The sequence below is a fragment of the Rutilus rutilus genome, assembly GCF_951802725.1.
Source record: "Rutilus rutilus genome assembly, chromosome: 10".
In the NCBI taxonomy this organism is placed as follows: domain Eukaryota; kingdom Metazoa; phylum Chordata; class Actinopteri; order Cypriniformes; family Leuciscidae; genus Rutilus; species Rutilus rutilus.
The window spans coordinates 40,653,141-40,779,338 of record NC_140215.1 but is presented as its reverse complement, the minus strand read 5'-3'; the positions used below and the strand labels follow the sequence as shown (position 1 = coordinate 40,779,338).

Below are 126,198 nucleotides of genomic sequence, written 5' to 3'. Positions count from 1 at the left end.
TATCACTCAATATTGGATTTAATCTTTTTGTCCACTTGTTCTCTTCCAATTAGGACTGGTTTTATATTTCTATTTGCATCTGATTAATTGTAGGCCTCATTTATTTGAGAGTAGGCATCTCATTTTTTGAGTAAAAAAAAACATTATTTTTAAATAATTTTGGAAAATAAAATAAAATCTGAAGAAAATTGGCACTGTTGATCACACTAGTCTACTTTAATTTTTCACCAGGAATTTTGTTTTGAAAAACTTTTATTTTGTACAAAATGGCACAGAGTTACACTTGTGGTGTTCCACTGGGCCATTGTTTCAATTGGCCATTGAAAGTGAATGGGAGAGACATGTGTTAGAAGTCCATGAGGAATATCTTTAGATCTGAGTGATGGATTATGGTGAGTTTGGGCTCTTTTTAATCTTAACAATCTCATGTAAATAATGATGTGCCATTTTCCACAATTTATGCATGCTTCATTGAGTTATGAGTTAAAACGCGACATAAGTGCTTGGCTACATCTCTATTCAAGGCTCTGTGTGCGCCTGTTGGGGTTTGTGTGTTACAACTCCATTAGGAATATCTTTAGATCTGAGTGATGGATTATGCTGAGTTTGGGCTTTTTTTAATCGTGATAGTCTGCTGAAAATAATGATGTGCCATTTTTCATGGTCGATGTATGTTTCATGAAGATACGAGTAAAAAGGCCAAGTCTAAGCTACCTTGATTGGCTACGTGAGTCTGTGCGTCTGTGGTATTTTTTTGTGTTAGAACTCCATGAGGAATATCTTTAGTTCTGAGTGATGGATTATGTTGAGTTTGGACTCATTTTAATTGTAAGCATCTGCTGTAAATAATGATGTGTCATTTTCCACAATTGGAGCATGTGTCATGAAGTTACGAGCGGAAATGTGTCTAAAATTCAGCATCCATACATGGTTTACACATGGGTCTCTTGAAGGGCTACTTTTAGAAAAACCTCACTCAAGTTTAGTAAAAATCCTGAAACAATTATGCTTGCTGTACTCTACTCATTGAGACCTTTCAAATGACATATGACACAGGACTATCTGAGCTGTATGATGTATTTGACACATTGCTGAATGTAATACAAAAAAGTAGTTTATAAATTATGAATTTTTTTTTTCTATATATCAGCAAATAACTCGGCACTACTTAGGAATTTATCAAATTGGCTACATTCATTGTACATTTCAGACTCTAAGCTTTCAAATGACACCTATTTTAAGTTGATCAAGGTAATAGTTTTGAAAAATATTATGATTATTTATTTCGCAACTAGGTGGCGCCTGCAGGGGGTACACTCAGTTTTAGAGTGATAACTCAGCAGTCGTTAGGAGTTGATCAAAGTGATTAGATGCATTAAAAAGCTGAGATTCTAAGCTTTAAAATGATACATGTGTTGTTCCATTCATTGGATGCATTGGTCTCTCCCATTCACTTTCAATGGCCCATTGAAACAATGGCCCACAATGGCCCTCAATGGCCCAGTGGAACACCACAAGTGTAACTCTGTGCCATATTGTACAAAATAAACGTTTTTCAAAACAAAATTCCTGGTGAAAAATTAAAGTAGACTAGTGTGATCAACAGTGCCAATTTTCTTCAGATTTTATTTTATTTTTCCAAAATTATTTAAAAATAATGTTTTTTTTTACTCAAAAAATGAGATGCCTACTCTCAAATAAATGAGGCCTACAATTAATCAGATGCAAATAGAAATATAAAACCAGTCCTATTTGAAAGAGAACAAGTGGACAAAAATATTAAATCCAATATTGGGTGATAATATTGCATAACAAGTGATTTATAAGCTATTTTTTGTAGGCCGGTCATTTTTGACCGGGAACACCACAAGAGTGACAATGCGCCATTTTCTACAAAATAAAAGTTTTTCAAAACAAAATTCCTTGTGAAAAATTTAAGTAGACTAGTGTGATCAACAGTGCCAATTTTCTTCAGATTTCATTTAAAATTTCCAAAATTATTCAAAAATAATGTTTTTTTTACTCAAAAAATGAGATGCCTACTCTCAAATAAATGAGGCCTACGATTAATCAGATGCAAATAGAAATATAAAACCAGTCCTAATTGAAAGAGAACAAGTTGACAAAAAGATTGAATCCAATATTGGGTGATAATATAGCATAACAAGTGATTTATAAGCTATTTTCTGTAGTCCGGTCATTTTTGACCGGGAACACCACAAGTGTGACAAGGTGACAAAATTGAGTGAAAATTGTCACAAAACATTTCAGAAGTATTTATACCATTTGTGAAAAAAGTCACTAAGTTTCAGTCCAAAGCGATAACATTAAAGGAGAACTCCGGTCAATTTTAACATTGAGCTCATTTTTTTGTACATTTGGAGTGCTGTCAGTACAGAGAACAACGACAAAAATCGGTGTTTCCTACACCATGTTATCCTCGTTTTAAAATTTGCACCCTGTTGACTTCAATGGGGCAAGTTTTAAACCTGCTTTTAGCCTCTTAACATCCTTGATGTGTCATTACAAGTGCACAGGTCATGTGAGTGATTCCTTCGGAGTGAACGCGGGTGAATCTGACTGCAGTAGATGTGAAAGATATGAATAAAAATGATGTTTATTCAGCCAGCGCACATACCTGTATTTACATCCTGTTTTCGGTCGAAGTCCACAGTAGTCAATTGTCGAGTTCACACGCGTGATCATAGGTACTAAACCTATGCGCGTGAACTCGACAATCGATTACTGTGGACTTCGACCGAAAACAGGATGTAAATACCGGTATGTGCGCTGGCTGAATAAACATAATTTTTTATATATTTCTTTCACATCTACTGCAGTCAGATTCACTCTACCTGCTCCCGAGAGGGAACGCCTATTAAAACTTGTGCACGAGAGAGCATGCACGAGCCTAGTTCTCCTCGTGCACGCTCTGTTTACAAGTTGCTGTCGGTGCGTGACTTGTGCCAGGGCTAGCATCGCTAATCATAGCTTACATTAACTTTTACTAGCAGTGATTTTAAATGGATTTCTCCAAATAGTATGCCAAACTTTACCTGTCGAGTAGAAACTTCGCGACTGAGGCATCAGTGGGAAGCCCAACCTGTGCTTTTAGCGCACGCCAGCGTGTGAAATATTCTCCCAAAAACACTCTGGTCTTGTTTCTTTCTTCAGAGGCCTTTCTCTTCTTGTCATACAATTCGTAGACACTTTTTCTCTTGCGACCCTCAGACATTTAGAAAAAACCCGGTGAGAACGGCGAGCTTCAATGAATGGCTGAAACCGTAGCTCACCACACATATACACCTGAAAGTGCGCATGCGCAGAAAGCGAAAACCACCTAGGGACGAGCACGTACGGCAGCCTTACGTAAACATATCACCAGAATGATTGACAACTTGGAGGACCAATAGTCTTGATGATCCACCCGGAAAAAGAAAATCCTCCACTATACCTTTAATGAGAGTTGAAGCCCCCTTTGGCAAGAAATACCTTCATATCAGCACTGCTCTAGATTTCTATACATAGAAGTATTACTGTTGTCACAATTTTTTATAATAATACATTGAAAGCCAAAAAGTCTTGGCCCAAAAAACAACAACAACAACGATTTAAAAAAATTTTTTTTAGTAAACCCAACTTTTTCAGCCTTCTTGACTCTTGCAGATTTCTATGGCATGTCTCGTGGAGACTGCTGCACGGGGCTGGGTGGAAGATTAAAGAAGATGAAGAGAAGAATATCAAAACAGCACTTTGTAAAATAACTTAACACTTTTCATTTTGTTGGTGAAAGGGAAAAGAGAAAGCATTGGAGGATAATGTGAACCTAAGCTGTTAGAAGATGCATTTTAATTGTCACTCAATTAACTGGTACTTACAATCTATTGTAAGTAATTACATTGCTGATATATTATTTTTTATTACTCCCAACATAGTAATGTCATCTATACATTTCTGCTTATATTACCATGGTATAGTTAACATGAATAAGAATCTTATTCAGATTTGAAGACTAATGCCAAGTTCACATTACATGATTTTAGCCCGATTTGCAAGTCACCAAGCTCACCGACAAAAGCCCTTGATCAGAGGCAATCTGCATGGTCCCAAATAGGTCTTATTGATAAAATAAAAAAATCATTGATATCGATATCATTGTTATTAATATCGTTGTTAAAACATTATACCAGTACCATAGCTAAGTGTAGCTTAGTCTTCATTACTATGTATAATGTTACAGTCTATGCTCAGGACTAAGTTAACTAGCAAACAAGGTAATGATATTATAACCATTAGCCTAACCTAAATATTTAAAAGGGTTATTCACCATAGACTAATGCTGCCAGGCAGAAAGCTGGTAAATAATGTTATGGTTCATTATACATGAGTGAGAAAAAAATAAAAAATTACTTTTGCAGTCGATTATTAAACTGGCATTAAAGAAGGCTAATGTTAACCAATCAGCTAGCTAGTACTTACAAACCAGCTGCCTGGCTATTAAGTAGCGGACATAAATTTCAGGCAAAACCAACTTAATGCATTAGGGGTCGACCGATATGCGTTTTTCAGGACCGATACCGATTATTACAGATCAAGTAGACCGATAACCGATATTTTGAAAAAATGAACATTATTGTGAAAATTAAGAATAAAAAGGCCTCTGACAAAGACTCTCTTTAAATTCTTTTAACCATATCTTTAATTCTGAGAACTGTTAATAATAAGAACATTAATATTAATAATAACAACAACATAAAAAGTGCAGGGAGCATCCAGCAGCATTCTATAAACATTTTGTAAAACTTAAAATAAGTAAATTTAAACAACAAAAAGCAACAAATGAACAAATAATGGGAAATAAATGTAATAGCTAGGTAAATTAAAATGGGTAACAATTAGTAGTCCCAATCCAGCAGCACCAGGTTGTGGTGCAGAAGCAGAGCTGCTCGGCATGCTCTCCAGTGAGCTTGCTTCTTCTTTTGTCATAAATTGCAGACACTTCACTGAAGACACACTAGAGACTGATGAGGGTGGTGAGCAAAGACATTTTCTTGCTTCTTTGGCAAGTATCTTGAAGCGCCCTTCATTTTGTCTCCACCACTGGAGTGGATCCCCCTTTCGCCAGTCAATCACTGGGTCTTTGAGGTACTGATGTAACTTGTCTTCAATGCTGTCCTTGGCCAACAGATCACCAGTATGGGGGCCAAGAAGAGAACTGAAGATCTTGTCTATTTGGCAATGGCAGGGTGTCTCTTCTCTCCTTTGCCTTTTAGAGGCTTGGTCTTCTGCTGCAGGCTCCTCTCCATCAGCCTGCTGCTGTTGATTGGCTCTCTCTGTTTCAGCCTGCTCTTGAAGAGCACCTTCTACATCTTCTTTAAGCCATTCTTTGGCCTTGTTTAGTGTAGAGGCAGAGGAGAATGCATGACGCTTGAAACGTGGAACCACATTTTTTGAGTCTTCAAGTTTGGCGACTCGTTTGATTAGGCTCTCCCTCATTACCTCCCTGAGTGTTCTGATGCCCTGTGTTGATGGCCCTTTATCTTCAAGTAGCATCTTGAGCACTGTCACACAGGGAATGATGCTGGATGCAGATGAATTATTGTAGCTCACCTCTAGTGTCACTTCCTCAATGGGTTGTATCAACCAAATTGGACACAATGTCCCACTGGTGAGCAGCTGGACATGTAAAACCGCTGTGTTCCCCAGAGTAGATGTTAAGAGCACGTTTTTGTTCCAGTGCCCTTTGCAGCATGTGGAGTGTTGAATTCCACCTTGTTGGGACTGCCTGAAGTTGTGCTCTGGTAGGCCAAGGTCCCTCTGGATGCTCTTTGGCTGGCCAAACCATCATTCACCACCAGCTGCAACATATGTGCTGTGCAGCTACGGTCTGGAATATCGGTGAGCCTCAAACCCTTCACCATGTTTGCGCCTTTGTCACGCAGGACCAGAGCTACAGGGTCTTTGGTAATTTCCCATTCCTCCAGCATGTGCAGGAATGTGTCTTTGATGTTTTCCCCTGTATGGGATCTGTGCATTACTCTTGTATTTAAAACAACCTGCCTTCTGTTCCATTCATTGTCAATGAAATGGCATATTAGGCTCATCATTGACTCGGTTGATCCTGACCAGCAATCTGTTGTAAAGGAGAGTGAGAATCCAGCCTTCTCTGGCTGGATTAGGGTTTTTATCTTGCTTACAACCCTTTCATAGATTTCTGGCAGCTTCTCAGTGTGGTAATACTTCTCACTTTTTAGTGCATATCGTGTTTTTTTTTGTTTCTGAAACATGTCATGTATTGTAGGCTGACATGTGGATGTTGCCCCCTGCTCAGATTCAGGCTTGTTTGTTTGTGCAGATTTATACAAGTCATTGTGATGAATCCTAAGATGGGACCACAGGTTTGAAGTATTAACACTTTTTGCCATTGTACCACCCATACTGACAACACCTTTACATGTATTGCACACCACCTGCAGGCATTAGTCTAGGCCACAGAGTGGTGCGCTCTGACAGAGGTGGCTGGATCAGAGCCAGATCGCGCATTTCAAAATTCAATTATTTTATCTGCAAATCGGTTTTGAAAATGGCCGATACCGACAACCATAAAAATGCTTAATCGGTCAACCCCTATAATGCATACATCAATATTGACACATTTTGAGGTTGTCATTCCACATACCAATCATCTTTCTTTTGCCTCTTCGCATAGCCATAGAGTCCATGTTAACAGTACGCTGCTAAGGTGATTACCTCAATGTGTGTTTTTGGACTTGGCGCGCTCCTCCTCCTCCTCCTCCTCCTCCTCCTCTTCTTCCTCTTCTCTGCTGACTGGTTCAGGTCGTATGACTGCAGAAGGTGTTCTCGTTCATAGCCTCATTTCCAAAAGGAGCTCTCTAGGGGCCTGGATTTCCAGTGTATTGTCAAAGTATGATATCTCTGTCAGAGTAAAGCGGGACATTTCTAAATTTCATTAAAAAATGTCATAATATTTTTGTTTGGAAGCATGATCCCAACCACAGACGTAATGGGGGTGGGTAGTGGTAATAAACAGCTAAAACCGATCGCTCTTAGTCACCCCATCCAGATGACGCCAAAGTATTTTGTTTTCAACCTTATATGTGCGACTGCAGTGCGAATAAGCCAGTTAAGAGCAATAGCTCAGAAATAGACACATTTTAATTACTTCAAATCACCCATGGAAGTTAAGTACACGATAATTATTCCCTGGACTCGATGACCGTGTCAGTGTCCTATCCATTCAGGCTGCCGATCAGTTTAACACATGCGCGTGCGTGGCGTGCACACTCAGACCACGTTTGGGCGTATCCTCAAAATTAGCGCCCAACTCCACAACCCCAAAGATGCAAGTGGAAGTTGCATTGGTAACTTTAAATTTAGAGAAAATCAAACATAAAAACATGCATTTAGGAAATAAAATATTGTCAATAACGGAGGGAAAGATAACCAAGAGGAGGACAGTCAAATTAATTAAATGGCTACAGAAAAAGAAGCTGTTGAAAAATAGAATAAGATGCAGGTTGTGTCAGAACAAGATGAAGTTAAAGAAGAAAGGCAACTCAGCAGACACAGGGTTTGTACACCTTTTCCAAGGTCAAATTCAAGCACTTTTCAAGCACTTTCAAGGTCCATTTTAAAGCTTTTTCCAGCACCTTACATCACCGTAAATTACATACCAATACATAGTCAAAATTATTATTTAGTGTTTTTATCACATTAAAAGAGATAATGCTATAAACAGCCAAAATTGTGTTCCATAATAGCAGAAGGATTTAAGCAAAACACAGGTTTTCTTTTATCACTGTCTAGTAGCATTGAGTGGGAGGATTTGAGGCAAATGACATGCAGCTGGGTCATTCTGTGTCAAATCAGACAAAATCCAGGAAACCAGTTGCTGCACCCTTTTAGATTTTTTATCTTAGACTTTGCTCTAAGTTTATGCTACAGTACCCTTAATGTCAGTCTTTTCACACTTTTTTCCAAATCTACTTGAAGACAGTGCAACAACAACCTGTAATTCCACTTTAACCCAGAAGACTCTAACAGTGCACAGGCACCTGCCTGATAAACAGCCTATATTAATTGAAAACAAAACAAAAATGTATTTCATTGCCAAGACATACATTTATCTACTGGAATAGAGCAGTGTAAATATTGCACAAGGCCATCCTCAACCTTACAGTAGGCTACTTGTATAACACTCCATCTGACACGATTTCTGTTCAGCAATCAACGGTTGTTGTTATGCACTGGGCTAACGTTAGTTAGTTACCGAAATAAACTGCCAGTGTGAAAGCACCCTCAGTCACTTAGCCTGCGAATTCCTAGCTAGCAGTAACTGGCGTAAACAAATAGGCGCTAACGTGTACAGTAGGCTACGTCAGTTTAGTTCGGACTGGCACGGTTCGCATGAAATATCGCTAATGTGAACATTGTCATGTGGACCCGGGTGCGCACTGGGGTACCAAACCCGAGACTACCTGGAGGAGGTTGTCTGAGTTCAGTTACTCCTGAACCGTGCCGTTGTACGTGTGAATGTGAAAGCAACACTGACTCGGGTGCGCACTTGTTCAGGAAGTAAAGTATCCTGTGCATGCGTTTTAGCTGATTATGATGTATTTAGTTAAATAAAACACATGTAAGGGATGATAGTGTTGAAGATTTACTTTGGATACGAGCGAGAGTGAGTCTGCAGTGTTTTCGCACATAGCGCGTGGAGTCAGGGCAACAAATGAATGGAAATCCACTGTCTCCTGCGTTTGCAATCAGCAGAAAGCCAAATGCGACACACAGTAAACCTGTGTTGTTCACTCAGCTGTGCATAATAGCACCAAATTAATAAAACAATATATTGACCCGCGTTCTGTTTCCTATCATGTCAATCTTTATCCAAAATTTAAGCACTTTTCAAACCTTGAAAACACAACATCAAAATTCAAGCATTTTCAAGGATTTCAAGCACCCGTACGAACCCTACAGACATCTACAGGTGGCAAGTTATGTGCATGGTTAAGTTTATTCATGAATGTTAATTTTATTTAACAATAAGATTATGTCCAGCAGTTTGAAATAATTTGATGCCGTTGATTTATCTATGCTGATACCAAAGACTATACAGCAGCACTCCCTGCTCTAGAAGCTTTCTTTGCTAGCAACATTGCTCTAATAAGCTAGTAGCAAGCTGTTGTATAAGTAGGTAGAGATATAAACCAAAGTATATAACTTAAATGTGTACATTTAGTAAATATTACTCCAGAAGAAATCTTGTATGGGATTATTATTTATCTCCATACTTCAACTTTTAATTTGGTTTGCAAGATAACGTTACTGTTTGCTGAGAGCCTGAACACTGCCACCACCACCAAGCTTAACCAGAGGTATCCTTCAAGACAGATTGCAATAAGTCTTCGAGTTATGCTGAATATGCTTTTTTTTCTTTTTTTTTCTTCTTTTTTATACTTTATTTTAAGGATTTTTCAAGTTAAAACACAGAACAAACAACACTGGCTCAGACTGTACACAAACAAGAAAGAAAGAAGAAAAAGGAAGAAATTAAATAATATACATTTGGTCCAGTATAGAAAAGTACATTAGTAAAAAGCTGCATAACAGTCTAGGTGTCCAGAAGGGATATGCAGCTTAAACCTTAGAGAAGTCACTGGGGGCCGACTGAGTTGTCAACTTGTCCAAATGCCCAAGAAATGAACCCCAAACAGCAGAAAACTTTTCACTAGAATCAGTCCTCAAAAGTCGGAGTCTTTCCATCTGTACGACAGAGATCATGTCCATAATCCACATCTGGAAGGAAGGGGGTGAGGGTGATTTCCAGGTTTTAAGTCTCTTAGGATTCTACACACTGCAGGGCTTAATGCTCAATTCCGTTTTTTTTTTTTTTTTTTGCAAGGCCGTTCACATTTCCAATTAAATGCGACCTTTTGTGATCTCTTGTGTGAACGTGAAATGACCCAGAAGTGACCGCATGCGCAAAAGAGTTCTCAACGGTCAACGACGTCACTTGTTGTTTGCGGAAGTAGCTAAACTTCAACTAACTGTGATTCACTCACACACACACACACACAAAACACACGAGCGCGCGCAGCGACCGTTACACAAGAGCCAGACAGCAGCCGCTGACCTATCTAATATCAGCACAAATAAGTTAACATAACGTTAGTCTACTCTTATTCACATTGGATATATAATGATGGTGGCCGTGGGCTTTTATTTATTTTTTTAATTAACGGGCTCGTCGAGGTCGACCCGTTCGGCAGATTTACCTCAGCTCGACGAATATGCAGTCCGTTTTCAAACCGACGACTACTTCAACGCAGACTTATGACGTTTGTCGCGTATCAATGACGTGCGGGTCGGATACATGCGACCTGGCCGGTCAGACTGAAGTCGCATTTCAAAAGATCGGATACGTATCGGATTTGGACCACATACCCAAGTGGCCTGGGTCGCATTTGAAAAGATCGGATCTGTGTCGTTCAGACTGTCATGAAAAGATCAGATACAGGTCGTATAGGGGCAAAAAAATCGGAATTGGGTCGTTTCAGCCTGCAGTGTGAACGTAGCCTTAGCCACGACCACGCCCAGCATTAGGGACTGTTGCAATGCTCCTGAAAGGCAGGACGTGCGCTCTGAGAAGCCAAAGAGGGCGAGTTCAGCATCCGGTGAAAGAGGCTTATTGTAAGCCTTGGAGTACGAGTCAAAAATGCTTGACCAAAATCCAAACAATAAAAGGCAAAACCAGAAAGCATGAGAAGCTGTTCCAAATAAACAAACAAATTTAGAAATAAGATGCCTAGAGTCAGGAGGATTAAAAAGAACGTCGAAAAAGACATGCTTCTCTGGGAGGAGTTCAAATTGACACATTTTGGACTTCACATAATTTCTGATTTGTAAATAGCGAAAAAAATGATCAAATCAAATTTCTCTCTTACCTGATCAAAAGATGCGAACCGCCCCTCAACATAAAGACCTTTAATGGAACCTAAGCCCTTCTTCCTCCAGACATGGTAAGTTCTATCAGACCATGGGGGTAAACAGGAATGATTGTAACAAATTGGCATATGAACAGAGGTCTCCGGCAGGGACAAAACTGTTCTCACCTGTTTTGAGATTTTGACTGAATTTTTCAAAACAAAACTTAATTTATTCAACTCTTTAGGCTTATCCAATTTGGAGAACAGCAGTGCCGTTAAGGAGGTGCCAAGAGCCAAGTTAGTCTCCATTTGTACCCACAAGGGGGCCTCGGGGGTCAGGTGACCCGGTGTCCCCTTCAGCCAGAACATTAAAGCCCTAAAATTGGCAGCCCAATAATAATGTTTAAATACTGGCATACCCAGACCACCTGAAGACTTGGATTTTTGTAGATGACTTTTAGAAATCCAGTGGGTCTTATAATTCCAAACATAAGACAGGATTATAGAATCCAGTTCCTTAAAGAAAGCAGAGGTAAGAAAAATAGGGAGATTTTGACAAAGATATAGAAATCTAGGAAGAGAAACCATTTTAATTTAATTTATACGGCCAATCATGGACAAAGGTAAAGTATTCCAATTCCCTATATTACTTTTGAGCTTAGAAAGAAACTCCACTGCTGTCATTGGAGTTTCATTGAAACGTCTGTCATCATTTACTCACCCTCAAGTTGTTCCAAACCTGTATGAGTTTATTTGTTCTGCTGAACACAAAGAAAGATATTTGGAGGAATGTTTGTAACCAAGCAGGTCTCATCCCTCATTGACTTCCAGAGTATTTTTTTACTACTATGGTAGTCAATGAGGGATGAGACCTGCTTGGTTACAAACATTCCTCCAAATATCTTTCTTTGTGTTCAGCAGAACAAAGAAACTCATACAGGTTTGGAACAACTTGAGGGTGAGTAAATGATGACAGAAATTTTTGGATGAACTATCCATTTAATGTTAGCCAAGACATTTTAAGCCTTCAACCAACATAAACAGCATACCATTTCTTATTGAATTTATATTTGCTAAACGCCTATTCTTTTTTCTTCTTAGGCTATGTAGGCTGCACGCTTCAGTCGTGCTGGGGTTTATAAACTGTATTACAGTCATTTTATTACCCCCCAAGAAAAATAACCCTTGCCATAACATTGTGGAATAAAATCATTAATATGAAATAAATGTTCAAATATATTTGATTTAATTTGGACAGTAAAACTCTCTTTTTTTTATTATTTAAAATGTGCCGTGTTGACTGTAATGAATAACGCATAACAGTGTGTTTACAGCGCTGGTTCACACACGCTCTTCGAAACGGTCGTATTAATAGTAAGATATTGTGTATAACATTTATTTAGTTTAAACTTTTTAATGGTATAGGTCGGATATAAAATCACATTGGTTTTAATAAAATCTGATAATATCTCTAACTTATGGATAACAGCAAAAACTTTATCAACCATGACTTAGTTTTATAACTAAAATTGAATAAATTGTTTAAATAAAATTTTATGCGGTAGTAAATAGATAAAAAATGTATACCATCAAAATGTAAAGATTTAATGTTTTATCCCTGTTTGTTGGTCAATTTACATATATTACGCTCTCTGTCATGTAATTTAGGTTAATTTTAGGATAATTTAATCCAATAGAGAAAATATTTCAGTGTAGACCATCAGAAAATAACCCAAGCCGTAGTTAATCTATTGCACATAACTATTTACTAACTAAAAAATAAACTAATAAATGGTAGAATAAGATCAATTTTGTTTTTAATCAAATTCTTTAAAAACGTTTGTTGATATACTATCAAACATTGTCAGTAAGGCTCTGATCTTCAGAAGGTGTCAGAATTGAGGTGTAATTTTTTGGGGGGTGCCTCTTTCTTTCACACTTTCAACCAGCCAGACAGGTTGGGTGAGTGTTGCTCCACAGGTAGGAAGGGAGGAAGGTAGGAACAGGGGGGTAATCGAGCGCTCGTCACCTGCTGTTAGCATCCCATTGACTCCCATTCATTTTGGCGTCACTTTGACAGCGAATAACTTTACATCTGAGGCGTTTAAAGACTCCATTTGTCCATGGTTTATTTCTAAAGAAACACGAAAATGTATAAAAGGCTCCATTACCTTGTAACTTCCGTTATGGCCCCGTAGAAGCAGTTTTTGTAAAAGTAGGCTAACGTTTGCGTCATAACCACGCGACTCTCTGGAAATTACCGTAGAGACAGGAAGAGAAGCTCGCAGGCAATCGGGGGGACGTGGAGGCATAAAGTCCGATAAAGTCAAGGGAGAAGCCCATAGAGAGTCATGACGTTGCTCCTGCTCCTAACTCATGGACAGATCCTACTCACGCTCTCCGTCTCTGCGAGATTCGGAAGGGAATGGTTCAGATTTCGTTTGGCACAGTTACTAGAAAACTTACAATTGTCAGGCAGGCTGCTCACGTCACATTCACGTCGTTAAGCTCAGTTAGAGTCTGCGCAGTACGCTCAGCCATCAGGAAGTTAAAGCTTCTAATTTGCTTCACTTCTCTCCGTTGAAACCTATGGGGTCGCTGTGTCCAGTTTATATACTGTCTATGGGTAGGAAGGGAGGAAGGAAGATTTAGCTTTCCCCCATTTAGTTTATTATGCTATTGATCTCACATCCCTGGTCAGTGTAGAGGCGTCAAAATGATCACATTTTGGGGTCTCCCAGCCAGACTGCATGGCACCAGATCCCTGTGATAGGAGACAAAATGTCTGATACTTTGATCAGTCAATAATAAAGACTAGTGGTGTTATATCCCAACATATGATTCTACCAAATACACACCACCACAGCCAAGATGGCAACATAAGGGAGACAGTTCGTCTGGGTCTTTGATGATTCAATAATAAAAGCTTTAAAGGTGTCCTAGGGATGCGCGGTATACTGGTACTGCAAAAATACCGGTATATATTATATTTCAAACGGTACAATATCATAATTTTGCTCAATTCGGTATTTGATGCGCTGCTGTTTCGAAGTTCACCTCTAGGCGGCAGTGCGCTACCCAAACTGACGCGTGTCACGCAAAACCGGCAAACGGTGAGAACGGAGGAACACGATGGATCAAACAGATGAAGCTCATTCTACACGCCCGAAATTAATAAATAAAGAGAGCAGTAGGAGTGAAATATGGCATTACTTTGCCTACAAAAGTAATGAGAAAGGTGAAGCAACAGACCTCAATGCACCACTGCTTTAAGATCAGAGATCGACAGGTGAGTCCATCATTCAAATGATTTAATTTAGACTTTTATTCACAACACTGATCAGCGCACATATATAAGAGCTTATCAATTAAATATGATACGGTAAACACGAAAGCTCAAATGTGCTTGCATGACACGCTAGAACCAATGAAGTTTAGGTCTCATAATTTTTGCACTTTCAAACAATCATATATAAATTGAATTTGAATGAATAAAGCGATTAGTGATATTAATTTCAGTATTAGTGATAGTAAAATGAATGGCATATCACTGCCTCTGTGGCGACCCCTAGAGGAATCAGCCGAGAGAGAAAGAGTAATAGTAGTAATATGAATATTACTAATATGAATGTTAGAATAACACTTTACAATTAAGCTACATTTGTCAACATTCATTAGGTAACCTGACCTAACAGTATTATATAATTTATTAATCTAGATCAATCAGTAATTATTATTTAAATATACTAATACATGTTTTAGCATGTTAACATTACTTTATGCAATGCATTAAACTAATATGAACCCAAACAGTAACCAAACAGTAACCAAACCAAGATGAATAAATGCTATAAATGTTGATAATTCTCTGTTGATGTATGACAGCTAATGGTTTACATGTCATTTCATTATTATATTATTCTATATTAATCTATTATTATAGATATTAACCTATTTTAATTGTATCATTTCAGGTTTTTTTTTTTTTTCAAAATCTAAATTTAACCTACTGTATGTTCCCTGACTGTAGGTTGTTTTTTTGTTACATTTTGATACTTTTTGTTTGCACATTCGGTACTGTAGAGTTTCAAGCAGTGCTTTTTAATAAAATTGTTTCAATTCACTTAAATTTTGAGGCTGGTTATTTGTCACCTGTGGTATCGATTTAGTATCGATACCGAGGTATTAGGTTCTGGTACCGTACCGAAACCAAAATTGTAGTATCAAGCCATCCTATAGTCCATCCTATCCTTTAATGGTTTGATAATTCAGCCAACACATTGCAAACCAAATACCCAATAACAACACCACGAGGAAGGGGGTCCTGGGCGCCCATGTCCTGATGGAAACATTCTTCATTTTCAGTTTAGCAGCAGCACTGCATACATCTCAATTTAACTATGGGGATTATTTATCCGCAATGCTCCTAATTTCTTAAAGCTCATTTGTATCATTTCATTTTCACAAAGGCATTATGGTTTGTAGCATTCTGAAAACAAAAACCACTGGCATATTTCATCTGCTCAGAAAAATTCAAAGAGCTGTGGCCTTTAACCAGCTAGAGACAAAAAGGCCGCCTCATTTCACCGGTGGTAAGTTCACTTCGACTCACGTTTAAAAGATTAAAACTAACTTTAAAATACTTATGCTTAATAAAATTAAAGGGGTGGTTTTAGTGTGTAATGTTGCTGTTTGAGCATAAACAACATCTGCAAAGTTACAACGCTCAAAGTTCAGAGCAAAGGGAGATATTTGCTTTTAAAGAAAACGTTTTTTAAGGACTACAACAAACGGCTGGTAGAGACTACACCACATTCCTCCCGGGTTAGTGACATCACAAACACTAAAACGTACATAAACCCCGCCCCCGGGAACGCAATTTATAGATTATCAAGACAGAATATGCTAATCAAGATAACTAGAAGAGAACTACACATCAGCTTCATAAATTCATCAACTAACCATTCAGAAAGGTTGTCTACATGTTGTCACTTCTTCTTGAGTCCCTCCATCTTTCTGACTTCAGTTTGAACATAAAAGGCTAAAAGTTTTTGAAATTTTCAGTGCGTGTGTGTGTGAGGTAAAAGGACACAAGCTGTTGAAGCTCCGCCCCCTGTGCCAGGAGCAGCAGCTCATTTGCATTTAAAGGGACAGACACAAAAAAAGTGACAATTTTAACATGCTATATAAAAATATCTGTGGGGTACCTTGAACTAAAACTGTCATGGTTCATGAATTCACTGTCTCTTCCTTGTCTCGTGTGATTGTGTAGTGCGTATGATTAGTGTGGGTGTGTCCTCTGATCACCGCTGATCATCAGCGCCAGCTGATTCCACTCTACTCAGCTATATATTCTCAGTGACTGGTGTCTTGTGTTGTCAGATCGTTGTGGTGTTTCCGGTGTTTGTTCCTGTTCCCGTTTGGCATTCTCTCATGGTCTCATTCCTGTTGGTTTTTGTTCGTTGTGTCTTCGCCTCCGTTCTTCGCCTTCACTCTCTGGAACTGGACTCGTCATTCATCCACCATCCACCTTCAGCCTGGTTGCCCGTCGAAGTCCCTGCGTCACTCTCCCGCCCCGTGTGTCGTATTTTATGTGGACCTGACCTTCTCTGTTTATTCTCGAATAAACATGATTTGACCTGCTTTTGCCTTCTCTCTTTCCGTTCATGACAAAAACTTCACAAACACTCTGGGGACAACAAAGACTTATTTTTCATCTTGTGAAAAGGACATTATATCACCCCTTTAATCTTATTTCATATAATATGAACTATTATTCACTATTTTATGTTTCATTTATCAGCAATGCTTATTATTTCATAATATATATTTATATAGCATTATATAGCAGCCATATCACCCTGTAGCCCAAGACTGGTTGCCCACTGAAGCTAAGCAGGGCTGAGCCTGGTTAGTACCTGGATGGGAGACCTCCTGGGAAAACTAGGTTGCTGCTGGAAGAGGTGTTAGTGAGGCCAGTAGGGGGCGCTCACCCTGGGGTCTGTGTGGGTCCTAATGCCCCAGTGTAGTGACGGGGACACTATACTGTCAAAGAGCACCGTCCTTCGGATGAGACGTAAAACCGAGGTCCTGACTCTCTGTGGTCATTAAAAATCCCAGGATGTCCTTTGAAAAAGAGTAGGGGTGTAACCCCGGCATCCAGGCCAAATCTGCCCCTTGGCCTCTGTCCATCATGGCCTCCTAATCATCCCCATATACTGATTGGCTTCATCACTGTCTCCTCTCCACCAGTAAGCTGGTGTGTGGTGGGCGTTTTGGCGCAATATGGCTGCCGTCGCATCATCCAAGTGGATGCTGCACATTGGTGGTGGTTGAGGAGATTCCCCCCTTCCATATGTAAAGCGCTTTGAGGTCTCAGAAAAAGCGCTATATAAATGTAACGAATTATTATTATTATTATTATTATTTCTATAAACTCATTTGTGCCGTTTAATTCTCAGACATTATGGACGGTTGTAATCCGAAAACAATTCAAAGAGCTGTGGACTTTAACCAGATAGAGAGAAAAAGACAGTCTCATTTCATCGATGGTAAGTTCACTTCGACTCATGTTTAAAAGATTAAAGCTAACTTTAAAATACTTATGCTTAATAAAATTAATCTTATTTCATATAATATTAACTATTATTCACTATTTTATGTTTTATTTATCAGCAATGCTTCTTATTACTTTAAACTCATTAGTGCCGTTTCATTCTCACACAGACATTAAAGCCTCCGACCCTTTGTCTCTTCTGATAATAAATTCAATGACCTGGGGTCGCTAATCAGCAATCATAAAAACACATCCTGAAAAAACATTCACTTCCTTATCGCATAACAGATGGGGTCCTAAACACACAAAGACTCGGAAACGGAAGGTCAAAAGGTGCCAACGAACATCTGGTGGTCATAAACCAAATGTGACACAAGCTACCATATAAACCACTAGGGTGAGTTTGATATTCTCTTTGTAGCATTGCATGTATGGATTTCTACACTGTACACCAATCTAACCAGTTAGTGTAAATATTAATAAATTAACCTTTTTAACATTCTATTGTTCAGCTAGCAATGATTCACAGTTACTGTATGTAGGTTTTAAAATATATATTTTATTTATCAAGTTCAGTGAGAGGGAGATGACCTTTTGTTAAACTATAAATCTTCCTTTCTATACCATTTACAGTGTATGTAAATGGTCACTTCAGACCGAGGCAGGGTAGGGGAGCTTTCTGCGCTCGTCTTCAGGAGAGAGTTTAGGCAGGGCCGGGTTACCAGGGTGGAGAAACTACAGGAGAAAAGTCTCTTGAAGTGTCCAGTGGTCAGGGCCATAGCATGACCCCACAAGCATGCACAGGGATCCAGAGTGGTGCCTCACAAAGTTGAAGACTACAGTGCAGGAATTCCTGCAGGATAGTCAGTTGGCAGGAGTCTCAGCTGGTTAGGAAAAATATAGTATAAAGAGAGTAGAAGCCGATAGGTCACTGTGTGTCCTCTAATATTGGCACATTACGAAATTGAACACATTAGTAATTACTTATTTAATTCTCTCATTGCAGGTGATGTGATCGTCCAACAGTTTGAGATCTTTCTCTCTTTCTCTTCTTGCCCTCAGTCTTTTGAGACTGTCTTTGGTTCACTGCAGTTTTAAGGAGAAAATACTCAGCAATGGTGTCGACTTATGAATTTACATATGGTTTGTCTTAAGGCATATTAAAAACACCACATAGACACATAAACAACATTAAAAGCTGGATTTCCACCACAGGGGGACTTTAAATACATATGGTTTGGTATCAAAACAGTCTCTATTCAGCAAGTAAATGCTGCTCTTCTGATGTGGTGCTGGCCGTTGCAGATTTCTCCTCGCTTCTCTGTGTAACGTCTGCTCCGGTACAACACTCATCCTTCTCTGTCTGAATCCCGGATCCTTCCATCTGCTGTTTGTCCTGAGAGCTGTCCGGCTCCGTCTGCAATATCCTCAGCTCATGAAAGTGCTCCTTCAGCTGAGTGCTCTCCTGCATGGCTGAAAGTATGGGCGGCTGGGACTGTTGTGACAAAAACTGTGGAGAAAACAGACAGAGAGAATGTCAGTAACACAAAACGGTTCACAATCCATTACCTCTTCTTACCCGTGCATTACCTGTTTGAGGTTCTCTGGCAGTTTCGTATCAGGGAAAATAATTCTGCAGACTTTATAACTGTACCACATAGCCAGAAAGATCAGGACAATACTGACTAACACCACCAGAAAACTGACCAGGAGCACGACTGCTATGAACCAGGGCTCGACCTCACCTGAGCAGAAACAGAAATCATGTTACAGGATGCTGAGATTGACCATGTTTGCACCAATAATGTGATTATTAATGTGAGTTAAACACAATAAGATGTTTTCATGATGGGAGCAAACCTCTTCACTTCACTTCAACCTTTTACCGCCATTATTTACATGCAAAAATGATGCCCTCACATACAGTTGGTGTTACTGGCCACTGTTTTAATCTACTCACACCAAATGCAAAACAGATTTCTATGGACGCATTTAATTTTTTTGCTTATGCGCCTAAAATGTCTTCATTCTGATGAAGGGTGTGGATTTTGGAATAAACTACTGCTTCAATGTATATCTAATGAGTGATTATAAATCAAGGTATTAATCAATATTTTTCCTTCTAAACATCACATCAGTTGGATGACTTTTCTAGGCTTGTGAGATTGTACTTTGTTACAGAAGTGATCACTGAAATGTTCTTTTCATGTATTCTCTAATGTCTGTATTTGATATGAATGCAGTAACAGTGCTTGCTCATTTAGCCCGGCTTCCAGAAATGAAATATGGAAAAAGGTTCTGAGTTTGAGAAATGTCTTCAACATGTGTCAATACATTCATCTGTTTTTCAAGGGTACCCTGATAGCTATGGTCACAGGGGTCATTGAGGTCTATAGGTTAAGGCACCATATCTCAGTTAAAGCCTTACTTTACTGTGTTATATTAAAGTGTCCTCTCCTAGAGAGAAAGAACGCATTGTCTTGATGTTTTGAGACGACTCTCCTGTTTATAGTTAGAGCCTGACCAAATCTAACCTTGGAAAAGCTGTGTGTGTGTTAGTCTTCTTGCTTACATGTTAAGGAACCACTGGCGTTATTGGAGATTGACTGAGTCGTTATTCTGGACAGGCTGGTGCCCAATAACCCAAATCTGCGACCTGGAAGGTCACGACGTGCCTAACTTCAGGTTGCGAGTGTCAGCTGCATAATCGATGGAGATATGCTATCTGTATATGAGTGGAAAATTACTATGTTTATCTGTTTCAGTAACACTTTACAATAAGGTTTATTAGTTAACATTAGTTAATGTATTAACTAACATGAACTAACCATGAGTAATACATTTGTTACAGTATTTATTCATCTTTGTTAACGCTAGTCATTCATTGTTTGTTCATGTTAGTTCACAGTGCATTAAATAATGTTAACAAGATTTTAATAAAGTATTAGTAAATGCTGTATAAGTGCAGTTCATTATTAGATCATGTAACTAATGCAACTAATGAACCTTATTGTAAAGTGTTACCTCTATTTCTTAGCCAATCAGAAACTTTCAACCTGAAGCAAGGACATAGCTTAGACCTTGGTGAGGGGTATAACTGCTGTGTGTGTGTGTGTGTGTGTGTGTGTAGGGTATAACTGCTGTGATCTGTGTAACTGTAAGCAGGGCAGTCTACGAACTCCTGTGTGAGTCTTTAACCTGAGTTCTTCCTGATGAAACTGCAAACTAGCTTCAGTAAAACTTTTCTTCAATTTATTATAATTCTGACCCCGGGTCTTCATTCATCATATCTGGTTCTGGGCCTGACTGTAAATCCCCTTACACCAACGTTTTCGACCATCAATATACATTATATTCATGTCATGCAACCTTGTCAACATCAACTCAGTTTCTTCAGCACCCCAAAATACAATGCCTTCTTTACAGCGAATCTGCACATGAAAACATCATTTGTGTTTGTCACAAGCACACTTCGATCAGAGTGGAACAGATGCCATTGAAGTGTTTACATGCCTGTTTATTGATTAAAATCTGCATAAACACCACATATTGTACTATGATTATCGTAACTATGATTATGAGCTTAACTGCATCTATTTGATCGAAGTATTGTGTTAACATGAGGTAAAGTTTGCAATATTGCCTAAATCTCATTATAATCTCATTATGAGGATGCATGCAAATGTAGCCTTTTAGAGAACATCACAATAACTCAATCAGTAAATGTGTAAAGCACAACTGAAGAACACAAACTGGTTTATATGGGTGAAAGCTTACTGCTGGGTGAGTTGGTTACACAGGTCATGTTGCTGAACTGGCTTGTTTTTTTATCGTACAAAACCGCCACTTCGACGCAGTAGTTCACCAAAGGCTCCAGATTTGGTAACATAACTCTGTTCTGCTCTTTTATTAGTTCTTCCTGTTGAGAATAAACAACAAAGACACACTGAGCATGAAATGGCCTGACTTATGTAACTGTGATTTACTCAACAAAATTATAAACGCTACACTTTTGTTTTTACCCCCATTTTTTCATGAGCTGAACTCAAAGATCTAAGACTTTTTCTATGTACACAAAAGGCCTATTTCTCTCAAATATTGTTCACAAATCTGTCTAAATCTGTGTTAGTGAGCACTTCTCCTTTGCCGAGATAATCCATCCACCTTGTGAGGCATATCAAGATGCTGATTAGACAGCATGATTATTGCACAGGTGTGCCTTAGGCTGGCCACAGTAAAAGAACACTCTAAAATGTGCAGTTTTTACTGTATTGGGGGGGGTCCGGAAACCAGTCAGTATCTAGTGTGACCACCATTTGCCTCATACAGTGCAACACATCTCCTTCGCATAGAGTTGATCAGGTTGTTGATTGTGGTCTGTGGAATGTTAGTCCGCTCCTCTTCAATGGCTGTTGCTGAAGTTGCTGGATATTGGCAGGACCTGGAACATGCTGTCGTATACGCCGATCCAGAGCATCCCAAACATGCTCGATGGGTGACATGTCCGGTGAATATGCTGGCCATGCAAGAACTGGGATGTTTTCAGCTTCCAGGAATTGTGTACAGATCCATGCAACATGGGGCCGTGCATCATGTTACAGCATTGAATGGCGTAGCATACTCACCGGACATGCCACTCATTGACATGATAGTCGTGGATGAATGGCACAACAATGGGCCTCAGGATCTCGTCACGATATCTCTGTGCATTCAATATGCCATCAATAAAATGCACCTGTGTTCGTTGTCCATAACATACGCCTGCCCATACCATAACCCCATCGCCACCGTGGGCCACTCGATCCACAACCTTGACATCAGCAAACCGCTCACCCACAGACACCATACACGCTGTCTGCAATCTGCCCTGTACAGTGAAAACCGGGATTCATCCGTGAAGAGAACACCTCTCCAAAGTGCCAGACGCCATCGAATGTGAGCATTTGCCCACTCAAGTCGGTTACGACGACAAACTGCAGTCAGGTCGAGACCCCGATGAGGACGACGAGCATGCAGATGAGCTTCCCTGAGACGGTTTCTGACAGTTTGTGCAGAAATTCTTTGGTTATGCAAACCGATTGTTGCAGCAGCTGTCCGGGTGGCTGGTCTCAGACGATCTTGGAGGTGAAGATGCTGGATGTGGGGGTCCTGTTACACGTGGTCTGTAGTTGTGAGGCCGGTTGGATGTACTGCCAAATTCTCTGAAACGCCTTTGGAGACGGCTTATGGTAGAGAAATGAACATTCAATTTACGGGCAACAGCTCTGGTGGACATTCCTGCAGTCAGCATGCCAATTGCACGCTCCCTCAAAACTTGCGACATCTGTGGCATTGTGCTGTGTGATAAAATTGCACATTTTAGAGTGGCCTTTTATTGTGGCCAGCTTAAGGCACACCTGTGCAATAATCATGCTGTCTAATCAGCATCTTGATATGCCACACCTGTGAGGTGGATGGATTTTCTCGGCAAAGGAGAAGTGCTCACTAACACAGATTTAGACAGATTTGTGAACAATATTTGAGAGAAAAAGGCCTTTTGTGTACATAGAAAAAGTCTTAGATCTTTGAGTTCAGCTCATGAAAAATGAGGGCAAAAACAAAAATGTTGCGTGTATGTTCAGAGTAGATATCTTATCCTTTTTAGTTTGCTATTGAATTTGTACTTCACTCGTGTCCCAATGTCCATGTAAATCAGCATCCTTCACATGCGCAGAAATGTGTTTGATCTGTTGTACAGATGTAGCCTGACCAGCACAAAAACTTTAGAAACCATTGCATTCATTACCTTTTTAGCCTCTCCTTCTTTCCAAAAACGGATGAGGTATAAAACCTGTGTAAAGACATCCCTCAAGTTTCTTCTTCTAATTGGAGGATCAGTGATGTCAACTTCGGTTTGTCCTTTTCTGCTGCTCAGTTCGACATGAGGAGCGCTGATCTCAGCTGCACAGACAGGGCAATGCTTTATTATACACGTATAACAATAAAATATATTAAATAAAATAGTTAAATAAAAAAATATTTGTTATGATTATTAATCAAATGCACTGTTTGATATACAGTGCATTCAGAAAAAGTCAGCTTTTTGTTGCAGTCTTATGCTAAAATGCTGTATTTTTTTTCATTCCTCATTCAGTAACCCATAATGACAAAGCAAATGACAGATGTGTGATGATTTTGTAAAAAAAAAAAAACACAGCAACATTGAAAAAGTGAAATGTCACATTTACACAAGTAATCAGACCCTTAATATTTAGCTAAAGCACCACTGGTAGCAATAACCAGTAAATCCAGTAAATTCAATGATTTTCAATAAAGTAGTTCAGGCTCAGGTGTTTTTGGGTATGATGCCGTAATATCTGTGGATTTTCTGCCACTCTTCTCCTCAGATCCTCTCAAGCTCTGTCAGGTTGGATGGGGACTGAAGTTGGAGATCCGTTTTCAGGTTTCTCCAGAAATGTTCGACTGGGTTCAAGTCCGGGATCTGGCTTATCTACTCGAGGACATTCACAGAGTCGTTCCTAAGCCACTCGTCTGTGAGCATAAATCCCAGATCGGTGGAGTGATGCAGGGACGTTTGTCCTTGTGCAAGTTAGATTCTCCCAACTCTACACATGATCTCTGGAGCTCAACAGATTTTTAGTCGCCTCTCTTAACAAAGACCTTCTCCCTCAATCACTCAGTTTCTCTAGATAGAAAGGGTTCTAATTGTTCCAAACTTATTCTACTTATAAAGGCCACTGTGCTCTCGGGAACCTTCAATACAGCAGAAATATTTATCAGTCTTCACCAGATCTGTGCATCCACACAATCCTGTCTCTGAGCTCTGCAGGCATTTTCTTTTGACGTAGGGATTTGCAATCTTCGCAAAATTTCACATCACGATCCCATAACAAACAATCATGATCTGAATCGCGATCTTCCCAATTTGAGGTGTACTACTGAGAATATCCAGACTGGAACAAGCCTATGGACTTATCTATTTGCATAATTTAAAGCATAGTATTGCATTAAACAATCAGTTGTCAAAATAGTCATTAAACTAGTGGTTGACCGATATAGTTTTTTTGCCAATATCTTAAAGAGAAGGATGGCCGATATAAAGTCAATATATTTGAATATAGTCAAAGTCGACACTTAAAAAGGTAATGGTACCAGTCTTTCTGCAGCACCGGGTGTATTTCATTTCATTATAACCAACAAAGTACAAACACAAGGTAAATAAGAGGTTCATTGTGCAGTATCGACAAGTGTTGTGATTATAACGGGAGTTTTCACTCAGTCAGTGCTCTCGCAATACGGCTGATCTGAACTGATATCAGCTTCACTGATTACTAAGGCAGCGCTCTTTGATTGCTTTCTAATATAACCCATTCATAATTTAAATTAGGGATGCACGATATATTGACCACATATCGATATCTGGCAATAAATGGTCATTTTGAATGTTATCGTAATCGATCCAATAAAAAAAATTAGGCCGATATAATAACCCCCTATGGCAGTGATTCCCAAACTGGGGGGTGCAGAGTTATAACAAGGGGGGGCACGGCAATTGAATTGAATTGAAAAATTGAATTGAATTGAAATATCTTTAATGTCCCCAAGGGACAATTTGGTTCACAACAAGTAGCCAACACTCGCACAAAAGCACATAAAACCATGAGATAATAAATATGTAAAAAACATAAATACTCATGTACCTATAGTTTGTTGAGAAACCCAACAGCTAACGGTACAAATGATCTCAAATATCTGTTGGACCTGGCACGCTTTCGGTAGGTATACCTCCTTCCTGATGGTAGGAGGCAAAACTCAGAGTGTAGTGGGTGAGTGATGTTAGCCAAAATGGCCATTGCCCTCTGTGTAGCTCCGGCCTTGTACATATGCTCAATACTGTTGAGATAAGTGCCAATTATTTTCCGACATATGCTTACAGTTTTTCCCAATCTGTTTTTGTTAGTTACAATCAAATTGCCAAACCAACAGATCATAGCAAAGGTTAAAATTCACTCAACGAAGGATGAATAAAAAGCTTTCAGAAGTGATCTATCAACATTAAACCCATTCAACTTTCTTAAGAAAAAATGTCTCTGATTAGCTTTTTTACATATATAGTCTGTATTGGTGTCAAAGTTCAGTTTATCATCTAAAATGGTGCCCAAATACTTGTATTGGCTTACCACATCTACCTCTATGTCATTAATCAAAGTTGAAGCTGTAGTTGGAGGATTACGGCGAAAGTCAATACACATATCTTTGGTTTTAGAGACATTGAGGTGGAGATATGAGTCCTTGCACCATGAGATACAATTGTCCAAAACTGGTCCATGGCCCTCCTCGTGATCCTGCAGAAGACTAATTATCACAGAGTCATCCGCATACTTAATAATATGCCTTGATTCAAACATACTCTGACAGTCATTGGTGTAGAGCACAAATAAAAGTGGTGACAAAACACACCCTTGAGGTGACCCTGTTGAACACATGAGGACCTTAGACAGAGTGTTATTTACCCGGGTCCTCTGTGACCTCATAGTTAGAAAATCAACCAGCCAGCATATTGTACCAAAGTCAATATCAGGAAATTGCAAGTCTGTGAGCAAGAATATGGGGCTGCATACAGTTAAACACTGATGAAAAATCAACAAAACACAAGCGTGCATGTGTCTTCTTGCCCTCTAAATGTCCAGTAACAAAGTCCAGCAGTGTTGCTGTGGCATCCTCAACCCCCTTACTTGAGTCATGCAAAGTAAACTCCTCCTTACAATACGCTCAAAACCCTTCATCACCAGAGATGTCAGAGACACAGGACGATAGTCATTCAGCATCTTTGGAGAGGGAACTTTTGCTGGAACCACTACTGATTCTTTCCATATCCCTGGGACTTTTCTTTGTGATAGTGAGAGTTGGAAAATAAATGTAAAAATACTGTTCAGAAACAGAGCACAATTTTTAAGCAATCGGCCACTGATGCGGTTAGGCCCCTGGCTGTTCCTTATGCTCATCTGCTCGAGAGTCTTCCAGACATCTATCTCACCAATCAAAATCTGACTTCCCTCAGACTCAATTCTGAATTCAGCCAGATCATCATTAAATTCATGAGAGTCAAATCTTAAACAAAACTGATTCAGCTCCTCCGCCAAACCAGAGTCTTCTTCCAAAGGTTTGTCAGATGTAGCTACCCCTTTTTTCTAATCACTCATTCCCACCATGGCCTTACCACAAGGCAAAGGAATAGTGTCAAAGAATATAGAAAGATGTTTCAGCCCAATTTCTTATGAATGGGAGAAACTGCAACGTGTAATACGGTGGATCCGTTTTTTTCTGTCATCCTTTGGTAGGCGTTACATTATATCATAGGTCACTAACAGGTCCGGACCCAGAAGCTGTCCAATACGGACCCGGACCTACAGCCAAAACCATATAGGCGTTTTGTCCACAAACTAAAGTCCTTTGAACAAAAACACAATAACAAAAAAAAAGCACAAAGCCTTTCTTTAAAGTGAATTTCGTTTTGTATTAATTGTATCTTAATTTTAATCAATGTTTCATCAACCAATTGCCTGGATTTAATAAATAAGAAATGGAGCGGCATTTACTACAAAGAGCCGTAGTTAACTGACAAGCTGAGCCATATCGCATTCAAATCGCGGACGTATCGCCAGCGATTATTAATGCGATATGGCTCAGCTTGTCAGTTAACTACGGCTCTTTGTAGTAAATGCCACTCCATCTGAAAGCAGGTGATGGCAATTTACTACTAATCAAGGAACCGGCTTTACTGACGAGATGCGCATAACAATCTCACGATTTAAATCGCCCAGCCCTACTGTTGAGTCAAGATGTGAAACAGAAAAGGGGACATTTTTCCTCCTATTTTATTTTTCTGAAGTTAAGCACTTTTTTTGAACATGCACAATTTTCACATTTTATTTATTTTCTTATTTTGAAATGCAGCCCTACTTTTATATAGTTAATGAGAGAACAATTATACATATCTACAGTCATTCATATATGTTCAGTTCTATGTTATGGGACAATAAATATTGTAAAAAAGTTTTAGAATTTTACTGAATTCATTTGATTTGTCAGTCAGGTATTGATTACATGCAGATGTTGATACAACTATAGGCTACTTGAATATATATCACACTAAATAGTTAGACATTATGATCTTCCGGACCTTTGCTTCAAGAAATTTTCTCTCTCTTTAAATTTTAGTTGAATACCCCTGCATTATATGATGAAGTCTTAATGATGCAAATGCTTTTAAACCATTCAAGCCAAGGCAAACTGAACGCGCTGTCTGTGACACACACACACGACGCACAAAAAAACGCATGCCAGATTCGAGATCTCTTTCGGCTTGAAGCTGAACGAACACTACCACACACAATTATGTTAAGTTATGTTTTTTTTACTGCGCATGTGCGAAGAGCACCTTTAATGGGTTAGCGCGTTTTTCTTTTTTGGTTGTTCAGTATGGCGTCCTATGAGAGGAAGAGCGGCTGTGTTGAATGTGATGGAACAATAAAGAGTTTACTGTCAGATAACAGTTGTAGTTATTGAGTCAACAATTATGCCAAAATGTCCATTTTGTCGAGTATCCTCATAGGAGCAGACTGAGCAGTCTTAAATGAGTTAAAGGGATACTTCACCTCTGGAAAGATGAATGTGTATTGTGTACTACTCATCTTTCTCCACAGAATAAGAACCCGATAGCTTAGCTTCCAAAGAAAGACGGCTGATACTGTTTGTGCATTCTGTGAGTGAGATCCCACCCTCTATGGGCGGGTTGAAAACATTCGGGACAGCCCCTACTACTGGCTGTAGTCTCTCGCCTCTGGCCAAAAAATCCTCTGATGACGCAAAATGACGATTTTTGCGTCATCGGAGAATTTTTTCCAGACAAAAAAAATACATAAATCTCTCATCTCAGGGGGATATGAGGGAGGAAAGCACGGTAATTCGAAAATACTACAGGTTTTCTACTGATACAAAGCTTAATGCTAAATCCTGAAGTATCCCTTTAAATAAAGTCTTTAATGAACAAAGAGATATGAGAGAGAATGAGGCGCGTGTGAGATCCGCGTATCTGTCAGCAGCGGCTGCTCTTAAAGGGACAGCAGCCACTAATGCTGTCTGTCAGAAAAGTTAATCAAAGAACAATAAGGAACAGAGAAAAACACTCACTGCTCTTGACTAAAGAACTTTTGTAACTTTAATAAGGATTAATCTATATAATTTAAAATGTATGCAGTGCAAACTGTTTGATAACTTTATTCAATTTCTGATGCACAGCTAAATCAGTTGTAACAGTAATTACTGTTTATTGAATTACAATGTTTCAATAAAGTTTTAAATAGATTACAATTTCTCAAATAAATCCTCTACAGAGCATCTTTATATAATTGCATGTAAGAGATGGGGGGGCTTGAAAGGCAACAAACTACATTTTTGGACCTCAAACCGCCCCTTACATTTTTTTTAAATAAATTTCTTTAAATATATAATATCACCTGACATGTTTGTTCACTGAAATGAGGGGCTGAAGTGGGTGTGACCTTTTGTTTGGGGGTGGAGCAGTCCTTTCATGAAGCAAAGCCACATTGTACACGGTCCCACCAATTGGTAAGATAAATAAGATAAGATTTTTTATTTATTGTCTCCTATTGGAGAAATTCGTCTTGGGCATTCGAGAGAACAATGGTGAATAATTGAGTATAACACACACCCAACACACAGTTAACCTACACAAAACATGCTCATAATTATCCCATCCAGAACTTCAATTAACATAATTATCCCATCCAGAACATCCAGAATTCGCCTAAGTTACACTACGCCATAAAAGTAGGTACTCTTTTTGTGAAGAAAAGGTATTTACTTTTGAATGTGTAGCAAAAAGTAGGCAAGCTTTGGGACATACTACTTCGTCATCTTTATCGGACGGATCTGTCGCGTGCATCCTGTCACGTAAACTGCCCTGTCAATCATCTTGTCACAGTTCAAATCCTCTATTAAATCGAATTTAATTTCCTACCGTTTCAGAGAGAAATGTAGTAGCACGTTCATCTGCCAGTGGGTCTTTCATGGAGACTGTCCTCATGTGTTTGCAATTTGAATATAATAATGCATTTAAAAGTTGGTGGCTTCACCAACGGACGTTGCTCAAATGCCTCTGGGTGCAATTGGATAGACCTAAAACCAATCAGAGCGATCATCATCGTGTAAAGCCCGCCTCAACGTTTCTGATTGGTGCCGCGATTTCGACGGATTAGAAATGGGCTTGAATGGGCTCTTTGCCAGACTACTTGCAGAGCATATCTAAATTTGCCGGAGGTTTGTCTGGGTTTTCCCAGGCTAGCTGTGGTCAATAGCTTCTGTATTGCACAATACCCAATTGCATACCCAAATATAACTTTTTAACATCTTAAGTTGAAATAACTTTACATAAAAAATATATATATGCATGTGCATCAGTATGTTAAGAAGTATGTTTGATTGTTTAAAGATTTATTTTGTTTTTATTTATATACTAAAACTGTGTTTTTTTGTTTGTTTCCTCCGGGCAACACTGTGCAGTTAGACCACTTTTGTTGAGGCAATATCATAGGGTGCATTGAAGTTCTCCTGGGAAGTTTGTTTTTACAAGTTTGGAAAACTCAAAAAATTGACATTATATGTGCAATTTATGTTTCATTATTATTGTTGTTGTTATTATTATTATTATTAATATACAGAGAATGATGCGAAATGTAGTTTGGTCACTCATGCCTATCAGCTCATAAGCTGGCTAAATGAGTTATCTCTCTTCTTCATTAACAGTACACATAATGTGTACAAACTACATTGTACTGTCGGCATTCAGAAATAAATCCGATAGATAATGTATAATTTCGTTCAGCTCAGACACTTCAGATGTGCACTGTTCACCCCTTGATGGTTTTGAATTGCTTGATATGATTGAAATCACTTTGAAAAGGAAGACATATGTTTAGATTAAGATTAATGCTTACAATTAAAGTTACAAAAGTCATTCATTCAAGAGCAGAAAGTGATTTTCTTTGTCTTTTGTTCTTTGATTAACATGACAGCGACACTAGCCTAATAAACCTGTCTAAGAGTTTATGCACGGATCCAATATGCTGTTGCACAATATGCGTTATCTTTCTCAACTATTTATGTTCCAAAACTGACTGTGTTTACCTGAATACTCGCCAAGACGGTCATTTTGACATAATTTTGTATGTATTTAAGCGCAGTAAGCCGGTAATTTTGGTACTTGCGACTCACAAGCTCTTTGAGAGTCGGCTTTATGTGTGCTCCACATATATAAGTACAAAACCTGCAGGAATTAGTAAAATTATGTGCAATACAAGCACTATTTAACTGAGGCGGGTGTGTGTCACTTCACTGTTGGAGAGAAGAGAGTGAGAACGCACATCTGAAGTTATCGACTGTGCCGCTGGAAACAAAACGGACCGGCTCGTCTGATTCCGGACCCTGGTCGATTACCGCATTTCTATATTTCAGTTTTTTTCTTTTTCAGACATTTACAAAGTTATCACAAATTTTGATTTGGCTCTGTCATTAAGGAGTATGAAGTGTAGATTGATGTTAGAGAAAAAAAGTAATTTAAACCATTTTGGCACAAGGCTGCAACAACAAAATGTGAAAAACTGAACGGTTCTGGTTACTTCTGTATACGTGTGACATTAGCGGGATAGAAGTCATTGATGTCCAATGTAGCTCAAGATCCTCTAGAAATGTCTACTTGTGTTCGTCTACTGAGTGGACCAGACAAGTTTCAGTGGGATGACTTACAAATATGCCTACTGCCAACAGAATCAAAATAAGCACAAATATCAGAAATGAAATGACTCACTTATTTCATCCACTGCAAACTCTCCAGTCTCCACCCAATCAGACGTCTCTCCATGTAGTTCTGTCTGAACGCGAAGTTGGTAAAATCCAAAACCGCTAACATCATTAGTGAAATCACAGCTTAGTGATGAGCTGCGGACACATACTGGGTCATAACCTCTCCACATTCTACACATACAGGGAGAAAATGAAACAACATTACAGAAATCGCATAACCAGACTTTCATCAACCCAGAAAAGCAGATTTCTACTTCTAAAAACCCTCCAGTACATCATTATAAGTGCATTAATATACACAAGTTTGCTCTTTGTGTTTTATTATACAGATTTTCCTCTTTTTTTCAGAGACAAGAGCAGCCCACCGATGTTTTTAACCAGGAATATTCTAATAGTATGAAGCCATTTAATTATATTTGTAAAATGTCACGCATATTATTTTAACAGTAAAAGTTAAAATGAGTGCATCATAATTAACTTACTTCAGTTCAGCGGTGTAGTTAAATAGTTGATTAGTGGTGTTTAGTGGCCGATCCCATTCCAGAACTAATCCCATGTCCAGAGACTTCACAGTCACATTCTCAGGGATTGGGACTCTCTCTGTTAACACTCAAACACACAGACATACACACATTAAAACAAAGCTTTACTAAAATACATCACTGGAAAATACACACTGCCACCATATTCATATGTATTATTCCTCTTTTCCACATACTGTATGAAAGTCATGAAAACCCTGAAATAACACAAATGGAAGGAAATTATCTAGTGACCAATAAATGTTAAACAAATCAATTTCCTAAAGTGGATACAAATAACAATAATACATTTCTGTGCCTAGGAGGGGGAAAAAGAAGAAAAAAGTGTATATGTTATTACTTTGTAAGGAGACACATTGTGTATTTTTCAACAACTCGTGATACAACACAAAAAAACATACGTTTGGTCAATGATCTTCACTGCAACTCTAGTGTGTTTTTATAGGCCTGAATACATAATAGGGTTAATTATAATACAAAATTGAGTTCATATTCATGAGTTTAAATATGAGTGGTTAAGAGTTTTTAAACACTCAGTCCAGAGAAGTGTGTGATTGTCTGTTGGTGTGAATGTTGCTGTCTGAATCAGTCATTAACATTATCAGGAAGTTCAGCGATCATTTACTGTCAGAGGTTTTTCCCGGAACCCGTTTGACGCCACGACTAAAGTTTGACAATAACAAAGCATTGTCAAAGAATGATATGAACTAGTAGAGTTTTTTATCATCGTCGTTCATATTATTACAGAGGTTTAATTCGTGTAAAGTCTCTATAACATGAATGAAACTCACCTGCGGTGACGTAGACGATATAAAACAACGAGACCACAGACAGACAGGAGAAAACGGTCTTCATTCTTCTTCAACGGAGCAGATTCACCTTTATAAAGTCCAGTTTGTTATAAAGTGCTCTCTGAGAGCGCGTGCACGGTGTGTCGTGTGTGTGTGAGAGAGAGATAGAGAGTGGGGAAGTGCAGTCAGTCTAGAAGGAAAGCGAAAGAAGTGTGCTGATAAACTCGCATTAGACCGTATGTACGAGAAACCCCGTGAGAGGAGGCGGAGTTATTAACAACACCACAGCGTCTATTTCTGTCCTCGTGTGGTCATTTATAGGCTAGATTAAGAGTTTATTTGCTACAAAATTTTTAATAATGATTAAAAAAATGCTGTGTGTTGTAAATGCGCTGTATGTTTTGTATTTGAATATGAATATGAATGGTTATGAATTATGTTTCGTTCCACTTCTGTTATATTGTTGAGTTTGTTACACTCTTCTTGAACGCTCATAATTTTATTTATTTATTCAGCATTTGTCAAAGTTGATATTATTAGTATTTTAAAGAGATAAATGGATTTAGGATTTTGTTAAGGCTTTGTACTACATTAACTATTTTGAATTTCATATAAATAAATACAGTAGGTCTATATGACATTAAATGATAGTCTTTCCCCGTTTAAAAAAAAAAAAAAAAGTTGCCAGCCAACATCAGCATTTTTGATCATTATTTTCTCAAATGTCATAGCCCCCAGAATATTTTGTTGCATGAATATCTGAACATGCAACATATCAAAAGAAAGAACAAAGCCTCTGCTTTTAAACAAAAACTGTTTTATTCTAGCTTCATGCATTCTTTTTTTACACTTGAATATGGATAAGTTTCACAAAAAAGAGCAACATTTTGAGCAAAAAGCTGAGAAAAACGCAAGTCAAGTCAAGTGTATTTGTATAGCGCTTTTCACAATACAGATTGTATCAAAGCAGCTTCACAGTATTAAATTAAAATAATACAACAAGGTTTGTTTCTAGTGGAATTTATTGATTGATAAAATCAAATTAAATATCCCCAAAATATCCCCAACTGAGCAAGCCAAAGGCAACAGTGGCAAGGAACCGAAAAACTCCATCAAGTGACCTAATGGTGTCCTAAAACTCCATCAGGTGACCCAATGGAGAAAAAAAAAACCTTGGGAGAACCCAGGCTCAGTCGGGGGCCAGTTCTCCTCTGGCGTTTATGAACTAGAGGCCGGATTGTAGTTTGAACTGTAAGATTAAAAATATTATATGAATGCCTGGCTGAAGAGATGCGTCTTTAATCTAGTTTTAAACTGGGAGAGCGAGTCTGAGCAACGAACACTATCAGGAAGACTATTCCAGAGTTTTGGAGCTAAATGTGAAAATGCTCTCCCTCCTTTGGTGGATCTGGATATCCTAGGTATGACCAAAAGCCTCGAATTTAGTGATCTTAAAGAGCGCGATGGATTATAGGGTGATAGAAGATCCGTTAAATAGACTGGAGCTAAGCCGTTTAGGGCTTTATAAGTCAGTAGCAATACCTTGTAATTAATACGGAACTTTATAGGTAACCAATGCAGTGATGATAAAATCTGTGTTATATGATCATATTTTCTTGATCTAGTAAGAACTCTAGCGGCGGCATTTTGGACTAACGCAAAACAACGCAAGTGTAATTTAACAAAATTTAATAACATTTTACATAGGTCTGAATTCAATTTTTTTTTAACAAGAATTGAAAAAGGAAAATTTATCACAATTATAATGTTTTCATGGCAGATTTTGTATTTTCATGTACAGACATGTCTTTTCAAACAGCAGATTTTTTGTTCTGAATTCTTAGACTGCAAATATCCAGTTTTTAAAAGTAGGCTACAGAAGAAATTCGGAACATCAAATTCAATATTCTAAAATTCAAAACGCAGAAATTCAGACCATACAGAAAGTAGGTCAGAGGTCAACCAGAGATGACAGGGAGGAGAGGCTCTCAGAAAAGTTGAGCTGAGCATTTTAGCCAATTACAGAGATGCAGTAGTTTTCTGGCCGAGCGTGGTACTTAAACATTTATAATAATAATAATAATAATAATAATAATTCGTTACATTTATATAGCGCTTTTCTAGGTACTCAAAGCGCTTTACATGAAAGGGGAATCTTCTCAACCACCACCAAAGTGCAGCATCCACCTGGATGATGCGACAGCAGCCATTGTCAAGGTTCATCAATCCGTGTGTTCATTTTGTGTATCTGTTGGTTGTTGTGGGTGTGGGGTCTGAGTGTGTAGTGCTTGTTTGTTGCTTAGTAACCAGCTGATCACTTAATCAGCCCGCAGCTGCAGCTAGTTACTTCTGTTGTTAGCTGCCTATATCTAGCGGGAGTGATTATTGCCTGGTGTCGGTTCGTCACTCTTGTTTGTGCTCTCTTACCCAGTTCCGGTGCCTGAGTTTCCTCACAGAGTTATTTCCTCGATCTCGTCTGTGTTTCCAGACTTCTGGAGATCATTTAGGAGTTCTCTTCATCCAGTTCCAGTTTGGCATCCACGCTGGATTTATTCATATCACTCATCCTCTCCTGTGAATTTGTATCCTGGTCGGCCGCCTGCTATACGTGGTGTTTTGAGTGTTATCCCTGTTTCTGCCTGTCTTCAATAAACTGCTTGCTTGCATTTGGATCTACGACTCTCATTCTGACAGCCATATTGCGGCAGAACGCCCACCACACACCAGCTTATTGGTGGAGAGGAGACAGTGATGAAGCCAATCAGTATATAGGGATGATTAGGAGGCCATGATGGACAGAGGCCAAGGGGCAAATGTGGCCAGGATGCCGGGGTTACACCCCTACTCTTTTTCAAAAGACATCCTGGGATTTTTAATGACCACAGAGAGTCAGGACCTCAGTTTAACGTCTCATCTGAAGGACGGTGCTCTTTGACAGTATAGTGTCCCCATCACTACACTGGGGCATTAGGACCCACACAGACCCCAGGGTGAGCGCCCCCTACTGGCCTCACTAACACGTCCTCCAGCAGCAACCTGGTTTCCTCAGGAGGTCTCCCATCCAGGTACTGACCAGGCTCAGCCCTGCTTAGCTTCAGTGGGCAACCAGTCTTGGGCTACAGGGTGATATGAATGATTTATGATTTATATGTATTTGTTAGGTTAGCATTCTCAGCACGTGAAGCGGTCTCTGGTGTTTGTTTTAAAGTATATTTGGTGTGAAAGTGATTAGCATGACACAGTGTCTACAGGATGCAAGTGGTGCAACAAAAGACAATAGAACCCATAGATTATTATCTGTAATATATTGTTTACACTAGATGCGGCACTGTGTCTACACCGGACGCGACACCGCAACAGCTTGAAGCGACCGTGGCAAAGAGCTTGGACTACGTCAGAACTGCGTCAGAAATAGAAAAGGGAATCCGTTTGCTGTTGGGAATCCATCCCGCCACTTTCAGTGTAGAAGACAATATCACTGATTATAATCAGTGGGTTCTATTGTCTTTCATCGCGTTGCATCCGGTCTAGATACGGTGTAAGTGTCACACATAACCCCATAATTAATGTAATCCTGCTTCATTTTGTGATCGGAATTCACATCAGATTCAAGTTGGATGTAAGTTCACTCGCTGGTGTTTGTAAACTGTGTTTTAAGCTGAAGACTTGAACATTATGAATGATCATTAAAGGTCCCCTATTATGCAAAATTCACTTTTGCATGCTGTTTGGACATAAATGTGTGTTGGCAGTGTGTGTACACAACCACCCAATAGTGATAAAAATCCACTCACTCCTGTTTTATTAATCCCCATAAATCATCAGCAGTGTCTCCTAACGACCTGTTTTCAGATTGCGGCTTTAGTGACGTCACTAAAGCCACAGGCCCCGCCCACGAGTGTTGACAGACAGTGCCGTTTTAACATAGACCCGCCCTGATTGAGTTCACAGCGAGTTGTACACATCCGCCAACGCTGCACTGACGAGAATGTCTCCAAAGCGTTGTAGGTGTTGTGTGGCTGGATGTATTAATCCACATAGCTCTCTCTCTATTTACTCTCGAAATCTGAGGCAGCCGCTGAAGACGTGGTGGAATTATTTTGTTTTCATAGAAAATGCTCCCTCAACTCTACCGAAATTCGTTTACTTACGCACTTCTTATACTGTGTTTACTCAGCGCTTACGGTGATTTTCTGGAGTAAAACTGACGCTTCATCTTTTGTGTGATGTACAATAAACTTTACTAAACTCATCTGTATATTTTTGATCATCATTCGGACCTGGTCCGAAACAGCAGACTTTACGGTGGTATGTAAGTTAGTATGTAGTGGATACATACAAGCAGATGACAAATATGTTATAACCGTAATTAAACTAAACTATACCTGTTCCATCTCCATACAGCACTCTGACTCTGTAGGCATTATTGTCCGACTCCGAGTCGAAATGAACACCGTTACTGAGAGTTTCTGATATTATCATCATTCCATGAGATGAACTTGTCCTGAGACTGAGCATGAGCTCATGAAGCCCCGCCCCCTGTGCCGCAGCAGCAGCAGCTCATTTGCATTTAAAGGGCACACACTAAAACAGCGTGTTTTTCTGAGCACCAAAAAGTGACAATTTAAACATGCTGTAAAAAATGATCTGTTGGGTATTTTGAGCTAAAACTTCACATACACACTCTGGGGACATCAGAGACTTATTTTACATCTTGTGAAAAGGGGCATAATAGGTCCCCTTTAATAAAAATACAGTCAGTCATTGTTTGTTCATAGTGCATTAACTAATGTTAACAATATTTTAATAAAGTATTAGTAAATGCTGAAATTAACATTAACAGATTAATAAATGCTGTATAAGTGCAGTTCATTATTAGATCATGTAACTAATGCAACTAATGAACCTTATTGTAAAGTGTTACCTCTATTTCTTAGCCAATCAGAAACTTTCAACCTGAAGCAAGGACGTAGCTTAGACCTTGGTGAGGGGTATACAGTAACTGCTGTGTGTTTGTGTGTGTGTGTGTGTGTGTGTGTGTGTGTGTGTGTGTGTGTGTGTGTGTAGGGTATAACTGCTGTGATCTGTGTAACTGTAAGCAGGGCAGTCTACGAACTCCTGTGTGAGTCTTGAAGCTGACTTCTTCCTGATGAAACTGCAAACTATCTTCAGTAAAACCTTTCTTCAATTTATTATAATTCTGACCCCGGGTCTTCATTCATCATATCTGGTTCTGGGCCTGACTGTAAATCCCCTTACACCAACGTTTTCGACCATCAATATACTACATTATATTCATGTCATGCAACCTTGTCAACATCAACTCAGTTTCTTCAGCACCCCAAAATACAATGCCTTCTTTACAGCGGTTTATGAATCTGCACATGAAAACGTCATTTGTGTTTGTCACAAGCACACTTCGATCAGAGTGGAACAGATGCCATTGAAGTGTTTACATGCCTGTTTATTGATTAAAATCTGCATAAACACCACATATTGTACTATGATTATGGTAACTATGATTATGAGCTTAATTTCATCTATTTGATCTAAGTGTTGTGTAAACATGAGGTAAAGTTTGGAATATTGCCTAAATCTCATTATAATCTCATTATGAGGATGCATGCAAATGTAGCCTTTTAGAGAACATCACAATAACTCAATCAGTAAATGTGTAAAGCACAACTGAAGAACACAAACAGGAATATGGGTGAAAGCTTACTGCTTACACCTGTGTTGGTTACACAGGTCATGTTGCTGAACTGGCTTGTTTTTTCATCGTACAAAACCGCCACTTCGACGCAGTAGTTCACCAAAGGCTCCAGATTTGGTAACATAACTCTGTTCTGCTGTTTTATTAGTTCTTCCTGTTGAGAATAAACAACAAAGACACACTGAGCATGAAATAGATATCTTATCCTAGTTAGTTTGCTATTAAAGGGGAAATGTGTGTTCAAATTTGGAGGTTCTGTATTTGGTATTGAATTTATAGGATAAAAGAAAATTCCAAGGACCCCCTCAAAGTTATTGTGGGTGGGATAATGAACACAATATGCTTGTTTTATTGGTGCAAACTGTCCCAATCTGTAAATGTGCACTTTTCAATAATACAGCACAACTGTCTAATTGACCTTAAAGTCCCTGTAAAGTCAAAATTAAGTATGTGTTCTGAGTTTGTCACACCACTGAAAAATGTGTTATTAGCCAGCAAGCCAAATTTGATTGATACAAAAAGCAGCCCAGTAAATAAAATAAGCTATCAAAATCTTGAAAAAATGAGCAGTGATCTCTGCTTTCAAACACAGCTGGCTGTGCTGAAACCACGCCCACTCGCGGGAAAGTTGACTCGCGGGCACGCACTGCCGATGATGGCACCAGTTGTCGGCGCGGCAGGAGGATGAAGGCCGAAGCGGGAGATAGTCGGCTCGGCCCCATTCACCAGTAACAGCGGATTATCAGTGAATCCCAGTTGTCTCCGACGAAAGTTTATAAAACTATCCTGTGTAAAATGATCACTACAGAAGTGGGTGTTGGTGGTGATCCTCAGCTCTCCATCAAGGTGGCTCTTCACAAAATTAATCCACCTCTTGTTGATATGATCGTTGTTCGGAAATTTAAATAAGGACACCGATCTGTTTTGTAAGTGATCGCATCCAGGTAATACGCATTTCCGTGACGAAGGCATAGCTAGCAAACTGTAGGCTGTAGTAACTAATAGTACTGAACTGATAGACAATAGTACTGACAATAGAACTGATCGGGGAGGGGCCAGCCTCAGCGGCTCGAGTGCGTCATCAAGTAGGGGCGTGTCCAGGAGCTCAGTGGCTCCAGTGCGTCATCAAGTAGGGGCGTGTCCAAGAGCTCAGCGGCTCCAGTGCGTCATCAAGTAGGGGCGTGTCCAAGAGCTCAGCGGCTCCAGTGCGTCATCAAGTAGGGGCGTGTCCAGGAGCTCAGTGGCTCCAGTGCGTCATCAAGTAGGGGCGTGTCCAAGAGCTCAGCGGCTCCAGTGCGTCATCAAGTAGGGGCGTGTCCAAGAGCTCAGCGGCTCCAGTGCGTCATCAAGCCCCCGTTTTAGCCCCGCCCAAAGAATCAGGAACACAGCAATGGTGAAAAACTGTGTAACGGTCTAACTCCACAATTCAGTACTTCACAGGTCACAGTCTTTGTAATATGTTTTAGCAATACATTTCTAACATTTATAATGTGTTTAGAATTTTTTTTTTTAATTGAATTGCCTTTACAGGGACTTTAATGTAAAAACAAAATGTTTAAAAACACTATAAACATGTATTTTAGTTTCCCCCAGTCAAGAACAAATCCTTTGAACTCAACGGTATTCAGAAAAAAACAGACATAAAAAAAGGAGTAGCCTATAAAATAAACTAATTATAATGGCATTCATTACAAACATTTATTTTAAAGCCTAAACTAATTTGTGTTGAGCTCCTCTCTCATTCGGCACGAATCCCAGAAGGCTTTGTACTTCACTCGTGTCCCAATATCCATGTAAATCAGCATCTTTCACATGCGCAGAAATGTGTTTGATCTGTTGTACAGATGTAGCCTGACCAGCACAAAAACTTTAGAAACCATTGCATTCATTACCTTTTTAGCCTCTCCTTTTTTCCAAAAACGGATGAGGTATAAAACCTGTCTAAAGACATCCCTCAAGTTTCTTCTTCCAATTGGAGGATCAGTGATGTCAACTTCGGTTTGTCCTTTTCTGCTGCTCAGTTTGACACGAGGAGCGCTGATCTCAGCTGCACAGACAGGGCAATGCTTTATTATACATGTATAACAATAAAATATATTAAATAAAACAGTTAAAGTGAGACAGAAAATATGATTATTAATCAAATGATTAATATTTAAGTGTTTGATATACAGTGCATTCAGAAAAAGTCAGCTTTTTGTTGCAGTCTTATGCTAAAATGCTGTATTTTTTTTTTACATTCCTCATTCAGTAACCCATAATGACAAAGCAAATGACAGATGTGTGATGATTTTGTAAAAAAAAAAAAAAACACAGCAACATTGAAAAAGTGAAATGTCGCATTTATATAAGTATCCAGACCCTTTATATTTAGCTAAAGCATCACTGGTAGCAATAACAGTCTCAAGTAAATCCATGTCTAAATCATCCAGGTAGTAAAATATTCAAACAAACTCTATAGGGGCCGTTCGATATTTATGGAATGGACCACCGGAGGAAAATAGGGGAGGGTCATGTCTTTTTAGTCTAGGGGGAGGGTCACCCAACTTTTGTATTCTTGAAAACAGCAAAATTTCAAAGTGGCTTGTTTGGTGCATATTTTTCCATGTAGCTCTCTCAGTCTCGGCCCCCCATCGCTAGCAGATGGGTCTGACCCAACAAAAATCACACCATCCCCCACCCCCATGATGCACCACACCTGACCCTACCCCCACAATCACAGGTAGGCTTATTGTGAACAACAAGCTATTTAAGCTCTTGTGAATGTGCAGAGATTCACAAAATGGATCACAACAAGCTGAGGACGAAAATACAGACCTCTAGCTGGAAGCACAAAAACCAAAGAGTTTCACTCCAGACGCTGTTTTTTTTTATAGATTATAAAATTGACGATTCAAAATTACGAGGAGTCCAGAGAGTGTTGGAGGAGTTGCTGGTACCCTATGAAGACAAGCCATGTGGTCTATTATTGGATATGGATTTTGCCTTCAAACTGTTTGCGTAATTTTTCGAGAGACAAACAATCGAAAAAGAATGGTTGAAGAGTAGGCCTAGTCCACAGAGCCTAGCCTAAAAAAAAAAAACTATTTAACTATTTATGTTTACAAAAATCATTTTGTAAAGGAAAATACAGTTCAGTGCAACTTGCACAAGTCTGTCATATAGGCTTCATAACATTATATTGAGAACTCAACTGTAAAAGAATATTGTGAATTCTTGTTGGCCAGTGTTTCAGCACGACGAGTGCGTTGTGGCGGAAAAAGCGCGTCTACGGATTCAAGAGTCAGGGGGCCAATTCTGAAAAGGGCTTCCGTTAAGACTTTTGCGGACATGTTTTGGTACAAGCTGTCACCCTATTTTTTTAGTTAGAAGACACCCATAGGTAAGATATTAGGGTGGTTGTCAAGCTGATTTTTTTTTTTTTTTGTGACTTGTACAAGCAATTTCAGGCCAATTTTTTGGTTTCCTGCTCAACACGACATGCCAACAGTAAATGTTGAATATCTCCACAACCACAAGGACCATATTCATAAAAATGGTATCAAATGAAAGCCAACACTCATGGGATGTCTACTGAAGTGTCAGAATGAACATTTATTGTACAGTGTAAGAGACAACAGAACTAGAACATGAAAAAAACAATCTCCGCCTAAAGAGAACCAGTTTTCAAAGTGAATATCAGCTTGGAAACATAACCTAGTATCCCAAAACCTCTATCAATCAGTACCCATATCTATGGGAATGAGTCAAGCCAAGTTTAAAGCTTGTAGGGAGAGACAGTGCAATGCTGCACAAGTTATAATACTTTAATGTCAAGGCGGAAATTTAGAACTGTAGATGATGGTCTATGGTGCTTTTTGACTTAATTAGTGTACCAGGTTGTAACACAAATTATATTTAATTCACATATCACTATAGTTATTAATTCCATCCTAACAAAACTGCTCTCTCACTTCTTTAGGGTTAGGGGTTAGTAACTAGTTAGTAGTAATAACTATGTAATAGTCGTATGGCAAAGGTATGTTTTCCCCCATCAAAGCAGTGGCTCTCAGGTTGGCAGAGGTTGGCTCTCAGGTTGTCAGTCTCATCCCTTTGAGACTGAATGGATTGAATAAGCAAGGTCAAGCTAAGCGCAATGCAAATAATGGTGTGTGTCTATTATATTGCAAAAATATTGCACAATATTATACTACAATAATCTCCAGAAAGAGCACAAAGACACCACTTCCTGAAAAATCACTTCAATCAAAGGGCTTTATCTTGGCTGTATTTTCCATATTTGTCTTGACAAATGAAACATTTTTCCCAATCAATATCTCTTCTGTAGAAAATTAGCGCTATATGAAATATTAATAATCAATAATAACTGGTTATAATTGATTATGAATATTTGGATTAGTTAATATAATTAATTTTACTGTTGTAAATTAATATTACAATCAATTAACCTATTTGTCCCATGAACACTCAGGATCAATTGTTTATTAACTCTAAGAAATGTACATTTCCGGGGCATGGGAAATGTCTTTCTTAATTTACAATACTACTAAGAGCAGTAACCAAGCTCTAAATGATTAGTGACTCCAGTTATGAGCTTGAGACACGGACAACTTTACGTGTAACATGAACAAGATTTTATTAACTAGTCTAAACACTTAAACTACTCTAACATACACACACATACATGCATACAGTTTACCAAGGGAAAGAGAGCTGAAGCAGAATACAGGAAAGCAAGAAGTTATAGCATTGTTTGAAATTCAGCAGATCAACAGCCTTGAGCAAACCATCAGTTTAGTTCTAACACGCCCTTCTTTAAAGGGGTAAGGATACTTAATGTATCAAATAATGAGACTAAGTTTAATACTTGCATGTCTCGCCCATTTGAATTAAACTGTCCTGATGCAATTTGTTGAGGCTCCAGTTGATCTTTGCTGAGGTGGTCTTGATGAGAGAGAACCAGTGGGAGTCAGAGGATCTTTGGTGAATGGAAAGACAAGGCCGCAGCCTGGCACAAGCTTGGTGGGTCCTTAGAGGCTTCTAGTTCAGCATCATATTCACATCAGCATTTCAGTACAGGAGTAAGAAGGGCTAAAAGCTGATCAGTGACTTTAAAGCGTGAAGATGGCACAACCTCTGGAGGTGTGTGAGCCAATGAGAAGATTTCCCTTTGGAGGGAAATTTTACGACCCTTTGTGTTCTAGCAGGGCATTTGAATATGTACTTTCTTCTTTTTTTTTTTATAATTTATATTTTTTTATTGTCTTTTTCACAATGTGAAATTTTACAGATAAACAAGGCAAACACAGCCAATACTTTAAATCAGTCCCAACAGGTTTTCCTTGTATGCCCCTCTTGATAAGACATTTGTTTCTGAACATAAAAAAAAAAAAAAAAAAAAAAAAATACAATAAAATAAAATAAAATAAAAATAATAATAACATTTGTAGCTTAGAACCGGGGTGTGGTATGTGTTTATCTTAGCGACAGTCCTTGTATAGTAAATTTGTTTTTCTCATCCTCCTACTCGGTACATTAAAAAAGTATTCTTAAACATTCAGTCCTTACAACAAACCCTAAACAAAATCCATTCTATGTTGCCTAATATATTTAAGCCATCCTCTCCAGATACTTTTAAATTGATCAACTTCCAATCTAATGGACGCAGTTAGCTTTTCCATATTGTAAATAGTTAACATTACATCAAACCATTCTTCCACTTTAGGCACCAAATCACTTCGCCACCTTCTGGTTATTGCTTTCCTACTAGCCAACAGCATTATTCGTAGCAATTTATAATCATCCCTTCTTTTTAAGTTAAGACCCTCAACTATCCCAAGATATATAATTTCAAAGTTGGTTGGTACTTTCATTTCTATCACCTCTTCAATTACCACTTTTATTTGTGTCCAATATTGAGTTATAAGGGAGCATCCCCAAAAGATATGGAAGTGATTTGCTTTAGTTTCACCACACGATCTCCAACATTTGGTATCTCCATGTTTTCTCTGTGCAGGGGTCGCAAAAAACCTTATTATATTCTTCCATCCATATTCCCTCCAAACTGAAGAATTTGTGGTTTTCCACTGGTATTCATTTATTTCCCCCCAATCCTCCCCTGACAACACTATGTTTGCCTCCCTCTCCCATCTCTCTTTAACATATACTGTGTTGTCTGCTTTCAAGTCCTCCAGAATTTTATACAATTTAGAAATGACTTTCCGTTCTGTCTGTGACCTATATGCTTCCATCATTATTTTTATGACCCCTGGCCATGTTGAACCTAGTTTAACTTTTTTAATTTCTTCTCCCAAATAATGACGTAGCTGTAGATATCTATGAAAATCTTGCTTCTGGAGGCCATAGATCTCCTTTATTTTCTGGAAACTCATTACAGTTTGATTTTTAATAACCTCCCAATACATTTTTGGTCCATTATTCCACAATTTAAACCTTCCATCCAATTTGTTGGGTGTAAAATCTATATCGTGTGCGATCCACCTCAAAAACCTACAATGACCCGTTAACTTGTATTTCTTCACAATGTCAGACCAAATTTTAACAGAAAGCTCCAACCATGGATTTATTTTAAGTTTCAGATGGGACCTCAGTGTTTCATCGCATAAAATAGCTTTTATCGGTGGCCCCTCTATTAGTCTCTCCTCAATGTCCTTCCATTTTGCAGAATATTCTGAATCCCACAGGTTAATTAAGACCCTCAACTGCGCGGCCTGAAAGTAACTTTTTAGACAGGGTACCGCTAGACCCCCGCTCCCCTTAGGTAATTGTAATGTTCTATATTTTATTCTTGGCTTAGCACCCTGCCATATATATCTAGATATAATTTTGTCCCACTCTTTAAATTCTTTTCCCGTTATCTCAATTGGAAGATTTTGAAATAGGTAAAGCAGCCTGGGTAAAACGTTCATTCTAATCACTTCAACTCTTGATACCAAACTCAAGTACGGTATTAAGTTCCATCTTCCCAAGTCTGTTTTAATCTTTGATATTATTTGGTCATAGTTTGAGGTTTTCAATTTTCCAAGTTCTTTCGGTAAATTAATACCCAAATACTTCATAGACGTCATATTCCAATTAACATTAAAACTCTGTCTTATAACTTGATTTGGTTCATAGTTGAAGGTTATGACTTGAGTTTTTTGGACATTAACTTTGTACCCCGACAGCCTACCAAAATCCTTAAAAGTATCCATCAGTACAGGCAATGACAGATCGGGATTCTCCAGATAAATCAGGACATCGTCCGCAAACAAAGCTATTTTCTGTTCTAACCCTGCCATTACAATACCCTTGATGCTCTTATTTTGTTTTATCCACTGGCTTAGTGGCTCCAGAAAAACGGCAAATAGCAAGGGGCTTACCGAACATCCCTGACGGCAGCCCCTTTCTAATTTAACGATGTTAGATAAACTACCGTCAACCTTGATCCTTGCTATAGGGCCTGTGTACAGAGTCTATGGTCTCAATGCACCTTTCGTGAAAGTTAAACCTCTTCATTACTCGGAATAAGAAATCCCACCTTACGGAATCGAATGCTTTTTCTGCATCCATCCCCATTATTAATGCTTCTAGTTTATTATCACTAATATATTGCATAATATGCAACGTTCTACGAATATTGTCATGGGTTTGTCTCTTTTTTATGAATCCAGTTTGATCTAAACTAATAATGTCGGGTAAAAAATTTTCAATGCGCCTGGCCAGAATTGCTGTGAATAATCTATAATCTATATTGTGCACACTTATTGGCCTATAGTTTGAACAATTGCTTTTATCTTTGCCCTCCTTAGCAATCACGGATATGATTGCTTCCCTCCAAGAAATAGGAATAGCCCCTCCTTTCAATATCCAATTAAAAGTCTTGTGTAATAGTGGAATCAAAGTTTTTCTAAAAGCTTTGTACCATTCTGAAATATATCCGTCTGCACCTGGGCTTTTATTATTTTTGAGTTTAGAAATTGCTAAATTTATTTCTTCTGCCGTTATTTCTGACACCAATGAGTTATTTTGTTCTTCTGTTATTTGTGGCAAATTTAAACTATTTAAAAATTCATCAATCTGGGATTCATTATTATCATGAATCTGGGAGTACAACCTGCTATAGTAGAATTCAAAACTCCTATGAATTTCTTCTGTCTTGTGCACCACATAATTTGTCTGTGGATCCTTAATTTTGTATACATGTCTTCCCGTCTCCTGTTTTTTAAGCCTATATGCCAGTAATTTTGCAGATCTACTCCCAGCTTCATAATATCTTTGTTTTGTATATATCATTTTCTTCTGAATTTCTTGTGACAAAATCTCATTTATCTCCGCTCTTTTCATTTTAATTTCAGCCATAATTTTGCTGTCTACTGTGTTTTTATGTTCTTTTTCCAACCTTTCCAAATCACTTTGTAGAATTTTGAGCCTTTCTTGTTTCTTTTTCCTCCTAAATGCAGATCTTGCTATCAATTTCCCTCTCATAACTGCTTTGCACGCATCCCACAATATTGATGGAGAAACCTCCCCATTATCATTTTGTTCCACATATTCACAAATCTCCTTTTCAATTTCCTCCTTCATTTGGCCATTAAGCAGGCTTGAGTTCAGCCTCCATACTGTTTTTTTCTTTTCTGTCCCCAAGGATATATTTAAATATATTGGACAGTGATCAGACAAATCCATCACTCCTATATCACAGCTTTCTATTTTGTACCTATCTCTTCCATAAATAAAAAATAGTCAATCCTTGAGTACACCGAATGTGGTGCCGAAAAGTAGGTATAATCTCTCTTAGCTGGGTTTAGTTCCCTCCAAATATCCAAAATTCCCAGATATGATATTATCTTCTTAATTTTTTTGCCTATAGCATTTTTCTGCTGTGCTTTTCCTGATGAGTCTAGCTGTGCATTAAGTCTCTGATTAAGATCCCCTCCTCCAATTAGCATCCCCTCTCCCTCTGTTGTCAACAGATCAAACACTTGTTTAAAAAATTCCCAATCTGATCCTGGAGGGGCATATACGTTCATTAAGGATACTAATTCCCCTTCCAATCTGCCTACCACCAAAACGTATCTGCCCTCTTTATCTTTAATTATCTTCAACATTTCAAAACTAATTCTACTTGATATCAGGATTGATACCCCTCTTCTCCGGCCCGACTTATAAGATGATGAAAACTCCTGATTATAACCCCCTCTCTTCAACTTTTCATGCTCTTTATCCGTTAAGTGGGTCTCCTGTAAAAAGAGTATCCCAACTTCTTCTTTCTTCATTTTACTAATTACCTTGCTTCTTTTAACTGGGCTACCCAAACCGTTAACATTATTCGAGGCTACTTTCAATTTACTATTTCGTGTCGTCATTTACCAAAACATTGTTGTTTAAACTCAATGTCTCTACCCCCTTTGCTACAAACAAATGAACCACATGAACAATAATTAACTCTTGAACAAAGCAAAACGTTTTCCAAACCTGAGGTTTTACAGTCTTCAACCTTTCCTGAGCTCACTCCAAGCTCTGAGGGATAGCCCCTGTAGATCAGGGGGCCCTCATGACCCTTTTGGGTCCTTTTCATCAGTCAACTCTGCAAACATATTCCCCAAATACAACTTAAAGAAGTAAATTTCCCTTTGTCCGCACTTGTCCTCGGCTGAAATCAAAGAAAAGAGAGAATTGCTCACCTAGACCATACTTATTCAACGCTGAAATACAATGCAGAGAATTTGTCTTATTCCCCAATGTAGAATGCTACCGATTACTGAAGTTTGATGGGCTTAATCTTGTACTGTCTCCGTAGATCTTCTAAAGGCTTGCAGTTTCTCCTTGTATCCCAAAGAAGAAGTCTCCATCTGGTCCTCCTGTCTGCCTGCTCCCCTGCTGGAGCGCCACATCCGACGTTGAATCTTCTCCAGTGGATCTACAGCTGTTTTAACAATACGCACCGGAAATCCTCTTTCCACCATGTCTCTTGTCGCCTCTGCTGCTGAGTTATAGAGGCATGTGTCTCCCTCGTAGAATACACGAAACTTCGCGGGAAACGGTGTCTGAAATCTGATTCTGTTCTCTCTCAGTACTCTCTTAGCTTCGGCGTATTCCTTTCTCTTTTTCATCACTTCCGGTGCGTAATCGTGATCAACATACACACGTTTCCCTTCAAAGAGGAACCCTTTTTTCTCCCATGCCTTCTTGATAATATCCTCTTTACATTTGTAGCTTAAGAATTTCGCTACTATGGATCTTGGTGGTGCATCATCAGATGGGCGGGGTCCCAGCGATCGGTGGGCTCGCTCCAGACTGAGCTGGTACGCTGGCGGTAACTCAAGCTTTTCTCTGAGTAAAGCTTCCACAAAAGCCCCCACAGATTCTGCATCCTTTTTGACCCCCTCTTTGATCCCATGCAAACGAATGTTGTCTCTTCTGGCCCTTCCTTCTTGATCGATTTGTTTTTCCTCAAGCTTTCTGTGGAGTTTTATGAGCTCACCTGTAACTTCCTCGATGCTCAAAACTCTCTCCTCCGTGTCCCCGAGTCGTCTTTCAGCTTCATCAATTCTGTCATTCGTCTTTCTAAGATCTTCTCTGATGCCGTTTAGACCTTCTGCTGTCTCACGTCTAAACTCCCTTATCTCCCGCAGGACTGCCTCTAAATCCGACATTTTTTCTTGTACTTGCGTTGTTCCGGATGATAGCTCCGCCGCTAACTCCAATGCTAACTCCACTTGCTCTCCGTCTTCGTTCCCGCGTTGTTTAGCGTTTCCAGCCTTCCTTCTGGTTTTCCTTCTTGACATATCACCCGCCCCCCGATATTGTCGTCTTTAAATCATTTATGTTACTCAGGCTTTAGGTTTACGGGGCAAATTCTGAACTTTTAACGGGGAGCTGCTTCGCTATGATGTCGCCATGTTCGACCCGGAACCGGAAAAAAAACTGAATATGTACTTTCATTGGGTGTTTAAGAAAAGAATCTTTAAGATTCTTATAATACTAATGCATCACAAAATTAGCAACATGTAATGTAAATTAACAAATCGGAGACGAAGATTGGATTTTTTAGAGACCAAACATGCCGCACATATAATGTTGGTTAACCATAATATGCAAAGTCTGAAACATTAACCCAATTGAGTTTACAAGAATACAAACGCCACATAAAAGGGAAAATCATGAGATGGGAAAATTAGATACATGTTTACACATTTATCAAGTGGTTATATATAGAATATATATAGGATTAACAGGGTTTTTATTTTTCTTCCTCTGCAAGAATTTAAGTGAGAGTCACAGCTCTCAGGACATTCTTTTCGATCATAAAACCCAGTCTCAGTGTGTGTCCTGTAACAAGACACTGCGTCCTGCCAGTGTGTTAGCTTCATTTAGGGAACGTTTCACAGGCCTTATTTGGGAGAGTGAGTTTGCTGGATTATTCAATAAATAAATTAATAATTTGTGTGTGTCTGATTGGTCCAGACGCTACACTTCCTATTTGTTTTTCTTTGGATGCTAGGCTTACAGCTCCCTCTGGATCCATGTTATCTCATCTGAAGGCAAAGAAATTTTTCACTACACTAGTCTGATTGGTTTCTGAGTGGATCACTACAATGTCCTCTGACATAAGCTGAGGGCTTTGCTATCTAACAAACTTATTAACACTTTTAGCTATAGCAGACTGTAAAATAGGCTGCTGTGCAGCAAATAAATTAAAAACATAATATTTCCATTACACATCTGCACAAAACTTAATTTACCTATTAGTAAGCTAGTAATTATGGAAGTAAATTAGCCTAGCTATACACTCACCTAAAGGATTATTAGGAACACCTGTTCAATTTCTCATTAATTCAATTATCTAATCAACCAATCACATGGCAGTTGCTTCAATGCATTTAGGGGTGTGGTCCTGGTCAAGACAATCTCCTGAACTCCAAACTGAATGTCAGAATGGGAAAGAAAGGTGATTTAAGCAATTTTGAGCGTGGCATGGTTGTTGGTGCCAGACGGGCGGTCTGAGTATTTCACAATCTGCTCAGTTACTGGGTTTTTCACGCACAACCATTTTTAGGGTTTACAAAAAATGGTGTGAAAAGGGAAAAACATCCCGTATGCGGCAGTCCTGTGGGCGAAAATGCCTTGTTGATGCTAGAGGTCAGAGGAGAATGGGCCGACTGATTCAAGCTGATAGAAGAGCATCTTTGACTGAAATAACCACTCGTTACAACCGAGGTATGCAGCAAAGCATTTGTGAAGCCACAACACGCACAACCTTGAGGCGGATGGGCTACAACAGCAGAAGACCCCACCGGGTACCACTCATCTCCACTACAAATAGAAAAAAGAGGCTACAATTTGCACGAGCTCATCAAAATTGGACAGTTGAAGACTGGAAAAATGTTGCCTGGTCTGATGAGTCTCGATTTCTGTTGAGACATTTAGATGGTAGAGTCAGAATTTGGCGTAAACAGAATGAGAACATGGATCCATCATGCCTTGTTACCACTGTGTAGGCTGGTGGTGGTGGTGTAATGGTGTGGGGGATGTTTTCTTGGCACACTTTAGGGCCCTTAGTGCCAATTGGGCAACGTTTAAATGCCACGGCCTACCTGAGCATTGTTTCTGACCATGTCCATCCCTTTATGACCACCATGTACCCATCCTCTGATGGCTACTTCCAGCAGGATAATGCACCATGTCACAAAGCTCAAATCATTTCAAATTGGTTTCTTGAACATGACAATGAGTTCACTGTACTAAAATGGCCCCCACAGTCACCAGATCTCAACCCAATTCGCTCCGTGCACAAAATGGCGACCGTTGACGTTTCGAACTTGAGTGTGTGGGCCAGTACTTCCGGTGAAAACTTCCGGTGATCTGACAGCGAGAGCGGGAGACAACAGCGAGCGAGTTCCATTACCACAGCGATATTTTTCACATTGAGTGTTTTTAGGATTCAAGAGAGGTGACTTGCCTTTCAGAGGGTGACAGCCTCAGCACTTCATTGTTGTGTGCCGTTATGTACAGTTTCGTCACGTTACAACAGAGAAGTCAGTTTTCATGCATTCCCCGTTGACGTTGCGGTACGGGCTGAGTGGATACAGAAGATCCGGAGGGAGGACTTCAACCCGACCAAATTTTTAAATGCATATCATTTTCAGTGTATTTCACCTGTGCGTTTCTATGCTTTTTATTACTGCATTTATTTTGTGCAAGTGAGATGAGTTAAGACCATCTGTTTAATAAATCATTATCTGTCTGGTGTTTATATGCAGCACATACAGTATTGTACTACGTGTAAAATATACACAAACTTACCCATATTAAATTGTTTGTGGTACCTACAGTTAAAAATGTAAAATATGTGATAATAATATTGATCGAGCAATTGATGGAAGTAAAAACAGTAGTCAGATTAATGAATGAAATACAACTGTTCACGAACAGAAGATTGTATTTGACTCATGCTGCATACGCAATAACAATTATGCCTACTGTAAATGGGTCAATGACGTGACGGGTCATTTTTTTTTGTCCAAAGGCCTTAATAATAATAATAATAATAAAAAAGCAAATATATAACATCCAAAGTATGTAAGGTAGTACAACATGATCTCTTTTACTGAATCCAAAAGGTTTTAATTATATTAAACTACATATAAAGGTATTTTAAAGATTTTGAAGTGTCAAAAAGTAATTCGGTAAAACCGATATAGTAAATATTTAAATGGAATAATATTGCTTTTAATAACTAAATGAACTACAATAATACAAATATTAAGCAGATAAGGCTTTTTTTTTTTACATTTGCCCCTTTCTCCTTCCCCTCTCCTATATGTTGGAGTGTTTAGAGTAGTCCAATAAATGATTACATTTATGAGATTAGTGATATTTTGGTTTAATATTTCTTCTGTGGTACACACTATATACACTATCTCAACATCAATGTCAAATCAGTTTTTAACTTTCAAATCAGTGGTTAAACCGAACGACTTTTTTGGTGACATTTTTTCCATCTTGTAAAAAAAATGACAAATAACTTTGTTAATTGATTGTACAAACCACAAAATCTTAAACTAAAAAAACTAAGTAAACTAAAAAATGGTTTCAAATATAGTTATATCTCCATTCTGTTTTTTTACTTTTAAAAACCTTATTCGTCAATGACCCAAATATAGAGTTATAACTACGATTAGAGTTGTTTGCATAAAATGCACCGTGAACATTCACATGTTTGCCCTGTGATAGGCTGCCTACAATTTATCTCCATAAATACTATTTTCTCAATTCTGCGCATATATTTTTTACTTACTTACATCAATTGCTCGATCAATATTATTATCACATATTTTACATTTTTAACTGTAGGTACCACAAACAATTTAATATGGGTAAGTTTGTGTATATTTTACACGTAGTACAATACTGTATGTGCTGCATATAAACACCAGACAGATAATGATTTATTAAACAGATGGTCTTAACTCATCTCACTAACAAGCGCAGTAAAGTTTGCAGGAGCATTCGCAGCATGTTGTGCCATTGTTGTAATATTATGTTTAGATTAAGATTAATGCTTACAGGAGCATTCAAGAGCAGAGAGTGATTTTCTTTGTGATTTCTCTATCACTTTAAATATGAATCGCGTTTCTGTGTGTGAATGAATGAACAGCTTTTACCAAACTCTATTGCTATACTGAGATGAGTAAAAATCGACTACAAAAATCGGATAGATTATAACGTTTTTACTGTAAAATACTGCCACATCTATATATATCAGGGATCTCAACTCTCACGCATTGAGCGTGAGACTCACGCAATTGAGACTTTTCACACGCTCTCACGCCACACATCCATTTTCTCACGCACAGAAAAATTGCGGAGCAAAGAGGTACTTTTAATATTAAACTAATTCTCAGCTCTTAGATTCCGTCAATTTTATTACGAAATTCAGACAAAAATAAATTTGGCGCTTGTAAATGTGACGTGACAGATCGCTGAGCGCCTCAGTTTAAGTGCAGGTGAACCGATCATCTGTTACTTTTTTATTTAAAGATGCAGTACAACTTACCGAAAGTATACATATCGACCAATTAGTGTTTTTCAACCACGGAAAGAGGTCAATATAACAGCAGGAGAACAATTATGTCACATAACGTTACATTTACCTCAGGAAAGCCATTTAATGACCATAGCATGTTAATTGAATAGAAAAAATAACTAGAGAGGAGATTTTGCTGAGCACTATATTACATATTTATTATATTTTTACTTATGTCATTAAATAATTGTTATTATAACAAAAACTGCATTATATTTAATTTAATTTGTTATTTTTAACCTTTAATAATACCAGCAGATTGGGCACTCTATGTTTACAGCATTAGGTGAGATTATTTTTTTTAAATACAATTTAAAATAAACATGTATCCAAATTAGTCAATATTGAATCAAAATCGGAATCAAATCACAAGAATGGAATTGAAATCTTGAAATTTTTGTAAAGCTAGGGGCGCTCTAGCCAGTGAGATGCCTAGTAGCATAAAAGGGTAAGAGAAGAAGTATGGAGAAGGAAGTATAGCCGTTTCTCAATATGCATTCTTGTCTGTACTTGTGTTCTTGTGGACTTGTGAAACGTCATCAGTCGCTGCCCAAGTACTGTTCCAATTCAAAGTTCACATCTAGCCAAGTCCAGTTCAAATCCCCGGATGTGTTCTTGATCCGCCCCTTTTACCGAGGATGCATCGAGAGGTGACTTGTGCGGACTTGAGACAGCCAGGTATCCCAGAATGCATCTCACACCAACCAGCAAGCGTCAATAGCAGAGGAGAAACCCAGTGTAATTTAAAAATACTGCTGTAATTGTGTCACAAAATGTAGTTTTAAGAGTATTTCAGGCGAGAATGTAGTTGTTTAAAGATCAAATCTTTGGTTTATTTATAAAGAGAGCGCCTATTTGAAAATTTGATCTGACGTTTTCGGAGTTGTGAGAACCAGGCAATCGGACGCTCGGCGCTCGTACCCCGCCGAGAACAGCCTTTCCTCGGCTAGTGCTGCTGACTTGCCACTGGCTTGGATGTCTCTAGTCTAGTGGTTTAACATGAGATATAAATCGTCTTGTGTATATGGGCGATTTATTTATTTTATTTGTCTCATTAATCTATAATTTGTTCCCTGGCAAAACGTTAAGCTGAGGGCAAAGTGAAGTTTCATAGCTTTATTTAGTCTATTTAACTTTAACGTTGTAGCGAGCTGACTTTTGTTTGATTGAATCGTTTGCTTTATTATTGAATAGCTTCTTATACCTTTTAGGCTACTTATACTTTTATTATGGCTATTATTGATCATTAAAACTGACATTTAACAAAAAAAAGGTTGTCATTTTATTTTATATATTTAAAACATATAAAATATTTTATTATAGCCTACATGTTGCCTACATTCTCTTCACTGTATGTACATATATAATAAAATGACACAACCCTGTCTCTTTTTGCTAAATGTTAGTTTTAATGATCAATATTATAATGTTTTTTTATTCATCATTCATCAAGAGTCAGGGTTGTGCTTTATATTTCGTGTTGTTATAAATATGCAGTGAAGATAATCAATTGCGTTGCCTGAACCACAGCCTAGATATACATAAAGAGATAATCGGAGAAGCCAGAGCGAGCTGAGTGACGCTATCAAGTACGCCGCTGTTCCATTTCAGAATTATCGGACTTGCGTCCTCCCGTCCTGGGAGTTCGTTCTCCTGAGTCGAACTTGTCAAGTCCGAACTACCAAGGACACAAGTCCGAACTTTGCGTACTTGGTATTGAGAAACGGCTTATGTGTTAACCACATGGAGAAGCTTTCTCACCAATGCTGTCTTGATTTTTTCCCTCATTTGAGGAACCTGAGGTTCTTTAACTCAAATAGGGTTCAACATGCAGGCCTGAGCTGGAAGCTGGACTATTGATAGGACCTTGATCAAAAATGGGATTAACTGTCTTCGTTTTGTCCACAACATCTTTTTGCCATCTATGGTTCATTTTATAAACTACAGTTCACATTACTGACAGTTATTGGGAAGCTCGGTTGCAGGCAGATGTGGCCTCATCAACAAGGCACTTAAGTACTATTTCATCTTGCTTCTACGTCACTTAAGACTAAACCTTGAGTAATCAAAGACACTGCTACAAAAGTCTGAACTGAACTGTTTGATTTTTCCCATGCAACTGCGTAACTATATGTACATTGTAAGTTACTGACTGTATGTTGATTTGTGGTGTAATACACTTGGCTCATTGAAATGAGAAAGTCTCTGGTCCCTTAATTATGTAGCATCAAAAACATTATTTTAAAATCAGGTGTTACATAATATAATGCGCCGGAACAGGGACCTGAAGAAAGAAAAAGCAAAACTTGATTGAATCTTGAAGAGAGACACAAATTCTGCTTTCAGTGAGTCATGCCACATATGTGTTTTTATTGTGACCATATTTTGAGGTGTCATTACATTGCTATCAACTTGGGTCTTTAAAGCTAAGGTTACTTTTAGTGGTTTGTTAGTTGCAAAATGGCCTTCACACAAAGAGAGGCAGAGGGTGATGTTCCTTTAAGCCCAGACTATTCTTCAGAAAATTTCACTAGGCATCGTGAGCCTGTCCGAGACCTTATTCATTCTCTCAGTAATTTATATCTGGAAAATGAACAAGAAAATGTAGAACAAGAAGGTGATTTCGATGATTCTCTGTTACCTCCTCCTCCTGAAAATGAAGAAGATGAAAGTCTATTAACTATGATAATGGCCTCAAGAATGTATAAAGTTGAAAGGGTTAAAGTAGAGTGGAGGGTTTAGAAGGTTCCTCTGATGTTCATTTTAAAGATATGCAACGCCAGTTGAATGAGCAAAGTAATCGGATGACTGCTATTGAAGGTCAGTTGCAACACATATTATACCTGCATAAGGACCATCACACAGATATGCAGCGTTTAGAAAACTCACTATCTGCCAAATTTGAGGCTGGATGCGGCCAAGTAAAAGTCACCTTGGAAACTAAAGTCCAGGAGTTGGGACAAGTGACTATGGATTGCCTGAAACGGAGAGATGGCCAGCTGAGATCTCTAATTCAGTCTTCTGGGGGAGCCACTTTTACTCCAGGTTTTAACCACACTGTAGCAGCCCATAGTTCTTTTCGTCCTGTACATTGCCAGACCCCCATCAAACTAGAGTTTCCAAAGTTCGGAAGTTTAGACAGAGAAGATCCCATTATGTATCTGGAGCAATGTGATGAGTATCTGGCTATACAGCCTCTGAATGATGTTGAAATTTTATCCATGCTTCCTTCTGTATTAACGTATACAGCTAAAGACTGGTAGCTGGCAGAGAAGAAGAAAGTAAGAACATGGTCACAATTTAAGTCTGCTTTCCTTCAATCCTTTTTATCTGAAGATCACGAAGTTGAGGTGGAGAGAAGAATAACAAAGAGTTGATTAAAGCATCAGGACGTTTACGTACCAGTACAGAGCATTATGTTTGAGGTTGAAGCCAGCTATGACGGAACGTGAGATTCTCCAAGCAGCACTCCGGAACTGCAATCCAAGGATAGCCAGTATTTTGAGAGGTACTGCAACTACTGTGGATGAGCTGGTACGTGTAGGAACGCTCATAGAGAGAGATATGGGTGAGCAGAGAGCCTTCTGGAAGCAAAGACATCAAGAAAACACCTCTAAGCCTGCTGAAACCAATAAATTCCCAAGAGGACGACAATCTAATCCACATATTGCTGTCTTATCAGAGAACGACGGAAAGCCGATAACAACCTTAACATTCCCCATAACTATCAAAGGCCACCAATATCAAGCAATACTGGATACTGGAAGCACTTATTCATTAGTGCAAGAGTCATGTTGGCAACAATTGACATCAAAACATGAAGTCATGCAATCAAGTAGAGGACAGTCGTTTTCCCTTGCTAATGGTTATGTACAGTCAGCCGTAGGAAAGATATCTTGGCAAAGTACAATTCATGGTCATAACTATCCTCTAAGAGCCTATGTGATGAGAGACTGTGACTTGACTTTCTCAGTTGTATTGGGGCTTAAGTTTCTGATGACCTCAGGAATCCTCCTTGATTTTAAAAACTCTACGTATACACTGCCTGAAGAATGCGATACAATCCACACCTTCAACACTTATTCACCCTCGCCGACAGTTAGTCTGCACCTTGCATTACCTTTAGTGCCAACGACTTCCCCTACGCTTGCCACCATAAAGGAGTTAGTAGATCGAGCTGATGCTTCTAAAGCGCAAAGACGTCAACTAGAAGGTCTAATGCTTGATTGGCCAACAGTGTGCACAGATAATTAAGGGACCAGAGACTTTCTCATTTCAATGAGCCAGGTGTATTACACCACAAATCAAGATACAGTCAGTAACTTACAATGTACATATAGTTACGCAGTTGCATGGGAAAAATCAAGCAGTTCAGTTCAGACTTTTGTAGCAGTGTCTTTGATTACTCAAGGTTTAGTCTTAAGTGACGTAGAAGCAAGATGAAATAGTACTTAAGTGCCTTGTTGATGAGGCCACATCTGCCTGCAACCGAGCTTCCCAATAACTGTCAGTAATGTGAACTGTAGTTTATAAAATGACCCATAGATGGCAAAAAGATGTTGTGGACAAAACAAAGACAGTTAATCCCATTTTTTGATCAAGGCCCTATCAATAGTCCAGCTTCCAGCTCAGGCCTGCATGTTGAACCCTATCTGAGTTAAAGAACCTCAGGTTCATCAAATGAGGGAAAAAAGCAAGACAGCATTGGTGAGAAAGCTTCTCCATGTGGTTAACACATACTTCCTCCTCCATACTTCTTCTCTTACCCTTTTATGCTACTAGGCATCTCACTGGCTAGAGCACCCTCACTGGCTAGTGACAGGATTAAATAACACACGCCCTGAAAGCTAATGGGACAAAAACTGTTACAGCCTTTCCAAACAAAAAGTGTCTTACAAAATAAAAAATTGTTTTATGTGAATGATTAGGCAGGATGATTTTCACATCATTTTGAAGAAAAAACTCTAGGCGACAAAATGCATTATTCAAAAGTATTGTGGACACATATTTAGTATGTGATTTGTGGCCTTATTTCAGAAACTTTTTTCAGAAATTAAAGATTTTTTTTTAGTTTTTTCAATAACCACGCATAAACATTATTCTCTCAAAAATACAAACATGTACATACATGTGGCTCACATATTATGGTAGCCCTGTTTGTGCTAAATAGAGTGTAATTATACCTTTGCCATTAATATGTTTAGAAGTAACTGAAAAAAGCACAAAGATCAGGGCATGTCAGAACATCTCAAGGACCCCAAAACACCTTAGACCCCAGAGGGTTAAGCGCAGTAAGCCGGTCATTTTGGTACTTGCGACTCACAAGCTCTTTGAGAGTCGGCTTTATGTGCGCTCCACATATATATATCGATAAGTGGTGCGTAAAAAACCTGCAGGAATTAGTAAAATGATATGCAATACAAGCACTATTTAACTGAGGCGGGTGTGTGTCACTTCACTGTTGGAGAGAAGAGAGTGAGAACGCACAGCTGAAGTTATCGCCTGTGCCGCTGGAAACAAAACGGACCGGCTCCGGAAAATGTGAGACTTTTCAAACATTTGCAAAATTATCACAAATTTTGTTTTGACACTGTCATTAGGGAGTATGAAGTGTAGACTGATATGAGAAAAAAAGAATAATTTTTAAACCATTTTGGCATAAGGCTGCAACAATAAAATGTGAAAAACCGAAGGGTTCTGGATACTTCTTAGTACGTGTGACACTAGAGGGATAGAAGTCATTGATGTTCAGTGTAGCTCAAGGTCCTCTAGAAATGTCTACTTGTGTTCTAGAGTGGACCAGACGAGCTCCAGTGGGATGACTTACAAATATGCCTAAGTACTGCCAACAGAATCAAAATAAGAAATGAAATGACTCACTTATTTTATCCACTGAAAACTCTTTAATCTCCACCCAATCAGACGTCTCTCCATGTAGTTCTGTCCGAACTCGAAGTTGGTAAAGTCCAAAAGTGGAAATATCATTAGTGAAATCACAGCTTAGTGATGAGCTGCGGACACATACTGGCTCATAATCTCTCCACGTTCTACACATACAGGGAGAAAATGAAACAATAACATTACAGAAATGCATAACCAGACTTTCATCAACCCAGAAAAGCATATTTCTACTGGTAACACTTTATTTTACAGTGTCTTTGTTACATATGTTACATGTATTTACCATAGTAATAACAGTAAATTATGCATAATTACATGCAAATAGCCCTCAACCAAATCCTAATCGTACCCTAACCCTATAGTAAGTACATGTAGTTACTTAATGCTTCTAAACCCTCCAGTACATCATTGTAAGTGCATTAATATACACAAGTTTGGTCTTTGTGTTTTATTATACAGATTTTCCTCTTTTTTTCAGAGACAAGAGCAGGCCACCGATGTTTTTAACCAGGAATATTCTAATAGTATGAAGCCATTTAATTATATTTGTAAAATGTCACGCATATTATTTTAACAGTAAAAGGTCAAATGAGTGCATCGTAATTAACTTACTTCAGTTCAGCGGTGTAGTTAAAAAGTTGATTAGTGGTGTTTTGTGGCCGATCCCATTCCAGAACTAATCCCATGTCCAGAGATTTCACAGTCACATTCTCAGGGATTGGGACTCTCTCTGTTAACACTCAAACACACAGACATACACACATTAAAACAAAGCTTTACTAAAATACATTACTGTAAAATACACGCTGCCACCATCATGAAAGTCATGAAAACCCTGAAATAACACAAATGGAAGGAAATTATCTAGTGACCAATAAATGTTAAACAAATCAATCTTTCCTAAAGTGGATACAAATAACAATAATACATTTCCGTGCCTAGGAGGGGGAAAAAGAAGAAAAAAGTGTATATGTTATTACTTTGTAAGGAGACACATTGTGTATTTTTCAACAACTCGTGATACAACACAAAAAAACATACGTTTGGTCAATGATCTTCACTGCAACTCTAGTGTGTTTTTATAGGCCTGAATACATAATTAGGTAAATTATAATACAAAATTGAGTTCATATTCATGAGTTTAAATATGAGTGGTTAAGAGTTTTTAAACACTCAGTCCAGAGAAGTGTGTGATTGTCTGTTGGTGTGAATGTTGCTGTCTGAATCAGTCATTAACATTATCAGGAAGTTCAGCGATCATTTACTGTCAGAGGTTTTTGCCGGAACCCGTTTGACGCCACGACTAAAGTTTGACAATAACAAAGCAGTGTCTAAGAATGATATGAACTAGTAGAGTTTTTATCATCGTCGTTCATATTATTACAGAGGGTTTAATTCGTGTAAAGTCTCTATAACATGAATGAAACTCACCTGCGCTGACGTAGACGATATACCACAACGAGACCACAGACAGACAGGAGAAAACGGTCCTCATTCTTCTTCAACGGAGCAGATTCACCTTTATAAAGTCCAGTTTGTTATAAAGTGCTCTCTGAGAGCGCGTGCACGGTGTGTCGTGTGTGTGTGTGAGAGAGAGAGAGTGAGGAAGTGCAGTCAGTCTAGAAAGGAAAGCGAAAGAAGTGTGCTGATAAACTTGCATAATTATTCGCATAACATGTTTACAAGAAACGTCTCCGGTTACTATCGTAACCCCGGTTCCCTGAGAGGCGGGAACGAGACATTAAGTCAGCTATGACGTATATGGGAACTCCTCCCTTCTCCACTTTCGCTGAAATCTTATGGGCTAACGCCAGCTGGGGACAGCTGGCCAATTGACGCGAAGCATGCAAATACTGACAGGTCAGCGGGCAGTATAAAATGCATGGGCGCGGAAATTACGTAAGAATCACGACTGAACGCTAGCACAGCTGATCAAACAGCGAGCACGGTGGCTAACGTAATTTCTCATTCCCGCCTCTCAGGGAACCGAGGTTACGATAGTAACCGGAGACGTTCCCTTTCAAAGCGGTAACTCAATGTCGGAAAGTCTTTTATTCCCTGTCGTTTTATTTTGAAACTGTTGTGATGTCATTTCCTTTCCGAGCGCATCACATCCTCATTCCCGACTCCGCATTCTGTGGGATGGTGGCTCTCGTGTGCGTAACCTAAGCGAAAGTAAGTTTCATCCTGCACTAAGATGCAAATATTGCCATCGGACTTGTTTAGATGTTGTCTACTTTCACCTGTTTTCCTGTTAAGTATCTTATATGCATGGTTTCGATACTTTCGTGTGTATTTCTTTAGTTAATAGGTATCACGTGACTGTTATAAGCCGCGTTAGACTGGAGATTGTTTACTTTACATTATTTCAGCCTTAAGCTGCATTCTCGAGTGCTATATTTCAGTTCTTATGCCCTTTAGTCCTACTGCTAAATCGTGTTTAGCCTCTGTGTCGCTGCCAGACGTACCTAGAGTGTAGTTCGGCACTCCCTGGCCATACGCCCCTCACGTGCTGGGCGCATGGGGTGCAGTTGCGCCCGCTTCCACTAGAGGGAAGCAAAGACCACCAAATGCATTTAGTATTCCTACTTTGCCCCATTAACCCTTTGTATGCCTGTATATTAGTTGTTTATGACTCTTTTCAGGTTATTTGACCAAATTAATATATTTTAGTATTCTGATTCAATGTTTATTATTGTATTGGATATTACTGTATACTTTTGTACATCTTTTTTATACTTTGTACATTGTGATTAATATGATTTTATTCTTTGTTTCTTTTATAGACCACACTTACACACACACATATACCTATTTGTACACCAATGCCTGTACCCAAACTTCAATAATAAAGTTTGCTGGAATAATTTCTCCGTGCCCTTCTCTCTAACCGGAGCCCTGTCAAAGGAAACTGTCAGACCAGTATTACCCCCTTCAAAGTGTCCCACTCTATCACATGGTCCTTCGAGCCGGATATGACAGCTTTCTGGAGACAATATGGAGCCAGGGCAACCATCTGCAGATCCAGCAGTTCGTTCTCGACCCCAGCGGGAGATACAGTTACCAGCATCCCTTGCAAACTTTGAAGTTGGGTACACACCGAGAGTCACAGTACTTCCTTCCACCGAAGCTGAGGAACTCAGAGAACAAGAACGGCAGAGACGTCGACTGGAGGAGAAAGCAGAGATGGCATACAAGAGTAAAGAGGCTATCACCAGGCATCAGATGTTGCAACGGCGACTGAAAGAGAAAGAGATGGAATTGGCGCAAGCAGCTCTTATCACGTCTTTCTTGAAGAAAGAAGGAATTAAGAGTCCCCGTTCCTCCAGGCCCCTCAGTGAATGTGAGTACAACCTGAGGTCCTCATCAGAAGCTCAGCCTCTCCACTCACAAGGTGCACATGGACTGCTCCATTCTACTCCATCTATTCATGTTCCGACACCAGTCTCCAGCGCAGTCATTAGTCCACCTGTCTCAACCAGTCTTCCATCAGTCCAGCCCGCTCCACAAGTGAGTGCTTATACTACTACTAGTATACTCGCCCAGCCGCAGCCTACATATATTACCATGCTTCCTCCTCCTGCAATCATCAACCCAGCTTCGCAGTCGGCTCCCAGACCAGCCGTGAGTGCCGTTAATTCATGTGCTCCGCCACTGTCAGTAGAACAGTATATGGCCCCACTTCGCCAGCCACAGATGGTCTATAGCCAAGCCCAGGTCCAATATGTGCCTCCACCTGTTACACCTCTACAGCCAGTGCTATCAGCTGCTAACACGCTGTCCTATCCTTACCCCGTCATGCCACCTTTGCCACGACAGGGCACAGCACCTCTAGATTACAGGGCAGCGCCGGGTACAGACCTCATGGAGCTCCTAGTTGCCACATCTTATGGCCTTCCTAGACCTACTCTACCTCACTTCACCTCAGGTAAAGAGTCAGACTTTGCCCTGCTCAAGATGGCTTTGGACAATCTGCTCAATACACATGCTCACCTCACAGAGCAGTTCAAATATCAAGTCCTCCTCGATCACTTGAAACTGCCAAGCGCCTACAAGCTAACCCAAGCCTACATGTACCATCCAAAGCCGTACACCTCAGCCCTCCAGGCTCTCCAAGATAAATATGGGCAACCGCGTCAGCTCGTGCAGAGCGAGCTGGGTGCCATCTTAAACTCACCTCACGTAAGATCTGGAGATCCAGAGGCATTTGACAACTTTGCCCTATCAGTACAAGGTCTAGTTGGCATGCTCTGCTCCCTCGAGGGTGAGAATGGCTACGAACTGCGATGCGGCTCCCACGTCGACAGGCTGCTCAGCAAACTGCCTACTAACTATCGAGACGCGTTTGTGGAGTACAGCATAAACCGAGGCATCCTGAGGACCGGCACTGATCAGACCTACACGCTTGAAGACTTCTCTGTTTGGCTTCAGTTAAAGTCACAAGCAAAGCGCATTTCATCTCGAGCATCTCTGATGTTCCAAGACCAGCCTAAGCCAGTTAAGGGCCAAAGGAAATCTCAGGGTCCTTCATCCAATGTGTTTTACAACACTGAGAGTCAAGCTAAGGTAGCCCCTCCAGATCCTGCTTGCAGCACAAAGTCATCCAAAGGTAAACCCAGTGTGAAGCCTTACTGCCCGTACTGCGATGCCCGTGAGCATTACCTCAGCTTGTGCCCCAAATTCAAAACGCTCACTCCATCAGAGATTTCCACCTGGATTAAAGACAGAGGCTGTTGGAGGTGTGGCAGGAACCATAAACCTGAGGCATGTACTCTCAAGAAGCCTTGCCAAGTGTGCAAACAGCAACACCTGACCGTGCTCCATGAAGTATGTTCCCAAGAGGCTAAGAAAGTGTTGATGTGCTGCTCCCGACACCATATACGTTGACCGTCCTAGTCGTCCGCAGAGAGTCATGTTGAAGCTAGTTAAGGTGCGCCTGTACAATGCCGAGCACTCTCTGGAAGGTTTCGCTATTCTGGATGACGGATCAGAGAGAACCCTCATTCTTCCCTCAGCAGTCCGGCATCTCCATTTAGCCAAAGAGCCTGAAAGTTTGCCTTTGCGTACTGTCCGCCATGAGGTGATCCATCTACAAGGAGCCGCTGTCTCGTTCGACATCTCCCCAGCTCATTCTCCCAAACAAAGGTACAACATCTTTCATGCCTTCACTGCTGGTGAGCTGAGCCTGTCTGAACATAGCTATCCTGTCAAGTCACTCATGCGCAGATACCCCCACCTGCAAGGTCTTCCTCTGCCGAAGGTTGACAAGGTCCAGCCGCTTCTGCTGATAGGCTCTGACTTTCCACATCTGCTGCTTCCCAAACAACTGGTCCGAGCAGGTCCTCCTGGGAGTCCTGTAGCTGTGCGTACTGCTCTTGGTTGGACATTGCAAGGCCCCGCCAACCTCAACCTCACTGGTGATCACTCTCACTGCTACTTCACCATGTCTCCTAACTCAGAGCTGCAGCGGTTGAACGACTATGGGAAGTTGACATAACCCCGTATGCCAACGCCAAGACTGTGATCCGCTCCAAAGAAGATCAGCAGGCCCTAGAACTGCTGGAACAGCGCACAGTCAAGGTAGAAGTGGATGGAGTAACAAGGTATGCTACTCCACTACTGAGGTGCAAAGCTAGCCTCACGCTTTGGGCTCCAAAGCACACATTGCTCCCACAGCTACGGAGCACAGAACGCCGTCTAGCCAAAGACACTGCTCTAGCCAACACCTACTGTCAAGAAATACAGAAGCTTGAACAGTTGGGCTACGCCAAACCTCTACCTCCTGACACAGTAGACAGCTCCACAGAGTCCTGGTATCTGCCGCACCACGTTGTCCATCACAACGGTAAGGCGAGGATTGTCTACAACTGTTCCTACCAGCACAACGGTCAAAGTCTCAACAGCCAACTGTTGCCCGGTCCGACCTTAGGTCCTACTCTCCTCGGTGTACTTCTTCGGTTCCGAGAACACAGTGTGGCTATCAGTGGTGACATCAAAGCGATGTTTCATCAAGTTCGCCTGCTACCAGAAGACAAGCCCCTTCTCCGTTTTCTCTGGAGAGGAATGAAGAGGGAGGAGAAACCAACGGTGTATGAATGGCAGGTTTTGCCATTTGGGACGACATGCAGTCCCTGCTGTGCCATGTACGCCCTTCAGCTGCATGTGAAGGATAACAGCAGCGGTCATGAGGACATCCTACACCTTGTGGAGACTGCCTTCTACGTTGACAACTGTTTGACCAGTGTCACGAATGCTGATGAAGCCAAGACCATTATCAACCAGATGCGTAAACTGCTCTCAGCTGGAGGCTTTGACATCAGGCAGTGGGCCAGTAACACCCCCACAGTTGTTGAGCATCTTCCATTGGAAGCGAAAGCAGCAAGCACCGAGTTGTGGCTCTCTCAGCCTCGACAAGATCCCGAAAAGCCAGCCTTAGGCCTTCGCTGGAATTGCCTTACCGATCGCCTTGGGTACCGCCACAGACTAGTAGAGTATTCACAGCCAACTCTGAGGAACGTCTACAAGGTGATGGCAACACAATATGATCCCCTCGGATACCTAATTCCATTCACCACACGAGCGAAGATCCTTATTCAAGACCTGTGGAGAGTGGGAGTTGGTTGGGATGAACCGATCAGACCAGAGGCTCTGCTGGATATCTGGACACAATGGGAGAGTGAACTAGTCCATCTTCCACAAGTGGAAATCCCCCGATGCTATGTCCCATCAGTAGCAGACACTGGGCCACCCAGACGAGAGGCACACATCTTCTGCGATGCCTCTGAAAGAGCCTACAGGGCCGTCGCTTACCTCCGCACCCAAGACAATCAAGGTGAAGTCCATATTGCATTTGTGATGGCTCGGTCACGAGTGAGCCCTCGCAAACAACTATCCATGCCACGCCTCGAACTGTGTGCTGCTTTAGCCTGAGCCCAGCTGGCTAAAGTCATTATGACAGAACTGTCACTCCCTTCCCAGCAAGTCACTCTCTGGACTGACGCGATGACAGTTTTGACGTGGCTCAATTCCGACTCGTGTCGCTACAAGGTCTTTGTAGGAACTAGAGTCGCAGAAATTCAAGAGCTCACTGAAAATTCGACCTGGCGGTACATCAGCACCACTGACAATCCAGCCTGTTGGCCTGTTGAGAGTGGGAGGTAGACTACGCAGAGCAGAAGATCTTGACCCAGATGCGATACATCCTATCATCCTCGATCCCAAATCTCATGTCACGAAGCTGCTCATTAAGAAATATGACAGTGAACTGCTACATCCTGGTCCCGAGCGGGTTTTCGCCGAGGGTTTTCACCCCTTCAGAGTGTCCCATTCTATCACACTCAACATTACGTCAGCTATGACGTATATGGGAACTGTATTAAATCCCGCCGTGAGAGCAGTGAAGATAAGCCCTGAACGGAGTCAATCACACCCACACATAAGCAAGACAGTTCCAGCCAATAGCCGCGTCGCTAAGAGTACTCGCATCTGATAGGCGGAACTAGACCAATGAGACATCTGCTCCAACCCTAACAAAATTTGCATATCTTAATGCAATGAATGTGAAGGCTGCACTGAATAGGGCAGACACAACACAATAAGCACTCAAGCATGAGAGTTAAACACAGAATCGACGGCGTTTGCGGTGACAACTGCATAAACCTTATAAACCATAATAGAGTTAGCAGCCATGGTATCTACTGTATAGCTGGTTATAACAGTCACAACACATGAATAAAACTTAACTCACCGATAGTACATGTGACGCTACAGAGGGTACATCCAGCTTGTAAAACCTGGCGAATGTGTTCTGGGAAGACCAGCCAGCAGCAAGACATAAATCCTGGATAGACATACCTCTAGACCAGGCCCATGAGGAAGCAATTGCCCCCGTAGAATGAGCTCTGATGTTGAGGGGACAGTCTTTCCCCTGGCATTCGTAAGCCAACGCAATAGCATCCACAATCCAGTGAGAAAGTCTCTGTTTTGAAACAGCACGTCCCTTATTACATCCACCAAAGCACACGAACAGCTGGTCCGACTGACGAAAGGCGCAGAGCGATCCACATACATCCGCAAAGCCCTAACAGGGCAAACAGCACTCTGAGCAGCGAGGCAGATACGGCGGGCAGGGAAACAACCTGTGCTCTAAACGGTGTATTGAGTGACTTCGGAACGTAACCTGGTCTCGGCCGGAGAGTGACATTACAGTCGCCAGGTCCGAAACAGATGCAATCATCGTTCACCGAAAACGCGTGTAAGTCTCCAATACGTTTCGCCGAGGCGAGAGTAAGAAGCAAGGCTGTCTTCAGGGAAAGCTCCTTAACCGCACTCAAAGCTAAAGGCTCGAACGGTGGTAGACATAGAACCCTCAAAACTAGAGCTAGATCCCACGGCGGCACGGAGGGCGGCTATGAAGGACGCAATCTCCTTGCTCCCCTGAGAAAACTGATTACCAGAGCGTGCTTACCGATCGATTGCCCGTCAACCGAGGAACGAAAAGTAGCAATAGCGGCCACATACACCTTCAGTGTGGATGGCAAACTCCCGCAATCCATTCTGTGCTGTAGAAAGCGCAAAACATCTGACACGGAACAGGTCCCCGGGTCAATACCAATGTCCTGGCACCATTTTGTGAAAACTCCCAACTTCAGAGCATAGAGGCGCCTGGTAGAAGGCACGCGCGCCTCCGTAAGTGTGCTCAGCACTCGTGAGTGCAGAGCATCCCGCTCATTTAGGGTCCGCGCAACGGCCACACATGAAGGTTCCACAGCTCGGGGCTGGGGTACCATATCGTGCCGTTCACCTGAGACAGCAGGTCCTTCCTGAGGGAGATTTGCCATGGGGGAGCCACCACTTACTCTCTCAGGTCCGCGAACCAGGGCTGATTCGGCCAGTTCGGGGCCACGAGTATCACTGACGTTCTCTCCTCACTGATTTTGCACAACACCATAGGCAGAATCTTCATCGGAGGGAATGCGTAAAGCCCGGCTTCCGGCCAACGTGATGTCAGAGCATCTCCCAGCAGCGGGGAGTGAGATAGCGAGAAGAACATCTGACAGTGCGTTTTCTCGCTTGTGGCAAACAGATCCACTTCCGCCCTCCCGAATCGATCCCAAATCATTTGAACTGATCCTGGGTAAAGCCTACCTCGAAAGCATGACCGCTCCACGGTTCAGGATACCGGGGATGTGCGCCGCTCTTATGGAGAGAAAGTGTCGGTCCGCCCACAACAGACTCGCTGCCTGTTTGAATAGAGCTCTGGAGCGCACGCCGCCCTGGCGATTTATGTACGAGACCACAGACGTGTTGTCGTTTCGAATGAGTACATGTAGTTGCTCCAATTTCGACCGAAAGGCTTGTAGGGCTAAGGACACCGCTTCCAATTCCAAACGGTTTATGTTTGGAATGTACCACAGTACCACAGGCCTGAGGCAGGTATGCCCAGGCACACTGCTCCCCAGCCTGAAGTTGACGCATCTGTCGAGACCACGGTGCGCTGCATCACTATACCCAAAGGAACTCCTGGGCTGAACATATCCGGGCTGTTCCACGGTCTCAGAGTGCTGACGCAACTGTGAGTGACCGTAATGCGCTTGTGGCCCGAAGACCACGCCCTCGGCGGAACTCGAGTTTTCAGCCAAAACTGCAGCGGCCGCATATGCAGCAGACCCAGATGGCACACTGAAGAAGCCGCCGCCATCAGTCGATGAAATTGCCTCTATGCGCTCTTGAGAGAGATAGGCTTGCATCGCCATCGAGTCCAAACATACTCCCAGATATGTTATAGTGATGGCGAAGCAGTGTTTCCACGTGACTGATTAGCACATCTTTTGAGTGGGCTAAAATCAGCCAATCGTTCAGATAATTCAAGATGCGCATTTCGCTCGATCTGAGGGGAGAAAGCGCTGCGTCCACACACTTTGAAAAGGTGCGGGGGGCCAGGGCCAGGCCGAATGGAAGCCTCGCAGATGGCTCTATGGCCCCTTTGCTCAACAGTTTCGCTATTTCGGCTCAAAGTAGATGTGCTACTTCCCTTTTCACCGTAGTTTCGGTTCGCGCTGCATAACGGCGGAGGCGTTGAGCGAACTGTAGCAAATAGCCTCTTTTTATAGTGTGCAGCACCCATTCTGATACCCCGGGGAGCTTTGCCCATGCACTTGCATGAATAGCTAGGGGTTGAATGAGATCTGGGCTCTGGCCGCGACATGGTGGCAACCGAAGAGCTTCGGTATGCTGTAACATAGACGCCGTGCTTGCAGCGTTCGAGGCGGGGGGCGTGCTGATCACAGCGGTCAACCTGCCCGCGCTCAACTCTCCTATGGCGGTTTGCTGAGAGAGAGCGAGCGGGGCGAACCCCGTAGGGCTTGTCATGTCTGTGAGTGAATGTGGGCGCGGGACAGCGGGCACATTTACTACACTGAAAACACCCTCTGCTTGAGCAGACTGTGTGTGCGTTGGTTTCGTTTTTGCAGAAACCGTGAGACATGCAGTGTGTAGTGTTTGTGGGCACTGGGTCGTGGGCACATTCACTACATTTAATGCACAATCGACATGAGTCGATTTTATGTGTGCGAGCCCTGGAAAGTGACGGGCTGTGCTTGTGTGTAGGAATGAGCACTGGGCTGTGGGCATTTTTACTACACTCATAACACCATCGCCCGTGGCCGGAATACCAGAAAATACACTCTTTATGAGATTTATCTGGGTCGCCGTAAAAACGGCGTTTGTGTGCAGGCAAACGGGCTGTAGTACCGGCTTGTTTTCTGCTAAATACACTGGAACAGTCGCATTTTCTGGAACTGAACGAGCGAGAAGTTTTGGTGGAAGTCTGGCCGCAGCGGGACTTGAACACCATCGTTTTCCTAGGCGGGCTAGGAAGACTTTGAGGCCTCAGGCTTTATCTCGATCTTAGGCCAGGGCCCACGCGGAGGGGGGTGGCGGCCAGCAGAGCGAGAGCGCGGTCTTGGGTCCCGGGCCTGTCGGCGCTGCAAAGCGGCGGCGGTGGGCTGCGGCTGGGAGCTTTGAGCAGACAGCTGTTCAGCAAATCTATCAACAGCAAATCAAAACAGCACCTCAGCAAATCTATCCGCGAAATCCTTGACGGATGATCCAAAGAGGCCGGCAGAGGAGATGGGGGCATCGAGGAATGCGGTGCGCTCCGAGTCCGACATCTCGGATAGCGTAAGCCACAAGTGTCTCTCAGCTACAGTGAGAGAGGCCATGCTCCGCCCTATGGCCTGTGCAGCGGACTTAGTGGCGCGAAGGGCTAGGTCCGTAGCGCTCCTCAGGTCCGGCACGCTGATAGCTTCCGGTCCTTCCTCATCCAGTTTACGGAGAAGGTTGGCCAGGAAGATCTGCAGGATGGCCATAGAATGTAGCGCAAATACAGCCTGCCCAGCGGCGGTTTAAGCGCGACCGTGCATAGCTGAAGTCGTGCGGCAGGTTTTTGATGGTAGCGCCGTCTTAGCACGCCGTCCAGCAGAGGGCGGGCAAAGATGGGTCGCTACAGCTTCTTCCACAGGGGGAAGAGAATGGTACCCCTTGTCTTTAGCACCGTCCACCACGGAGAATGCTGCTGAGACAGAGGTACGCACTCTGGCTGAGAAGGGGGCATTCCAAGACTTAGCGACTTCTTCATGAAGCTCAGGAAGAAAGGGCGCGGGTCTTGAAGACGGCGAAGCGCGGTCCCCTTGCAGGAAGCAACCGTCCAGCCGGTTGTGCGCAGGCTCCTCGGGCGTAGACCACTCAAGGCCGAGGCTCGCAACGGCCTGCTCGAGCAGACGCATGAGCTCTGCTTCAATGTTGGCTCTTTTCCCAGAAGGCTGGCGAACAGAGGGGGCGAGATCCACAGAGCTCGACCAGTCCTTACTGCCCGACGCCAGGAGAGAGCAGCTGTCATCCTCCACACACATGGGTTCTTCATCGTCATCCATGACGGAAGCGGCGGCAGACGGCGGCCGCTGTCCGGCAGTAAGAGACTCGGGTGAAGCAGGCGGCGAAGCTGGCGGGCGAACCGGCGAGCTTTTGCGGGTTGGAGGAGGTTCCGGGACCCGCTGAGCACCGCGCTTTTTACGGCACGGCACCGCAGCGGGCGGAGGTGCAGACTCGGCAAAAGATGCCAGGCGAGTCCTCAGAGTCACCATGGGCATCAGCTCGCAGTGAGGGCAGCCGCCGCCAGCGAGCACGAGAGCTGCGTGATCTTCACCCAGGCAGGAAACGCAGATAACATGGCGGTCCCCGTCGCTGAGTGGAGCTCGACACGAGCCACAGAAGGTGCAAGACATCTGAAAAAAAGACGCTCAGCTCTTTTAGGCAGAGAGTGTGAGTCGCAGCGGCAACACACACTAGCAGAGAAAAAGGATATAGACACCGGATAGCGTAGCAGGAACGGCGACTGAAGGCGGCGAGTTGTCGGCCAGCGACTTCAGGTGCAAGGGCTCGTCCCGCAGAAGGCTTTCTCAGACGGCGCGGCTTCTTCCTCTCGGGATCCGCATCGCTGAAGAGATGAAAAATCAGATTCTTCAGCCTGTCGAGCCATATTTATAGGCCCAAGCCATGCCCATTTTGGCGGGACGTGACGTAGACATTGGATCTGACGTCACGAGGGGCCTCTCTCGATAGGCTGCTGCAGTTGCCGCAGGGCAGCCAATGGGCGCGCGAGCCGTCTCGCCTATGTCTGCATGCTGCCGCAACGCGTTTTACATTATTACAAAATTAAGGATAATTTTTGGCTTCAATATCTCGCGGAAAAGAGATTTTCCCCTAGCGTAAGATATTACGCAGTACGAGAGACCTCTCGTAAGAGAACAATTGTACACAAACAAACCAGCCTAACTCACTCGCTCGTTTCTCTACTGGCCTTTTCCGAACTCACCGCATTAACCCTATAACGGCCGGGGCAAAATAAAACAGCAATTTCACAACAATTATAAAGGGTCTGGGCGCTACACTATTAAAAGCGTATTAAGAGGTGGATTAATTCAGGTGTGAGACCACTGAAGGCCTAGGTGTGAAATGCACCACCCGCTACTGATAAAAAGTATAAAGAGCATCTAACTACTATTTACATAGTGTAAAAAGAATCTCTTGCTATTTAAACAGTGAAAATAGCATCTATTTGTGCAAATAGCCGCTGCATTTAATAAATTGAATGGTGTGCAGGGCTTGACGTTAACTTTTTTGCTCACTAGCCAATTTGGCTAGTGGTTTTCCAAAGTTACTAGCCACACAGCATTTTTACTAGCCACATTTTTGTTGTTGTGAAATTACCTGATAAAAGTTAACTATGGCGTGCTAAAATTTACTTGAACTAGATTTACAACCCTTTTAAATGTAAAACCACTGTACACACCCAAATCAAGACTACATAAATATATAACAATACAGGTCATTATCATTAGCTCTGATAAGGTTGTGTGTAAAGCTCCTTTTTTAAATAAAACCATGTATTATGTATTATATGTCGCCACATAGCTCCACCGGCATACGACGTAACTCCAGCAGGGCTAGCTGTCTCTTCGTGTTGTCGGTCACTAGCGCGCAAGCGCAAGGCAACACTGTGTGCATGTAAAACTCATTAGGCCTGTCAAAATTGCTCAAAAATGACATTCGAATATTCCCTCTAAAAAAACACATAGCCTATATTCGAACTATTCGAACATCTGGTTGCACATTTTGTCAATGGATAATTACAATGGCATTACGTCAATAACAGGACAAATGAATACAAAGAGACATAACTACTTGTATAGGTAGTTTATTTAAGTTTAAACATATTTGACAACTATTACCTACACAAAAACAAGTAAATCAACTAATGGCCAAGACCGCAGACCTCACTCTCGCTCACTCGCACTCGCAGGCACTCTTTCTCGCCCTCGCCCCCGCCCTCGCCCTCATGCTGCGTTCACACCAAACACGAATAGAACGTGAGAGTGATTTCAATGTTAAGTCAATGTAAAGACACGTTTACGCGCGTCTGGAGGTCTTGCGGCGCGAATGAGGCGTCGCGCTCTCTGCGCATAACGGTTTAAATGAACAACAACAATAAGCAGTGCTGATCAAGAGTTTTGTGCAAGCAATTTAAGGTCGCGACTCTTATATAGCAGGCTTCATTCAGTGATTGAAACAAATATTATTAACATTAATTGAAGGTTTACAGTATATAGAACCGACATTGAACGCTCCGAGCGAGCTGTGCTGTGGTAAACATGGAACTTTTCCTTGACATGAAACGGTAAATAATCAAACCAGTGGAAGCCTGCAGTGCATGAAACTGCTGTATCTAATCTACCTTATTCATGCAATATCTATTCAGTCAGTACAGTAGGCTACACTTTAGTAATGTTTCTGTTTAACGTTAACGCTTCTTCCTGTTACCTGTCCCTGACCCTTCAGGCAGCGCGCCCACTCGCAAATCAGACAGCCGCGCCTCTGCTCCCGCGGGCGTTTTTCCACATTCGAATATTCATTTTCACCTTCGAAATTCTGTTTTTTAAAACTATTCGAATATATATTTGAATTTAGAATATTCGTTGACAGCTCTAATACTCATGGGAGTTGTAGTGTCGTAGTGTCACACTTATTTCAGATGCCTTTTGAAAAGACTACAATTATTCAACCCGCCAAAGTGGCTAGTTTGTACTAGCGAAGTAGTGAATTTGTACTCGGACTTGACACGGACTTGAACATTTTGGACTCGGAAAATATCCCGAGTACAGTCGAATCCGCGTCATGTGTAACAATAAAACCAGCATAAAATTGAGATGAGAAATTAATTAACGTCTCCCCGTCTGTCATTTTACTGCACCACACCGGCAGGCAGCAGTAGCATCATCTTATGCTTGCAGACGAAACACACACATCACTCACTTGATATCAATGTGTGGCTAGGACGATGTCTTCAAAGTCAGCAATAATTTATTTTGCTTACGAAAATCATAAAGAATTTATTTGCAAGACATCCGGTAAAAAGAAGCACTCGGCGAATTGCAAATATTGCAAAACAACTCTTACTGATGTTTCTGGCACGACTTCAAATTTCTACCGACACGTTCAGAGAAAACATAAAGAAAGGTAAGTTTCTTATTATAACTTTTATACCAATTTAAATCCAAATAACATTGTTAGGGCTGGGCGATATGACGCTAAATATATATCGGGTCTGTGTGTGCGCACACGCACGCAAACTTAAATCATGCAGACAGAAATGAGGCCGCCTCAATGTGCATCATCAGTGATGAATTATCTAATGGTTTTACACTTGCACGGTCAAATAAATTCACACACATCATGTCAAAATGTAAGTTTGGCCGAGTATTCATGTAAACAGTTATGTACATTGGTAAGATGTCTTAAGTGAATGTAAACAAACAGTTGGGAAAAATCGTCAATATCAGTCAAATAAATATGTTGCCGTAATGTTAATCAAACAAAATGACTCACTCACTCTACTGATAACTAACTTTATTAAATGTAATGAGAATCAATGTTCATGTCATACAGTGAAGTCTGTTTTATTTTACATTTAATTGCTTTATTTAATTTCTGTAGTATTTATTCTTGCTTGAATACTATTTGGACCTACTTGAGAAAACAATTATCGTGAAATAAGATTTTAGTATCGGCCACCCCTAAACATTAGCATTTGGTGATTCCAGTCTTTCATTTTACAAAATGTTAAATGTAATTCTTAATGTGGGAAATAATATAAACCCTGCTGATTGAGATTTGTTTTTTACATTTTAGTAGGGAAAATAACATATCACCACAGAAATGCAGGGACTGTAAATATAGTCCTTTTAAATTTAAAATGATTTGCTCTTAATGAAATGTAATTATTTTCTATCCATTACTTAATGTGAGCTGAATTGCAATAACTAGTAAAATAGCTTAAACAAAACTTTGCAAAAAAAAAATGTTTTAGGCACATTAGACAAATACCTTTGTTTTACATGTACCTTCTGTTTTTGAATTAGCAAGTATTGCTAAAATTTTCTTTTTTTTTGTCCCAGAATAAGAGAGTACCAAAGACAGCAGCAGCAACCAACAGATGCTGCACAGCCCAGCATTGCAGGATTTGCAAGACCAGAATTGACCAAACAAGCAGTGCAACTTTATGATGCAAGTTCTCCAAGACAACAAGAAATTCATAATGCCATCATTAAGGGTCTCCTCATTGGCTGCACTTTACCTCTGTCAATTGTTGAAAATCAGCATTTCAGGCATCTCTTGAAAGTAATGGACAACAAATACACTCCCATTGCAAGAAAAACAATCACTGAAAAACACATTCCTTTGTTGGTTGATCAGGTGAAAGATTCAATTAAAAGGAAGCTCCAGATCCAATAATCTGCGTCCATAACTGCTGACATATGGTCTGATCGAACCATGCGGTCCTTCTTCGGTGTTACAGCCCATGGATTAAACCAAGATGGAAATCAGCTGGAGTCCTTTCTTTTAGACTGTAGGAGGTTTTGTGGCAGACACAGTGGAGACAACATAGCCATGGCATTTGACGAGATCATTGATGAACATAACATAGCAAGTAAAGTCAGGTACATTATTACTGATAATGCTGCCAATATGAAGTGTGCATTCAAAGTCAAGCTACCACAGGAAGAGCAGCACAGTGATGGCAGTGATGCAGAAGAGGAAAACTTAGATGATCAGAGTCTTTGGGAGGATGTGACCTGGGAAGACGAGACTATCATGGTGAGAACAAGACAAAGGCTGTCATGTTTTGCACATTCTCTGCAATTAGTTGTACATGTAGCCTACATGATGGAATGAAAGAAGCCAAGGCCTTTTCTTCAGTACTTGCCAAAATGTCAAAATTAACCTCATTACTTCACACAAGTACTACATTTAAAGAGCGATTTGAGGCTACATTTGGGACAGATAGATCAATTCCTGCAGCTACATCCACACGCTGGAACAGTACATTCAAGCAGCTACAGGCCCTGAAGTTAACTTTTTTGACCACCAGCCACTGTGGCGGGTTGATTTAAAAAATCCACCTGCCACAGTAACTTTTTACCAGCCAGTGTTTTTTTTTTTTTTTTTTTTTTGCCTCATAAAGGTGAAAAATAGAAATCACACAAACATTTTTCTTTAACTTGTAAGAATACATTTAAGTGCTGTCAAGTTATTAACGAAATCATTTTAAGTAATAACAACTCTTAGACTATAATTTTTTTAAATCTTTTTATTCATTGATTTGCTGTGTCACAGACATAGTCATATATACTGACTGCTGCTAATCTGGCACGCACATACACACACACACACTCACACACACCGTGCTAACTCAACAGATATAGACCTAAGTTACCCCAGCTCATATGTAAACAAATCACATAGGCTACTGTGTTGATGGCTGATTTATTCAGTAGACAGTTCCTGGCAACTGTGAATTACAGCCTTCAGGAACCGTTAAGCAGAACTAAATTAATATTAATATTACTGATAAAGTTACCGGGTACCGGACATTTTCTCACTGGTTCCCAACTCCCAACATACATTTGCACACACATCTGTGTAACTGTCATTGTACCATAACCAACGTCAGATTTGCTTTATCTATTCTCATCCCATCTCACCAACAGTTTAATACTTAACGTTACTCGCACATCCAAACGTAGTCAGAGAAGGGCCTCATCTTCTTTCCGATCGCGCGAACGTTCCGAAACAGGAGTCGCATCTTCTCAAACTGCGCTGCTTTCATGGACGTCAGTGCCTTGACCACCTCGTTACATCAGTAATGAAACAAACGAAACGAAACGAACGAAACGAAATTACAAACGAAATGGAGGACTAAAAAAAAAAAAAAAAAACAGACGCAAAAAAACAACAACTAATGAATCACTCAATTCTCATTGGCTACCCGCCAATGTGGCAGGTAGATTGACCGTTTTACCCGCCAATTGCAAAACTCACCCGCATTTGGCGCGTGGTCGGGTGTTAATTTCAGGCCCTGCTTACAGCACTTGACCGTGAATGGAATCAACTGAAGGATTTAGGTTCTGTTCTCTTTCCTTTTGCGGAAGCAACAGACCTTACAGAGGGTGAGAAAATAAATGGTCACTATTAGTATGGTGGTCCCCACTGTACTTGATTTAAACACTCATCTGCTCCAAATATCAGAGTCACGAAGTCATTGCCGGCCATTAGCCACAGCCCTTCGGCAATCACTTTTAAAGAGATTCTCTGGGATCTTTGTGAGAACCAAAATGGTTGAGCAAAATGGGAAGGAGGACCAGTTCAACCATAATGTCTACTTTCTTGGCAACAATGCTTGATCCTCAGTTTGGCCTGAACTGGGTTGATCTAGATGTGACCAACAATGAGAGTCCAGATTCGGTGAAGAAATTCAGAGAAGATCTGAAAAGAACACTTATAGGTAATGCATTTTATTTGCTTTAATAACCTAAAAATGATTTGTCTGCATTTTATTCTGAAGCAAACTTCTTATTTTTCTACCATATACTCTGTATACTGCAGAGCATAAACATATGCAGTAGGCGGATGTGGCGGGGCGGTGTAATTTTTGAAACACCAGAGCAAGTTTTTATTCCCTAATAAAGAAAGTCCGACTACGCCACCCTAGGGATTAGCCCCAGGGAAAATACTCAAACAATGAGCAAAGCACACAGGTTCGGTTCCCTCATAGAATTAGGCAAGAGACGTGAGTAATACAAAAATACAAATGTTTATTAATAGAAAGATACTTTTAAAATATTGGACACTGAAACCCACTTTAAACTAAACAATAAGAAAAATATACAGAAACAAAAACTAAATACCGGCAGGCCTGAGGCTCCCAACGGCAGGAAGCAACGTGGAATTTGATTTTACAGAGCACACTTCCACACACACACACACACACACCTGTGTCACTTAATCACACAATCACACACTCAACAGTGTACACTGCACACGATAAAGGACCACCACCAGGAGGAGGAAGAGCAATCCACCCGTGGGACCCCAGCGCCTGCAAAATAAAAATAAGAAACTATAACAATGTTCATAAAAATTACCAGATGGACATCAAGAAAGCAAATCCTCACAACCATAAATGTCAATGACAAAAATAAAGAGAAAAACCATTCAAGCGCAGAGAAGTCAATTAGTTGGTCACCTGATTAATACAAGACAATTTTAGCTCAGTAGAGGTTCACACACACACAAATAGAATTGTACTTATAGATAGTTGATCACATGAACCGAGCAATTAACTGGCCTGATTAAATATTACACGCAGTTAAATGGCTTTACAATAATAAAGATGAAGTGAAAAGGAAATAAAAATCAAGTTAACTAAACAAACTATACTTCCAAAAGAGAAGCAAGTTAACAGGAAACAAACAAAAAGAGGTTTCAAATCACAAAGACACAGAGGGCAGCTAGCTCCCCTACACGTGGAAGGAACCAACTAGTCCCCCACACAATCCAGGAATATGAAACGGGTCAAAGATAACGCCACGGTAAGAACCAAACGAGCAGTCCCCTTCTCTTTAGTGAGGATCGCGTCAGCGCGGCCGTATTAACCGCATCACTTTAATAGTGAGAAGACAGTAGCAACAATCACGGCATAGAACGAGAGGGAGAATCCTATAGCAAACAAACGGAGATGTTACCAATCATAATACTATCCCCACTCCCAGTCATAGTAACGTCTAAACACTTACCATCAGGAGATCACGCTAGATAGCACGCTTAGACACGGATTGGTCAGTCATGCCCACCGGTTACACAATGGGATACAGGGAATCACGCCTATTTGATATCCGAAAAGAATGTTAAACCCACACAGCCATTTCAGCACCATATCACGAGCTCTTAACAATAAACATTACCTGTGAGGTGAACAGTCATCAGACCCACTAAGCAGCACGAAGGCCACCGCACCAAAGCTGCACTAATTGATAAAAATGATTTTAAAAGGTTATGCATAGGAAAACTCCAAAATGATCACCCATTAACACACAGCTCGCTTACCTACAGCCACCGTCGACACTAGCAAACCAAACGGGGAAATCGGACGTGACGCCTCCCAGGTAACAGCCAATCAGACTTAAATGCAAGGTACTACTTGCTGATAGGATGACACGGCTGTCAATCACCTGATGCCGTCACACATACAATAATGGTCCTTTATGTCCCTAAATCCAAATAATGCATTTTAACGTGTGTTATTTGTGTATGTTTCATATTTTTCAGATACTTTGACTGCAGAAGTTGAGGCCACAGCAGATGGAGACATGCTGCATTCTGGAGGTGATGCTGATGAAAGCACAGATTCTCCTCCTGGCAAATGCCCACGACTTATAGCTCGCTATCGAGCCCACAAGCACTTGAGCTAACTCACTCAGCTAAGGATGCATGCATTTCAGCTCAGATACACAAGTACTTTGATGCCATTCAAGACACAGACACAAATACAGCACTTGAATTTTGGTCGACAAACAGGGAGAGATTCCCACAGCTTTACTCTCTGGTTGTAAAAGTGCTGTCTATTCCAGCATCCTCTGCAGCAGTAGAGCGTGTCTTTGGCAAAGGTGGCCTCATCGTGAGACCACATCGTGCACGCTTAACTCATAAAATGGTCACAGCGCTTGTATTTTTGAAAAGCAATATGGCCCTGGTTTAGTGCTTGACTGTGCACTATAGTACATTTCATGTTCAGTGTTCATTACAACTCATGTTACAAGACCAGAGAGCTGTGTTCAGAACAAGGTTATCGTTAATGAAAACGAACGAAAAAACGAAAACTAGGTGGGAAAAAACATTGTCGTTAACTGAAATAAAAATAAAAACGAGGCATTACAAAAAAACGATAACTAACTAAAACTGTAATGTGTGTTTGGCAAAACTAACTAAAATAAAATAAAATTATAGAGTAAATGTCCTTAGTTTTCGTCTTTGTCAAGGTCTTTCATTTTTTAACGCTATTTAAAACACGCTGCATTTCCTTTCCCTGCTCTCCCTCTGCCTCTCATGCGTCTCTCACATGCGCGCGCGCGCGCACACACACACACACACACACACACACACACACACACACACACAGCCCCTCCCCTCCCCTCCGTGCACACCGCGTCTCCATGAGAACGACGTTGTTCGTTCGACGTTGAAAGCAAGTTCGCGAAAGGTTGGTATCTCTATCTCGTGAACACCTTTACACAATCACACATTAAAAAGTGGTATAAAAATATTTTAAATTCTGAATATAATTTTGTCAGTGTGTTAATGTCGAACCAAGAAGCGATTGCGCCTTCTTTAGGAAGTTAACTAGTCGCAAGTTTGAGGTAAAATGCACTTTTTGGTTGTGGTTGTCGATGTCAAAACACTATATAAGCTGTGATTCAAATATTAAATAATGTTATGTCATTTTTTTACTTTTACACTGAATATTTGCTGCTTCAATCCAGATGAGTAGGCTATTGACTGTATAGGGTAAATTTAGTATAGTGTGACAATTGTACAGCTGTGGTATTTGTATAGGGTGTGAATTCTGTATAGAAGATGTGTAGATTTTTGGTACAGCGTGTGGATTTTGTAAGAGGTAAAGGAATTTCAATGGGGTGTGAATTTTTTTCTAAAATTGTATGTTTTTGTTGAGTTATTATTACACAATACTTTTTCTGACCTTTTTGAATCATGCCCCTGACAAATAACCCAAATTACAAAAAAGACTAAAACTAACACTAAAACTAATAAAAACTAAACTAAAACTAAGCATTTTCAAAAAATAAAAACTAAACTAAACTAGCAAACCCACTTTAAAAACTAATTAAAACTAAACTGAATTTGAAAACAAAAAGTCAAAACGAAATAAAAATAAAAACTAATGAAAAATGCAAAACTATAATAACCCTGGTTCAGAAAGGAGTTTGTTGTTGATTAAGCACCGTAATAAAGCTTTAAGTTTGTTGTTATGACTAGCTGATAGATTTAAACTAGTCTGAGTATTTCCTCAGCCTATTTAAATGTGGGGGAGAGGCATTAAATAATTGAAATGTCAGCTTTAACTGGAGGACAATATAGTGTGATACAATAATAAAACAGGTTCAATTGTATTTTCATGCACTTGTAATACAATAAAAGTCTACATATACCCTTCTTTTCTTTGAAACCATTTTTGATAGGAAACTAGTTCTGTTGACATAAAATAAAAATATTTTTTATTACATTTTTATATTGCCATTGGTTTAATGGGTTGAAAGGTTAAAATATTAATAGAATGTAAAAATTTACAATACCAATTTATAATCTTTTTTAATTTAATTACTTTCTGGACTCGGGCGGACTCGACTCGGACTCGGCCTTTAAGAACTCGGACTTGAGTCCAACTCGGCCCCTTCTCGGACTCGATGTTTAAGGACTTGGTCTTGACTCGTACTCGACAAAGGTGGACTCGGACCCAACTCTACTAGGTGTAGAAGAATTATGAAGGGGAGGGTGAATATATATATTTTTTAGTGATGCCTATTGGATTTACTGAAAGGGCCGATTAGGTTATCCACTATCTCGGGTTCTTTCAAGTCTGACATGAGATTTTTACATACAGTACGTTAAAAAATTAGGCTATTAGACTATTTCCGGCCCAAAACATTTTTTATTCAACCAGTGATAAGAAAAAAAAGAAAAAAGAAAAAAACAACAACTTGGAACTTCTTTGAGTTGAATGGCATGCCGTCCTAGGGCATAGACTTTCAGAGTGAGAGAAAGAACCACAAACTGAACAAAAAATCACTCTTGTCCTGAGGCTCTATGCAAAGCTTTTTCCTGACTTTCCGGCAAACTTGCTCTCAAGTTAACTTTGTTTAAACTTCCCATGGATCTCCGGAAGAATCCAACGAACACTTCAGCTCCATGAGCTCACTGAGAATCTCCATTCACCCGCATCCAGAACTCATGTTCAGCACCAAAAACCAATGCAAGTATTGTTCTTATCGATCTTCAAATGCACTTTGGACCTTTTTAAGGTGATTTGATTCTCTGATGGTTCTCAAGGTTAACTGTTTGTAAATGTTGCCATTCTTTTCTCTTTCTTTCTATACTTTTCATTATTCTGTATATATATTCTTTGCTTAAGTTTAGTTTGTTGGTGAAGCAAAGGTTGTCTTCAGGTTGGATTCCAGTAAGTGATCTTGTCTGGCCTGACGGTGGCTGTGTGTGAATCCTGGACGCCTCTGTCCTTGTACCATCGTACCATTCTATATCTATAGTCTTTGGGTAAATGCTGCACAGTGTAACGACGAATTATTATTTTTTAGCCCCTAACCTCTTAGTGTTAACTAATAATTGTTGCAAACTGGTACTACCAACAAAACATTAGTGCATTCCCGGAACTGGGCGTCGTTACACTACATCCTTATGATCGCTTTCTGCCAGGACTTTTACGGGCTTTTCCCAAACCACTGAAGTGACGTCGACGTCCGGGTTACCGGTAGCATGAGCCGTCAGGCAAGTGTTATTTAAATAAACTCCTGATGTACTTACAAACTTTCCAATGCCTTGTTTTATGAGTACAGAACCTATTTGTACTACTGTAGAAGTTTGGTACCATTCTGGGCATTATTAGTGGGGTAATTAGGGCTCAAGGTCATGGTGCAAAGGACCCTAGATTGAGTTTACTCCGAAACTCAGATTATTCAAACATTGTAACGTACAAAAGACATAAAATCACAGAGAGTGGTAGGTTGGATCCTGGGAAAACTGCTGATAATATACCCCTCCAAAGGCAACATCATGAATCAGTTCCTGCATTTTGATTTTTAGATAGGACAGTTTCTCTGGGGTGAGTCTCCTCATGCAGGGCCAAGCTGGAGAGAAAGGTGGACACCTCATCAGTTTGCAGGTCCTGCCAGGCCTGACGCTCTCTCTCTCTCTCCTTTCATCCCTTGCTTATCTCCATTGACAGTACCTCGCTAGGTTGTCCTCACTCTTTGCCTGCGTCTTCTTGTGTTTGGCACCTGAAGGAGTTGTGCTGCCCTCGCTCTTGGTCTCCATTACTACACTGTCACTCTCCTGAAGGTAGTCCTGGGCATAGGCGGAGAGTGTGCAGCGAGGGGTTAATATTTCACACTTCATTTCTTTTTTTTTTGGTCTCCTTTCCAAGAAGCAGAACTGGCTTGTATACAATGGCATGGAGTTTCTCAAGCTGCAATGACAACATTGTGTATTTGCTGTTTAAAGTAACAGAAAAACAATATAAAAAAAAACTAAAAATATTAATTATTAAGAAAATATAACATTATTGATGACAGCCTCCAGGTTACTGCCATTCAGGATTTTTAACCTAATGGTGAGTTTAGCTTTTGTATAACCAAGTGCAAACTTATGTGCAAACAGGAAAGGCTCATACGCAAAAACCAACTCTATATAGAAAATGAGGGTACAATATAACTTTTTGTAACATTAGTAGCTTGGGTTTTGCACCTACGTTGATAAGATTATGTAACCATTGTGCAACTGGACAATGACAATCTAAAGATTTATTAAAAATAAAGGCAGAACCTTAGTGATTACATGACCAAATGGGTGAATGCTGCACGTAAAGTGCACATTGTAAAGTGCTTTGAGTAGTACAGTATGAATGCAGTTCATTTGAACTCGATAAGAAAGTTTGATTATTATATTGCACCTGTAATTCTGTCATAATGCATGCCTGTATTTGTTATGAACTCAAGAATTCCTGAGTATCAATTATATTTGCTGTGTGTTCAAATTTTGCCCTGGTAGATAATTTAGGTCTGTGATGTGTTACGGTGAAGATGTGATTACTTAAGGGTATTACCACTAACATAAAAACTAAAAATCACAATTACATCTACCTTCAAATTTGATAGTTAAATTGTACTTTTAAATTAGTTCTGATGACACAGGGAGGACACAGTATCATTGAAAAAAATTATTCAACTTTATCTATATTGGCAAAAAATACTGCCTTTCTGACCTTGCGCTGGCATGCTCACTTAATAACAAATGGTACCACTGAATGTACTTCCTAGATGATCTGGACAGTTTAATGTCATGTATGAAATTGTACGCACCATATTGGCTTCATCCTTGATGGATGCAATGTTGTGGTTTTTCTTATGACCAACCACCCATTCCTCTCACTTCTCATCAAACCTCTGAAGCTTCTTCTTGAGGCGCTGCTCCTTTTTACAATGTGAACAGATCTTTTGAGCACAAAATATTATCCCCTGACAAAAGGGGCACATCTTTTTTGTAGACCCCCCTGGCATTATAACAAACAGTCAGATACAGACAGACAGACTGACAAAGATGGATAAGACAGACAAGTAGACAAAGACAGACAGAGAGAAAAGAACAAGCAATAGATAAAGACTGTGAGATAGACAAAGATATAGATTGGAGAGATGGACAGAAATATAGATATTGAGAACAGAGAGGATGTGAGATATAGAAAATAATGAAGAGATAGAGGTTGGCTCTTAAAAGTGCCTTTGGGTTTTGAAAATCAGGTGTGGCTATAGGTTCGGACAGGTGATGTGTTTGACAGGATCTGCAGGGAGAACAACAGAAAATGTTAATTATGTAGTGTTATGTTGATATAAGATTTTAAAAGTGTACCCTAATAATGAGTGATTCCCATTTTCTTATAAATACTTAGGATAAATAAATACAGATTCACGTTGTTCCTATTTCCTGTGCGACTGTTAAAAGGCGCGTAACATTTTTTTTTTCTAAAGGCGCGTTTTTTCTTACGTGTCTGGGGTTCGTCATCCCAGATTTAAAGGCAACGTTATGTGCAGTACAACGTTAGACCAAGTGATAATATTGTTATTACTGACACATTACAGTGACTTTGTGGGTGAACCACGATGATCAAGAGAAAATGACATCATTAGATAACTAGAGTTAGCTTATGTTGAAGTTGGCTAGCCATTTAGCAAGCCTAATTTCACAGGTTATTTTTCTGATAATGAGGAAACCTTGGACGGGCTTTAATTCGTTGCCCTAACGTGTAAACCATGTGAATCTAATGCCAAAGAAAGTCATCAATTTTTTATAGCATTTAATAGCAAAACGTGATCGTTACTAGGGATGTCCCGATCCGATCCACGGCATCGGTATCGTGCCGATACTGGCCCAAAACGCTAGATCGGATATCGGAGGGGAGAAAAAATAATTATCCGATACCTATGATCCGATACCCATTAGGGGTGGAACGGTACGTGTTCGTACTGAACGTACGTTCGGTGCATGGATTTACACAGAGAATACACGGTATAAAAATAAATAAAACTCGCGTGCACATTAATTAATGTAATACGGAACTAACTCTTAGATACGCGCATATGCGGGTTCTTATAGGGACAACTAATCTGTATCCCTGCCTGTAATGATGTGGAGGACGCAGTAAGATCCAATTGCAGCTTTATAAGAATAATCAACAGGCAGGGTAAATCAGGGGCAGACAGAACAATGGAGATAGTCTCAGAGCAGAAACAGAAAACAGGCAAGGGTCGAGGCAGGCGGCAGGAATCACAGTCCAATGAACAATCCGGGTCAAGACAGGCAGCAGAAGAATCAGAAGTCGGTATAAACAATCCAAGGTCAGTAACAGTTCAGCAAACACAGGGAAAACGCTCAGAAATTGTACACCAGGGCAATGCAATACTTCGCAGTGAACTGAAGAGTGACAGAGGTTTATATGGGTGTATGTGAATGAGCTGCAGGTGGATGAGAAGAGTGTGGATGAGCTGCAGGTGTATGTGCAATCAGTCCCAGGTAAGCGGCATGATGGGAAGTTGAGTTTGTGATGTGATCAGTCTGGTGTGGAGTGCCCTCTGGTGACTCTCAGAGGCACTCCAGCTGGTGATCGTTACATAGCCCCTCCCCAAAGAGCGGCTTCCAGACGCTCCAAAAACAGTCCAGGAGGGAGGTGGAGCAGAGGCGGATCCGGGGGCGGGATGGAGGGCCAGGTCCGTGGGGCAGAAAAGGACCTGTAGATTGCAGCAGAACGGATGTCCAGGGTGGATCAGGCTGTGCAGGCGACCAGGGCGGAGACGACCCTTCAGGCGGCCATGGCACAGGAACAGACACCGGCTCAGGAACAGACAGCGTGACAGCGGCCATCTCTGTTGAGGGCTCAGGTTCAGGCGTGTCGGCGACTATCTCTGCTGAGGGCTCAGTCGACGTGGCAGCGGCCATTTTGTCCAGAGACACTGGCTCGGTGGCGGCCATCTTGTCCGGAGACACTGGTTCGGCATACGTGACTTGAACAGACTCTGGATCGGCGGCGGCCATCTCGTCCGGAGACACTGGCTCGGCGGCGGTCATCTTGTCCGGAGACACTGGCTCGGCGGCGGCCATCTTGTCCGGAGACACTGGCTCGGCGGCGGCCATCTTGTCCGGAGACACTGGCTCGGCAGACGTGACTTGAACAGACACTGGATCGGTGGAGGCCATCTTGTCCTGAGACACTGGCTCGGCAGTGGCCATCTTGTCCGAAGACACAGGCGTGGTTTCGGCCATCTTGTCCGAAGACACAGGCATGGAGTCGGCCATCTTGTCCGAAGACACAGGCATGGAGTCGGCCATCTTGTCCGAAGACACAGGCATGGAGTCGGCCATCTTGTCCGAAGACACAGGCATGGAGTCGGCCATCTTGTCCGAAGACACAGGCTCAGAAAGAGGAAGAGGAACAGATTCAGGCTCAGTATCAGGATCATATTCAGGCTCAGGAACAGATTCAGTCTCGGCGGGACGAGACTCTTGACGGGCTGACGTGACGTGAAGCTCAGTCTCTGGATCGGCAGAAGTGACGTGAAGCTCAGTCTCTGGGTCGGCAGAAGTGACGTGAAGCTCAGTCTCTGGGTCGGCAGAAGTGACGTGAAGCTCAGTCTCTGGGTCGGCAGAAGTGACGTGAAGCTCAGTCTCTGGGTCGGCAGAAGTGACGTGAAGCTCAGTCTCTGGGTCGGCAGAAGTGACGTGAAGCTCAGTCTCTGGGTCGGCAGAAGTGACGTGAAGCTCAGTCTCTGGGTCGGCAGAAGTGACGTGAAGCTCAGTCTCTGGGTCGGCAGAAGTGACGTGAAGCTCAGTCTCTGGGTCGGCAGAAGTGACGTGAAGCTCAGTCTCTGGGTCGGCAGAAGTGACGTGAAGCTCAGTCTCTGGGTCGGCAGAAGTGACGTGAAGCTCAGTCTCTGGGTCGGCAGAAGTGACGTGAAGCTCAGTCTCTGGGTCGGCAGAAGTGACGTGAAGCTCAGTCTCTGGGTCGGCAGAAGTGACGTGAAGCTCAGTCTCTGGGTCGGCAGAAGTGACGTGAAGCTCAGTCTCTGGGTCGGCAGAAGTGACGTGAAGCTCAGTCTCTGGGTCGGCAGAAGTGACGTGAAGCTCAGTCTCTGGGTCGGCAGAAGTGACGTGAAGCTCAGTCTCTGGATCAGGATCAGCGCGCTCTGAGCTTGACGGGACCAGCGTCAGCGAGGGCTTTGAGCTGGTTAGAACCAGCGATGAAGAGGGCTTTGAGCTGGACAGGACCAGCGATGAAGAGGGCTCTGAGCTGGACGGAACCAGCGATGAAGAGGGCTTTGAGCTGGACAGGACCAGCGGCGAAGAGGGCTCTGGACTGGACAGGACCAGCGGCGAAGAGGGCTCTGGGCTGGACAGGACCAGCGGCGAAGAGGACTCTGAGCTGGTTAGGACCAGCAATGAAGAGGGCTCTGTGCTGGACGGGACCAGCGGTGAAGGCTCTAGCTTGGCGGGTATGTCGCTTGCTGTCTCAGGCATGGCGGGCATGACGCTCTCAGTCTCAGGGGCGGCGGGCATGACGCATACTGCCTTGGCTTCGGCAGATCTGGCGTGAAGTGCGGGCTCGGCTGGACTGGTGTGAAGTGCAGGCTCGGCTGAACTGGCGTGAAGTGCAGGCTCGGCTGGACTGGCGTGAAGTGCAGGCTCGGCTGGACTGGCGTGAAGTGCAGGCGGTGACATGGCGTGCCACGGAAGGAAGCTCTCCAGACATCTGGAGAGTGCCTCTCTCCAATCCAGACCGGAGAGATCGGGGAGCTCCCTCGGGTCAACCTCCTTAGCCCCCAGCCGGTAACACAACTTAATTGCCTCATCACCCAGAGAGCAAGAGGCAGCGAGAGGAACAAACCCCCAGGTGTACTGGAACAGATCGAGGCTATCCAGGGCTAAGGCCGCGATCTGTCCAGCGAACTCCCGGCTCATGCTGGGAAGATCAGGAGAGAACCGAACTGCTGGATTGCTGGAGGTCATAGCTGCTGGATCTGGGTGTGGCGAAGTATTCTGTAATGATGTGGAGGACGCAGTAAGATCCAATTGCAGCTTTATAAGAATAATCAACAGGCAGGGTAAATCAGGGGCAGACAGAACAATGGAGATAGTCTCAGAGCAGAAACAGAAAACAGGCAAGGGTCGAGGCAGGCGGCAGGAATCACAGTCCAATGAACAATCCGGGTCAAGACAGGCAGCAGAAGAATCAGAAGTCGGTATAAACAATCCAAGGTCAGTAACAGTTCAGCAAACACAGGGAAAACGCTCAGAAATTGTACACCAGGGCAATGCAATACTTCGCAGTGAACTGAAGAGTGACAGAGGTTTATATGGGTGTATGTGAATGAGCTGCAGGTGGATGAGAAGAGTGTGGATGAGCTGCAGGTGTATGTGCAATCAGTCCCAGGTAAGCGGCATGATGGGAAGTTGAGTTTGTGATGTGATCAGTCTGGTGTGGAGTGCCCTCTGGTGACTCTCAGAGGCACTCCAGCTGGTGATCGTTACACTGCCTCTCTGAACGCGCGTCTATATCGCTTCAAACGTTCACTTTATAATTATACGCGCGCGGCGCGTCCTATTCGCTTTGGACGCGCGAATGGATTCAAACTGTTCAAGCATCGAACTAGACGCGATAGACGCGAATTTGACGTTCTATTCGCGTTTGGTGTGAACGCAGCAAAATGAACAGGCTGCGATGTCAAGATTGCAATGCTGGTGTGTGTGTGTGTGTGTGTCAGAGAGAGAGAGGCACGGGCGCGATCGAACAGTGGAAACATAAAAACATACTCCGTCATTTTCATACAGGACATCATTAAAACTGCAAAAAGTGTTTAGCCTACTTATATTTGTGTAAAACACAACACTGTGCTTTTGTCAAACTGTAAACTCTTGTCAAACTGACTGTCACCCAAAATCACACACACACACACACACACACACACACACACACACACACACACACACACAGTTTAAAAGCAAAAATGATCTCATCTTTTGGACATTCATCATATTGCATTGGTTTTCATTTCTTGTCCTAAAACAGCACAAATCTGTTTATTTTTAAGTTACCCATTCTACATTGAATAAAACAGAAAATCAAATCATGTTTTTAATGGTAGTATTATTTTATACAGAAATAAATTATTTATAATTCAGATGAGAATAAAGTTAAAGTTAATTAAAATTTTAAGGAAACAAATATATTGATCTGAAATATAGCAAATTAATTTTAAATTCATTCAGGTTACCAAACATATCTCAAGGTCTTTTGAATAAAGGGTGGCAGTCTTTCATTATCAACTGTTGTTGTGGACTATATGGAGAAGTATTTGTTCTCCATTTGAGTGAGATGTTTTTATGTGTCTAACTGAGCAAAGTGCTTCCATATATTTTATTATTAGTAGTATTAGTTCAAGAATAAAATAAAAATATCGGATTGATATCGGTATCGGCAAATAGCCAAAGCTGCGGCATCGGCATCGGCATCGGTATCGGTATCGGAAGTGAAAAAGTGGTATCGGGACATCCCTAATCGTTACGTACGACTCTATGAGCCTCGCAACTTACCTGGAAAGTGGTTTGAGCGCAATGAGAAATCACTGAAGAAATCACCCAAATTGCAAAGCGGGCTGGCTCCGTCTCCATAGCAACGGAAGATGATGATCATGGGTAATGCTGGAAACAAATAAAACTGATGGCCATAACATAGTATTGTTGAATTATCAAGCACACTTTCGCGTTTGTGTTGAAAAAAATGAGGATATCAATTAAAAGAGAATCGGCAGCGGGTCCTCAGTTTTATCTGTCGTCATCACCATAGTAACGGTCGATAAGGCTCGTGGGAAATGTAGTTACTGTTAGATTTGACACACCAAACCGATGGAAAACCGGTATTTCTCAGAAAAGAAACGGCAACATTTAGAAGCGATAGCCGTAACTCAACTCTGCAGTCGCGTTCAGGAATAATATATTTACTATATTTTGACTGTTAGGAAGCATTGACGATGGTTTACAATGTTGAGTAGCCTACCGATTATAAAGCAATAAAACAAGATTAAAATCTTCTGATTAAATGTTGAGTAATGTAGCCCTTAAAGTGTGCAAAATGAATAACAATTGAGAAAAAACAATACTGTGCTCTCGAAAGAAAAACGTGGTGCGGGCAGGAAAAATACGTCCCGTTGAAATACATTCGATTGAAAGTCGTGCTGAGTGACACGGAAAAAAGAAGGAAATTTGTGCCCATGGACACGAATCAATAGATTCATGTTGAGTAGCCTAGCCTACCGAATATAAAGCAATAAAAACAAGGATTAAAATATCCTGATTAAATGTTGGGTAGTGTAGCCCTTAAAGTTTGCAAAATGAATAACAATTGAGAAAAAACAATACTGTGCTCTCGAAAGAAAAACGTGGTGCGGGCACGAAAAATACGTCCCGTTGAAATACATTCGATTGAAAGTCGTGCTGAGTGACACGGAAAAAAGAAGGAAATTTGTGCCCATGGACACGAATCAATAGATTCATGTTGAGTAGCCTAGCCTACCGAATATAAAGCAATAAAAACAAGGATTAAAATATCCTGATTAAATGTTGGGTAGTGTAGCCCTTAAAGTTTGCAAAATGAATAACAATTGAGAAAAAACAATACTGTGCTCTCGAAATAAAAACGTGGTGCGGGCACGAAAAATACGTCCCGTTGAAATACATTAGATTGAACGTCGTGCTGAGTGACACGGAAAAAAGGGAAATTCCATGAACACGAATCAATAGATTAAATTTCGTGACTGTGTCACAAACTGCCGTGAGACTGGGTTAGGCAGATCATTCCACCAGCAGGGAACAGTCATGGTAAAGGTCCGAGAAAGAGATGTTGTGCCTATTTGGGGTTGCACCACAAGTTATTAAATATATATATATATATATATATATATATATATATATATAATTATAATACATTAGACATTTACATATCTAATAATCATTTAAACAAGTTATATTTGTCAGAAATGTTATGCAGCTTCTTCAGAGCTCCGCTAAATAAACATTTTATGTTACACATCTTACAAATTCCATAGAGCTGATGTAATCTTATGACCATATCTTTAAATGCAGAAAAGAACAGCAAGCCCTTCTGATTTTTACTTCCAGCTCATTTAGATTGAGAATTTGCCCCATTAAAAAAAGAAGTCCACAGACAGGCAACCTGCTTTTAATGTCCCTTTCAAAAAAGTAAACATTTGCCTGTTTGTATACTTGGTAAACTAACTGCAGAAAGCTGAATACTAACACAATCATCTGCCACAATCTGTCTTTATGTTCCGTCTCTTTGTATTCTGCAGTTTGTTTGTCATACAGTGCTTTGTGCTGCGAGACAAAGGGGATCAACTTGTCAGACGCCTTTCTGGATTTTGACTTTCGTTCACTTGTATGGTGGCTCTGAATTGTCAAAATACCTCTCAAAATGCTTGCTATGGATGCGAAAAACGCAGGAAATTAAACCTCATCCGACTTTTTTACGACGGGTGAATGTTTTGGAGGGTGTGTTACATCATCGACATAACGTGAGGTCGTATCATTTTTTAACTTGCGAAAATTTCGGACGAGAATTTCGGACTCAGTGTGCAAGGTGTTTTGGGTGTTTCTGATACTGCACTAAACTGATTTAAGTCATACCTTTCAGATAGAAAGCAGTTTGTTGCTATGGGTGGTTGCAGGTCTGAGGTTGGTGTGGTGAAATCTGGTGTTCCTCAAGGATCAATTTTGGGCCCTTTACTCTTTTGCATCTACATTTTTCCACTTGGTCAACTTTTAAGATCACTTGGTCTTAACTTTCATTTTTACGCAGATGATACTCACATTCACATACATTCAAAACCTGATGATAATGTGACTGTTGCCTTTCTGTCTCAATGTATTTCTGAGATAAAAAAATTTTCTTTGTCTCGAAATTTTCTTTGTCTAAACGGTGACAAGACTTGGACATTGGTTCGCAAAGCTGGGTTTATCTTTAAGATGGCTGTTGCTAACAGGTTTTTTTTCTGCCTTGCCCCGGTGGCCCTGCTATGCCGTTCATCAGTACATGGCTTCTGATTTTTATTTATTTATTACCTACTAGTTATTGATGCAACAGGGCGTGTCTGGCCGGAAGAAAAACACAGCATTGAAAGCCTAATTCGTGCCAAAAGCTAAAATAGTAGCTGAACACCAAGCCTTCCATAAATGCGGTCACACACCTCACGAGACACTATACAGTACAGTGTTTCTTTGCAAGAGCTTGTTGTTTCATTTGAGTTCGCTGCCAGTACTGATGAAATTATTCGCGATTAGTTAGTAGAGAATGTGCTTAGTCCATGAATATGTAAGAGACTTTTACAAGAAACTGATCTTACAGCCAGAGCTGTTACGATAGCAAGCCAGATTGAATCTGCTGCCAATCAGGCTAAATCCATTTCAAATTCCCACCGCCCCCGTAAAAGCGGTGCAGCGAACAGTAAAACGCAGAACAACGGGGAAACCATCACATTTTTCTCTTAATTCTGCTCAGGTTGGGAAGAGGACTTCATGCTTTTTCATGGCCAGTAGATGGCACCGCAGTAGAATCAATCATCCATCCATTTTTCAAACCATGCTGGTCCAGCATAATATCATACAGGTATAAATTCCTTTTAAATTGATTATTAAATTGTTTAATTACGGTTTATACATTCTAGTTTCCATAGCAGAGTTCAGGATAAATCCTTTCATTACTACTGGAGCTGCCAGTTTGCTACGTTTCAATCAATTATTAAACAGCAAGCACAAACTATGCTAAAGCGGCAGCCCTTTCGGCACACTCAGTGTCCGAATTCTCTCACTCATTTTCATTCACTCTTTCCTACTTTACTCTATATTAGAGGAGTAACATAGGGAGTAGTGAATTAGGGTATGGGGGCAATTTCGAACACAGCATTAGTTGCACTAGATGTAAGGCCCGCCAGTAGAGAATTGCAGTAGTTCAGTCTTGAAATGACCAAAGCTTGGGCAAGGAGCTTTGCCATGTATTCTGACAGGAAGGATCTGATTTCCCTGATGTTGTAAAGCGTGAACTTACAGCCGTGGCCAAAAATATTAGCAGTGACAAATTTTGTTGTGGTGCTGATTCACAATGTTTCTAGATTTTGCAGAATGATCAAATGAATTTTAAATAATTGCAAAAAGCTTAATTGGCTGAAAAAAAAAGAATGGCTGAAAAAAAAAAGAATGGAAAAGTGTGAAGGAGTACTAGTTAGGTGAAATCACTCTATCATTCTGATTGGATCATATGAGCAGACTGATTGCTGTAAAAGGAGGGAAGAAGTGCTTCTTATCATTGTTTTCTTGTGTTGGCAGTAGTTACCTCAAAAGAAAGACGTGCAGCCATCATTACTTTGCATCGAAATGGCCTCACATGCAAGGAAATTGCTGCAGATAATAGTGCACCTGAAAGATCAATTTACTGGATCATCAAGAACTTCAAGGAGAGAGCAGTTCTTCAACTGCAGTGAAGAAGGCTTCAGGATGTCCCAGAGTGTCCAGCAAGCACCAGGACCGTCTCCTCCTGAGGAGTCAGCTATGGAATCATATCACCACCCGTGCAGAGATGCTCAATATTGGCTGCAAGTGAGTGTGATGCATCTCCACACACAGTGAGGCCAAGACATTTGGACAACAGCCTGGTGTCAAGAAGGGCAGCAAAGAAGCCACTTATTATTTATTTACTTATTAGTTATTTTCTCTGATGAAGCCCCCTTCCAACTGTATGGGACATTTGGAAAATCAATTGTCCGGAGAAGAAAAGGTGAACGCTACCATGATTCCTGTGGCGTACCAACAGTGAAGCATCCTGAGACCATCTATGTGTGGGGTTGCTTTTTTTATTCAAGGGAACGGGCTCTCTCACAATTCTGCTGAAAAACACTGCCAGGAATAAAGAATATTATCAAAACTTCCTGCAACAGTAACTTCTCAACGATCCAGGAGCAATCTGGTAATAATCTGTGCATTTTCCAGCATTATGGAGCACCATGTCACAAGATAAGAGTGATAATTGGGGCAGGCCTAACCTAACGGTTAGAGAGTCAGACTGGTAACCCAAAGGTTGTGGGTTTGATTCTCAATATCGGCAGCAAAATGTAGGTGGGGGAGTGAATGAACAGCACTCTCTTCCACCCTCAGTACACACAACTGTGATGCCCTTGAGCACCTAACCCCCAATCGTTCCCTGGGTGCCGCAGCAAATGGCTGACATGGTTCGTGTTCATTACTCCTAATGTGTGTGGACTAACCTGCATGGGTTAAAGGCAGAGGACAAATTCCGAGTATGGGCTACCATACTTGACCTTCATGTCAAGTCACATCACATCATAATGAAGTGGCTCGGCGTTCATTACATTGACATTTTGGATCTGCAGCCAGGCAACTCCCCGGATCTTAATCCCATAGTGAACCCGAGGTTACCCCGTAAATCAGTCCTAAAGCTCCTCCTGTCCGATTTTAGGGAAAAATCTGTTTTTTCCAGATGCCAGATGAGAAGTTTATCTATGTATCATCTTTTTACTCTTTTAATTCATTTTATAGCATTTTATAGCACATAAAGTTATATAAAAAAAAAATATATATATATATATTTTATAACTGTTTTAATTTTCCTTGCTTTTATTTTGTGATTATTTTAATTCCTTTCTGTAAAGCACTTTAAATTGCCATAGTGTATGAAATGTGCTATATAAATAAACTTGCCTTGCCTTGCCATAGAGAACCTGTGGTCAATTCTTAACCCCCTGAGGTCGGCGGTAGCGCCGGCGATACCAGCTTGCTTTCTTTCTTATCAGTGCAAAAGAGACTCAAAATACTCTGTTGATTTTGATCTTACATATAAGTGCATTTTTATACATAATTGCATAATTATACATCATTCAAAACTGTTAAATGTCTTCTTTTATTTGTGTACACTCATAATAAAAACAAAATGTTGTGTTTTTTCGTAAAATAAAGAAAATAAACATGATGCACGTTCTGCTCTCAATGTGAAGTTGTGCTCTCAACACTCTCTCAATGTGAAGTTCATTCTGAAACGCGACAGAAAATGACCTGTAATTTAGCGAATGTTTGTCACACAGACTTGAGACATATGTCTATACAAAGCTTGGAGTCTCTATTTTTACATGATGTAATTTATATCAAAAACAAATATTCTCTGTTTAATAATCCGTATGAAAGCAACGACATGTACAGTTTCTCAAACGCGTCCTCATTAACTCTAATGTGACCACACCATTCTGAAATGAGATTGGTGTAAAAACATGAAGCCTAATGTACATGTATATGTATCTATATATAGACAGAAACATGTTGAAATGTGAACTAGACAGGTAGGCAACCTTTCAATGCTAAATTTATATACATGTACGACACAAGGATGTTTTTCGATAATAAAACACAGAATGATAAAAGTAGGCTAGTATGAGTGTTTACTCTAATATGGTGAATATTGTAATGTTTAGACCCTTGTTTACTGTTAAATACTGTGTTTGTGGATATCTGCTCAAACTTAGATATGTATAATGTGGTAACAATGTTTCATAGTTTGGAGCGGCTCGATCGCTTCAGTAAATGTTCTCTGCATGCACTGTGAGTTTGAGTCACTCGCACTGTGCGTTTGTAAAGCAAAATGCACCAAACATTAGGCTTCATGATTTTATTCTAATCTCATTTCATAAAGTCATAACGAATGGAAACATTTGAAGTAACATGATAATCAATTATTTTTCTCTAGTGTAGTGTTACTGAAGTGTTCTTTTTTAATGATTTATAGGCCGCCGGCTATAGGCTATTGTTATTATTATCTTATGCAGCACTGTACGTAGCCTATGCCTACAAGGCACAACAAAGCTGGTGTTCATTATTTATATATATATATATATATATATATATATATAAATAATGAACACCAGGTTTGTTGTGCCTTGTAGGCATAGGCTACGTACAGGATTTTGGGAATACATTTTAGATTTTTCTGGTTAAAATTGCGATTTATAACTTACAAAATACACATACATATATGTATGTATGTGTATTTTGTAAGTTATAAATCGCAATTTTAACCAGAAAAATCTAAAATGTATTCCCAAAATCGCGCAGCCCTATAGTTTCTCTTGATATCAGCATGTTCACAGCGTTTTTTTTTTTTTTTTACAGGGACCAGATGCTCCACTGAGGAGTCCTGCTAACTTCAACATTCACATGAGTCTCTGTACATGAACATGGTAAAGTGAAAAATCAAACACCTTGGAAATGACAGGTATGTACTATGTTTCAGGAATGGCACAAAGGTGTGTGACTGTTCAAGTCTTCTGTCTTTAGATCAGTGTGTTCAATAATGTGCTTTTTTTTGTCATTTGTTGTGTATCTTTGGATTATGTTGTGTTGTAAATGAATTCAAACAATCTAAAAGCCATTCTTTTTTAAATCTCCTCATTCTTTGTGCAAGGTTCCTCATAATGATAGGGCCTGATAGCACCTGATAGGGCCATTATGGGAGGGTCTTTGTCTTTCTCAGGTGTGAAACACATCAATATTCATGATGAACATGTCTTACAAATTATAAATCATTATATTGTTTTATCTGAATGAGTTGGCAGGATGATTTTCACATAGTTTTGGAGCAAATATTCTAGGCTACGTGATACAATTTTCAAAAGTCTTGTGAAGAAATAATCAGTATGGGTTTCATGACCTTATTTCAGCCACAATTTATTTGTATTTTTTTCACATACACGTCATTATCTCAAAACTACAAACTTTTACATACATGCTCCTGACATATTATTGTAGCAGAGTTTGTGCTGAATACAGTGTAATCAGACTTTAGTCATGAGCACTATGAGCACATTCAACTCTGAGCACTAATAAGGCAAGAATGGATAGGCATAAGTCAGGATTTGGCCCAGAAGCTGATATCCAACTGTGGCGAGCAGGACGAGTGTAACCTTGACAGTAGTGTTCTTGGACCCACGATGGGATACAGTGAAGTTGAATCACATGAAGAACAATGCCCAACTGGGCCTGGAAGAGGGTTCAGCCATTTGGTGTTGTGAAGGTATTCTAGGTTGTGATGGTCCGTGATCACTAGGACCTCCTTCAAGTTGTGTCACACTTCTGGTGCCAGCTTGATAGCAAGGAGCTCAAAGTCACCAATGTCGTAGTTCTGCTAAGCTTTATGAAGCTAAGCTTTATGCATGGATGGTGCGTGGACAGATTCCTCTGCTGCTGAGACAACACTGCTCCGATGCCTGAGGTGGTGACATCCACTTCCACCACAAAGCGGAGGTAGGGGTTGGCATGAATGATGATAGGTATGTTGGTGGATTGCAGTGCCTTCCTGTTACATTTTTCGCTCTAGATGGAGAGGCGGCCGCATCCCTTCCCCAAGATATGAGCAAACATTGGGTTTGTTATCTCTTTGCTCTCTGGACGCATTTTGCAATCGGCAAATTCTTTCTCAAAGCAGTCACCATCATGCAATTAGCGGTGAATCAGATGAGCCCCAACAGTGGCCATATTCAAGTCCACATTGAAGACATTACCAATGCATTCTCTCACTAAAAATGAAGCAAAGAATGCCGTGCTCTTATTTCATTCAGTTTTGTAATTTTATGTATAATCATTCAGTTACATTGTGGCATTTAATAGAAAGACAGCATTTTCAACACGTGAACCGCTTCGTTCCTATGCAAGTATTTGTGTGAGCCTTAAGATTTCCTTTTTGTGAAAAACTCTTGCCACACAGTTTACAGATGAAACATTTCTCTCCAGTGTGAAGTCTCATGTGAGTGTTGAGGCTACTTTTATGACTGAAATTCTTTCCACAGTGATGACATATAAAACTGTTCTCTCCTGAGTGAATCCTCATGTGGCAATTAAGGGTTACTTTACGTGTGAAACTCTTTCCACACTGATCACATGTGAACATTTTTTTTCCAATTAACGGTTTCTCTCCACTGTGAATGATAATGTGATACCTAAGATTTACAACTGTTGTGAAGCGCTTTCCACATTGATCACATGTGAAAAGCTTTTCTCCAGTGTGAATTCTCATGTGGGAATTAAGGGTGTTTTTATGTGCAAAACTCTGTCCACAATGAGAGCAAGTATAAGGCTTTTCTCCAGTGTGAATTCTCATGTGGGCTTTAAGGTTTTGTTTTTGAGTAAAACTCTTTCCACACTGTTGGCAGGTATAACGGCTGTCTCCAGTGTGAATTCTGATGTGGACATTAAGGTTTTGTTTTTGAGTGAAACTCTTTCCACACTGTTGGCAGGTAAAACTGATCGCTCCAGTGTGAATTCTCATGTGGACTTTAAGGCTTTGTATTTGAGTAAAACTCTTTCCACACTGTAGGCATGTGAAAGGCTTCTCTCCAGTGTGAACTCTCATGTGGACTTCCAGGTTTCGTTTTTGACTGAAATCTTTTCCACATTGACGGCAAGTGAAATAACTGTTAGGTTTGGTCTTTTGAGCTCTTTTTCGTAAGCGAGTCTTTTCCATCTTTGTGGGTTTCTCTCCAGTCATGAAATCATGATGTTTCTCATACTGATCTTTCTCTTCCATTCCATTCGGTTCTTGACTCTCCTCTTTCAACGGCATCAAGTCTAAAGCGAAAACAGACAAATACAAGTTAACACGAGTTTAATGGCACAAAACAGCAGACATAAAAACCAACTCAAGGCATCAAAGCCTACTGAAAGAGGAGTTGTCTGCAATCTTTCAGGACTTTCAAGCACTTTTTCCAGCATCAATTTTTAGTTTTCAAGGACACCATAAAATACATGTTACTATTGTTACGTCTTCCTCTTTTAGTCTGGGGTAAATAGGGAACGACGAACAATAAATATGTGGAGAGACCTTGAGATCTTCAACACTCCAGTCCCAGAGTCACAAACAACCAAACATTAGGGTTTCAAAGATGGCATGTCTGCCTTTTATTTTTACGTTAAGCAGGGGTTCAAAAGTAACCAAGAAAATATTAAATAAAACATTACAAATAAACAAACAATACAAACAAAAACATTACCTCAGGAGGAGGACCCAAACAAAAGAAAACCAAAATACCTCTAAATTAAGGGGATAACATTTACTTACCTATACATAAAATACAGAAAAATAAACAACATATCTTCCCTCACTCCCTAACTATCCATTAAACAGGAGAAAATATATAAGTATCCTCCACCCTACATTACCAACAAGTTTTAACTTATCATTAATGTCATTAACTCAGCTGAACATTATGACGCACACATTGTAACCCAACAACAAAGAGTGCAACGAGCGCTAGCTCGTCTGGGACTGGAGAAAGACCTCAACGCCGCGTTTGTCTCTTTCCTCCACGCTATCTCAGCTGCTTTATAGGGAAATCCTCAAGACACGCACCAATTAGTGCGTGGCCAGCACTCAGATCAATGAATGAGAACAGGTGGTAGTAATTTACCTATCAAGAAAGCAAATACAGGGAGAGAGAAATACAGAGAAAGAGAAAGAAATATACACTCCAACAACACTCCTTGTATAAACAACAATAACAGATTAAATACATCCTTGGACGTAACACGTCATGTTACATAAAAATGCAGATTAAGGACAGAAAATAAACTAAGAAACTCAGACGTATATTGTGACATGAGGGTAACGTGGTTGTCAGCTGTCATAACCATGTCATTGGCAAATAAGATAACTACACATCTAGTGTACATTTTGTATGCCTCCCTAATCAAACACTCCAGATTCAACTCATTAGTAGAGACTTCTGAAGTGGGTGTACTATATCAACAAGGACTGGAATGCTAAATCAGCTGTCCTACTAACACAAAGTTTGCCAGGCCAAAACACAGCTGACAACCTCACAGCTAAATTAATTGATGCAGTGGAGACTTGGGGACTTACTGGGAAAGTGTCTGCATGCATTTATGATAATGCATGAACATTGTGGCAGCAAACTCTCCCGGATGGGTGAAATGGGACTCAGTAGCCTGTTTTGCGCATACACTGCAGCTGGTGGTTAATGACAGTTTTACTGTGTTTGTGCATCAGGTTATCGTTACAGCTGGGCAGCTTGTCAGACACTTCAACCACAACACCCCTACATACAAGGTACTGGAGACAAAACAAAAACAAATTAAACTTCCATAACACCAGCTCATTCAATCGTGCAAAACAAGATGAAACTCAGGGTGTGATGTGTTTGGAAGACTTCTTCAACATAGGTGGGCTGTTCTGTCTAACCGAACGGTAACAAAGCTGCAAGTAACCAGAACCCTCGAGATCCGAGATGAATACTGGCAGAAGATTGCAGAGATTGCGCCAGTGTTGGAAACCTTAAAATGTCCAACCACCATCATGTCAATAGAAAAAGAACGTGTCAGTTTCCAACATTTACCCCATCACATTTAACCTCCTAAACATATACCTGATCAGAGCCGAGGATGACAGCCAAAGAGTGGCAGAGTTCAAGGCAAAGGTTCAGAAGTCCTTAAGTGACTGCATGCGGGTAGTTGTTTTTATTATTAGCCTTTTATTATTATTATTCCTTTGAATTGGTATAATCCCTAGCGTGTAACGTAATTGGGATCAATTGAGGGAACCCTACCATCTTCGAGTGTCTACAGAACGAGCCAATGAACGTTGCACGGGTCGCAGCACGCCCCGCAGCACGGGTATAAACAGGAAGCGGGCGCACGCACCTTTGTCTTTCACTTCGGAGCCGAGCTTCCTGTTTGTTTTTGACTACCAAAACTGCGTTGAAGACTCTTCATCTCTCCACTACAGTGTTGCCGTCACGGCGTGATCAGCGAGTGACTGCGAGCTTATAGCTCAAACAACTGCTGTTATTATAGCATCAAAATTTCTATTGTGTCGGTTCGGTGGGCGTTCCTGTGTGAGGGTCAAATAAAAAAAATTAAATAAAAAAATCTTCACACAAGAGCAACAAAGGCGTGACACTGCGTTTCTGGATGCGGTCATTCCCTAGCGCCAGCAGATGGCCACAATAGCTGCCTCTCGTGTTTGGGCATTCAGCACGCTGATGCAGCCTTTGTGAATAGTTCATGTTCCCATAGCAGGAATATGATTATGGCAGTGTTAAGATCGAGACTTGCTTACCTCAAGGGAGGTGCAGTCCCCTCGCCTATGCCTCGATCTAGTGCCTTTTCGGACCTCAGAATAGACCTACTTTGGGCGCTTAGCCAGGGTGATCTGAGGATTACCGTGAGGGCTTCCCTGCCGAGGCAATCTTCGGGTCCCTCACGTCTCACAAACGCTGCCGCCGTTGGAGCCTTCAAAGGAGCGTGCTGGTCCTTCGCATGGACGACCAGTCGTGTCCTTTGGTGCTCCACCTGACTACCACATGTCGGTTGCAGCATCGGAGAGGGAGCATCAGTCCTCTGGAGATGAGGATTCGGCTGCATTACCCCCTTCATGGAGTGTAGCGTTGCCCGAGTCTGATCCAGAATGGGCGGCTATGCTTTCCCGGGCCGCTGAGAAGGTCGGGCTCCCGAACCGTCTCGGTTGGACGATTGGTTTCTCGGGGCGGGCCGTGCTGGTTCTCAGCGCGCCGATCCGGTGCCATTCTTCCCTGAGGTGCATGAGGAGCTCACTAGGACATGGACGGCGCCGTCCTAGTGGCTCCTCCCTCCTCACCACCCTCAATGGCGGAGCAGCTAAGGGGTATGTGGATGCTTATGGTCGGACCCTTCGTTCCTGCGGGCAGGTGTACCCCTAGATCAAGTGTCCAGGCATTCTGTGGTCACCACCACCTCTGCCACCGGCTGGGGGGCCACATACAACGGGCATGCAGCTTCAGGTCTGTGGACGGAACCTCAACTGCATTGGCACATCAACTGCCTCGAGTTGTTAGAAGTACACCTTGCGCTGGGCCACTTCAAAACACCACTACTAGGCAAGCATGTACTGGTCCGTACGTACGCAATGGTCGCAGTGCTGTCCATCAACCGCCAGGGTAGTCTACGTTCCCGCCGCATGTCACAACTCGCCCGCCATCTTCCACTTCGTTTCGTGCCGTTCATATTCTGGGCCTGCTCAACCGTGCAGCTGACGAGCTCTCACGGCAGCAGGTGCTCCCAGGAGAATGGAGACTCCATCCCCAGGTGGTCAATCTGATTTGGAGGCGCTTCGGGACCGCACAGGTAGATCTGTTTGTCGCCTCGGACACGTCACACTGCTAGTTGTTTTACTTCCCTACCGAGGCTTGGACGTGGCCATGTAATTTTAGAAAATATTGAAAGATGACAGGTGCTTTTGGTGACGTATGATTACGCATAGGCTAATATGTGTGGTAAAAAAATAAACCAATAGCAATGGGAAACTCTTGTGTTGTCATCCAATGTGAAGCCTATGCTATAACGAATACGCCCATGTGTGGATTTGCATAATCTTGTGTATTTGCATTGCATTGCAACTTTGTTTGCGCAACCATTTGCTTCCTGGAAATTTACGCACACGCGCTCGTCGTGACGCACAGAAGTTGTCCTGACTCCTGCTACACCTGCTCTCTAGCGCTCGCTCCATTTATATTCGCCATTTCGACTGCTGCAATGGATTCACGTCGGGGACAGAAGTTATTTTCTCCTGCAGCTGCATTGTAAGAACTTCTGCGAAGCAGTGATGAAGAAAATGTGGAATATTCAGAAGAGAGTGCTGTATCCAGCGTCGACTCTGAAGAAGAGGCTATGTTTTTGGAAGGTCTCAATCCAGTTTTAGATCGGTAAGTGTCTAAACATTTTAGTGAGTTTTTGTTACATTGCTTTTTAGGTTTGATTTTCTGCACTATTGCGGCTTATAATATAAGTACTTTGAAGTACTGTGAAATGCCATTGTTATTCAAGTGCTGTATTAGAAGAAACCCTGTACAACATTGACAAAACAACATACAACAATAATATGTGTCATTTTCTGTGTGTAAGATAATCAGTTGTGTTAGGTGTGTTCCTAATCCTTTTTGTGTAATTCAACTGTGATGAAACTTCAGATGATGACTGGGCACCAGAGGCCTCTGGACAACAGGCAAAGCATCCCTGCATGGCTGCAACATCTTCAGCTGCCTCCAGAAGTTCAAGAGGACAGAAAGGAAGACAGAAACAGCCCAGCACTTTGTGGTAAGCAAATAATGTGATGAGCATACCTCTTGAGAAAAGAAAATGATATTTTAGAGCATCATTATTGTCTGATTGTAGTCTGCATTATTAGCTGGTGGTGTAAATGTTCAATAATAGTAGCAATAGAGTGGGTATGGAGGTAGATTGTTGTATGTGAATGATCATTTGATTTTGAAAATAAAATGTGTCTATATCTACATTTCTTTTCCTGTTTGTTATTCAATAGTGATGGTAATTCAGATGATTCACCCAGCACTTCAGGAACAGGATGGTGCAGTAACATGGACAGCACAGAACCTCCTGAAATCATCTTTAGGCCTCTTCACGCTGTTGGAGCAAAGCTTATAAAAACAGCTTCGTACAGTCCTCTGCAGCTGTTCCAGCTGTTCTTTTCAAGTGCGTTGCTGCAGACACTGATGGCTAACTCCAATGCCTATGGATCAATGTGCCAGACGGTCAACGGCAAGCCATGGAAAGAAATAACCATGAAAGACATGATGTCATACCTGGCACTTGTTATTTACATGGGAATGGTGAAACATTGCCGGACTACTGGAGGAAGTCTGCGCTCTACAGTCTGCCCCTGCCATCTGTAATAATGTCAGGGAGGATGTTTAGTCATGTTTCAACCTCTATTCATCTGAGTGATCCTAAAGCTGGTGCAGAGAACGAGAAGAAAAAGGGATCACCAGCCTATGATCGACTCTGCAAAATAAAGTCCATATATGATGTCATTAGGGAAGCAAGCAAGGCATATTTCCATCCCAATCAGCACATTTCTGTTGACGAAAGGATGGTGGCATCCAAAGCCAGATCTGGACTGGGGATATAAACTACTTGTACTGGCTGATTCACTTGTCGGCTATACTTGGGACTTCTCTGTGTATGAGGGCAAGTCTGCAGCTAATAAAGTCACAGAGAATGGAATGAGTTATGATGCAGTCATGGCACTGGTAAATGAGGTGTTGGGAACTGCTTACAAGTTATTTGTTGACAACTTTTATACCAGTCCAACCCTCTTCAAAGATCTCCTGAGCAAAATTATTTATGCTTGTGGTACCATCAGACCTAACAGAAAAGGCTTTCCCAAAACAACTTTGAACAAGATGCCCAAGAATGCACCTCGTGGCACCATACGCTGGATAAGGGATGATAAGGGATGACAGTCTGTTGTTTGTGGAAGGACACAAGGGAAGTGTTGGTAGCCTCCGCCTTCCACAAAGCCTTCACTGGTGGCACTGTGAAAAGAAGGGTCAAAGGGATTGACGGTTCTTGGTCACTCATGGATGTCTCCATTCCAGCCGCTGTGAAGGACTACAATAGGCTAGTATTATATTATATTTTATTTTATTTTATGATGTTATAATTGTTTGGTTTACTAAATGTACAAATTTTTACTTATTTTTCCAGGTACATGGGGGGAGTGGATTACTCTGATGCGCTTATTGGATACTACAACGTCCTTCACAAGACCAAAAAGTGGTATCGGACATTCTTTTATCACTTCGTTTAGCTGACGCTTTTATCCAAAGCGACTTACAATTGCTATATATGTCAGAGGTCGCACGCCTCTGGAGGAACTAGGGGTTAAGTGTCTTGCTCAGGGACACATTGGTGTCTCACAGTGGATTCGAACCCGGGTCTCTCACACCAAAGGCATGTGTCTTATCCATTGCGCCACCCCTACACCCCTACACCCCTACACCCCTACACCCCTACACCCCTTTTGCAATAGGGATTGTGAGAGTATATGTACCGTGTGGACGAGTGGGCTAATTGACAAACTGTCCTTAAAACTCTTCTCTATGTGTGATGGACACTTCATCTTTCACTCTGCTAGCATGAATGACAATCTCCAAGTGTGACTTCATATTTAGTCCAATGCAGAATAACTATTTTGCAATAGGGATTGTATATGTACCGGGTGAACGAGCTACCGGCTAATTGACAAACCATCAACAGAACAGCACTGCCAAACTGTGCAATACTTTGTAATAGTAAATTTGTTTGTATTTTTGGGGGGGAACTTTTTGAGAAATGTTTATCACTATGTTGATTGCTAATAACTAAGAAACAGTGTTGTTTGTAGCTATATACAAATATGTAAATAAATAAAAAAACTTTTATTTGCTAAATAATGTGTCATATTCTTAATAGTCTTTGGTCTTTTAATACCATACTTTCAAGTTGTGTCATAAGCTTTCTCTAGATCAAAGAAAACAGCAATCGCATGTTCCTTCCTTTTAAATGCATCCCGTATGTAATTCTCAAGGCTAATGAAGTGATCCATGGTGCTTCTTCCTCTCCTAAAACCGCACTGAGCATCACTTATAAGATAATTTGAATCCAGCATAGTTGTTGTTCGTTGACCATCTTTACCATAATTTTACATAAACAACTTGTTAAAGCTATTGGACGATAATTGGATGGATTGCTGAGATCCTTTCCTGCTTTTGGGATAGGGATTATCACTGCTTCTTTCGAGGATGGAATCATTTCTGATATTCAAATGGAATTAAAAATGATCAAAAGCAAGCACAGATACTCAAGGTAAATTCTTTAAAAATTGATAGTTAAAGTTATCTGGACCAACAGCTGTATGTGATCTGTTTATGGCCCTCAGCAGCTCTTCCGTGGTGAAAAGTTGGTTATATGACTCCAAATGATCCGATAAAAAGTAAAAAAAAAAAACTTTTCTTCTGCAGCCCTGAATTGCTTTAAAGGCTTTAGAGTTTTTACCAAAAGTTTCTGCAAGGATATTAACAATTTCTTGTTTTGTGGTTATAATTTCATCTTGACGTTTGATGTGTTGAATTTGAGGTCCACAATTTTTCCCCACCATTCCCTGAATCAGATTCCAGACTTTTTTGACTTTTTCTAATTTGTTAAGGTTTACTGTAAACTTTAGCTTTTTGCTATTTTATAGTTTTTTTTTTTTTTTTTTTGCAAATTTCATCAAACCATGGCAATTTAACAATTTAACAGTGTGTAAACACACAAACAACACCAAATAATGAACTGAAAGAACTGAAGAGCTTAAATAGATAAGATAACGAACAAAATACAAACAGGTGGGAACTAATTAACGAGTAACCAAGGTGACAAACTAGTTAGAAGGTGGGCTGAACGCTGTTATCTGCTTTAGTTTTTGAAATGATAGATCCTCGAGGATAGAGTAGCTGCTTTTTTCACATAAACTAATTTTTTTTCTTAACACGTATCCGTTTGTTGGCAGTGACAAGTCGATCATATTTTTTTGAAAACTAAATTTACGTTTAATCAACGGATTAGGCAAACGCGAGGGAGTACTATACATCTAACCAATCTAAAAACGAATTCTATCGTCACGTGACTAACGTCTGCCAATAATATTCGTTCAAAATATAGTGCCATTACCACGACTGTAGCGTAGCACATGCGTTCTCTAGCTAGCTAGCCACATCCATGAGCACATGCCATAAAAGCGGGAGCACTTTCTATGGTGTAAAATCTTGGGGAAATCACCATAAAATCTTCTCTAACGAAAACTACACAATCAAACATTTTCCAGCAGGAATCCTATCCGAAGTCGAGAAACATTAACAGCGGCATCCAAGATTCCAGGTGTAATGGCTCCGGTAAATACTACTGTTTACACCTGTCTTATAACGTTAGCTAATATTAGCTTAGTGCATGAATTCTGTAAACCGTTAACATATAACGTTATTCCGTTTTATGTTTGTATTTACAGGTAACGTTACACTTGTTAGAAATGACATACAGATCACAGAGAAGAAAACATTTGTTTTGAGGAGATACAGAGCTAACGTGTCAGCATGTAAACATTAGCTAGATGTAATTTTAGCAGTGCATGTTAACGTTAACGTAAACACAGTTATTCTATCAGGCTGTAGCGCCGTACATTAGGATATGAAAGACGATTACTAGACAGAGATTAAAGTGGAAAAGATAACATTTATCATATAAGTTTACATCTACTAGCTACATCACCTAATAGGCTAGTCATGGAAGAGATAACATGTAACGTTATTAGCTAGCTACATACGATTACATCAACTACAGACAACCTAACGTTACTAGCTAGGCATGGAAGAGATAACATATATTAAATAGGTTTACATCAACAGCAGATATCCTAATAGCTAGTCATGGAAGAGATACCATGTATTAAATAACATTACATTACAATATTTTTCCTTAATGTAATACATTTTATCATCAAACAACAACAAAATAATTAAAATTAAATTTATTTTACATTTTTCTTTCCGCTTGCTAGAAAGACGCCTACACTGATACCTAATTTGGGAAGTTCTCACAGTCCACACAAAGACACATGTCTGTACATGGAAGCTCATTCAATTTGCATGTGCATCTCCCTTTAACACATTGTGTTTTTTTACAGGAGCAGTACACAAGCTCCAAGATGCCGACAGGGGCTGGGAGAAGTGTCATCCAGTCAATCCCAAATAAGTCTCCCTCAATCTTCCAACCATGGGCCATTGGTGGGGGAACATCAGGCTGACTCTTCAGGGACCTTCTGTATATGGCTGCCTGGTAGTTTGCCCACTGGGTGTGGTTATGCAAGTCATCCCTGTTTGGTGGTAGACTTCTGTCTGTGCACTTTCCACTCTTGAACAGCTGAGACCTTGCATAATTGACATCCCTGCAGTCTTTAAGGTCATAGAGTGCACAGGTAAATGCTTCTGTAGCTTCATACAGATCTGCTGGCAGTTGAAAAGCTGTTCCCAACCTACTCATTGTGGCACAATGGTCTTCGTTAGAAAGCAGTGTTTTAATTGCCTTCACTTTACCAATGCCATACAGAGCACTTACTGTATCACAGCCAGTGAAACAGTGAAGTCCAATCAGAGCATCTGATATTTTATCACCTAGATGGCTCTGTGTTTGTTTTATCTTTTACCTGTGTGAAAGTAGACGTTTGCTCCAATTTCCCTGCAGAACGAAATGGCCAATACTGTTGATCACAATATTTGTACTGTACTGTGAGGCATGCGCACAGTGAAGCAACAGCCGAGTGTCTGCCTCCTCCTGTATCGTAGACAGTGCTGACAGTGGTAACACCTCAAGGTCTGCGCCACTGTTGTTTATTCTGATTACGTGACACTCAGAGCCATGTCCAACTACCAATGTAATGTCCTCAATTTGATCTATTCTAGACTTAGACCACGACTCAAAGAAAAACTGTTGCAGTTGCTCCTTGTTGCCAGCACAAGACAAGAACTTGGACCATTGTTTTGGTGTTTTCTGGTCAGCTGAATATATTTTAGTCAACTGACATCCTTTTGTAACTCGTCTGTCTCGTTCCGCGTTCTTTATGCTCATCTGTTTGTAGGTATCAGGGACGAAATGCACAACTTTTCATTTACTTGCTTTGGCTGCATTGATCAGGTACATAAGTACATTGTTGGCAAATCTTCCAAATGTATTTAGGGGTTTCATGGCTTGTACTAGTGCCATTGCATCACACACCCAGGTTGAGACATTAGGGATTTCAACTGTGGCTGGTGTATATACTGCCCCTTCTAGAAAGTGCATTAATTTGGCTTTGTCTGTTTTTACAATCGAGCCATCAACGTTTGCAATTGCTGCAGGCAAGGGCCCCAGACTATAGACCAGCATTTCCCCTATGTCTATCTTCCTTACTGTTCCAACCACAATAAGCCTTGCGAAGAGATCTCTATCTGCTTTGAGGGCTATCTCCTGGCCTCTCACTTTGGTGACACTTGAGGTAGCTGTATCCTTAAATGTCTTGAGTTTCATTTTTTTCAATGGTGCATGAAATTCAACCTCATCTGTGTTGAGACGTTGCTGAAAGAATTCAACAAATCCCTTCTCACCTATTTCCTTTGCATTCAGCAGATCTGCATAGATGGCTTCTGATCAAGTCAAGTCAAGTCAAGTCATGTCATTTTATTTGTATAGCACATTTAAACGAATGACAGTTCGTCGTCGTGCTTTACAAGTTAGAGCAGGAAAGGCAGAGACAATATGCCTTAAAGATACATAAAAATGTGTGTAAGTTATGTGTGCATAAATTAAAAGACTATAAAGTATAAAAACCAAATGATAAATAGCTAAGGATAGATAACAATATATATGTATCAACATTTCAAAACAATAGATAAAGCAAAAAGACATAAGAAATTAAAGAGAATTAAAAGCAAGAGAATAAAAGTGTGTTTTCAAATTTGTCTTAAAGCTGACAATTGTGTTACAGGACTTGATATGGAGTGGGAGGGAGTTCCAGAGTCTAGGGGCTATTACAGAAAAGGCTCTGTCCCCTCTGGTTTTAAGACGTGTCTGGGGGATGGCAAGAAGCTGTTGGGTTGTAGACCTGAGTGATCTGGCGGCAGAGTAAGTGGACAGGAGCTCAGAAATATACAAAGGGGCTTGACCATGTAAAGCTTTAAAAACAAAGAGTAAAACTTTAAAATCAATTCTAAATTTCACTGGTAACCAGTGAAGCTCAGCTAAAACTGGAGTTATGTGCTCAAACTTTTTGGTACCAGTGAGGAGTCTTGCAGAAGCATTCTGAACTAACTGAAGTCTATTTAAATTATATTGGGTTAGACCTGTGTACAGTGAATTGCAGTAGTCCAAGCGTTCTGATGCTACCTGACCTGATGTAACATGGTAAAGATGCTCCTTTTACAGTGTTTGATCAAATGGGTTCATCATGTGATGTATGGTTGACAGAATGCTCTGAACATCTTTTTCATCCTGTTCCTTTCTTTTTTCATCCAATTCCTTTCTTTTTTCATCCAATTCTGTTCTCTGTCTCGTTGACGTGTTCTGCCCAGCCATGTCCTTGACCTCCATTGTGATGGCTGCTCTCTCGTGCTGTGTCAGTGTCCACCTGTGCACCTTTGTTCAACGAAAAACCTGTGAGCACACCTTTGGTCTTTGAGTCCCTGTTTGCTGTCTGTTCTATTACCTGGTCACATGCAGTGACTGTAAAGGTATATGCCTGTGCCACAAAGTCACCTGATTGTACCTGTGTGTAGATTCTTGGATGAGTTTCCTTTAGAATGTTCATCTCCTGCCAATATGCTGATAGGTATCTACTGTAATTGATTCTGTCATTGGAAAAGAACCACGGCAGCATGAACCGGATGCTGGAAAGATGCAGACCCCAGTTTGCCTCTTGTGTGGCCCTGATGAATGATAGCAGATCCTCTACCATTTCAATGTAGGAACTCCAAAACTGGTATGTCTTGCTTTCTTGTTGTTTGTTGAATTTGTCATAGCCTTCAAGGATTGTGTTGAACACCTGTGATTCAATAATTACTTGACATGTTTCTTCAGGAAAGGCACTTTGGAGGTCAGCAGCAACTTTTAAAGCAGCTTCACGGCAGTCTTGAGAAAGGGTTTCAAGGTAGGCTTGCCAGTGTAACCTGTGTAGTGCCTCACACATCAACTTGTGGCTTCGGATGCTTCTGTTATATTGGTGACCTGTTATAACTCCCCCAACAGACCCAGCAGCAATAACATCAGCCTCAGTCAGAATGTCTTGTAAGCCAGCATCTCCAAATCGCTTACCAATACAGGACAGGAAAGCCATACATGTGTGAAACATCCCCCATTCTAATTGTAAGTCTTTCCTTGTATGTTTCACTCTTCCACCGTATCTCCTGAGCTTTGGCATAGATGGCTTGGTCAAAGACTAGAACTATCTCCTGAAGTTGGAGTCTGTCTGCAATTTCTGTTGATCTTTTAAGGATGGTTTTTACAGTTCCCAATTCTGTAGGACTTGCATCAATCACTGGAAGGTACCCAATGTTGGTTGGTGGTGGAATTGGATCTCCACGGATCACTGTGTTAAAACCAGTCCAGGAAGGAAGGACTTTGCCATGGACTGCAGTCTTCATCAGGAAGTAGGCACCATCTAATTTTTGTGCTGATTTCCTGGTAAGGTTGTGGGTGTCTCGATTTAGTTCCACTTCTTTTCCTAAATGTTCTGGGCCTGTTCTCTTCCCTCTGATGTATGTCTCAAGGTTAGTAGGGGGCGGATCAAGAGACCTCTTTCTTGTTTTCTGTAAACACTGATAGTCAGGGGTAGGTTCATTACATGGAATAATTTTTTTAATTATTATGCCATTTGTATTGTGTGTAGTCCCCTTACCAGACAACGTTTCCTCTCCAAAATCATTATTGTCCCAAACTAGAGTTGCTTGCAACTGTACTTGATTGTTTTGGGGGATGTAAGTGTCACCTCGTAGTATTTGTAGCTGTGCTAAAGCTGTGTCATGTTCAAGTACCTGTGAGTTAGAGGAACAGTGCCCAAGACCATTCAGCTGAGCTGATCCTGTCATGTGTCTGACAGCCATGGCTAGTGCACAGTGTTTGGGCTTAAGTCATCTCCCTTTCATTGTTAGCTTAATAACATCCTGGCCAATTGACACAATCTTCTCAGCCTCCTCTTCACTAACATTCACTCTTTCATTGTCAGTAGAGGGATCTGTTGTCATGGCTGTAGTCCATGCAATGAAATTGAATAGCTTATCTGGGACCAGATTTGATGCAGCTGACTTCGTAAGTTGCTGTGCTGTTGGTGGCCATGTGAGTTTGGGTGTTGCCTTACACTGTTCAACTACGGCATCTTTCAGTGTCATGGCTGCATGGAACAAGAGGCGGGTCTCATTTGTGTCATCTGTTTCAATTTTTCTTGTGTTGTCTTTATCTGATGATGAGGATGAAGATGCTGATGACAAAGATGATCCAGCTGTGGCAACTTCATCTTGGACCATTTCGTGTGGTGTCAAATCCTCAACATAGACAAAGTCATGCCTTGATAGTTTTTGAAACTTTAGAAAAGGATATGACTTTTTTAGTCTCACTTTTAAGGAACCAGATTTGTAAGAGGAGATGTCAATTCCCTCTGTTTCATGGACACATTTCTTGAACAGTGCATTCAACTTTGATAGCTTAAGCACCCTCCGCTTTCTTAGCAAACTTTCCTCCACCACTGTTGTACAGAAATGCTTGTATCCAGTCTGAAACTGGCTGTTTCCTGTGCAGTCACGTTCATCTGTTTTGTACAGAAATACAGTGTAGTTTCTGTAGCATCGGAAATGATACATTGCTTCTGAGGCAACAAGGTCCATTCCACGTATTTGTAGTAGCAGATTTTCATCCCTGCGTGACTCCGCTGCAAGAAGCAGCTTGCCAGCTGTCAGTGTTTCACATTTTTGAAGATTCTCCTTTACCCTCTTCCGGTTATATTTTTGGGTGAAATATTTATCTCTTCTGCATATTATGCACTGCCTTGGAAGGAGATGTGGTGCTCTTTTTAGATGACCCGGAACCTCTGTTGTGGTTGACCGGAGAACTCTAACCTCTGTTGGCGTATTATCATTTGTATTTGTGGTGTAGGCTTCTTCATCTAATATATTGTAATGGAAAAGATAAGGGAAAAACAGAAAATGTAATGACTGCATGGATTGTAGTAGTAATGCTTCCAACTTTATAGTTTTACAACCTGTCTATGTCTAACTAAGGGGGACAAAAAGTAAAAAATTGCCCCAATTTTGAAAAACAAACTTCTGAATATATATATATATATATATATATATATATATATATATATATATATATATATATATATATATATATATATAAGCAATAGTCAGGGCTCAACAGTGACGGTTGCCAACAACAGCAGCTGCACTTCTGAAACTTTGTATACCAGGAATTGAGAGTGGACATGCAGATAACACTTGAGATTCAAATTCTTTAAATTGTCAAATAAAACAAACAACATGTAATTGTTTGTTTACTGTAATTAAGCTTTTTTTTTTTTTTTTTTAGTGTATTAATTTACTCATGACATAAATTTGCTAAAAATGTCAACCTTATTTACAGTTTCAGCAACTACAAGCTGATACCAAGTTGGATAACCACTTCTTCAAGTTACAGCTGAGCCCTAATGGTATGCTTTTATTATTCATATTGACACAAGGTGTGATTACTGTATGCATTTTAATCTGGGCTCATCTAGTTACTAGTTCCTACATCTAGTTTTTTTTTTTAGTAAGTGCCTCATAAATGTAAATCCTCATTTATTAGACCGTGAACCAATAATTTTACTACACTGTTTACAATTCTGCTAATCTGTTTCCCCAGGTAATCCCAGATCCTCAGCCCTGCTGTGAGACATCATCTCGACCTGATCTGACGAAGCCCTGACACATCTATTCTGCTGAAACAATGAAAATGCCCTGTTTTACACGGTTCATCATAAAACCCTTTTAATATTTTGCTCATCTGATTGGAGCAGCACATTTTCAGTCGCTAAATGTTGAAAAATGTGTCCACTAGATGTCGCTGTCTATAGTAGCCTTTTATTAGTTTACCTTGACTAAAATGCCAATTAAGACACAGGACTATGTCTGGCATTTCTCTTAATACATCCATGGTCTGGCCGGGCAGGGTTTATTTTTTATCATGAATTGGCACATCTGGAATGTGAATGTGGCCTTCTGTGATTTCATATTTTTCCACAGCTTTTTGGGCGATTTGGCTTTCTTTTGTATTTAAATTCACCCACTCTAAAGAAGATTGTACAAACTTGATCCAACTTGTTACTGAAAAGGGTATGATGTTTGTTGATGTACAGCTAGTAACATGCACACAACACTCCATATCCAAGATAAAGTGTCATATTTATGTTAGATATATAAATATAGGCCTACAATATAAAAAACATACGTTTGTGAAAATATATGATCAAACAAGAATTGCTGAAATTTTTGCTGAAATACTGTTGTTCAGTATGTGTGGTGTGCAGGGCGTGTTTGAAACCAAAATTGTCAGATGTAGGCTAGACGAAAATGCGTGGCAGATATAGTGTTGTAGCCGCGTCTGTTAGGCTACTCAGTTTTGTGGTAACCTTAGCCATGTTCTTCATGTACTGGCCTTTTGACAGCTTCGGCTGAAGTTGTCCTTGTGTTAATTGTCGTTATAACTTCTGTATGACCTGGCAACATTACTGGCAACAAAAACTAAACATTTTTGTGATTGTGTCTATAATGTGATTGGCTAAACTGATTTTATTTCGGGTGCGGGTCGGGTGTCGGTTCTATTTTAAGCGGGTCGGGTCGGGTGCGAATTTGAATTAGTGCTGTTGACGGATAACGGGTCGGATGCGGTTTGAAGCACTGCGGGTACGGGCGGATTTACAAAATCAGACCCGTGCAGGACTCTGACATTAGATGGCGCTTAATGTAAAACAGAAATACTCCGCTGTCGCGTTTGTCATATAGTTCATGTTCCGACACCAACGAGACCAGCAGCTGTACATTCATCTTGCCTTGCATCTTCCTCGTCTTATTTCTTCCCGGCAGTGTAGATGCTACTTGGCGTATATCTTCTTCGCCGTTACGTATGTGTGCTCAGCAAGACCTTTTTGTGTTTGAGCGCCCTTAAGTTGTGTTTTACTGTAACTTCAGAAGCTCCAGACACGTGAGCAAAAGCGGCAATCTCATTGGTCGGATAGTTTTTGACGCGGCGCGTCAAACCAAAAAAACGAACCTGAGGCGTTTTTTTAAAAAATGACGCTTTTACGCGTGGCGTTTTTCGCGTCAGTGTGCACACTCACATTGGCGCCCTTTGTTTAGTCACGAGGCGTTAAACGTCGGCGAATATCGCACGCGAAATTCGTTCCGGTGTGAACAGGCCTTAAGTGGCAGCAGGAAACGGAGAACAAAGGAAAACCAACTATATAACTAAGGCAGTGTCTACCGGATACATTTAAAAATGCTCTCCGTCCACACCAGCATTTTCCGACATTTCAGTGTGGATGAGAAACTTTTGGAAAACGCCTGAAAATGCTAAATTCACCTTACTGCGCTTGCGTAAAACCTCACTGAGTTGATGCAGACGGAAAAATAAATAATAAAGTTATCATGCTATTCTTCTGACAGGACCATTTTATTCAGCAAAATATCTCAGCATTCACTGTTGATTCCAGGTCGGTCACCATTTGTTTGGTCTAAAACGAGAATGCTCTCATGTATTGCCACAGGACAGCACATGCGAGTGAATTGTCTGTCATGTTTGCAGGACTGTGATATGAAGAGTGTTCAAAATAACATATTTTAGCAACAGTGTGAAAGTGAATAGCACAAACAGGTCCAATACCGGTATAAACATGAATTATCTATTGGTACAATATGCGTCACGACTAAACTTACGTCATCGTTTTTAAATACCTCTGTTTAGACAGTCCACACTACAAAGCGCAAAACGGCTTTTTTAAATTTATCCACTTTGAAGAGCGTTTTCAAAAAGCTTCGTTTTTATTAATAAAAAATGCCGTCTCAGTGTGGACGAACGGCCAAAACGGAGAGAAAAAGATGCATTTTCAAACGTAAACGGCCTTAATTAGGACACTCATATAAAACATAATTTCTGTAGATCATTTTAATAAGGATCGAATGAAACTAACCTGTTTCTTCATGTTTCACGCTGAACACTTCTTCAATCTTTATGTCTTCACTCTCCTGTTTAATCAATGCCATCTTTATAATAGTGTCACGTGGATCTCAGATGCTTCTCCAGGAGTTTTCCTGTGTGTTTGGACAATTTGTCATGTTTAAGATGAGAATAATTAACAGAAAGAAAAATAAATCCACAGTAAATCTCTAAGAACACATAATCAGCTCTAGTTCAGTAGTTCAGCGCACTGGTGAGGGAGTCAGTCAGAGTGAGAGTTAATGGACAAACTGACTAGACAAAAATCACTCAAAACAAGCACTACAATATAATAGGTTGAAATAACAAATTATACAAACACTAAATAAAATGATTTGTAGATTTTACATATCAAGTCGTCATGAAAACATTTGCGATTAGTTCATAAAAGTTGTCTTTATTAATCATAATATTTGTGTTTTCGTTGTATTTTTACACTGTTTTGAGCGGCAGGATTCGTCAGCGCGCGGTGATTCAAGCGCTTTGAATCAGTGAGTCATTTGGCAAAGCATTAGATTCAATTGACTCGGAGTTTCGAAAAGCTCCGTTTCTCCATCACCACTTTCCAAAACCCGAATTCGTGTTTACGATAAACTGATACACGATATAGTGCGCGAAATGAGACGTACCTTTTCTGTTACTCACATGTGAATACGCTTTACTCACACAAAAAAAAAAAACGCAATATTGTTGCATTAAGCATATTACAAAGATATGTTCAATAATACATGATCACATATCTCTTGTAAAAACTATCAAATCGACGATTGTCGATTTAAACTTTAAATGCAAAGAAAAAACACAAACCTTTCTTCAGTCTAATCTTAACAGTTGCAGGAGCACGGCGCAGCTTAATGATGTCATATATTCAGACCAAAATAAAAGTCCTGTTCAATCTGCCATCCACAATCCAGAGTCCACAGAAATATATATAATGGATCAGGGTCGGCGCCACGAGGGGGCCCGAGGGGGCCTGGCCCGGCCACCTAGGTTACTGTGCCCCCTCACCTCTGGTCAGCACACCACTCTTCCTCGGAGCGCGATTTCATCCGTTGAGACTCAGCAACAGGCATGGTGACGGTTCCACTGTGCCCTCTTATTCCTGACATAATAATTAACTACATATCGTCGCTGTCGCCTGTCGGGTGGAAACCTCATATGTCCAAATTTGGTCAATTTCATATTTTTTTACAAATCGATGCTATTGGTCAGTCCCCAAGTGGTACTGTTATTTTTACAAATTATTAACCAATCTAAAGTGTTGAAAATAGCTTGAGAGCAAATCTCTTAACTCCATTGGACAACTGTCTGAGAATCCTCGTAACTCCACCTCTTCTTCACTACGCGGCGCGAGCCTTGCGGCATTTTGTCTCCTCAGGATTGAAAAGTCACAACGATTAAGAAGAAGTCCTCGTCGAGCAACACGTAAAGCAAGCCTTAACTCTGATTTTATCTGTGTTAAACTATGATATCAGTTATTGATGTATTTTAAATGTCTACTTATTACTAGGCTTATTATTACTAGGCGTATTATACGTGTGCATTGAAGTTTTAAAATGTATCTAATATAATACTTGAATTGAATTAAATGTTTTGGATACCAGCATTAAATTATTGTTTTTATTATTATTTTACTGACTCGAAGTTGGCACTGTGCATGTAAAATAGCTACCCCAAGTAGCAAGGTTTTATTTATGGGAGAAAAAAGGTAAGTTAGGTCTAACATTACTGGTTTAATTTCCGCCTAATTAGACAGCCTAACGTTAGTCAGCTCATCGTTTTTTGTTCTGCTTCACTTATAGCTCTTAAACCTTTAAAATGGAGTTTAGGAAGATGTATGTAACCAGTCGTTAGCTTTGGTTAACTACTGAAGCCTTTTCTCTTGTCAAAAGGCTCAACGCGACCGCTGACTTTGTTTGCGTACAGATTAATTTCCGCCTATTTTAGACAGCCTAGTATTTTGGTATTGCATGCATCACTCATATCTCTTAAACGTTTAAAATGGAGTTTAGGAAGATGTATGTAACCACAATCATTAGATTTGAATGGCTCTTAAAGCCTCATCTCTTGTCAAAAGGCTCAACGCGACCGCAGACTTTGATGAACACTGCTGGCAGCATGCAGCGACGTCTGTGTCCGTACCATTCTTATCAACAATGACAGCGTAAATTAACCTCGTATCTCCCTGCTCCCAAGTCATAAATCTCGTATCTCCGATTAAACATGATTTTGGGGAAATGTTGTGTTAATGTTGGTACACAACAGTATAGGATAGCAATATAAGGTATAATACCAACTTTAACGATACAAAAAATATGCCGTTTTTTTAATTTCCTGAGAGATACGAGGATTCCGCCCGACAGCGACGATATAGGCCTATTTAAAAAAAAAAAAAAAATATATATATATATATATATAACGTTATTATATATATTTTTGTTGTTGTTGTTGTTGGGGTTTTTTTGTAAATTAATTTAGTTTTACTAGAATAAAATCAGCTTTGCAACTTTGCATTTTCACTCGCGACAGGCGATTAAATAAATTAGGTCACTAGCAGCTTGTATGTAATTGATTGAAATATGACTCATGACGTTAAATTTTTTTTTTTTTTCAGTCAACTACTACTCTTTATTCATAATAATCTGTATTCGTCTAAAACACCTAACGTGCTTGATCATTCAAGCAATCATGGATTTATAGATGTTGTTGTTGTTGTTTTAATTAAAAGTGGGTGTATTATTATTATTGAGGGTGGGAGAGGTATGCCCCCCCAGTGACACAACGAGGCCCCCTCGTTCGGTATGTCCTGGCGCCGACCCTGTAATGGATGTCATGGGAATTCTTGGTGAAACGTATATTTTAAAACATGTTGTACAAATATGTGATGAAAAAGATTAATAACTACTAATAACTTGTTAAAAAGACTGTATTCGTTCTTAAAGCACAGTTCATGTGTCAGCATTGAAATGCATATATCTTCCTCAACAATCAGTAAAAGAGATAACTTTTAAAAAAGCAATAAAAATGTTAAGGTTAATGTTAATGCTAAAAAAGTATTGACAAAAATGGTCATTGTGGTTCCATGTGTTTGTCTTTTCTGGTGTTCTATAATAAATATCTTCTGATTACAACATTATTATCTTTGTCTGTGACAGAAGTCCATCCTGTTAAGCATTTACAATGATTTCATAAAGTCAGCAATAAATAAAGTGTCAATGAAAATTTATAGAAGTGTCAATAGGCTACTTGCACGCAGACTCGTTACGTAGTTCCGCTTTGAAGTAATAGGGCTCGCTGAGTTCCGGTTTGTCGGCCATTTGTCGTTTGTCGGCCATTGTTTTGGAGTTTGGAGGAAAATGTTAAGAAAAAAGTGTGTTTATAGATTTCAGAGACAGCAAAAGGTATACAACGTACACTGTTGTGTTCCGCTGTGTACATCTTCTGCAAAGTTCAACGGAACTTTAAGTTTTCACAGTTTTCCTTCAGATGTGGACCTTAGAAAACGGTGGCTTGTGAACATACGCCGAGACGATTTTTGTCCTACCAGCAATTCTAAGGTTTGCAGTAAACATTTTAGCAGTGATCAGATTATTGAACCGCAAACACCACAGGCACGAAAAAAGTTAGTAACTGGCGCTGTGCCAGTGCTTTTTGCCTGGAATGATTACGCCGTTAAAGCATCGCGGTCCAGTGTGTGGGAGAGGAGAGAGAGGCCTGCTGAAGTGGTATCCGTCGAACCCATACCCATGGATGTAACGATGGATCATGACTACTGTAGCACTCCTGAGTCTTCATTTTTAGACCTAGCATGTGCTAAAATAGAAGAACTTTCTAATGAAGTGGAGGAGCTGAACAAACAGCTACAAGAGCTACACGTTCAGCGTGATTTTGGATTGGAACGGTTTGCCGGCTCAGATGAGGACATCAGATTTTACACAAGGTAGGTCTAAAGATTGGTAGAATTTTACGATTAGATGTGATTACATATACTCAGTTTTAGATGCATGTACCTGCATTACTAACACGGAAACATGTCAACAATTTGTAAATGTATTCAGTAACACTTCTGCTTATAGGTTCCCCAGCTACCGTCACCTGATGTCATTCTGGTGGCTAATCGAGCCATCCATACACAAAATCATCCGTGTGTCCAGGGCTAAATCTGCTGCTAGAAAGCAGGAAGACATCATACGTGTACTGCCACCATCAGAGGTAGGTTATATTCACACAGTAAGCCTGACTACATTTACAGAACACAGTACAGGGTAGTATTTACAATGTGTTATCTATATATACAACTCTTAGTCTACCTCATAAGACTCTTGTCTGTTACAGGGCTGCTCTCTATCACTTTATCATACTTACAAGCTCTATTTGCACTATACAGTATGTCTGCATTTGCACTACTCTGTCTGGTTTGCACTCTCGCAATATTGCATTTGTTTTTTTATATTATATGTATAATTGTATTTATTCATATTTTTCTTTGTATTTTTAAAATTCTACTTTATGTATTTAATGTTATCCACCAAGGGTCTGAGAGTAACGCAATTTCAATTTTCTGTATGTCCTGTACATGTGGCAGAATTAACAATAAAGCTGACTTTGACTTTAATATGTTCTTATACAAACTTAACTTTCATGCATTTTTTTTTTTACCTTTCCAGAGACAGCTGCTGCAACCAATCGATGAGTTTTTTCTTTTCCTTGTCTACCTGTCAGTTGGATTAAAGGAGAGAGTCCTGGCACACCTTTTCCATATGCATCCTTCCACAGTGAGCAGAATAATTGCGACATGGACAAACTACCTCTATACGCTGCTGGGATCAGTGTGTGTGTGGCTTTCAGCAGCTGATGTAAAATCTAACCTCCCTGAAGACTTCTCTGATTTCCCAGACACACAGGTCATCATTGACTGCACTGAGATCAGATGTCAAACACCATCCTCACCACTTCTCCAAAGTGAAATGTACTCAAATTACAAGTCTCACTGCACAATGAAAGGCCTCATTGGAATAGCTCCTCATGGTCCAGTGACATTCGTCTCTCAGCTTTATGCTGGGTCAGTGAGTGACAGGGAGATCTTTAAACAGTGTGGGATAACAAAAAGACTGACAGAAGACATGGCAGTTATGGTTGATAAAGGCTTTCTGATTAGTGACTGTGTCAATTGCAAAGTGTACTGTCCACCATTTCTGTCCAGGGGAAAGCAGATGCCTGCACATCAGGTGAAAGAAACGCAGGCAATAGCGAGACTGCGTGTGCACGTGGAACGGGTCATCAGGAGGATCAAACAAAACAAACTTTTTGATGGTGTCATCACACTTTCCCACAGTGTTAACATTAATCAACTTTTTACAGTTGCATGTCTGTTGTCAAATTATCAAAACAAGGCATTAGTTAAGACATGGATCAAATGAAATCAAATCTTAGATTACTTTTTATTTTAACTACTGGAATGCTATTCCATATTTATGACTTACTCTAACTGTTAATGTTTCATTGCCATTCTCAATAAATGTTAACTCAATAAATGTTAACTCAGTCTATATGTTTATTTTAAGAACAAATTGTTATGACAAGCAAGATAAATAGAATTTACTGTAAATTAAACTAACATTGTACATATCAGAAAATGGAATTGAACATAAGAAACAGACATTGTACAAATAAAACATTTAACATTTAATAACATGTTTGAGTGCTGTTTTACAGATTTATCTAATTTCTCTGACTTCTTTAAAATTTCAGTTATTGCATTGACTATTTCATACAGTAAGTATTTACTGTAGATGCGCTGGACAAAATAATCCAGTTATTTCATTGACAGGTATTTTGGCATGTATGTGTAAAAGTAAAAATAATCCACCTTCTCTCTGATAACTTTGTGCACTGAAGTGTCACTGTAGATACGCTGGACAAAATAATCCTCCTGGGCCCACACCATGAAATCACACCACTGCATTCCTGAGACCAGTAGTTGTCCCTGCACTTGGTAATAGTAGGCATGGCTCTTTTTCAGGGTGAGAAATCCATGGTCCATTTGCAAATATTTGCAGTCAACAATGTTTTTGACATTAGGACATTTAATTTCAACAAGTCCAAACTGAGGATTGTCAGTGGGATCGAAAACTACGCCATCAGGGGATGCACCAAGCCAGGGAGCATTAGGATGGATGATTAAACCACAGGGTGAGTAGTTCACATTTTTCAACTTGCTGTATTCCACTGTTACCTCTGACTCCATTTCAGCACCTCTTCTCATCTCTGCTGTCTGTCGGGTTCCTCTGATGATTCGCTCTGCAAGGGACTCTGCAGAGCTTAGGCCTCTGACATGGCATATCTCCCGAAACCTGGAAGCGGTTACTCTTGATCTGCGAAGCTGATGCCAGTCAGGACAAGAGCTTTGCTCGCGTGTTGCCTCTTCAATTTTCTGAGCCGTATCTAATGGTGTGTTTAGACTTTGAAGGTGTAAGAGCTCCTCCTCAGTGCAAACAAACATGCATTTAGATGGAGCAAGATAATATCCTTCAAGAGGCAAAGGTGGAGTTGATGGGGCATCGTGTAGTGTGATGTACCGTGATGTTAAGACAGGCTGCTGGTAAGACAATACGCTTCCTTCCTGGACCAACCCGAATGCACTTTCAACAAGTGGCTTGTCAGGTGACATGTTCATGGTGGTAACAAGTGGCTTGTCCTCAGGGCTGTATTCTGCGTATGCCTCCTCAACTCTAAACATGCATGAATCTGGTAAAGGGCCCACCATCCCTCTGTAGAGTCCAGTTCTGTAGGAACATGTTTAGCTGTATTATTGTTGATAACATTACATTTGTTATTGCTTTAATTACTATTTCTATAGTTTTTTACAATTTTTATGTATTATTTTAAATGCTTAAACACTTTAATAGCATAAAGCCTTGCAATGAAATGCAGCAAAGTATCTTTGTTCTCAGCATCCTTGTAACAAAAAAAATGTGGTTGCTGAACTTACCTCAATCCACCTTGTGCAGAACGATTTGCTACAGGTTTTGTGATGACCATGGCATTGATGGGGCCTGGTTTCACGCCCTGACAGACAAGTGTAAATAATCTTAGAGAGAAGAACAAAGCTGAAACTATAAACTTAAAATGCACTTTTAAAAGAATTCAGTTTCTACATAAAATTACCCTGCATAATGTAAAGAACATACTGTGAAAATGTAACCTTGATATCTTTAATATGAACTGAATAAGATCATGTCAAATATTGAAATCATGGTGAAATAAATGGTTGAAATTGAACTTTGATGCTCCTGATGTCAAAATTACACTGAGATTTTAGTCTAAATTTCACAAGCAATGCCACATATTGTGATTATACTTTCTTATAAATAAGGCTAAATTTCTGATGCTAAATTACCATTGTTCGTGGTTTATGCCAGGATTGTTCTCTTTCAGTGCAGCTAAGCACAGGGGGTACAACAGATAAATTAAGCTGGGAATAATGGGCAGTCTGAAACAGCAAGGCAACCGTGTGATTGCACAAAGCAGTGCCTGCCACACATGAACACTTGCTGTGTGTTAGCACCACAGGTGAAACATCCCTGAGTCCAACCTAAAAAAATTTTTATAATTATTAACTTGTACTTCTTGCTAATAAAGTCTAAGTTAGTAGCATGTTAAATTTAGTAGAACAATAACCAAGGTGGGCTTTGTAGGAGCAGAATACACTGTGGCTACTCTGGATTTATGCAATACTTCATACTGGAACCACACAGGTATCTAAAGAAATATGGATTTCAAATTCAGACTGACAACATTCTGATTCTTCTGCAAAACCTCCTTGTTATTTGTAATACTTCAAGAAAATGAACACATCGGAACACACATGAACAATTCAGAACACACATTAAGGCATTTGAACACACTTGAACACCTGAACAAGAAAATGAACACATCGGAACACACACATTAAAGCATCTGAACGATCTGAACACACTTGAACACCTGAACTGGTTTTGGAGAACGGTGAACCCTATGTCTCTAGCATACTATTAAATTGTGTGGTGCCTCATTCTTCCTCATTGACCTGTAACACAAGGCTCTAACGCAGACTTCCCCTGACAGCCTGTCTTTATTTGATACTGAAAGCAATAACACAAGCACATATTATGCAAACAATTAAGGCATTCCTGTTTGTTTACATTTAGCTAACAGTTAGCACTGAAAGCTGATTAACATTAAATGTTGCTTACCTTCGTAACCGTGTATATACGAGGCTGCGTATAATTTAAAGCCTTTCTCCAGCTTGCTGGATGGAGCTTTGGTTGTTTTGCAAATACGATGCACGTCAGTAACGTTAATCCGTGGGAGATCTTGGAGACAGCGGGAGTAGAACGTAGCCATTGCTAAACCGGAAGTGACTGAGCCCTATTGAGAAGAACGCGGAAGTAGGTGTGCAAGTAGCGTATACTTTAAAAAAAAAAGTTTTTCTTTAAAAAACGGATATTTATATAATAATAAAATATTAGTTTATGATAGTTTATTATACTTAATTTAGTCTTTTATTTAGACAGACAGCAAGACCGCGAGACATTAACGAATGAAAAATGCAAGTTATTACCTGTTCGTGGTCAGTCAATAGCCGCGTGTGGTGTCCAAGTTTGTAAATAAAGACTAAATGACAGCTTCTGATATATTTGTATAGCGATTTATTTCATCCATCTCCCTCTTGCTGGTGTACCTTTGTTATTGTGTGACATAGTTCAATAATGAAGGTGTGTTTAGGGCGGGTTTTACAGTGTGTTTACATTTATGACGATTCAGGCATGATTTCGGCGCTTGCCAGTGGAAAAGCGACAAATGGGTGAAGATGGCAGAAGAAGACTGTACATTCGTGAGATGGACGTATGCGCATTACTTCGAGTTTGTCAGAGATAAGTACAAGAAGAATGTAATAGTCAAATGCAACCTTTGTCTAAAACCGAAATAACTATCGACGTCGCGAAATAGCACTAGCAATTAAAAAAAAAAACATCTCGAACAGTGCCATGCGACCACTCCACTTACTGAGAAGAGAAAAAAACATAGGACGAGAGTGATAAGCCAAAGCAGCAGAAATTAAATTTCTCTCGGTCTGCCATCATGCCACTTGAACCTCGAGAAGTCAGAAGACTTGTGGCAGAGTATGTCGTCGAAGAGATGTTACCATTGTCTACGGTGGAATCTCCTGCTTTCAAGAAGCTAGTTAGCAAGATCCCTGAGACCAACAATGAAAAGGTAAGCTAACGTTTCCATGATGACTAGCTAGAATTTTATATAATCTAGTTCATATAGATTCTAGGTCACTGGGTCAAAATGTATAGTCAAAATGTTATAGCCATCAACAGACCTAAACTGAAAAAAAAAAAACTTACAAACATACTAAATGTTTTAAGGCAAGTGGTTGCATCAATTTGTTTTAGCTACATTTAAAAAAATAATAATGTTGAAAGTTAGACACCTAAATTTGTTTATTTAAATGTAGCTAAAATAAATTGATTGCAACCACTTACCTTTAAAAAAATATTACATTCAATTAATAATTTTTTCAGTGTATATACAGCAGCATAATGTGAATGTATACTCTTGCATCCGATTGGAACAGACAATGAATTTGCAAACGTGTGATTTAGCATGATCATGAACTGGAGTTTTAATATCTGTGTATTTAACTTATTTTTCAGCATGTACTGCCAATCATAACATTCGTCAAAGAACTGGATAGGACCTATACTGCCATGGAAAAAGAGCTAAAGAAAACAATTGATGAGCAGCAGTATGTGTCAACAACTGCAGACA

The 126,198-nt window shown here is 40.5% G+C and overlaps 4 protein-coding genes across 8 annotated transcripts; 1 reads left to right on the top strand and 3 right to left on the bottom strand.

Annotated features, from left to right (window-relative positions):
- Positions 1 to 18,041: 18,041 nt before the first annotated feature.
- Positions 18,042 to 61,141, bottom strand: crfb4 (cytokine receptor family member b4). Of its 2 annotated transcripts, none has more exons than XM_084421126.1 (11): positions 60,856 to 61,141; positions 60,037 to 60,163; positions 59,404 to 59,570; positions 40,325 to 40,479; positions 38,442 to 38,586; positions 31,869 to 31,995; positions 31,391 to 31,557; positions 23,288 to 23,442; positions 21,280 to 21,421; positions 19,093 to 19,247; positions 18,042 to 19,012 (listed from the first exon to the last, which is right to left on the bottom strand). In XM_084421126.1, exons 1-11 carry the CDS (start codon positions 60,917 to 60,919, stop codon positions 18,758 to 18,760), a joined length of 1,659 nt encoding a protein of 552 aa, XP_084277252.1. In that variant the 5' UTR covers positions 60,920 to 61,141; the 3' UTR covers positions 18,042 to 18,757. The 2 variants fall into 2 exon arrangements, with proteins under 2 accessions (XP_084277252.1, XP_084277253.1); XM_084421127.1 differs by having other exon boundaries at positions 60,037 to 60,154; positions 60,856 to 61,132.
- Positions 61,142 to 97,509: 36,368 nt separating this feature from the next.
- LOC311298325 (uncharacterized protein) lies at positions 97,510 to 117,217 on the bottom strand. Of its 3 annotated transcripts, none has more exons than XM_084421139.1 (3): positions 117,187 to 117,217; positions 116,354 to 116,474; positions 97,510 to 99,366 (listed from the first exon to the last, which is right to left on the bottom strand). In XM_084421139.1, exons 2-3 carry the CDS (start codon positions 116,424 to 116,426, stop codon positions 98,423 to 98,425), a joined length of 1,017 nt encoding a protein of 338 aa, XP_084277265.1. In that variant the 5' UTR covers positions 116,427 to 116,474; positions 117,187 to 117,217; the 3' UTR covers positions 97,510 to 98,422. The 3 variants fall into 3 exon arrangements, with proteins under 3 accessions (XP_084277265.1, XP_084277266.1, XP_084277264.1); XM_084421138.1 differs by lacking the exon at positions 97,510 to 99,366 and adding an exon at positions 107,917 to 113,290; XM_084421140.1 differs by lacking the exons at positions 116,354 to 116,474; positions 117,187 to 117,217 and adding an exon at positions 100,658 to 103,541.
- Positions 117,218 to 119,697: 2,480 nt separating this feature from the next.
- On the top strand, positions 119,698 to 121,903 carry LOC311298332 (uncharacterized protein). Its single transcript, XM_084421156.1, has 4 exons — positions 119,698 to 120,319; positions 120,456 to 120,591; positions 121,047 to 121,154; positions 121,276 to 121,903. Exons 1-4 carry the CDS (start codon positions 119,736 to 119,738, stop codon positions 121,378 to 121,380), a joined length of 933 nt encoding a protein of 310 aa, XP_084277282.1. The 5' UTR covers positions 119,698 to 119,735; the 3' UTR covers positions 121,381 to 121,903.
- A 143-nt stretch (positions 121,904 to 122,046) lies between these two features.
- LOC311298330 (uncharacterized protein) lies at positions 122,047 to 124,782 on the bottom strand. 2 transcript variants are annotated; one of them, XM_084421153.1, is made up of 4 exons: positions 124,614 to 124,782; positions 123,779 to 123,973; positions 123,371 to 123,469; positions 122,047 to 123,164 (listed from the first exon to the last, which is right to left on the bottom strand). In XM_084421153.1, the coding sequence occupies exons 3-4, from the start codon at positions 123,418 to 123,420 to the stop codon at positions 122,195 to 122,197; spliced, it is 1,020 nt and encodes a 339-aa protein (XP_084277279.1). In that variant the 5' UTR covers positions 123,421 to 123,469; positions 123,779 to 123,973; positions 124,614 to 124,782; the 3' UTR covers positions 122,047 to 122,194. The 2 variants fall into 2 exon arrangements, with proteins under 2 accessions (XP_084277279.1, XP_084277278.1); XM_084421152.1 differs by having other exon boundaries at positions 123,371 to 123,447.
- Between the last annotated feature and the right edge of the window lie 1,416 nt (positions 124,783 to 126,198).

Bases quoted from the DNA above. Each gene is read 5' to 3' on its own strand.
- LOC311298332 (XM_084421156.1), top strand. From the start codon at position 119,736: ATGTTAAGAAAAAAGTGTGTTTATAGATTTCAGAGACAGCAAAAGGTA. The intron at 120,320-120,455 runs GTAGGTCTAAAG...TTCTGCTTATAG, and splicing joins GACATCAGATTTTACACAAG to GTTCCCCAGCTACCGTCACC. The intron at 121,155-121,275 runs GTGAGCAGAATA...CTGATTTCCCAG, and splicing joins TCCATATGCATCCTTCCACA to ACACACAGGTCATCATTGAC.
- crfb4 (XM_084421126.1), bottom strand. From the start codon at position 60,919: ATGAGGACCGTTTTCTCCTGTCTGTCTGTGGTCTCGTTGTGGTATATC. The intron at 38,587-40,324 runs GTAATGAATGCA...TATTCTCAACAG, and splicing joins AAAAAGGAGAGGCTAAAAAG to GAAGAACTAATAAAACAGCA. The intron at 23,443-31,390 runs GTGAGTCATTTC...CTGTCTGTGCAG, and splicing joins GTTTGCAGTGGATGAAATAA to CTGAGATCAGCGCTCCTCAT.
- LOC311298325 (XM_084421138.1), bottom strand. From the start codon at position 116,426: ATGGCATTGATTAAACAGGAGAGTGAAGACATAAAGATTGAAGAAGTG. The intron at 113,291-116,353 runs GTTAGTTTCATT...ACAATATATTAG, and splicing joins CGTGAAACATGAAGAAACAG to ATGAAGAAGCCTACACCACA.
- LOC311298330 (XM_084421152.1), bottom strand. The intron at 123,165-123,370 runs GTAAGTTCAGCA...ATGTTCCTACAG, and splicing joins TCTGCACAAGGTGGATTGAG to AACTGGACTCTACAGAGGGA.